The sequence below is a fragment of the Rattus norvegicus genome, chromosome 5, assembly GCF_021556685.1.
Source record: "Rattus norvegicus strain SHRSP/BbbUtx chromosome 5, alternate assembly SHRSP_T2T, whole genome shotgun sequence".
In the NCBI taxonomy this organism is placed as follows: domain Eukaryota; kingdom Metazoa; phylum Chordata; class Mammalia; order Rodentia; family Muridae; genus Rattus; species Rattus norvegicus.
The window spans coordinates 66,913,653-67,057,831 of record NC_141538.1 but is presented as its reverse complement, the minus strand read 5'-3'; the positions used below and the strand labels follow the sequence as shown (position 1 = coordinate 67,057,831).

The 144,179-nt window shown below is 43.9% G+C and overlaps 3 protein-coding genes across 4 annotated transcripts; 1 reads left to right on the top strand and 2 right to left on the bottom strand.

Annotated features, from left to right (window-relative positions):
• Positions 1-7,050: 7,050 nt before the first annotated feature.
• Sec61b (SEC61 translocon subunit beta) lies at positions 7,051-15,238 on the bottom strand. The gene is given in 4 exon segments (NM_001106654.2): positions 7,051-7,307; positions 10,133-10,234; positions 14,903-15,000; positions 15,134-15,238. Coding segments are annotated over 4 exon segments (291 nt in total). The 5' UTR covers positions 15,137-15,238; the 3' UTR covers positions 7,051-7,219.
• Positions 15,239-15,534: 296 nt separating this feature from the next.
• Positions 15,535-20,086, top strand: Alg2 (ALG2, alpha-1,3/1,6-mannosyltransferase). Its single transcript, NM_001100710.1, is given in 2 exon segments — positions 15,535-15,947; positions 17,475-20,086. Coding segments are annotated over 2 exon segments (1,248 nt in total). The 5' UTR covers positions 15,535-15,599; the 3' UTR covers positions 18,375-20,086.
• Positions 20,087-77,995: 57,909 nt separating this feature from the next.
• On the bottom strand, positions 77,996-135,045 carry Tgfbr1 (transforming growth factor, beta receptor 1). Of its 2 annotated transcripts, none has more exon segments than NM_001429656.1 (9): positions 77,996-82,251; positions 85,930-86,060; positions 87,270-87,394; positions 89,153-89,309; positions 89,702-89,869; positions 97,719-97,949; positions 100,645-100,887; positions 103,202-103,441; positions 134,907-135,045. In NM_001429656.1, coding segments are annotated over 9 exon segments (1,506 nt in total). In that variant the 5' UTR covers positions 134,992-135,045; the 3' UTR covers positions 77,996-82,125.
• Between the last annotated feature and the right edge of the window lie 9,134 nt (positions 135,046-144,179).

Below are 144,179 nucleotides of genomic sequence, written 5' to 3'. Positions count from 1 at the left end.
CTGGAGTTTCAGGGGCTCCCAAGGCTTCTTCTGACTTTCACAGGCAGAAGGCACACACGTGGTACACCTACATACATGCAGGCAGAACATTCATACAGAGAAAGTAAAAATTAAAAAAAAAAAAAGCAAAATACTGTATCCTTAGAAAGAAACAGGATACAAGAACACAATAGCATCCTACTGCCCTATCAGTCCAATGGTTCAAGACCATTGTTTTCAGATTCCAGCCACAGGCCAACCTGCAAGCCTTCCTACAGCCAGGAAATGTCAAGCCAGCCTTGATAACTTATTTTGGCACCATGGTCAAGAGGAGATCTTTCTAGACACGGGAAAGCAGCACACGGTGATGGCTTGAACCTGGCTCTGTGAGGTGAAAGGTATTCCATAAGTTCCCTGCGGGCTGTGCCAGCCTCACACTGCTCTCAACTCTGGTGGTAAGAGGGCCACCCACGCTGCTAAGAAAACTGGCATCTACCAAACCCCACCAAGGATTTTCTACAGCCAAAGCTGTCTGCTTGAATCAGAGCACAACATGATATCAAACGTCCAGACACCACGGCCTACACGGAAGCAGTGCTGGCCTCATATCAGAACGGCCAGCGGTTGACGTGATGCCGGGGACTTACACTTCTGGGAACTTCACCTTGTGCTTCTGCGTTGGGTGCAGCCCTTCTCCTCCAGGGTAAGCTATCCAGATGAAAAGCTGTCGGAAAATCACCTTGAGGGCCTTGGATCAGAACGCACTGCTTTCTTGTTCCTTGTAGGGGGTCCAGCCTCGACACAGGATCAGAGTTCTCAACTGGAAGCAGGGATATCTGGAAGGTGCATGATAAACACACACAGACACCTTTTCTGGTACAAACTGACAGGGAATTTTTCCCCCTTACTTTATTAAACCATACTAATATTCTTTCAAGGACAAACAGCCAAGGATGCTATGGTGAGAGAATCTTATCTTCATGAAAGACATCTCAGGTGCTCTCTTCAGTGATGCCTCTTATCATTCTGGGAAGCCAAGAAACATAAGCTACTACAGACGCAGCAAACCCTCATTTAAACCCTTTTACTATACACTCGTGAAGGGGATGTTGCTTGCAAAGCCTCCCGCCTATCTCCAAGCCTCATTGCAAGCCCATGGATCCCTCAGCCCTCATGCAGCAAGCCTCTTCTGCGCTGTTTCTAATGGCATCCCTTCAACTTTCCACTGTCTGTATCTGGAAGTTCCACTTTACCGTGACCATGTCCATGTTCCTGTCCACCAGCCATGTCTGACAGCAATCTGACCTCCCAGGACACTCAGTATTCAACCTTCTAGCTGCAGCTGACAGGCAATGTTTTAAGGCTTAAAGTTGTTCTCTCTCTCTCTCTCTCTCTCTCTCTCTCTCTCTCTCTCTCTCTCTCTCTCTCTCTCCCCCTCCCTCTCTCTCTCTCCCCCCCTCCCTCTCTACCTCTCCCTCCTCCCCCCTCTCTCTGGTCCCTTGAAGCTGTATGTACTCTCTCTTCAGGCTGGGGGTTGTGCTCTCCGGTTTGTTTCCTTTCTCACACTCACTCTGTACTCTTTTTCTTCTTCCACACACACACTCCTCACACACTCTTTTTCATACACACTCTCTCTCACATTCCCTCCACACACTCCACACACTCTCTCTAGCACACCTTACATTCTTTCTCCTCACTCACTCACTCACTCTCCTTTCCCTCGCCACACTCACACACGTCACTCACTTTTCTCTTTACACACTCCCTTGCCTTTAACTTGCCCCAGTCTTTTATTGCTCCTCCAGAAGAGGGTAGAAAAGACATCATATGATCATTGCCAAATCAAATTCAAAAGAATGACCACGTCCCACAAAGAATCAGGAATTACAATTGTTCCCCAAAGTATCAAGCTTCCCCTATACCCAAGCCTGTGGCCAAAAATAGTAATTGCAAACTTACCGTTATTTAAAGTTTAACTTTTTGACGTATTATACTTCAGTGTTCAGAGCTCCGAGGTCAGCTACTTGCATTTTCCTGTGAAGCTGTAATCATAAAGGATATGGGCAAAGCTGCCAGGCGGTGGCCAGAAAGAATCAAGTTAACCCTTAACCCAGCAGTTCTGATAGCTTCCCGCTTCTGCACATTGCACACAATGACTCTCCTAAGGGTCCCGGCGTTTTGACTTAGTTTTACTAGTATATACATTTATGCATTCTATACTTCCTTACCAGAATCCACTCAAATGCCATGTAAAACTTACTTCATAACCTCAATAACTTCCTTTCTGAATTAAAGTATCCCGCATTTGTGTCCCCTTACTCCATTTTTCCTTATCCCATAATTGTGTCTCTCATACTAATGCTTTTTCATGATTCCAGAAAGTTCCTTCACTTTCTAGTAATGGATCCTGTAGGACTCTAGCAGTACCTGGCTCTGTTTCACTTTCTAATATTTCTAAACATAATTTCTTCAAACTCTTTTTGCAAGTCAAGCATTAATCTGGAACTACCACTGTGCAGTTACTGCATTGATTCCAAGATGAGAACATACAGCATGCACCTGGGCCATTAGGGCTGTGCTGTGCTGTGCCCCTAGGCCTCAATTTCCAATTGTTAGAATCATTAATTACATCAAGGGGAACTTCTAGTTTCACAGAATTCACCAGGGCAGAAGGAGAAAGAAATAGGAAACTCAGATAAAATAGAATAATTATGCACACCAAGGCCAAATGAAAAGCAGTCCCACACAAATGAAATCTATACAGCCATTGTGCAGGGCGAAGGTTAGGAGAAGTGGGTACACTTTTTTTTTATAAAGAGCTGACACAGGCTACTGAGATATCTGCATCCCAGCCTACTGTGGACAGTCTCTTATCTCTGATGGCAGGTCCCCTAGAGGGATGTGTCTCCTGCTTCTCAGGGTCCCAGATGACATCCTTTTTTACAAGGAGCTGTTGCAGGCTTCTAAGATGTCTCTAACCCCGCCTACTACTGGGAGTCCCTATCATGGTATGCTGTCCCCAGCAGTCTCTCAAAGGACATGATGTGCCTGATGGTGGTGGCACAAACCTTTCATCCCAGCAGAGGCAGGCTCATCTCTGAGTACAGACACTGCTTATCATTTCTTCCCAAGGTCATCGGGAACTTTCAGGACATTGCGTCTACCTACTACAGCCTATCACAAAACGGGGTGCGGGGGCAGGGGGATGTCAGGCCAAAAGGGAGCCATGGGAGAGCTAGTTCAGGCTGCAGAGATAGTGCCACCGAGTCAGAGAAAGGAAACAGGTGACCCTGCATGCTGTGGCCTCCCAGGGTCTTCCGGCTCTCACAGATCACAAACTGCCCACACCACCAGCTCACTAATATGCAAGCGGGTGTTCCCAGAGGCAGAGGCAAGCAGATCTCTGTAAGTCTGAGGCCAGCCATGTCTACACAGAGCTACATAGAACCCTGTCAGGAACAAGGGCACGCTCTCTGCACTCACAGCTCCACAGGGTCTCCAGTACTCCCTAGTGAATGCAGCCTGGCATTGTAGACGCCCTCAGGCATTTCAACCTAGAACAACATTTACGTGATTTCAGAATATCGTGTCCAACTCCTCCTGTGGGGTCCTGACACTTGGAATCTAGTCGAGGATGGGGGTGGGAACAGGACAGACACCCAGCTGTCATCATTCCAGGCCCACCATGTTCAAAGTTAACACTAGAAGCTCAAGATGTCCCATTCTCAACTAGTTCAGGGACTCTGGCACTGTCCTTGACATGGCTTCTCCAAGGACTTCGAAGGCTCAGCCTAAGCTGATGATAGCAGTTCACTTTGATGGTTGTCTTAAACGGGGTTTCTAGTCCTACACAAAATATCGTGACCAAGAAGCAAGTTGGGGAGGAAAGGGTTTATTCAGCTTACACTTCCACATTGCTGTTCATCACCAAAGGAAGTCAGGACTGGAACTCACACAGGGCAGGAAGTTGGAGGCAGGAGCTGATGCAGAGGCCGTGGAGGGATGCTGCTTACTGGCTTGCTTCCCCTGGCTTGCTCAGCTTGCTCTCTTATAGAACCCAAGACCACCAGCCCAGGGACGGCACCTCCCACAATGGGCTGATCCCCACTGGATCACTAATTAAGAAAATGCCTTACAGCTGGCTCTCATGGAGGCATTTCCTCATCTGAGGCTCCTTTCTCTGTGATAACTCCAGCTTGTGTCAAGTTGACACACAAAACCAACCAGTACATCAAAAGCAGGTAGAATTGTAGCCCACGTCATGGGGCCTGGAAGCTTCTCAGAGCCAAGAACACCTTAACTCAAGTAGAGATCTAATATGTTAGGATTTTATAAGTGCTATAAATAAAAGCCAGGGGTGGTGGCTCGTGCCTACAATACTGAGGCAGGAGGATTAGGCTACAGAGGGACTACATAGACACACACACACACATCATTAATAGCTCATAAGCAGTAAATTTATTATAAAAGCAGCATAAGATGTAGTATACATATGTAATAAAATTGTTTTCTGCCTAGAAAGAAACAAATTCTGGCAAATGATAACCCATGTGGAGGACATTATGCCAATCAAATTAAGGTCACAAGCACGACAAACACCGTGTAGGAAGAACAGCCGCACCATGAAGACAGCGATGGCCGTCAGCTGCTGGGGAGGGCAGTTTTGGGAGGGAGATGGGGAGAGCATCCTAGAAGATAAATGGACTGAATACCACTGAGCGGTGAGTTGAAAATGGTTAAGATGAAAAATTTTATGTTATGTGTGTTTTACCACCAAAAAAAATAATTTTCTTTTTTATAAAAACGGGAGGAACAGCTTGAGCACCGTTCCTCTGCGACGGTGTTAGCATTGTGCTGCAGAGCCAAAGGCAGCATGGAGTGCGTGCTGCACATCTTTACATCTCCCTCCCAGTTCCCTTCCTTCCCTTCTGCTGACTGCAGCCTGCCCGTCCTGCCAGCGAGAGCGCACACACCTTGTAACCCACTGCTCAGAAAACAGCAGGTTTGTGGTTACCACTGGGGACCAGGCTGGCCGAGCCAACGAGGCAAAGAAAGCACCCTGTGTGGCTGCAGTATCTGTCTACCCTAGAGACAGTTAACACGGACACAGACAGACAGACACACACATTTTCCCAAATTAAAGTTATAACTTTTAGCTGTATTTGGCACTTCTAATGGGCTATGGGGGTGGGGTGGGATTTATTACAGATATTATTGTCTTTTTTCCAAATGAATCAAACTCTGTTTTCTGTGTTTCAAAAAATAAAAACACCTGTGTGGTGCAGTAAGACGTTCACAGAATCCAAGAACACCAGTTTTCCAGCCATTTTCCCCCAAATAAAACATTTGTTAAGATTTACAAGTGCAAATTCACTGATATGTCACCCTAGGAAATCTTTCATGGGGCTGTGGGATGGCTCCACAGGTAAGGGGGCTTGCTGAGAAGACTGATGATCAGAGTTCCAGAACATAATGGTGGACAAAAAGAACCAACTCCCCCACGTGTCTTTTGGCCTCCACATACAAGCCTTATCAATCATACACTCACCCTGCCCCTCCCACACACAACCAACTAATGTAACCTTTAAAGATAAACCTTATGAAGAGACATACTGGGTAGCATGTGCAAAGCTTTGGGTCTGATTCCCTGTGACATAAAAGACAGGAGACGAGTCGGAGAGAGGAAGGAGCCAGCCAAGGAGGGAGAAGACAGGAAGCACAATTAAATAATTTATACGCATATATAAGATATCAATGAAAGCCATCATTTCGTATAATACGCAACTTAAACAACTAAAGGGGGGAGGGGACACACAACTTTATCTTTAAAGTGTGACACTAGTGTCTCAGGCAGCCAGGCGCCCCCTGATGTGGATGCTGAGCTCAGAGCCCATGACCTCTGCAAGAGCAGCAAGTGCTCTAAACCACTGGCCCATTGCTCCAGGCCAAAGGTGGGAATTTTAACTCTTACATATGCATCTGTGCACACACAGCAGCTCTTCTGCGAGAGCAGGGCACACCCTTAACTGCTGCCATCCCTGGGCCTCAAGATGGTTTTATTTTATTTATTTGAGGAAATACATGTGTCGTGACACATGTGGAGATCAAAGAACAATTTGTGGGGTTCAGTTCTCTCCTTTCACCATGCGGATCCCAGGGACTGACCTCAGATCATCAGCAGGTTCTTCCCCCACCTGGACCGTCCACCCGCCCTTCCCGCTGACCTGTTTTACACATGGAAGACTTACACACACCTTCAGCACGGATCCTGCTGGACAGTCAGTCGCTTCTGGGCACCTGTGTGGCGCCTCTGGCTCCTGGACTGCCCTGCTGGGGTGATTCTGAGAACAGCAACTGCTGTTTGTACTCAGTGGGCAGCACAGGTGACAACAATCCCAATACTTCCTTTTGGACACAATTGTTTAGGTAGTAGTATAAAAGTGCTGTCTCACTCCTATTACAAAGTCTTGGATTTTTGAAATAAAAACAAAATTTTACCAATAAATCCAATTTCTCAAATTAGTTCTTTCAAAGCATATTTACAAATGAGAGACCAGTGGTTGGAAGTCCCCGAGGGATACCTGGAGAAGAGAAAAAAGCAACCGATTGCCTATGATTTTAGACACAAAGAACTGAATGAGCCAGGCCTGTTGGAGGGGTGGAGACAGGAGCATGGCAAGTTCCAAGAGAGTCTGGGCTTCACAGCGAGACCCCGTCTCAAAAGAGTAAAAACAAAACAAAGAACAGAATGAGCAGACACCTCAGCCAAGACTCTTGGTTTCTCATTTCTGTGACTCTTACCCTCGGCACCAGCTGCCTCCCACAGATCCCGGATGGGAATCCAAGGCACACTTCTTGAAAACCAAGTACCCAAAATGACACTCACCAGCACAGAAATACCTTGGGGAAAATGTGCCAAGGCCAATTAGAGTATCTTGGATTTGGGTGACTACACGGTTATAGGAGGAACTGTCAACTACAAAGAATGAGCTCGGTAAGAAAGACTACCCACTCATGCACTGGTAAACCAGAAGGCAGAGGGCCCTCGCAATAACGCATCAGCAACCAGTCTCCATATAAAGCAATTCCAAAGTTTATTGCCATAGAAAAAACTGATTTCTCAAAGTCAATTCTTATTCTCTGTAAAATAATACACATGAACAGAAATCACTATACTTTTGGTCCAAGATATGTTGGGTTTTTCCTTCTTCTTCAGATGATGGATAGATGCAGCCAAAATCTATGAACGCGTGTACTTGCCCCAAATGTGCAGCATAAACACAGAAGCGATGAACAGAAGACTCATCACCAGTACTGGGACAGGGCCACTGGGAATGAGAAGAGAAGCCATGCTTACTTCAGTCACAGGTACGCTTAACAGTAACGACTGCCCGAGGGCATCGAGAGGACCTTGTTTATACCACGCAGAATTGATCCCCAGAATTGATACTGGACAGATAAGCTGTGCTGAGGCTGGAGGGGGTACGGTCTCCTCTTCTGTTGTCACACAGCACATTTTACCCAAACGAAACCATCTGATGGCCAAAGATAATCCCTCAGATTTGCTAATTTTATGTACTTAATATGTTCTACAATAAAAAGAAAAATTTCCCAAACTCTTATGTGCAAAAGAATCTATTTACGAACCTTCTCAAATTAACATGTATTAAGACAACCCTTTCCATCTCATTACAGTGTATGATACACACAGACGAATTGAACCTGCACAAACTCATGCATCTCATAGGTGAGACAAGTATTAATCTCACTTTCTACATAGGGAAACCTGAGGCTCAGAGGAATTCCTGCCTAAAGACACCCAGAACACAGAGGTCAGAACTCTCTGACTCCACCCATCAAGCTCTTGTACCTCCAGGAAGTTCTTTTTGTTTCTTTTGTTTTGTTAAGACCAGGTCTCTCGGTGTAGACCTTATGGTCCCAGTACTCACACAGACACCAGGCTGGCCTGGAACTCAGACGTCCACCTGCCTCTGCTGGCCTAGGGCTCGGATTAAAGGTGTACACCACACCCCACACATCTAATCTTAGCACCACATTCCAGAGACTGCTTAGTGTAGACAGGGAATAGATTCCCCCATCTGCCTTTCTCTGAATCAAATGCTGCTATAAAGGCCTGGCTTCCGTGTTTCTTACTGGGAAGGCCTCTGAAAGCACACAAGCTGTGAACATTTACTCTGTGCATGGCCCACACCAGGTTTGGAGAATTCCGCACATCTCGCTTCTCCTCCCAGATACAACTGGGAAGTAGAGACTCCAGAAAGGAATCCTTTACTGTCAGGCAGGCCCAGGTGAGTAGCAGTAGTACCAGACTGGATCAGACTGGATGATAAATACTACGGAGATCGACATCTCTGCTCATCATTCTAAAGTTTGTACAACTGGAGTAAGAAGGTTAAATCGGAGTGGGCACCGCCATGTTCTTCCTCCCTTATGCTAACATCAGCCCAGGCACAGAGCTGAGGACCAGCTCTCAAGGGACTTGGGGTGAGGATGCCTGACATTCACACGCTTGCCTGACCCTCATTCCTTACCCTCCGTCTGTCTCCCCATCTGCAAAGAGGTTACTACACAAGGCAGACTTATAGCAGGTTCTCAGGAAACAATAATATCAACCTGAAAATCTTACATAATCCCCAGAAGGAATCAAAAATAAGCTCAAAGGAGTTGGTGGGCAGATTTGTAGGTAGGAATTCTCAACTGTGTTCTTTCACCGAAGCACATTTCTCCGACATGGTTAGGATACTGCTTGTGAAACATCAAGAGAAAGTTCCTACCAGTTCCCGGGAGTCCCCGAGCACCACAATCGAAGGACTCGAAGGGCAGGCCTGAGCCAGGCTTGCCCACACGAGGTGTTCCCACCTTTCTGAGGAATTTAAAATGAGTCCCATGGCCACTGGAAAGAGCAAGGAAATACAAGCTACTCCTCCAACACTAAGAAAATCACCAAAGGCTGTCAGAACACCACCAGCTCACAGCCCCTCAGCTGAAGAAATGCTTTGTAAAAATATTCTTACAAGCTGACAATGGAGGGTGGGGGGTGCACTAGCCAGGCCTGGTCACGTGAACCTACAGTCTCAGTGCTCAGCTAGGAGGCTGAGGTAGAAAGAAGGTAACTTCCAGACTAGTCTGGCTACATTGTGAGACCCTGCCCCCAAGGGGAAAAAAATGTAACAGGAAAAAATTCAATAAATGAATTAAACCAAATCCCACAAGTTATAGGGAAATCTTCATAAACTAAATCTGAAACGTGAGCCAAATCAGTTAAACTAACTGAATTTTTGTCTCTTCTCTACCAGACGGGCAGTAGAGGAAGGTGTGGGTCCCAATAGTCAGGCCTGCTCTGCCTCCTACCATTTGTGTCCTAGTACCTCCCTGCCTCTGAGACTCCTCATCTGCAAAATGGCGCAGCTCCTACCTCAGGAAGGCCAGTCAGATCAAAACAGAAAAGAGAGTACGTTTTCTCTTAAGTGCTCCACACAGATCTGCTGCTATTACCCTCAGCCCTTATCTGCAGGGTTTAGTCAGGAACAGGAGGAAAGGGTGCTATGGCTCCAGACAGCCTGGCCTAGGAGGTAAGTGAGGCACAGGACAGAAGTTGCATGGCAGGCCACTTCTCCTCAGTCGATGAGTCCTAGCAAGGCTAAGCTCGGAAAGCGATGCACTCACCCTCCTGGGTCCACCTGCCACCCTCCCACCACAAGGAAGCCAAGGGACTTTGGGAAACGCGAAATAATCAAAAATCTCCATTAGGCTGTGATAATAGCAGCTTCCTCCTCAGGGCAGCTTTGAAAAAAAATCACCCAATCCCCATTCAAATCCCCTCCTTCATTTCAGGAGCACCAAATGAAGAGCTATTTCCTCTAATTAAGCAGCTTCCCTTCCGGTTCTGGAGGGTGTGGGGTGCACTAGCCAGGCCCCGGGCCGTTTACCCTGACACAGGGGCAGGAGGCTCCTTCTTCTCAATCACTCCCAGAAAGGCATCGTTCAGCACCCTAATCTGCCCATCAGTTGAGGAGCAGCAGGCAAGCCAGGCCCAGCCCACCTGGCACAAATGCAGCGGCAGGGGATTATGTCAGGGACGGCTCCTACACCTCGGTCACCAGGACGCACACAAGTCCACTCCACCACTTACACTTTGAGCCCTGGGGAATCTTCTGTGTAGAATCGCCACATCCCCCCAGTCCCTGCAGAGGTGGTGCGGCCTGCACTCCGGGTTCCGCAGCTGGCATTTTTTCTGAAAGGGATTAAAAAAAAAAGTAGTAGTTTTTCTCAGAAATCCGTTTTGTAACATAATATATGCTTCTAATATACAGGCTTTTTAAAAAAAAAAAAAGCATGAGAAGACCTTCTTTACTAGAACTCGAACCCTACTTTGCCTCTCTGCTCTGAGTACTAGCTGTCATGTGCCAACGCGGGCAGGAGCCGCCTTTACCACAGCTAGCCTCCTCAGAGTGTGCTCCAGTTAGGTCTTCATAGGAATGTCTATGAAGTAAACCCTATCTATAAATGCCCTTAACTTATAATTTCATTTTAAAGAGACTACTCGAAAAGATGGTTTAAAATAACTGCACTGGCAGCAAAATCAAGAAAAGATGCTGAACTGTGATTACATCAAGGCCCCGAAATGGAGAATGCGCGTGGTGGGTGCGCGTGCTGTAACGCTCCTGAGCCATTCTGATAAACTGACCCTCAGTCTTGGGGAAGGGCTGGAGGTAAAGAGCAAAAAACATACAACCCAAACTTGTTCTCTGCAAAAGGACGACAGCTGGTGCACAGAGCCATCCTGGCAGACAGAGCAGACCAAAGGCATGGACACTTAGGACCAGGACCAGCCTCTCCTAGCCGCTATCCTCCTGAGGGACAAGGCACTGCCCAACCCTGTGCTAGAGTAGCAAAGCATGGGCTTGAGCACTGGATGACAAGAAGAAATCCAAAGGAATCTTCATGCCAGAAGTATTTAGGTGTGAAAAAAAACAATGTCCTGCCCTACCAAATCCCAATATTCTATTAAAATCCCATTCCTGTGTGGGGCTGCTGATTCTTGAACAGGCCTAAAGCCCGCCTCGCCCCATCATAGCCTTGGCATGACACTCTGAGTGCAGAAATCCTGTGTGTAGCCTAGGGAGCTCATCCTGCCACACGAGGGGAAGACTAGAGCCTTGCTCCCCGACTGACCCCAACTATGCTCATGACAACTCTGAGGGCAGTCAGTACCCACGGTTTGACCCTACTCAGCTATCGAATGACATCTCACGTACATTAGTTATGGTCCACAGTAGTCTGGAAACATACATCTCTATGTTTGACTGCTTCTGTGGGAAGGCTATGAATAGCAAAAAAGATGTACACAGTATACAGACTGCCTGTGCTCTTGGAAAGCCTCCCTGGGCAGGCATGTCTCTAATCTCCTTTGTTTATAAAACAGGAGCTGTGACCAAAGATAAACCGGTGTCCACGTGGAAAGTTATCACCTGAGCCACAACTACCACCATTCACATGCCACTCTCCGAGGCACAGCCCCTCAATTTAGTTCTCTTCGAAGTTGGAATTTCAAGATCCCAACAGAAACCAGTAGGATTTGTTGTTGTTACTTCTGCCACTGGCAGTGGGCAAACAGAGTATCTGAGGAGCAGGGTACATAGGAACACCAATACCCCTCGTTACCTTATGTGGGGAGCTAGCTGGGGCACCCAACGGAGGCCACTTTCATCTCTTAATCTTCAATGAACTCTACATCTTCTTCCTGTACTTTTAACTGAACGCTGTTCACCCTAACCACGTGCATGCTTTGGGCTGCCGCTATGGCTGCTGGCACATGCTGGAGCTCACTGACCTGCCTGTCTACTTACTGTTCCTGTTGCCTAGGAGGCCTATCCTCCCTGGCCCAGAGTGTCACTTGCTCCCTTGCACTCACAGGTCTCTATTCATGAGCCACTCACCCTATCCAAACCAACCACCCTCACTCTTTCCTCGGCCCAGCTTCCTTAATTTATTGGCTTCATCACTTGAAACCCCATGACCTATTTATTTGCCTTGGTTACCCATGGCCTCCCCAATGGGAAGAAGTTCACAGGAAGCAAACAAGCCCTAGCTACCTTTTTTACAAGAACATTCTCCAAGGTAAAGCAAGGCTCGACCTGGCAGACTTTTAGTTATTATTCCATAACTGTCTTAATATCCTTAATTGTTCCACCATCTTAAACGTCTAATTTCCACCCTTTCTGCAGGAACACCATGTAGCGGGCAGTTCACAGTATGTGTCTCTAGGATGTCCTCAATCCTTCTCATCCTTGTGGCAGCTTCCTTTTCCACTGTATTGTGCAGAGCCAGGGCTCTAACCCCAGCTTAATCGTAAATCCCACACATTCCTTCTCTGAGGCCCTATTACTGCTGTCACTTCATTCAGAGAGGGGTAGAAATTGCACGCTATGCAGCCGAAGTATCACTAACCATAGCTTCAACGCTTCTCAACGAATGGACATAGTTTTAGATAGACACAGCGATCACAACTACCTCACATCGCTAACCATAGCTTCAACGCTTCTCAACGAATGCACATAGTCTTAGATAGACGCAGCGATCACAACTACCTCACCATCCTACATTTCTAGAATGAATTTTGTACAGTTTGCGTATATAGCCACACACTCACTAGCACATGTGAATGAGTTCTGTACACGCCATACATATAACCACTGGCTGTCTAGTTTTACAGGCTCTACAATACCAGAACCTAAAAGATGTCATCCTTATCCAGAACCTTCAAAGTTACATCTGTCACCTCACTTGTGCACTGGTTGCCTCATTTTTAATTATTATCCTTTGATAGTTTCGTAATTAGGTACTCTCTGGTTCCCTAAGAACTCTCAGATGGCCAAACTTCCCTCTTAATTCCTCTTGAACAAAAACCAATCCCCAAAGAACTATACCTACACGAGTATCCCCCCCCCAAAAAAAACCTCTGAAATCCCAGCTAGCAACGAGAAGCACCTCCATAATCTAAACCACAGCTCAACATCCTTTGCTTGAATATCTTAATGACAGAACATTCATGGTCACTCAGGGTCACCTTACCACTTCTGACAGTTCTATTACAACTTCCTTCTCCAAGCTGCAATCTGTTGCACATGTTCAAACCACCTACTTTAGACTTTCAGATTTTCCTGCCGTAGTCAACAAGGAAAGTCCCTCCCATCCTCTTTCCTTGTTGTTTGTGTTGTGTTTTGTGGGTCGTGCTAGGGACCAAGCCCTGCAGGCAAGCTCTCTCTTACTGAGCTACCTACCCACTATATCCTCAAGCCTTCCTCCTCACATTCTTAAGGTTAGTTTGAGAGTACTCCTTGGTGTTTTCAAGGTCCACTCCTCTCTACCAAAACCCTTACTAGTTGTTGTACAAACACAACAATACAGTTGATTGATTGCCTCAGTCAACGTTTATTGTAGCACCATTTAAGATGGGGGCTGGAAAAGAGGACTTGGGTAGATGCTCTGTGAAAGCAGAGGAGATGAACATGTAGATATAAATACTTGTATACTGTCTCAATAAGGGTTTTCCATTGCCGTGAACAGACACCATGACCAAGGCAACTCTTAGAAAGAACAACATTTAATTGAGGGTCAGAGGTTCAGTCCGGTATCATCAAGGTGGGAGCGTGGCAGCATCCAGGCAGGCATGGTGCAGGCAGAGCTGAGAGTCCTACATCTCCATCTGAAGGCTGCTAGTGGAAGACTGACTTCCAGGTAGCTAGGATGAGGGTCTTATAGCCCATGCCCACTGTGACACACCTACTCTAACAAGGCCATATCTCCTAATCCTGCCATTCCCTGGGTCAAGCATATACAAACCATCAAAAATACTACTACAACTATAATCCTAGCACAGGAGAGGTGAAGGCAGGTTGTGTGAGACTGTCTAAAAGGAAATTAGGTAACTAAATAAATAGTTGAGAAGAGTCCAGACATGATGATGATGGTGAGCTCAGAAAACTGTAGTGAGTTCAGAATTGCTAGCTCACAGGAGGGAGAAAGGAGAAGCCTGGGGTCCCTCTGAAGGCACCACAAGAAACTTACAGAGAACCTAAGTGAAAAAAGTTAACAACAGGCTGGAGGATGGGAAGTGGGGGAAATACAAAGTAGAAGAAGTTAAGGGATAAGTTAGATGGACAGAAATGGAGGAAGCAAAGTAGTGTGGTCTTCCTGTGAGGTCTGGCATATGACTGGATGGAGAAGGCACACCAAATATGACTGGATGGAGAAGGCACAAAAAAAAAAAAAGTAGTGACATTTAAAAATAAGGAGACACTGAGGCTGGACAAATGGCTTGGAGGTTAAGATGGCTTGGAGGTTAAGAATACTTGTTGCTCCTGAAGAGAACCACAAATCGGTCCCCAGTACTTATTTGGTGGCTCACAATCATTCATTAACTGCAGTTCCAGGTGACTTCGAGGGCACCAGGCCAGAACGTGATGCACACACACATACATGCATGCAACACCCACACATATACAAAATAGATTTAAAAAGAAAGACACACAGCTGGGATGGGGAACCAGGGTGACAGGCCGTCGTGTAAGGCAAATTTTGTTAAACAGTGTCTGTGGGACCTCCCGTCGGAAGACAGAAAAGTAAAGCCTCACACACATCAGCCATATGCCAACGCTTTTCCTAAAGTTGTTCCTGATCCCAGTCTAACTTAACTTACCTTTAACTAAAAGTGGCCCGTGCAGAGATGATTAAGGAGAGGAAAACCATGTCTCTCTCCTAAACTAACTGGATGGCCACGTCAGCTCGGGCTCACCCGGACCCTATGAATCTTCCCATCCTGGAGCTCTTTCCAGCAATGCAAATTCCTGGGTCCCTCGCCTCTCCCAGGCATAACGGGGCCGCCCACCGAGCCACTTACCTCTGCCGGACAGTGGATCCCGCCGCCCGTGCGGCCACTGCTTTGCTAGGAGAACGCCCAGAGGAGCCCACGTTGGTGGCACTAGGCGTTGGACCCGGCTGCAGAGAGAAGCAGACCAACAGTGAACATCGCGGGTCCTTTCCACACCTCCGATCCCACACCCACCCAAGAAGCTGGGAAGAGCAATGAGGTCCCGGAATGAGAGAGACCAAGACAGGGGTTAGTGCGCACCATGCTGATGTCTAAGAACAGTAGGCACAAGAGATATGAAGATGGTAGTCGGGAAGTTGCGGAGCACTCAGAAGACTCGTAGGGACAGGCTCTGGCACCGCCCCCGGCCGGCTGGCAGGGTCTTCGCAGACGCTAGGATGTTTGGGCTGACCTAAGATATGCCTGTAAAAATTATGCTGAGAACGACTGGGCCGTGTAAAAGTATAGACCTTTCGCTTCTTTTATTTAATTTATTTAGCGTCTTTCATATGGTCGAAAATCACCAAATTGAAAGCTTTGGACATGTTCACACGAAAAATTAAATCAGGCATTTTCTTAGAGTCCACAGATTTATCGCTGATGTGTCCTAAACTGACGCAAGCGTAGTTGCGCTGGGTCGGCTTTCAGTAGTCAGCGGGAGACCAGGGCGGAGCTTGTAGGAGCTAGCAGAAGCTCGAGCGGAGAGCGCAGGCGCGGCTGATCTACCATGGCCGAAAACCTCTACCGAACCCGGTCCCGGGTTTACAGCCCATCCGTGCTGTTTCTGCACCCAGATATGGGTATAGGCGGTGCCGAGCGCCTAGTGCTGGACGCGGCGCTGGCGCTGCAGGAGTACGGCTGTCAGGTGAAGATATGGACCGCGCACTACGACCCAAACCACTGTTTCATTGAGACCCGCGAGCTCTCGGTGCAGTGCGCAGGGGACTGGCTGCCTCGCAGCCTGGGCTGGGGCGGCCGCGGCGCCGCCATCTGCTCCTACGTGCGCATGGTCTTTCTGGCGCTCTACGTGCTGTTTCTCTCCGGCGAGGAGTTCGACGTGGTGGTGTGCGACCAGGTGAGGCCGCCACTAATTCTTGGTTGGGAGTGGTATCTCCATTCTAGGTTTTTAGGAGCTGTCCAGCAGGAGTCCCCAGGGAGAGAACGGTCACCAGTTTTAGTATGGACCCTTTAAAATGGCAGATCGCAGGGACATCTCTCCCCCGCCCCCTTCCTTTCGTTGAAGATCCTTGAGATAGGGCTCACTTGCCTGCATTTTAAAGGTTTAGCCTGGGGATTAAATTGATTGGATCCAGGTAGTTGTTGGCATTAAAATGTCGCCTTCCGGTCACACCTTGTAGCTGACTCTGTTTACTCTTCTCCGTTATTCCTATTGTCTCTGCTTCCAGGTCGCGTCCATCCCACCCTCTCCAGCCTTCCTAATGCCGCCATTCCGGTACTTAGCAGTGCCGTGGATTAAAGTCAAGCTAAACGTATCATGTCCCCTTTAAAACTTTACCATGGTCCCCATCGGTCTTTGGAGAAAAGTCCAGTTATTTTATCTGATCAAGTGTCTGAGCTTACATATGGAAGCCATAGGTCAATGTCAGGTATCAATGTCTCAGCTAATCTGCACCTGAACATTGGAGTCAGGCTCTCTCACTGAACCTGGAACTGAAAGATTGAGCTAGATTTTGGGACAGGTATTCACTGCCATACCTTGTATTCCTGGGGTCAACGCCTCAGCCCCGCCTTTATTTTTCTTTTAATTGAGAAATAACATTCACTCTGGAGTCAAAGTTCAAATAGGAAGTATAATGTAAAAATTCCCTGTTCCCAGCCTTGGGAGAGCCACTGTCAACAGCGTCTTCTGCATCCTCCCAGAAATGATGTGTGGCCATGGTAGAATTCGTATCTGTTTCCTGCTACATCTTACTTGTACGTAATTGGGATTCGGTGTACCTGGAGTTGGAAACTTTGCTTTTGTTCTGCAAAAATTTGAGACATCTTATTAATATTCAAGATCCCTATCAGTCTCTTGAGGGGCTGAAAAGTCCCCTTTATTGAAATATCCTGTAGTTATTCTTCCCTAAAAAACAACCAGGTTTGAGGGGTGTGTGTGTGTGTGTGTGTGTGTGTGTGTGTGTGTTCCTAGGTGTGACACTAGGTGTGATATCTTCACACTACATTTATCTCACTTCTTACATAGTCCTCTGAGGAAACTCCTGAGGGGTGGGGAAGACTGCTGTGGGTCATGGAGTAGCTCACTGTAAATGTCAGTTTTCCGGACTTTAGTTCCAAGGGTGTCACTTTGTTCTGCCACAGTCTACTCGGCTACCCAGTGCTCTTATCCACAATGGATGCTGCTGTGCTCTAACCAAGCAGACAGATGAACATAGCCACAGTTGCTCCAGGGATGCTTTAATTATGATCCTGAGCTGCACTGAACCACCCTGAGGAAGCTGTATGGTCATGGTTAATGTAGGTATTTACCCAGATCCTATGGGTTCAGTAATGCCAGGCAGCTAGGCAAGAACAGGAAAAGGATTGTGTCCTGGGCGGTTGAGGCGACCAGTCACTCACCTGCTTGTTTCACCTTGGTTAGGTGTCTGCCTGCATCCCTGTGTTCAAACTGGCCAGACGGCGGAAGAGGGTCCTCTTTTACTGTCACTTCCCAGATCTGCTGCTTACTCAGAGAAATTCATCTCTGAAGAAGTTCTACAGGGCCCCCATCGACTGGATCGAGGAGTACACCACGGGCATGGCAGATCGCATCTTGGTCAACAGCCAGTACACAGCTTCCGTCTTTAAGGAAACCTTCAAGACCCTGTCTCACAGAAATCCCGATGTGCTCTACCCATCTCTGAACATCGGCAGCTTCGACTTGGCCGTTCCTGAAAAGATAGATGACCTAGTCCCCAAGGGGAAACAGTTCCTGTTCCTCTCCATCAACCGGTACGAGAGGAAGAAAAACCTGCCCTTGGCCCTGAGCTCCCTGGTCCAGCTTCGCGCTCGGTTGCCGCCTCAAGAGTGGGAGAAGGTTCATCTGTTCATGGCTGGCGGCTACGACGACAGGGTCCTGGAGAACGTGGAGCACTATAAGGAGTTGAAGAAAATAGTCCAAGAGTCAGATCTCGAGCGGCACGTGACCTTCCTGCGGTCCTTCTCGGACAGACAGAAGATCTCACTCCTCCACGGCTGCTTGTGTGTGCTCTACACGCCCAGCAATGAGCACTTCGGCATCGTCCCTCTGGAGGCCATGTACATGCAGTGCCCGGTCATCGCTGTCAATTCCGGTGGGCCCTTGGAGTCTATTGTCCACAAGGTCACGGGGTTTCTGTGTGAGCCCGACCCAGTTCACTTCTCGGAAGCCATGGAGAAGTTCATCCACAAACCATCCTTAAAGGCAACGATGGGCCTGGCCGGAAAAGCCAGGGTGGCAGAGAAGTTTTCCGCTGATGCATTTGCAGATCAGCTCTACCAGTATGTCACCAAACTGGTGTAGTCGGGAGAGTGTCAGGTAGGGTCTGTATGCCTCGTGCACTGCAGTCCCTCTTCTGGGTTGTAGAAGCACCTTTGAAACCAAAAGAGGAGGGGGAAAAAAAGGAGCTAGAATCTAGTGCTAGTGAGATAATTTTTTTTTTTAAGTAGACTTGAGTCTTGAGTGTGAGCCACCTGTCCACCACACCCACCTGTCATTTTCTGAAAATACTCTCAATGCTGTAATCATTCCGAATCACATCAGTATTGTGGAAAGTACGGTAGAAATCTGCTGCTAGCAGACGATTTTAATTCTATTTTCCTGGATTATTGTTCCTTTATATATAAAGGTTTAATCATCCAGTGCCTTAATTGGCTTTAGTAGTTTAGGTCCTAACCATTGCCACAGTCAGTTGATTTGACTTCAGAGTGTAATGGGAACGGAGCTACTGTGGTTCCCATGCTCAGTTTACTTAAAGGGTTCTCTAGTAGCTGCTCAGAAATTCTTGTTGGAATTTTGGCTGGATCCACAGCAAGAGTCCTCAGTATTATTTATTTGTTTTGTTTTGTGTTCTGTTTTGTTTTTACTGCAACTTGACAATAAAAGATGTTTGGCATTGGAAGAGAATAGAACATTAGGTCTGGGCCCAGCGCTCTGACTCCGTCTTGTTTAATAGTTTAACCTGAAGTCGCAAGACTGGGATAAACAGGAGAGCTGACATGAAGGACATCATCGCACATGTTTCGGCTTACTGTGTCAGAACTACACGTGCTTGGCCTTATTTCTTTGAGCCTGTGGCAGAAGAGTGTATCGAGGCAGAAAGCAGAAAGGTCCAACCTCCCTTTCTAGAAAATGTCCCTTGATGTCCTGATTCTCTTCCACTAGTCCTCACTACTAAAGGTCCTGTCACCTCTCAGTAACACTGTGGGCCGGGAACCAAGCCTCAGGGCACAGGCCTTTGGGAGCTGTATTAGAGTTCTCGAGAAGAATAAACAGCACTTACAGAAGGAATTCCCAGAAGAAGAATGACTTACAGCCTTCTGTCCAGCTAATCCAACAGTGAGCAGAAAGTCCAAAAATCCAGCAGTTCGGGCCATGAGGCTGGGTGTCTCGGCTGGTCTTCAGTAGACTCTGGAATCCCAATGACGTAGGCTCTAACGCCAGTGAAGGAATGGACTTGCCAACAAGGTGAGGCCAAGCAGGCAAAGAGCAAAAGCTCCCTTCGTCCTGTCCTCAAGTAGACTTCTAGCAGAAGGCGTGGCCCAGACTAGAGGTGTGTCTTCCCACCTCAAGATCAGGATTAAAGAAGATCTACTGACTTCAAATTAAGCAAAACTCCCTCCCAGGTGTGCCCTCTGTCATTAGATTTTAGTTCATTCAAGATGGAGTCAAGTTGACAACCAAGAATGGCCATCACCGGGGACACTCCACATATAAACTGTATACCAAGCTTCATATTTCAGACATGTTTCTTAATGTCATCCACGTCTCCAGCCCCTGTAGTGTGTATGTGTTGTATTCTCTGCAGAATTTAGCATGCCCGTGTTTCCTGTCCTTCACATAAACGCCTTTGTGTGAAGCTTGCTTGATCCTCCACTCCCCTCTCCAGCCCCCACCCCTGTGACACTGCCCAGTAATAACTGTTCGTTGTTTACCTGTTGCTTGTAAGTGCAAGTATTAAAGCAATTTGAAAGCTAAACTCACCTGTAAGACTATAATAAATACCTGTAATCCAATGGTCCATTTTATGGTTGCACGCACGGAGCCAAACAACCAGCCTGCCCGATTTAGAGGGAAGTAATCTCTGCCTAACGCCTCAACTTCTTCATCTGTGAAGTGGGGCAGCTGCCCTGTCATGCTTCCCTGGTAGGGTGACTGTGACAGATTTCAACAGCAGTCACAGTGCAGAAACAATACATGGTATGAATGTTAGCCACTACCTTTGGAGGTTAGAAAGGACTAGAAGTTTCATGTCACCTCAGGCCACAGTGAGAGACCACTTTGTTGAGGCTCTGTAGAGATGCGGTTTTAGTTTAAATCTGTATCTCGGGAGTATTTCTTCCAGGCACAATATCAGAAAGGAGCTTCACCAAGTAAGGATGTCACACCTGGCTCTGTGGAATTTGGTTTCCTTAGTGTCTCGGAAGATCCGGTAAAGTGGGTCTTCCCAATTCTGTGGTTTGGTTCATATGTTTGAGAATTAGAGCCTTTCGGGGACAACCTGATGGCTGTGGCCCTTTGATTCAAGACTGGAGGAGTCGGTGGAACAGCTTGCTCACTGCAAGCACAAATTCTGTTGTTTCTTTTGATTCATTCTCAAATGACCCCTGGACTCCAGGCACTGTCTTCCTTGTCCTGAGCCCGTGGATAACAGAAAACTTCCCAGGCCTAGACAGACTACCAAGTCCTACCTGCTCTGAGTGTCTAGACTCTGGGCTCCTAGACAGACAGCTGAGGGTGGAGCTTTGCCCACTGGGTGTCCAGAACTTGCAAAATTCCATTCTGTAGAGAAATAGCCTGGACCACTAGAACTGACTTGGCCTCACCAATAGTAATTCTAGCATTAGGCAGTCAGCCCTTCTCAGCATGCTGTCAGAGGTGCACAGTAGACATTCATCATTTAATCCTCATGAAATCCAGTGTCCCTCCGCACATCAGTGAGGGTAAACAATTTGCTCCATCACAGCCTAGAACCCCACCCTACTTGCTTCAGTCATCAAGTTCCATGCCTGTTGGCCTTGCACCTCCCTCCACAGCACCGCTACTGTGCTCGCTTGGGCCCCTGGGCTCAGACAGGCGTCACTGTTCCTTACCACTTGATCCTGGGGTGGTCTGAGGTTGGTGTAATTCTCCAACATCTTCAAAAGGCCCAGACAAGTGGAAGCCACAACCAAGTGTGCACAGCTGACAAGTGTCAGGTTCAACCCATCTTGCCTCTAGACCTGAGACTAGCCAGGACTTCTCAGTTTGCTGAGACACGTATACCACGTCCCTCATACATGCACACCCAGTTGGGGTGAGGATGGCCTCGTACGCAGAAGGTACGAACTTGCTCAGTGCCAGGCTGTATTGCTATTCTTCCTCCCTTGTGAGGTTCTCATGGCCTCTGGACTTTTCCATGTGATCTAAAAGCTCGTAGAGCTCACCCTGGGTTTTCATGTTTCCTTCACGGCATCCTTCAAAGGCAATTACAGGCACCTTTGGGGTGGGAAATCAGATCTGCATCTGGGAAGTAGTTGCAAGGAAGTCGAAGCCCGGTGTCTTAGTTTGGGTTTTATTGCTGTGAAGAGACAACCATGACTACGTCTCTTACAAAGGAAAGCACTCAGTTGGGGCTGGCTTACAGTTCAGATATTTAGTCTATTATAGTCATGGTGGGAAACATAGTGGTGTAAAGGCAGGTGTAGAGTAAAGGGAACTTTGAGTTGATCTGAAGACAGCAGGAGACTGTGTACCACACTGGGCATAGCCTGAATGTAGGTGACATCAGAGCCTACCCTTACAGTGACAATCTTCCTTCAACAAGGTCACACCTACTCCAACAAGGCCACAGCTCCTAAAAATGCCACTGCCTATGGGCCATGCATTCAAACACAGGAGTCTGTGAAGACCATACCTGTTCCAAACACCACACCTGGATTTCAGAACGGCCCGGGACAAGGGTTTCTCCCTTGTACCAATGCCTCTCCTGCACTGCTTCCTCACCTAGGCTACCGCAGGAACCTGTTTCACCTCACTTGTTCTGCATCAAACACCATTGCCACCCTTGATTCACCCAGTCTGGTATCCTGAGTCTCAACTACTGGCAGCCAAGTCTTACACCTGTCACTAACTGTCCTGAGACTTCCTTTCTGTGCAGTGCAGCTCCTGGAATCTGACAGACTCCAGAGGTCACCCAGCCTAATTTGTTCACACGCAGGGGAATAATAAATGCGGGAGGGCGATCGGCCTGCAGCTGTCCCTCCTTTGTCTTCTTGTGGAGCCCTCTTCCAGCATCTCCACCACACATATATTCACTTACCTCTTGCCACTCTGAACTTGTTCCTTCATCCCCAACCCCAGCCCAACCCCCTGCAGCCCTGTGCTCCATGGAGGACAACATCTGTGCACGAACGCCCAAACACCTGGTAGGTGGAGGCTAAGGAGTTTTCTCAATGGTAGGTGACTAAACAAGCTGGTTACACAGCCAGTGATGAATGGGTAGAGGTTGGGAGGGTAGTGGGGGGATGGGGGGACATTCCAAACTACCTGGAGTCAAAGGTGCTCAAGTCAGCAGCTCCCCAGGGATTCATAAGACCAGGGTCAAGAAGGAAAGAAGTCTACAGTAAGGGGGACCAGGCCAGGTTGTTGTGTTTTGTAGGTTTGGGGTTTGGGGATTTTGTTGTTGTTTTGTTTTGTTGTTTTTTTGTTTGTCGGTTGGTTGAGGGTTTTGTTGTTGCAGGGGTTGGTTGATTTTTTGTTTTGGGGTTTGCGAATTGTTTGTTTTGCTTATTTAGTCTTAGTGGAAAAGCTAAGAGCCCTTATTTATTTCATAGTGTGTACATGTACTGAAATCATGCGATTCCACAAATATGTGCAACTAACATGGGACGACTGAAAACTTCCAAAGCTAGGTATGATGGCATGCACCTTGAATACCAACACTTATAGAGAGACGGGGGTTGGGGGGTGAGGGATAGGGCCCGTGAGAAAAGTCAGTGGGTAAAAATGCTTGCCACCAAGCTTGCCACCGAGCCTGACATCCTAAATTCAGTCCCTGAGATCCCCATAGTAGAAAGAGAATTGACTCCCACAAGTTGTTGTCTGACTTCTACACCCATAAACAAATAGATGTTAAAAAGGAAAAATTTAAATTATGAAACAAATTTTTAGCTAGATATAGTGATGTATGACTTTAACCCCAGCACTTGGGAGAAACAGAGCTGGGTGGATCTCTGAGTTCCAGACCAGGCTGCTCTACCTTGCAAGTTCCAGGTCAACCAGTGTTCCACAGTGAGACCCTGCCTAGATATCTAACAATTCTAAAAGGATCTTACCTTTAAAAAAAGAAACTGTAAAAACAGTCCCACTGGCTTTTTGTTTTTGCAGCATAGTAGTGGACATCAGTGTGTCCAACTAATGCCCTGAAATGTGCATTGCCCTTGATAATAACTTCCTAGTGTTATATACTGAGACTGCTTCAACTTTTTGCTACCATAATCATCTCAGTGGCAGGATGACAGATTTAAACCCTAAAAGCAAATATTTAAAATTTCAAATGGCAAAATCGGAAGGCAAAAAACACGAAAAAATAAAAGGCATGAAAAGAAGATTGCAGCAACTGCTTGGCATCACACACACACACACACACACACACACACACACACACACGGATGCAGTTCTCAAAAACCAAAAATGCCTTGCCCTCAATGACGGTTTTAGGACCAAGTCACCATATTAACCAGCTCAGATCCAGCTGAATTGTGGGTTGACATTTCATTGTGGAATACAGAAATCTAAGGATATTTCAGTTCAATAGAGTAAACCAGAGTCACATGTGTGCTCCTGGGAGCCACTGTCTGGAACGCTGAGCAGTGTGGTCCTATTGCTTACAAGTGGCTGGAATGTGAGCTCTAAGCAGAAGAGAGGATTTCAGGAAAGTTAGGCATACGCAGGAATGTCACTAAGCTTGAGATTTTAATGGATCACCTAATGCCCACCAGAGCACACTTCCTGTAATATCCTGTAACTTTCATGGTAGAAAGCCTTCAGAGCAAGGAACATGGTCCCCAACAGCAGACAATCCTACAGGTTCACCAAAAGGGAACCTGCCTCTCTCAGAAAGGTGTGGGTGAAGGCCTGCTGGACATTCTTGGTTCACGGGACTTCCCTTGCTTCAGCGAAGGAGCCCAAAGGCAAGAGATGTTCTCCGAGCTCAGCTCATCTAATGAGCTATCTTGAAGTCCTTCCGCTAAGGCCAGAACCCAAGGCCACAAAAAAACACAATCCAGCTAGGAACAGAGCGAGGAGTAAGCAGGGAAGGACAAGCAAGCTGTCCCCAGGAGAGCTAGGCAGACCGAGCAGGTGTCTCCCCAGTGCTCAGTGGGACAACCCTTAAAGACACCCCAAAGGGCTCTGACAGCCATCCAGCACTCCTCACCTACACCGAACCCATCGTTCCCATGACCCACCTTACCAGAGTGTACATAGGACCTGTCATGTGCAGGAGACTGGAGAAAAAGAAATGATGTTAACAGCCTCAGACACTCGGACTTCTGTAATTCTGTGGTTCTTCACAGTTTTATTGAGACCTGACTGTTTCTTTGCTCACATTTGGAGTCACATTTTACCCATTTTGTAAGTTTTCACACATGTATTTTGTGTGTGGCAGTGCGTCCACACATGCCGTGTCACACCTGTGGAAGTCAGAGGACAGCTTGAGAAAGTCAGTTCTCTCCTTCCGCCATGTGGACTCCAGGCCTTGGAGTCAGCCTGTTCAGGCTGTTGAGGCATCTCCCCAGCCCCCCAGACCTTAGTTTTGATATTGTTCCCATTTGTTTTCCTTTTATTGAAAATAGATTCTTTTCTCAGACAATATATCCTAACAACAGTTTCCCAACCTCCTACTCCCAATTCCTCCCCCAACCTTCCCTCCCCACCACATCCACTCCCTTTCTGACCTTCATGTGAAAAGAACAGGCTTCTAAGAGATAGCAAACATGAAAAAAATAAGATATTAGATAAAGCCAAAACCATCACATTGAGGCTGGACAAGGCAGCCCAACATAGGGAAAGGAGCCCAAGAGCAGGCACAGGAATCAGGCACCTACTTAGTCACACACTCAGGAGTCCTACAAACTAAGCTGAAAGCTATACCATATCTGCAGAGGCCCTGGTGCAGACCCACGCAAGCCCTGTGCTTGCTGCTTCTGTCTCTGAGTCCATATGAGGCTTACTTAGTTGATTTACAGGGCCTTGTTCTCCTGGTGTCTTCTCTCCCCTCTGGCTCCTATACTCTTTCTGCTTCCTCTGCTGTGTGGTTCCTTGTGCTTTGAGGGAAGAGATTTGATGAAGTTCTCCAATTTAGAGCTCCGTGTTCCAAGGCTGTCACAATGTCTGACTCTGGGTGTCTGCATCTGTTCCCATCTGGTGCAGGAGGAAGCTTCCCTGATGATGGCTGACTAAGACACTGCTCCATGAGTATAGCAGAATGTCATTAGGAGTCATTTTATTATACTGTAGACCAGGAGCGTTTGGTTTTACCCTAGGTCTCTGGGCTATCTAGTGTCTTGTTCTTGGCCAACCAAGCAGTGACTGGTATGGGTTCCTTCTGCGGAGTGAGCCTTAGGTTTACATAGGACATTGGTTGACTACTCCACAAATTCTGTGCCCCCATTGCTCTAGTGTGTCTTGCAGGGATAACATATCATAGGCCAAAGGTTTTGTGGCTAGGTTGGTGTTTTCTTTTCTGGTAGCCTCCAGAGTGTCTTCCCATACCAAAGTCACTAGAACACAGGGCTGAAGGTGCCATCCATGTAGACACCAGCTCAACTTCTCCATGTTTAATGAGGTGTGTGGGGTGTCCCCAGTTTGTGGAGAGTAACCCATTGTCTTAGCATTAGCATGGATTGTTAGGGGATTTCCATGGGACTTCCTTGGTTAACAACTTAACTGAATGCAACCCAGTCCCACTACTGGAAGCTTCTTTGGTGACCAGAAATGGCCAATTGTAACTCCATATCCCCCATTATTAGGAGACCTGATTAATACTGTCTTCCATATATTTGAGGAAGTTTCTACTGCACTAGGTCTCCATAGCATTCCCCAAATGCCCCTCAGTTCCAGCTGTCTCTCCCCACATTCCAGTCCTCAATCCTGTCTACTCTCCCCTACCCACATAATCATCCTGTTCCTATCCTCACCTGTCCCCAATCCACCCATAAAATGTATTCTATTTCCCCCTCTCAGGGAGATCCATGTGCCTCTGCTCCTCTATACCTTACCTCCCTTGGTGCGCAGATTGTAGCTTGGCTATCATTGGTTTAATGCTCAATACCCATATGTAAGTGTACACATGCCATATTTAAATTTCTGGGTCTGGGTTACCTCACTCAGAATAATTTTCTCCAGTTCCATCCATTTGCTTGCTAATTTAATAATGTCATCTTTAATAACCAAGTTAATACTTCATCATGTAAATGTACACATTTTCTTTCTCCTTAAATCTGTTGAGAGACACATAAGTGGTTTCCAGTGTCTGGCTATTATAAATAAGGCCACAATAAACTTGGTTGAACAAATGTACTCGTGGTGGGATGGAACATAGCTGATCTTGAGGTGGATCGATTCCCAGCTTTCTGAGGAATTGCTATATTGATCTCCATAGTGGCTGGACAAGTCTGGACTCCCATCAGCAATGGAGGAGTGTTCTCTTTATTCCACGTCCAGCATAAGCTGTCCTATGTGTTAATAATCTTAGCCATTCTGACAGGTGTAAGACAGAATCGCAGGGTAATTTGATTTGCATTTCTGTGATGGCTGAGGATGTTGAGCATCTAAGTATTTCTCAGCCATATTGGGTTTCCTAACAGACTATATGAAGCTCAAGAAGGAAGACCAAAGTTCAGACTTTTCAGTTCTACTTAGAGGGAGAGACAAGAGGGAGGGGGAAATGGGGGGCAGGATCCGGTGTGGGAGGAGATGGGGAGAAGTACAAAGGGTCAGGAAATTGAATGAAGATGTGTAGCAGTGGGGGATGGGCAACTGGGGGTAGCCACTAGAAAATCCCAGATGCCAGGGAAGCAAGAGGTTCCCAGGACCCAACAGGGATGACATTAGCTGAAAAACCCAACAAAGGGGAGAAAGAACCTGTGGAGACCATATCCAGTGGATAGACACTGCCCCTGGCAGAGGGATGGGGCCACCCACCCATCTCAAAAATTCTAACCCAGAATTGTTTATGTCTAAAGGAAATACAGGGACAAAGAATGGAGCAGAATCTGAAATAAAGGCCATCCAGAGACAACTCCCACCTTGGGATCCATCCCATCTGCAGACACCAAACTCAGACACTATTACTAATGCCAAGAAGCACTCGCTGACAGGAGCCTGGTATAGCTATCCCCTGAGAGGCTCTGCCAGAGTCTAACCAAAACAGATGCAGATACTCACAGCCAACCATCAGACTGAGCACAGAGGAAGAGTTAGGGGAAGGACTGAAGGAGCTGAAGGGGATTGCAACTCCATAGGAAGAACAACAAACAATATCAACTAACTGGACCCCCTAGAGCTCTCAGGGACTAAACCACCAACCAAAGAATAAACATGGAAGAACCCATGTCTCCAGCTGCATATGTAGCAGAGGATGGCCTTGTCAGGCATCAGTGGGAGGGGAGGCCCTTGGTCCTGTGGAGGCTTGATGCCCAAGCATAGGGGCCTAGGGAGATGCTAGAGCAGTGAGGTGGGAATGGGTTGGTGGGTGGGGGAGCACCTTCATAGAGGCAAGGGGAGGGGGGATGGGATAGGGGGTTTGTGGAGGGGAAACAGGAAAGGAAGACATTTGAAATGTAAATAAATTAAATAACCTATTTTTTTAAAGAAATTTTTTTTGTTGGATCTGTATCTCATTTTTAATTGGGTTATTTGGCTTTTTGATTTCTAGCTGTTCTTTTTTTTAGTTCTTTTTATATTTGGATGTTAGTCCTCTATTAGATGGATAGTTGATAATAAAAATCTTTTCTCATTCTGTAGGCTGCCACTTTGTCCAAATGACTGTCGTTGTCTTCTGTGCCAATGAGCTCGAGGCTGTTCTGCATTTTCTCTTCTATCGTACTCAACGTATCTACCTGGTTTTATGTTGAGATCTTTGATCCATTGGGACTTGAGTTTTGTGTAGAGTAATCAGTATAAATCTGTTTGCATTTTTCTATATGCGGACACCCAGTCTGACCAACACCATTTGTAGAAGATGCTTTTTTCCCAGTGTGTATTTCTGGCTTCTTTATAAAAAAAAAAAAAAATCAGATGCCCATCGATGTGTGGATTTACGTCTGAGTCTTCAATTCAATTCCATTGGCAAACTTGTCTGTTTTTATGCCAGTTCAATGTGGTTTTTATTACTAAAGCTCTGTAGCACAATTTGAAATCAGGGATGTGGAGACCTCCAGCAGTTCTTTCATTGTATAGGATGGTTTAACTATCCTGTTTGTTTCGTTTTCCATATGAAATTAAGAATTGTTCTTTCAAGTTCTGTAAAAAAAAAAAGTGTTGGAATTTTGATGGGGATTGCATTGAATCTGTAGATTGCTTTTGGTAAGATGGCCATATTAGTCCTACTGATCCATGAGGATGAGAGATCTTTCTATCTTCTGGTATCTTCTTCAATTTCTTCCTTCAAAGACTTGAAGTTTTTGTCATACAAGACTTTCACTTGCTTGGCTAGAGTTAGCCAGAGATATTTTATATTATTTGAGGTTATCGTGAAAGGTGTCGTGTCCCTGACTCCTTTCTCAGTCTGCCATTTTTATATAGGGGGAGATACTGATTTTCTGAATTAATCTTGGATCCAGCCACTTCACTGATGGTGTTTACCACCTGTAGAAGTGGCCCAGGAGAATTTTTAGGGTCATTTATGTATACTATCATATCATCTGCAAATGAAGATATTGTGACTTCTTGCTTTCCAATTTGTATCCCTGTTGATCTCCTTCAATTGTACTATTGCTTTAGCTAAGACTTCAAGTGCTATATTGAGTAAATGTGGAGAGATTGCACAACCCTGACTTGTTCTTGATTTTTGTGGAATTGCTTTGAGTTCCTCTCCATTTAAGACGATATTGACTACAAGCTTGCTGTAATTTTCCTATATTATGTTTGGGTATAACCCTCTCCAGTAATTTCTCCAGGACTTTTAATGTGAAGGGGTGTTGGATTTGTCAAAGGCTTTTTCACTATCTAACAAAATTATTGGCGTGTGTGTGTGTGTGTGTGTGTGTGTGTGTGTGTGTGTGTTTCTTTCAGTTGGTTTATATGGTGAATTAGATTTATTGACTTTCTTATATTGAACCATCTCTGCATATCTAGGATGAGGTCTATTTGATTATGGTGAGTGATCTTTTTGATGTGTTCTTGGATTCAGTTTGCAAGTATTTTATTGAGTATTTTTGCATTTATATTAATAAAAAGAAAAATTGGCCTGCAATTCTCTTCCTTTGTTGGGTCTTTCTGTAGTTTGACTATCAGGGTCACTGTGGCCTCATAAAATTAAATGTTGCTGTTTTGTGGAATAATTTGATGAGTTTTGGTATTAGTTCTCCTTTGAAAGTCTAGTAGAATTTTGTACTAAAGCTATCTGGCCCTAAATTGTTTTGATTGGGAGACTTTTAAAGACTGGTCCTATTTCGCTATAGTTCTAGTTCACTATAAGTCTATTGAAATTGCTTGTCTGGTCTTGATTTAACTTCTGTAAGTGGCACCGGTTGAGAAAATTATCCATTTCTTTTAGAATTTCCAATTGGGGAGAGTACAGTTTTTTGAAGTATGTCTTATGACTCTGTGGATTTCCTCAGTGTCTGTTGTGATGTCCCCACTTTCCATTTCTGATTTTGCTAATCAGGATATTCTCTCACCACCTTTTAGATCCACTGGGTAAGGGTTTGTCTATCTTCTTGATTTTCTCAAAGATCCAGACCTTTGTTTCATTGACTCTTTGTGTTGCTCTCTTTGGTCCTATTCTGTAGATTCCGACCCTCAGTTTGATTGTTTCTTGCCGTCTACTCTCCTGGGAATGATCTCTTCTTTTTGTTTGAGAGCTCTTAAGTGTTCTATCACGTTTCTAACATGTGATCTCTCCAGTTTTGCTTTTTTGTTTGTTTGTTTTTAGGTAGACACTTAGTGCTAGAAATTTGACTTTTAATGTGTCCTGTAAATGTGGGCATGCCATCTACTTGTTTCCATTGAACTCTATAAAGTCTTTCCTTTCTCTGTTTCTGCCTTGACCCATTTTTGATTCAGTAGAGAGTTGCTCAGTGTTCATGAGTTGATAATCTTTCCGTTGTTGTTGATATCCAGTTTTAATCAGCAGTGGTGGTCTGATACGATGCAGGGAGCTGTTTCAGTTTTTTGGTATCTGTTGAGACTTGCTTTGTGTCCAAGTATGTGGATACATAAGTGGTTTAAGATCTAGTAGAGTTCATTTTACAGACTTGGGTGCCTTAGTGTTTGCTGCATCGATATTAATAATTAAAATGTCATCTGGGTGGATTTTTTTCCTTGGTGAGTATTCAGTGTTCTTCCCTATCTTATTTGATTGGTTTTGCTTTGAATTCTATTTTGCTAGTATTAATGTGGCTACGCCAGCTTGCTTCTTAGGTCTATTTGCTTAGAATATCTTTTTCCCAACTCTACCCTGAAGTAATGTCTATCCTTGTTGTTGAAATGCTTCTTGGATACAGCAGAAGGTCAGATTCTATTCTACATCCATTCTGTTAGTCTGTCTTTTTAGGGAGTATTGAGACCATTGATATTGAGAGATATCAATGACCAGGATTGTTGATTCCTGTTATTTTGGCAGTGGTGGTGGTGGAGGTGGTGGTGGTGTGTGTGTTTCCCTTCTTTTGTATTGGCTGGCCTAATATTATTTATTCCCTGTGTTATCGTGGATGTAGTTAGCCTCCTTATGTTGGAGTTTACCTTCTAGCACCTTCTGTACGGGTGAATTTATAGATAGATATTGTTTAATTTTGGCTTTATCATTGAATGTCTTGTTTTTCCATTTATGGTGATTGAAAGTTTTGTTGTGTATAGTCTTCTCAGCTGACATCTGTGGTCTCTTAGACTTTGTAACCCATCCATCCAGGGCCTTCCATCTTTTAGAGTCTCCACTGACAAGTCATGTGTAATTCTAGTAAGTCTGCTTTATGTTACTTGGTCTTTTTCTCTCGCTGCTTTTAATATCCCTTCTTTGTTCTGTGTGTTTGGTGTTTTATTAGATAGTGAGACGACTTTTCTGGTCTCATTTATTTGATGTTCTGTAAGCCTCTTGTACTGTGATAGGCATTTCCATTTTCAGGTCTTGAGCGGTTGCATCCATTTCCCCCCACTGCCTCTGTGTGCCTGCATTTCCTCTTAAGGACCTCTGTCATCTTCATAGAGTGGTTTAAGGTCCTTCTCTTGCGCTTCAGCTCTGTTGGACTGCTCGGGGCCCACTGGTAGGATAGCTAGGTAGCAACCTCATTGCCCTGGCTGGCTATTATTGTGTTCTTACACTGGAGTCTACTCATCTTCAATTGGGGTGATTACAGGTCCTGGTGCTGGCTTCTGCACTTGTCTTTGTTAGGTGAGTATTTTCTTCTGTGGTTTCTGTTTTCTCTCTCGATTTTCAGAGAGCGTGATGGCTGTGTGGCACTGGTAGGAAATTTTCTTTGGACCTGATAGTTGTGTTCCCTGATCCCAAGGAACAAGGCCAGGGAAGTCCCCATGGGGGGCAGATAGAAGGGGGGAATAGAAAGAGAGAAAGCATGAGCATGCAGGGAGAGAGAAAATGCAGAGGGGAGAGACCAAAATGTCTGGATTATAGAGGGAGAAACTTCTAGGGGAAGGGAAGTCCAGTCTCTAGGCTGAAAGTTCAGATCAAAGGGTGGGGTGTGCCAGCCATACCCTGTACCAGATAGGAACTGAAGCATACTGGGAGAACCTGGAGGTTAGGTCCCATTTGGTATATAAAATATGCACCCCAGCCATTTGTCCCAAGTCTGAATCCCAACACTGACACTTAGGGATGGGGTTAGGCAAAGCCTGAGGGGTTCACAAGAGGGAAGAGAGCAGAGTGCTCCACCAGCGTCTGCTTATGGGGCAGGCAGAGAGGTCACTCCACAGGGGCTATTATAGTCCTAGGGATGAGAATGGGGGTGATGGCAGTTTGGATCTAAAGGAACGGAACCTGCTGGGGTTGGAGCTTTAAGGTGTTGTCTATATGGGTTACCAGAGAGCATCTGCTGGAGTTGGGGCTGGGATAAAGCAACAAGCCCAGAGAGGGATACTAGGAGGTGAAGCTCTGTGGGATCCACAGATGTGGGCAGAGGGGAAAGAAAGGCTGCAGCAAGTGTTCTGTTGCAGAGATAAGGATAAGGAAGGGACTGACAGAGATAAGTATGGGACTGAGGGATCCAGTTTGCAGGCTCGGTGAAGTCTTCAGTTAGCTAACCTGTTTCCCTGGCCTGATCAGCTGGTCTGTTCCTAGAGACTGCCTGCTGATGTTGAAAGCTGGGATACTGGGAGCAGTTGGGGTGGGGGTGGGAGGTGGGGAAAAAGATCTTTGTGATCCATTGGAGGTGGGGTCAGAGAGGAAAGGAGGCTGCAGCAGGCTTTCTGCTAAGCAGCTGGGAGTGAGATTGAAGTAACTGGATCTGGAAGAGCAGAAGAAGAGGTTGGACCTTCAGTCAACCTACTTGCTGCCCTGGCGGGAGCTGCCCTTAGAATAGCTGGGGGTGCCTGCTGGGATCGTGAGGGGAGTGACTGTGGGATCCACGGGAAATGGGGGCAGGGAGAAGGAAGGCTGCAGCTGGTATTCTGTTGCAGAGCTGGGGACGAGGCTGGCGGATCAGATCTGGGAAGCAGAGGGGACCTCAGTCTTGGTTTTTGTTTATTTGTCTAACAAGCAGAGAAACGGGGGTTTGGGAGTCACGTGGTTCTAGGCGCTCAGTTTTCAGGGTGTGGGTTTGTTTTGACTGCTTGCTAAAGACTGCTTGCTGAGTTTCCTCTGACTGTGTCTAGACAAATGAATATGATCTTCTCTATTTTCCTTTTGAAAGGCACTTGCTTTCCTCTCCTTGTTCCTTTGTCTCCCTTGATGAATGAAGTTTCCCAATTATTTGATGGAAACACTTTATTTCCGATTTTTTTTTCTAATGTTATGACTACTTTGCTGTGGTGGTTTGCATATGCTTGGCCCAGGGAGTGGCACTATGAGAAGGTGTGGCCTTGTTGGAGGAAGTGTGTCACTGTGGGGGTGGGCTTGGAGACCCTCCTCCTAGCTGCCTGAGGATGCTCAGTCTGTTCCTGGCTTCCTTCAGATGAAGATGTGGAACTCAGGTTTTCCTGCACCATGCCTGCCTGGATGCCGCCATGCTCCCACCTTGATGATACTAGACAGAACCTCTGAACCTGTAAGCCAGCCCCAATTAAATGTTATCCTTATGAGAGTTGCCTTGGTCATGGTGTCTGTTCATAGTAATAAACCCTAATTAAGACATTCACATAAACGTAGTCTGTGATAATATTCACCCTCTGTCACCCTCTCTAATCTCCTTCCCTTTCACTATGAACTCCATATTCTTCCCAATGAGTCCTAAGGGGTTATTTGCTGGAGTGTGGGAATCTACCAGCTGCAATCGTGTGATCTAGTTAGCAGTTTTCAAAGCACTGCTCTCCACTCTCTTAATTCTCTCCCCCGCTTGTGAGATGTTCCCTGGGCCCTGGAGCAGGCTATAGAGACGTCTAATATACATGTGCCATTGGGGTGGACACTCTTATTCTCAGCACTTTGACCAGATGTGTCTCTATAGCGATCATGTCCTACTACAAAAAGGAGCAACTCCGCTCAGGTCTGAGAATGAAATTACTACTTAGCAAAACATCAGCACCTTCAACAGTCCCTCCATCTACGAAGGCTGGAGAGCTCTCTTTGCCATGCACTCTTGATCAGTTTTAGAGAAGCAAGCATGTATTCCTTCCTACAGAGGAGCTTAAATCTGATCAGAAAGCAGTTGGAATGCACCAGAGAGCACTCCTTGCTGGGCAGGTAGGATTTGTAGCCCACAGGGTTTCCATCTTGGTAAACTGTTGATGAGCTTTCTCCTGACAGCAGCCCCCACCTTCCAGCGCGATGAAAGCTGCCCTGCAGGGAGAAAGACTTGAATCATTTGGTTTCAAGTGTGAGGATGTATTTACTGTGACTGTTGGACTTGCTTCAATGCAGCCATTTGATTCCAGGATCTGTAGTAGCTACCATCAAACCCTGAGTCCACACCTTAGCTCCACTACTCCCTTTCTATTGAACATTTGAGTTGTTTTACCCAAGAGAGATTGTACAATATGCATGTGCACAGTTCCCATTGTCTTCATATTGTATATAAAATTCTTGAATCGCATTCTTTCAGAACTCTGTACATGTTCTACTGTCATCTAGATTGTAAATACAAGGAGCTAAGCTGTAAAAAAAAAAAAAAAAAAGTATAGGATAGAGTCTATTCAATCAGAAATGAGCTAAGCGGAGACCCAGAGAACACTGAGGTCATCAAAATGGTTTGCCTTTATTTCCAGTGGATCCACAACTATTTGGCCTGGGTATGGTGGCACATGACTTTAATCCCAGCACTCAGGAGGCAGAGGCAGAGGCTGACAGATCTCTGTGAGTTCAAGGCCAGCCCACTCTACAAAGCAAGTTCCAAGACAGCTAGAGCTGTTTGCTACACAGAGAAACTTTGTCTAAAACACACAGAAAGAGAGGGAGAGGGAGAGGGAGAGGGAGAGGGAGAGGGAGAGGGAGAGGGAGAGGGAGAGAGAGAGAGAGAGAGAGAGAGAGAGAGAGAGAAGAGAGAAGAGAGAAGAGAAATGGCCAAAATAAGGGGGTGGTAACACATACTGAGTTCTTACTATGTTGCAAGGTATTCTAGGACTTAGCCTGGTACAGCAACTTGTTTGGCCCTCACATTATGAGGATTGGTAAAAATAAATCTGCTCTAACAGAAAAGAAAGTTGAGGTACAAAAGCCTTAATAAAGCTAAGAAATCATGGAGTCATATTCAAACCCAAACATTTGATTTCCACACCATTTTTCTCCTTTTCTTTGTAGCCATAGAATGTCACATATACGGGAAAGCAAGACAACCTCTTCCCTTCTTCAAGTCAGACAAACTTCTAATGCCCAAGAATAGTAAGGGGACTTTCCACCACCAGAAACGTGCCCTGCTGAGTATTCCCAGCCTGGCGGCTGCTTTGTGGCAAAAACACTTTCGGAGTGACCTGATTATCCCCCCAGTGGGTGCTTAGACTCTGTTGTTGGCCAACGTCCAGGACCCATCTCAGAATACTCCTCACCTCATCAATTCATCCTCCTCAACTGTCGGGCAAAACAACATCCAAATATTCATTGCACATCTGTGTGGGCAGATTATACATTAGCAATTCAAATCTGGCTGCTGCACCGGCCATCCCTGGAAATGCGTCTGTTTGGGTGAGATGCCTTGTTGTCTAGGATGGATAATAAGGCAACTCGAGCTAATCTTGAAGAACAATCGGCCCATCTTGCGAAGGTGACTGGCTGTGTGTGTTCTTGCCCCGGCAGCCTTGGAACAATGGCCCCATAATGCACTCGACTCAGCTGGCAATGAAGTCCCATCCTGATTAGTAGCCATGGCTGGTGTCAATCACCACAGGATGCACCATTGTCCTCTGGTCCCCAACACAGTTTATTTTCAGGAAAACAAAGGCTTTGGAGGGCTATGGCGGCGTCCCAGAGATTGCGAAATAGATTGAGCTGTCAAAGCGCACAAAGTAGATGAAGATTAATGAGTTGCATGGACAATAAATATGAAGAGATGACTATGAATATGCTAATGGGCATTATCCAGTTACACCGTAATTGCTACCAAAATTAAAAGGTGGCATGAAGAAGACGGGTCACCGGGTGACAGGGACATAATCTTGGAAGCTTGAGACCTCACCCCAGATAAGGCTCTCTACAGGTTTCCTTTCCAGATTAAGCCATCCCTAAGCACCATTGTCCACCAGCTGCCGCTGTGCGAGCTCCTTTCAAAAGGAGCCAAGGGTCGGGTGTGGAGGGGAGCCTGGTGAGAGTTAAGTTAGGGAAAGGTGTCATTAGAATAAGAAAGGTGCTTATCAAAGACAAGGAGCTGTCAGACTAGCTCTGAATCCCCAGGGACTGGATTGATGAGGGAGGTCACTTCAGACCTCAGGCACCTGTCTCAGAGCCCCTGAGATCATTATGAGAACCCGAGTGTTATTTAGATCACCTTTTGGGGGACAGGGAGGGTGGGCAGTGGGGGATTTCCTAAAGCATTTTTATTAGGCTGTATTTTGAGCTGTATTTTTAACAAATGTAATTTGAAGAACACATTTCAAAGCAACTAAAATTTTTCTACCATGGAGAACTTGGTGTGGGGACATGTAAATTCTGCACACAAGTATGGTTTGGTGGAACCCTCGTCGTGCCCTCCTAGTGATTTCCTCCATTCTTTGAGCTATGGTTGTGTTCCCTGTCCTCACTCAGAACTCAGATTTCCTGTTTTAGAAATAAGGCCTCCCTGGCTGGCCTCAAACAGATGGTAATCCTCCTAGTTCGGCTTGTCCAGGGCTAGAATTTCAAGCATGCACTGTCACACCTGACTGAACTTTTATTATTCTTCAATAAGAGTACCAAGCTCCTTAGAGAAATGGCTGATCTTAGAGCTGGCTGATCCTGGGTTGACACAGAGTTACAAGGGAGAAACCCAGAGCATCATAAGGCTAGAGAGTAAGAAGGTTCTTTGAAATATACACGCCTACGTTCATGGGGGAATCGGGGGTATCAAAGAGACACAGGACCCACAAAGACAAAAACAAGAGTATGTGTCCCATAATGAATGAAACAAATATCCAGCAGTCCACACTGATTTACATAAATGATGGAATAAACATGTACATAAATGTTACAGAAAAGAATAGTCTCCCTTATGGAGAATTCCAAATAAGTTAGGTAGACAAAGGAAGCAGACTACCGTAAAAAGGACAAAAAGGAAGTTAAGAGAAAAGGGGTAATTTAGCGATAGAGAAAGTCACCTCAGCCAGGTGACTGAGGTCAGAACCAATGGTGAGAAGTGACTTCAACAGAATGTAGCTTTTGAGACATGATATGATGTCACAGGACAACATGGCATGAGAAATGTACTTTGCCTCTGGGGCTTCTCCACAAAGCAAACCCTGAGAGAAAAGCCTTAGATACATTCTAGCAGAGAGACAGCCCATGAAACAGCCTTCAAACACCCAGGATCAAAGACAAGGAAAGCTGAAACTGTCACAGACACAAGGACACGGTGACTGTGTGGAAGGTTCAACCCACGTCAGATGCTGGGAACATCAAAAGGACAGTGGGGAAATGGATAAACACTAGGGAAATCTGAATGTGCTTGAACAGTGTTTAATAATAGTAACCAGTGATATTTCCTTAACTGTAACAGCAGTGGTATAGCAGTGTATGATGTCAGCAACAAGAAAACAGAGTGTGGCGCCCCTGGGAACACACCATACTATCTATCCTAGTCAGGGCTACCATTGCCACATTGAAACAGCACAACCGAAGTAACTTGGGAAAGAAAGGGTTTATTCAGCTAACACTTCCACATCACTGTTCATTATCAAAGGAAGTCAAGGTAAGAACCACGAGGCAATGGCTGGTATGGGGCAATAGAGTGCTACTTACTGGCTTGCTCAGACTGCTTTTTTACAAAAGCCAGGACCACCAGCCCATGAACAGAAGCGCCTACACTGGGCTGGGCCCTCCCCCACCAGCTATTGCTTAAGAAGACGTTCTCCAAGCTTACTTGTAGCCTGATTTTATGATGGCATTTTCTCAATTGGTGTTCCTGTCCCTCAGATCACCCTAACCCTTGTCAAGTGACATAAAATTAGCAGCACGGTACTTTTGTAAGTCTTTATATGTCAAAATGATTTATAAAATTATTCGTTTATTTAGAAAAAAGGAGTCGGCCATATCTTCCATGTTCAGCAGAAAGGGGTAGCTAGCCTCTTTTTTTTTTAAAGAACAGAATTTGCTTCCATGACTTTCTGGGGGTTGCCAGGTGTTAGCCAAAGTCCCATTTGTAAGCAGTAGACATCTATTCTTGACTCATTTATGAGCAAGAAACATATTGCAGAATATTGGGGCACACAGAGTTCATGAGGGGACCTAAAAGCAGCTATGGTTTCTGTATAGCTGGGACAATGCTGGTGCCCTGGAGACCCCACCACTGGCATTACTAGCCTGCTGATGTCAGATTGAGATCAGTCACTATACCTGCTACTTAAGAACATCGCCAGGGCTCCCATAGCTGACAGCAGCCCTGCCAGCACCCTTTGGTGGCCTTCTAGTCAGGGCAGCGAGCACGCTTATTGCCTATGGCTCTGCTGGACCTAAGAGAGATACGGGCAGCCGCCATTTGCACCTTTCATGGTGGAGGATGAGGAAAGCCAGCACTGAGCTGGCTGGATATTCCTCCAAGGCATGGAAAACTGAGTCTCCTCTCACTTTCAACCTGTGGACACAGCAAAGCCAGGTGGAGAGCCAAGGCAACTTGAATATCTGGCACAACCTGGAAAAATTAGTCTCTTTTGAGAGGACTAATATTTTTGTAAGTAACATTTTCAATTTTTGATAATAGATCACATTCACACACTATGGTCACATTCAATACCCTCTCTTGCTCCTTCCTGCTGCTGTCCTTCTCCCCAAGCGATCCCTCTTCCGGCCTCATACACGTTCTTCCTTCCCTCTCCCCCACCCCGTCTCTCAGCCCTAGGCAGGCAGTTATGGCTGCTATGGCTGCTATGTAGTCAGTCGTGGCTGCAATGGCCGTGCTGTACGAAGAAGATGGCGTCCTACTGCTCTCCTCCTCATACTTTGGCTCCCACGATCCTTCCACGCACCCTCTGTCATGATGCTCCGTGGACCCCCACTTGAGACCGAACACCCAGCAAACACGTATTCCTAGCTCTTTGCCTAGTTGCAAGGCCCTGCTTTGACTGATGGCCTCAGCAGAGAGACTTCTGTCTGAGAACCGCAGCGATGAACAGGTATAAACAAGCAGAGATTGAGAGGGCGTTCTGACTACAGTCCGTTTGGCAAAATATCCATCATGGATTCTCCTGTAGGGCCTGTGACCTCCCTGTCATCCAATTTTGACCGGTCTGTAGCAACAGCAAATGTTCTTCCCAGGGCAGGCCTCGGATCCAATCAGGGAGCAATTAGCCACCCCTAGAAGATCTATGCCACTATTTACATGGCCATCTACCCCTGCTGATCAAGTGATTGGGGCAGTCACCATGGAGACAACAGTACTTGCATTTTTTCTTTGCTGAGGGCACTCTGTGATGTTACTAGAAAGAAAGCCACCAATCACCTCAAACTGGTTGCTTGCTCCAAATGGGGAGACATTTTTTTTTTAATCTATCTACTCCAGATTGAGAGGGTACTTGCAGAATAAAGAAAGAATTCCATCTGAGCTGATTAATACTGATCAATTTGACAGGACCTAGAATTACCTGAGACCGGTCTCTGGGCAAGTCTGTAAGGCAGCTTCTAGGTTAGGTTAACTAATGTCAGCAGAACCCACTCTATAGGTGAGCCTGTACTGGCCAGGTCCCCAGACAGAATAAAAAAAGACAGAGTCTGTTGCTGGATAAAATCCCATGACCAAAACAAGTTGAGGAAGAAATGATTTATTTGGCTTACACTTCCACATTGGAGTACATCCTGTAGATAGGAACTCAAGGCAGCTGAGAGACCAGATCTTGGGTTCAATCTCCCTCTTAGAGAACCTGAACTCCAGTTACCCCCTAACAAACCCGTGTCTAGCACCAGTTTCTAGTTTGTTCCCCAATAAATCTGCACCTCCAGGTTACAAGCCCGCCCCTGACACTTCACCTCCTAACAACCACCAATCAAGGGGAAAGCAAGAAGTTAAGTCTATGGTTTGGATCCCAGCACCAGTGCCAATTAATTTAAAGGGCAGCAAAATTCCACAGTAGCACCTCAATCAGATGTGTGTCAGGCTAAAGGCCCCTTTGCTTGTTTGCCTCTATAAATGCTTACTTGAAACTGGGCTCAGGCCTTTACCTTCCTGGCCTGCTGCATCAGGTTGGTGGTGACCCTGAGCTCAAGCCTGAATAACAAGACCCTAATGTGATGGTCTTGCAGAGGCCCTGGAGGGGTGCTGATTACTGGTTTGCTCTCCGTGACTTGCTCCGCCTGCTTGCTTGCTTGCTTTCTTTCTTTTTTAAGATTTATTTATTTCATGTATGTGAGTACACTGTCACTGTCTTCAGACACACACCAGAAGAGGGCATCAGATCCCATTACAGATGACTGTGAGTCACCATGTGGTTGCTGGGAATTGAACTCAGGACCTCTGGAAGAGCAATCAGTGCTCTTAACCACTGAGCCATCTCTCCAGCCCATCAGCCTGCTTTCTTAAAGAACATGAGACCTCCATCCCAGGGATGACATCACTCACAATGGGCTAGGCCCTCCCCAATCAATCAGAGTCAAAAGACCCCTATGAGAGCCTCTACCAGGCAGATCCTTAGACAGAATTTAAAAAGAGAAAGAGGAGCTTCTTTCTCTTACATATAATTAAGAAAATAATCAAGCCACATAATTAAGAAAATGCCCTACAGCTGGATCTTATGGAGGCATTTACAGATGACTCTAGCTTGTGTCAAGTTGTCCTAAAACTAGCTAGGATGGGCGTGGCGGGACACAACTTTTTTACCAGCACTTGGGAGACAGAAGCAAGAGGATTTCTGTAACTTTGAGGCCAGCTGGGTCTACAAAGGGAGTTCCAGATCAGCCAGGGCTGCATGGTGAGAGCCTGGCTCAAGACAGAGTGAAGGAGAACAAGAGCTGAGCTCCAGCCTCAGCTGCCCTCGCTAGAGACGCAAAGTGGCCAGGTGTCTCAAGCTCCCACTCCCTGTCTATCCCACCAGCATGAGTCGTGCCCTCAGACTGTGAGCCCAGCTGAAGCTGCCAATTATCACATGGCTTTCATTAAGCATTCAGTACCATCAATAAGATGGCAAACCCTTTTTTTTTTTTTTTTTTTGGTTCTTTTATTCGGAGCTGGGGACTGAACTCAGGGCCTTGCGCTTCCTAGGCAAGCGCTCTACCACTGAGCTAAATCCCCAACCCCAAGATGGCAAACCGTTAAGTTCATATACTCTCCCTGTTGCCAGTCTTAAGGTGCTGCTGGGATTGCTTGTTGAAAAGTCTTTATGAAGACCGGCCTGGTGGCACACACCTCTAATCCAGTACTCCAGAGGCAGAGGCAGGCAGATCTTTGTGAGTTCAAGGCCAGCCTGGTCTACATAGTAAGTTTAAGGCCAGCCTGGTCTACATAGTGAGTTCCAGGACAGCTAGGGGTCTGCAGAGAGAGAGAAAAAAAAAACCAAACCAATCAAACAACAAACAAAAATATTGCCTTTATACACTTGAAGTCAAAGCCACATGTGATCAAGTTCTTTGCCTACAGTTATTAGCAGTGTGATTTCAAATCTCAGATTTTGTTCAGTAAAAACTGGGCCAGTAATGAGGCAGACCACATACAAAGGGTGGGCAAAGGAAATTCCCAACACACTCTCTCCTCATCACTGCAAAGGCCACACATACTAGAGGCCAGTCCCTCGACTCCATAATGGCCACTAACCCACTTTAAGCGAATGATGTGAGGACTCAGGGAAAGACATTCTTTCTCTAAAGAACTAAGTGCAAAAGAAGCTTTCACACTAGTCCCTTTCCTCTGCTTCTGGTCTTTGAATACAGATGTAGGCCCCAGAGCTCTTCTGCAGCTGAGAAGGGATAAAGCCAAAAAAGATGGTGGGGCAGAAGGCTGGAGTTCTTACTGTCACCACCAACAGCTGGACCGAGGCAGCTGCATAACTAACCCCTTCTCTGTCCCGTCTTCATGACTCGCCATACCGTGGATTAGTGTTCGGTTACTTATATCCTAAAGCCTTCTAATCAATCAAATTGTCTTCAGGTTGTTGTGAAGACTCATAAGAGTGTGGTGGTACCCACCTGTGATGCTGGCACTCAAGAGGCAGAGGCAGGAGATCCCTACTCTGGGGCCATGCAATGAATAGGTGTAAACCCATCGTTGTTGCTATAGACCATAGCTCTGTTCTCAGAGGTTTCAGAGAGGTTGAAGTCGCAAAAGGGAGCTGAGGAACAGGGCGTGTGAGGGAGGGAAGAACAGAGATGTGGAGGACAGAGAATTGAGAAGGGAAATAGAGAAGGGCAGGGAACATGGGGAATCTGGCAGTGTGGAGTGGGATGTGATAGAGTGGAGTGGGTGGAACGGAATGGGGTAGGGGATTTTGAGAGAGGGTTAGACCAAGGAAAGGAGACAGGTTAGGGGAACCCCAATATCACTGAAGCGGATGGTGGAATAAGAACTCAGAGGCCAAAGTTGAGAAAATAAAGAATGGCAACATTGCTTATTTAATACCTGGGGTGTTGGACTGAGGCTCAGCCAACCAGGCAGGCCTGTTGAGTCTCTGTAAGTCCCCAAAAGGCTCATACATAGGACAAAGCTGAGCATGTGGAGACTATCTAACAAATGCTCACTGAATTGAGAAGTATCCATTCAAACTTACTGACTGCCAGAGAGGCCAGAGCCCCTGCGTTGCTTAGGGTTTCTATTGCTAAAGCACCATGACCAAATGCAACTGGGGGAGGAGAGGGTTTATTTCATCTTCAGATTACAGTTCATTGATGCTCTGCTAATTAGGGTCGAAGCCTACCATTATCCAGATAATCTTTTGAGTGCCCCACAAAATGGCAGACTCCCTTTGTCAGGACTTCTCTTTTCTGACCTTGTCTGGGGAGTTCAAACCCCACTACCTCCACACACACACCTCTACTGCGGAATGTCACATAGCCTTGGTTAGATTACAGGCTCAGCTTCCTTTTTCCCACTAAGAACCTACCCAGCAAGCACCTGAGGTTCCTGGAATCCTCTCCATGCTACCGAGGCATTTCAGCGTCTGAGCCTTCAGCCAAGGTCCTTTGCCCACCATGGATGTCCCTACCTCCTCACCCCAAAACTATAGAACCCTTGATTCACCCCAAGTAAAGCCCGTCTGTCTCCCTGAAGCTGGTCCCGGTGTGTCATTATTAGGATTGGCACTCACAAGCTCTCTGAAATCCTGTTTGTTGACTTTGCTCCCTTTGTCCTCAGGGGTCAGTGACCAAGAACCCTAGAGAGAAGGGAGACCCACAGTTCATCATGAAAGGAAGTCAGAGGAGGAACTCAAAATGCTAACAGAAGCAGAAGCTGATGCAGAGGCCATAGAGGGATGCTGCTTATTGGCTTGCTCTTCATGGCTTGCTCAGCCTGCTTTCTTAAAGTACCTGGGACCACCACTCCGGGGTGGCATACCCCACAGTGAGCTGAGCCTACACACATTGATCATTAAGCAAAGCAAACATCACAGGTTTGCTCAGAGGCCTCCAATGTAGTGGGGGCCTTTTCCCAGTTAAGGTTCCCTCCTCCCAAATGGCTCTCCTTGTGTCGAGTTGACATAAAACTGTTCAGCACAGACCCCAGTTCCTAGCATTTCTTCTTATCCTACTAAAGAAGACCAGATGGCCTAGGAGCTTAGAGTTGAGAGGAGCATGATTTTCTCACAAAACATGATGTGTTACTTATTTTTATAGTTGCAATGATAGAAAAAACAAACAAACAAACAAATGACAAAACAAAACAACCAAAAACCTGACAGGGCAACTTCAGGTAGGAAGGATTGATTTTGGCTCACTATTTGAGGTACAGGCCATTGTGGAACTGTTGGGGTGCAGCTCTAGTTGTAGCAGTGGGGGGGGGGGTGAAGCAACTGGTCACACTGCATCTGCAGCCAGGAAACGGAGAGAAATGAGCAAAGGTGCTCAGCTGACTTTCTCCCTGCCCTCCTTGCCCCACCTCAGGGGAGGGGCCACCCTGTCCAGGGAGGAGATCAAGTCTTTATCCCTTGGGCTCAGAAGTGGGATTGCGGTATCCAGGGGAGCGAGCCTCACTTGAGGAACTGTCTCCCTCACGGTGGCCTGTAGGTGAGTCTATGGAGCATTTTCTTGACTAGGGATGGATGTGGGAAGGCCCAGTCCACAGTAGGTAGTGCCATCGCTCACAGATGATCCTAGGGTATAAAAGAAAGCAGGCAGAGAGCAAGTCAGTAAGCAGCTGCTCTCCATGCCATAGACCACAGTCTATGGTCTCTGCTTTAGTTCCCGCCTCCATGGTCCTGCTTGGAGTTCCTGCCCTGACTTCCTGTCATAACGGACTGTAACAACAGTAAGCTGAAATAGACCCTTTCCTCCCTGTGCTGCTTTTGGTCATGGCCTGTTATCATAGCAATAGAAATCAAATTAGGCCAACTCCTTATTCTCAACTATTTTGTGGAGCAGCAGGAATGGACCTGCACCTTGCTGACACACTGCTCCCTGATGGCAGTGTGGGAAAGAGCAGGTGCTGCAAATGACTGAAAAGCAAAGCCAACCGTGAAGTAACTAAGAGGACTGGAAACCTTGTGCCCTGACTCCCTTTTTCCCATTACCTATGGAGGTCAGATTCACTCTACTTAAATATGAAGGTCATGTGTGGCAGCAGACGGACCAGGGGAGAGCCGGGGTGCTGATGCTGGAAGTGAAAAACTGAGGGGTGTGTGGTGCCCCAGAGAGACCTGGCACTGAGTGGAGGAAAACAGTGGGCAATGGGGTGCTTAGTTTCCAGATTAGTTGGCATCAAGGAAGGCAAAAGGTTGTCCATGGTAGGTGATCTTTAGGTAGAAAGGCCTCAGGGTGAGCTAGATGATACTTCCCAGAGACATCCATAGTCCATTGCCTGACACCTAGTTCCCTGGGGAAGAGGCTTTGCACGTGTAACTAAGCCGTTCATCGTGAGAAGAGAAGGTTCTCTCAGGCTGTCTGGGCGGACCCCAGATGGTCACAGAGTCTCTGTAAGGAAGAAAGACTAGCGAGGAGAGGAGAGAATGACCGTAGGAATCATGGGTCCACACATGTTGGTGTCCTCTATTGCGGAATTCACCGCTTGGTGCTAGGTGGAGGACAGCTAAGGTCTGCCCTCAAGTCATTGCCACCATAAACAAGGCTGTCTCCAACTTACCAACACTTCACGTTTACACAGAGGGAGCTCCTGCTGAGTGAGGCTTTGTGTGTCTTTGTGAGTCAGTAAGGTTGTGAGTCTCTTATGAAACTCAGGAAGCCCATCTTTTCTGGGAGAATGGAGCTCAGAAGTGGGGAGAAGGAAGGATTAGATACTCAACTGCTGACCTGTCCCATTTTGATTTTAGCCCCAGGAGACTCATTTTAGACTCGCAACATCCACAGCTGTGGGAGAACAGGTCTGTTGTTTTAGGCCGAGAAGCCATGCTAACATTGTTATAACAGAGGTGGAAGACAACACCTGTTAGTCCAACAGGGGGCCGTGGTACGGCCACTTGTAAAGGTAGGAGGTGAGGAGAGCCGTGGTGAAGTGTTTGGACTTGTGAGGTGGGGTCTAATTTGGATCCTACCTTTGACCTTGGGAAAATCAAATGCTTTCTCAAATCCTCAGTTTCACCAACTGTAGAATGGGACTTTTCCTTTATACCCTGAATCATAAGAACTTGGCTATTCCAGGGACTCAGAAACCACTCACTAAGACTAGCTACACCATTTTTATTTGTCATAGAAAGCACTCTGAAATGACGTACAACCATGTGACAGTCCTTCATGGTAAGGATGGCTTTACTATTCTGTCCTCGTTCTCTAAACTGTCCTGAACATTCAAATCATTAAAGAATTCAAAGTACTTAGAGATTTTTTTAAAGTTTTTTAAGGATTAAAAAAATATTTTCCCTCCATACTTGTGTGAGAAAAATCAGATCCCCTGGAACCAGAGTTACAGACATTTATTAGTTGCCAAGTACATGCTGGGAATCTAACCCAGGTCCCCAGAAAAGCAGCCAGTGCTCTTAACTGCTGAGCCATCTCTCCAGCCCTATGCTTAGCAGTTTGTTTGTTTGTTTGGTTGCTTTGGTTTGGTGTGTGTGTGTGTGTGTGTGTGTGTGTGTGTGTGTGTGTGTACATGCATGTGTGTATATGTTCGTGTGTGCATGTGTGGTGTGCATGTGTGTATATATGTGCATGTGTGTGTATGTGTACGTGTGTGCATGTGTGTGCATGTGTGGTGTGGGTGTAAATGTGTATGCTTATGTATGTATGTGTGTATGCATGTATGTATATGTATGTGTGTACGTGTGAGCATGTATATGCTTGTATGTGTATGTGTGCATGTGTGTGTGCATGTGTGTGTGTGGCGTATGTGTGCGTGTGTGTATATGTATGTGTGTGTCGTGTATGTGTGCGTGTGTGTCACATGTCTACTTCAATGTCAGGCCAAGGACTAGCAGTCCTGGTTATGTTTGCATCACTCCAGGTTTCACATATTTTCACATATTCTTACATAGCTTTTCAAGCTTAGAGCACGTGTTTCTCCCATCAAATTGCTCTTGTCCATGATGCCTGCTCTAAGTGAGCAGCAGGCAACCAGACTGGGAAAGGATGTTGAAGGTGCGAGGATCTAGGCTTTCCAGAGGATGAAAGACATCCTGAGGGGCCATCTCAGGACAGTGAGCAGCTCGCCTTGATAGATGCCGAACCCTAAGAAAAGTCAAGGTTAAGTCACAACGATAAGCAGAGAGTGTTTCTCCGTAGAAAGTACTGCTTTTTCTGTTTTTCTTGCAGGTGTCTTCACTTCCTCACACAGATATCAGTAGGTGGAGAGACTTGATTTTTTCTTTACTATTAGAATCTGTGGTCAACCTGTGTCTCCACTGTGCCAGGCAGGTTAGAGAAAGGCTGTGGAGGGGAGTGGTGGGTGAACGAAGAGAAACCCAAGAATGAGCCACACTTGCCAGTTTTAACGAGCTTTTATTCTCCACCCTCATAGTTCTCCACATTGTTTTTGTTTGTTCGTTGCTTTTTCAGAGACTCATTGTAGGCCAGGCTGACCTTGAACTCAGTCCTCTGGCCTCAGGCTCCCAAGTGCTGTGGTTACAGGCTCGCACCCCCATGTCCAGTTTAGGCAGTAATTGTCCTCATTCTAGAAGTATTCTGGGATGGGCTCCAGACCCAGGAAGAGCCCGGCCAGTTCTGGTTACACAAGAGCTGGAGGACTGAAAGCAGAAAGCAGGAGACGGGAAGGATGTTTTCACACACAAAGCTGACTCATTCCATGAAGACTCCTCACCTCCCCTTCAGGGTGTAAGGCTCAGTAAGGCTCGGAGTGCCAGCGTTTCCTCCTGTGTCCCTTCACTGCCCAGACGGCCACTGGTTCTTCATTTTAGTGGTGTAGGAAGAGTGAGGAGTTCCCTCAACGAGCCTCGAGCCTCCTCGAGCCTCGGAAAGAGCACTCCCCGTTTCACTCCCTCTAGCCACAAAGCTTGGACTACAACTGCTGATATAAATCCCTAGCTTCTCTCATCTTTATTTCAGTCAGTTACTACGGCGCTGTGCACAGAATTCAAATGCAGGGTCAGGAAAGATGAGCTTCTAAGCACTGCTGCCCAGCCCCCCACCCCCAAGATCCCTTCTTTAAATTCAGATTGTTTCCTGCCCCATCATTTGCCTTCAGAATTTTTGTCATAGGCAGATTTTTACAGGTCAGCCCAAGACCTGGGGTTTATTCGTGCCCATAAACAAAATCCCAATATTAATTGCCAACTATTTCTGATTCTCAGTTAACGTTCTCAAACATCTTGAGTCCCCAGGGACTCTTTGCCCTGTCATATGAAGATGATGTTTCCAGATTTATATTCCCCAAAGAAGCGGGGAGATCATAAAACCTAATGTATTCCGTGGTTCGGAATGCTAATTTCACCAAGAGGTGAGGGAATATTTCCATGCGGATCGTTACAGCACCGTGTAAGTCGTTCCCATCCTACTTGCTTTTGAATATGTATCTGCCTCTGCATATAGAACGGCTCCTACACCCCCTCTGGGGCTGTGTGTGGGCTGTGCAATGGGGACAGACAGCAAGGACAAAGCTGAGGACAGTTTCCTGCCTGGGGTAAGAAGGTCGAGGATGGTGGCATAAGGTAAGAGGCTGTCTGTCATGTGCAAAATGCCTAGCCAGGCCAGGACACGGAGAGAGTTCTGGCCTAGAGAAGGAGAGCACAGTAGGGTCCAGGATGGACAGTGGATCTATCCACAAAAAGGTCTGTCCTAGGAGATGGAGCATGAACAGGTTGTGGCATGCCCAGAGCCCATGAGGTTGTCAGCTCTCTAGCACTATAGCAATCTGAGATAACCAACTTGATTTTGGCTCACAGCTCGGAGGTTCTAGCCCCTTCCTTTGGGCCTGTGACAAGCAGCACATCACAGTGGGAACGCATGGCGCTACAAAACCACCTCCTCATGACCAGGAAGCACAAGGAAAGGTTGCAGAGCCCAGTGGCCTGCATCTCTCACCGGGCTCCAGCTCCTAAAGGTTCCACCATCTCCCGATAGCACCACACTAGGAACCGAGCTTTCAACACATGGACCTTTGGGGCATTCAAAATTCAAATAATAATAATCCAGCCATATAGAGGCTAATGGTAAATGGGGTGAGAGGCATGGCTCAGTAAAGCTACTAGAATAAGGAAGATTTGATTTAGTCAGAATTTTATAACTGGTCCTGCCCCTGTTCTGTGCTTGAACCCTTTCCATTCTAGTAACCAAGACAGCAACACCTGACAAAGTGTCTTACACATAACCAGGGCACCCGGAAAACATGGGAGAAAGAACCGTGAGTTCTACTGCTTGAAGGAGGCTCAGCGTGTCCATCAAAGTGACACTAGGCATCTCATTACTTGTCCTGTGAATCAGGGAAGTCTCTGAAAGCAGGGCTTAGATCGTGGTCCCTTGTACCCTTCACTAGGTTACCAAGAAGGTCACTTCTCGGTGCCCAGTTCTATCTATAAATTGAAGGTGATAGTATGACTCCATGTCTCAAGATATCTATGAAGGCGATTACAGTCTTGTGAGTACATAGCACTTAGCCAAGAGCCTGGCACAGGCTTTGAAGCCAGTACACGCTGCTCTAAGGACCCTGATGCCAGTCAAGCTTTGTCCACAGGCAGAAAGCAGCCATGATGCCTCTTAGAAAGAGCATGGCAGGAACCCACTTTACTCTAGAAAGGCACCAGGGCAGGTTGCTAATGCCAGAACTGTGGGGGGAGAGGAGGCGACTGTGCCTTGATGTGAGTGCAGCAGCAAAGGCGGGGGACTCATGCACATGTGGGAAGCAGGGGCGGGGGGGGGGTGAGAGTCCTGGACAGAGCAGGGAGAGAATCACAGGCCCACCAGGGACAGAATGGGGGTGAGCCCCAGACACAACAGTTTCACTCTCCAACCGACCGATGCTTCCTGAATGCCACACGTAAGGATGGAGACAACAGGTCGAACTGTTGACTTACAGACAAGACCATGGCCCTTCTTGGCTTGGTTTGTTTTGGAGAAGAGGACTATGCTGAGAACATAGCTCAGCAGGGGAGGACTCAGTGAGCATGTGCAAGGCCCTGGCTTCTATCCCCAGCAGCCTGGAGAGACAGAGATATGTGTGTGTGTGTGTGTGTGTGTGTGTGTGTGTGTGTGTGTGTGAGAGAGAGAGAGAGAGAGAGAGAGAGAAACATACATACATACAGACAGACAGATTCTGAATATGATTGATTCTGTTCATCTATATTAAGGAAGGTTTAAATGTGTGGTTAATGAGTATTCCCCTAGACACAGTAAGAGAAAATAAAGACATGAAAATTTGCGTCGTTTTATGGTCTTAGATGACTCCTTCCTTTGTCAAGACACTTAGGTGCTTCTCACTTCGTCTGTCTCATTTTAGCCTCATGATCTCTAGGGGTAGGGGTGGGGGAGTCCAACGGCAAGCAATACCATCCCATTTCATACATGAAGGCCCTAAGGCTGAGAGCATCAGACCAGGCATCTGAATCCAGTTCAGTCCTCATAAACCGAGCACCTGACCACCAAACAAGCTATTCCTACACGTCAGAGGAAGGCTTGAAAGACTCTGAAGATAAGAAGGTCTCAGCAACCCTCCACCATCACCTTCCAGCCCTCACCAGTGTAGGGTTGAGCTGGTTCTGGGAACCAGCGATGTGTGTGCAGCTTTCGCCCTCTTGTGGCTGATATGCAAAGTGCTCGACGGAGGAAGAACAAAGGCTGCTAGCGTCCTTCCCTCCCCCGGGGCCCAGGAATGGGGGTTGGGGGTCCTGGACTTGGCTCTAGCGGCACGATGGACTAATGAGCTGTACATCTGCTCAGGAGGCAGCTGTTGAGTACCTGACGGAAGGGTCGAGCCTGAAGGAATGAAATGAAAATTTGATTTATGTCACTTGCTCTGGCAAGCTTTGGGGAAATGACCAGCCAGCAGCGCTGCCCCAGCACTCATGAGGGGTGAAGGGTGAGCGTGTGTCTCTCTGTCGCTCCACCTCACCCTTCAGCTGTCAACGAAGTCCTCCGTGGGGAACTGACTCTTATGCCCCTCCTTCAGGCAGCTGACTTGCCCCGCTCTTGCGGGAGATGGGGGCCTCTGGTTCATCTCTGCTATGTCTGAATGAATGGGTCTCATTACACTTTACTTGTTTGGATATACAAGCAAGTGTCCTCGGCTCTGGGCATCAGCCAGCTCCAAGTAGTTCAAGTAGTAAGCAAAGGGGTCAAAGGGTGTGTCAGCTGAGAGGACGGCCACGCCCACTACATTTTCAGACCAGCGTCCATCTCCGGGAGGATCAGGTTCCTTTGAGAAAGGTGGCTCTGTAAGCGCCAGGTCTCCTGGTACTGTGTTGCAGGTGTATGGATGAGGCCACGGGTGGGCGGGGCACTGACTCCAGAGCTTGCTTCTCCACCTGCCGGTCCAATTTCCTCCTCTCCCAGAAGTATTATGGGAAACACCAATAACATGTCTTCTCTAGGGCTGGGCTTCCTAGAGAATCAGCCCTAGGGAAGCTCCCTGGCAAAGGGCACATCTAGATACAGACACAGCAATACAAGACAGTGGTCCCCAGCCAGCGACAGAGTCAGTCTGCCTGAGTGGGGACACTCACTGCTGCCATCCTCACTCCCCACCCCCACTCCCCCACCCCCACTCCCCACCCCCGTCCCTTAGGCACCTCACATATACTTTCTCCGTATTTCATACTGCCCTATAGAAAGAGGGGCTTCATCTAGCAGCCGATGGAAGCAGATGCAAACATCAAATGGAGCTCTGGGAGGTCCTGTGGAGAAGAGTAGGGGATAGGGTTAAGCGAGCCGGAAGTGGTTAAGGACACCATAACTAACCTGGGCCTGTGGGGGGTTCACAGAGACTGAACCACCAACTAAAGAACATGCATGGGTTGGTGCTCATCAGCGTTTCTTCTTTCTCTCCCCCTCTTCCCTAGATCTCCTACACAATTGTAGCGAATGGGCAGCTTGGTCTTCCTGTGGGTCTCCTAACCACTGGGCTGTCTCTGACTCTGTTGCCTGCCATTGGATCCCCTTCCTCTACCCGGACTGCCCAGTTCCACCTCAGAGAAGGTGTGCTCAGTTGGGACTGGATGTCCCAGGGTGGGGTGGTACCCAATGGGGCTTTACTTTCTCCAAGGAGAAAATGAGGGAGTAATGGGGGGGGATTTACAAGGGAGAGACTGGGAGGAGTGGAGTGGAGGGGTTCGATCAGGGCGTAAAGTGAATAAATAAATTAATGAAAATTAATTTAAAAAAGAAAGAAAAGACAAGGTAACACCCTGCTGGCCCACCTGGTAGAATGGAGTGCCCGGCATAATTAGATTCTGGCCTTCACGGAGGAAAACCTGGGAAGTATGCTCCAGTCTCTGTAAACCATTTAGGAGGTGGGAGATATTTGAGACAGTCTCACTCTGTGACTTAGACCAACTGGAACTCTCAGCGGTCCTCCTGCCTCAGTTTCCCTAGTGCTAGAATTTCAGATTCGAGTCACCACACCTGGCCAAAGCTGCTTCTTTGCTCACATTCTTCCCATAAATTTCCTCTCCCCGAGGTCATCAAACCATTTAGGAAAGGAAAAACATGTCTTCAGACTAATTTTTTTCCTTGAGTGTTTATATTGAATGAGTGAACTAATTAATAAATTGGAATTCTGCATAGATTCCTGTTACTGAAGCAACAGTCCACCATTGAAACGTGCATGATCTCTCCACCGTCCAGGCAGAGCTGGTGATGAGCGAGGGAGTCATTCATCCCCCGAGACCCAGAAGACCTTCCTGCCAAACCAAGGCCATTTAATATTTCCATTAATGGCTTGAAGGATGGAAGGGAGACCCAGCTAATCACATTTCTGCAAGCGCTGAGGCTGGAAGGGATCTTTGCCACTTCGGAGGCCCAGATTAAAATGGGAACCCAACTTGACGAATTGCAGAGATGGCCCTAAATCAATAAACTGAGCGGCAATAAAGATAAATACCAGCTGTGTGAGCGGGGTTAGGGAAATGCTCAGCGAGTGGTGAGGAGAGAGATGAGTTTTGAGGGGGGCCAGGAGGAAGAGCCTGGGTAGAAATTGATTGAGTCATCGTGGTATTGGTAAGGTAGAGGCTGGGCTCTGCCACCCACTGGACCCCAAACTTTAGGGAGATAAAAAGTGACTCAGAGAGCTTCGCAACATGCGAACGTCAGAGCTTGGCCTGAGACGGTGACTCAGCGATTCTGGATCCAGGAGGAGAAGATTCTGGCGTAGGTGGACCATGCAGGATGCTTTTGGGAAAGCAAGATGGCGGAAAGCATTTGACTCCATCACGGTCTCGCATGGTTTCCTCCCTGCGATGCCTACCCTCAGGGATTCTCCGAGTTACAGCATTGCATAAGCTCGGAGATATCTCTTTAGAGGAAAATGAATTCACAAGGCAAGAGAGCATAGTACTGAGCCCAAACTTTGCTGAGATTGAATCAACTTCGTGAGCTTCATCCATCCAGAGTTCCCCAACTATTTTGAGCTGGAAGCCTCCTCCCACGCCCCACTCCCACCCTTTCCTGCTGTGTTCTGCGTGTCTGTCCGACCTCAAAGGCTGCTGAACTCCTTTCAGCGCCCTTGGCCCTGGGCTCTTTCATTTATTCGCACAGGATCACTTAAGGTTCCCACTCTTGTTTCCCACAATCCCCCGCGAAGAAATTGTTGGGCTGAGGAAAGCATGTTAAACCTAGCGCTCGATCTTAGCTTCAAGTATCAAGCCTATGACCCTGGCCCAGAGGGAAGAGGGCTTTTATTTTACTCATCCAAACCCTCACAGGGGAACAGAACATCCTTCTTTTTAACCTTAGCATCCAGGAGGCTTTAGAGCACTTACACTTAAGCAGGTGAGCCACTTTTAGTGTGGATCACTCTCCCCTCAGCTCCAAATATCCTTCCCTTTATTTGGTTTCTGATGTAGGTAGAGTTCATTCAGTCTTCTTTATAGGTGGGCCTATTAAGTAGACTGTCCCAGTGCTCAGCAAGGGCATATCTGGCACATCTAGCCGTCTGCGCCACCAACCCGGTGCACCGACCGCAATGTTTTGCCAAGAGATGCTCAATAAAAATATGAACCACGATTTTAAGACAGAGATGTATCTCCGCTCAGTCCCCCACCACATCTGGATTTCTGACATTTCTTGAAAATCTGAAAGCTGTGGGCCACCATGTTGAGAAAGCTGGACTAGGGCTGTCTCTCAGAGATGAACCGGCTCTTCGCTTCTGCAGGTCTCAGCGCTCTGCTCCCTGGTGTTCCCTTCCCTGCCCACCCACACCCTCACTAAATCAGCTTCTTTTATACCCAGGAGCCCCTGATTTGCATAATGCCTAGCCGGATAAAGCAGGGTTCCCACTCAGTCATGGGGCATATTGGAGCCCCAGCCTTTGCCTTGCTGGAGTGGGGATTTGCCTCCTGCTGATTGAATGAATGAATGATTGATGAATGAATGAATGAATGAATAAATAAATAAACAGATGAATATATACTATGAACAAATTAAATATGAACAGTACAAATTGTGCTGCTTCTTTAGGAGGTTGGAGCAGGAAGCGAAGCTGAGGTTCCCATCAAGGTTGAGAGGACTCCCGCTCTCTGATAGTCGGCCTATCCTTTGCAAAACAGCTCCCAGATGGCCTCTCCCCTTGGTCATAGAACCACGCTCCTAAAAGCAGAGGAGGCTACTTTCCATACACTTACCTGAGGCCTTCCCATCCTGTGGCCAAACTAACCAGATGGTGCTCGATGCTGCCATTGACTGCATGACTCAGGGATCAGATCCCTAAATGTGATTATAGCAAAATTCATTACACTAAGACCTCCCTGGGGGTAGGGGCTAGGCTCATAAAGGAAACCTCCAGAGGCCCCAGCTTGGGGGATGTGGCTCCTGTGCTACACATCTAGCGATTGGTAATAATTAACCTGAACTAATTCTTGGCAGAGCCCAGGTCAGGACTCCCTCCCACAACTGTTCTTGGGGCTCGAATGTTTGCCTCAGAGCAACACAAAGCACTAGCAGCATCCTTATGTCCTCATGTAAGAGAGCTCAAGGAGACAGGGGCCTGGAGGAAGCCAGATGAGTCAGCGAGGGCTTCCTGGGAGAAGGCAGCTGCGCCTACAAGTTCTCTCCCAGCTTGGAACACTGTCAGGGTTTTAAAGCTAATGAGGCCACCGGTATGAAGGGGAAAGAAGAACGGTGGATGCATGATATACACCATTAAAGGTGCCGTGACTCCAGGCCAGCCAGGGCTACACAGTGAGACCCTGTCTCAGAAACAAACAAATGAAAACAGACATGAGAGACTGAGAACAATAACCGTCCAAAAGACAAATATCAACTAAAAAGTGCTGTGAGCGCACCGTGTCAGGAACATAGGCGAGCACGTTTGAGTCTTTCCATAGTATCAGAATGGATTGAATAGCAATAGATTGATTTACAGGGTACAGCTGTTTCGATGGCTGCAATTTCTCAGGTATTTCCACTTTCCTTGAGAGCCAAAGGCTGAGCACAGATTTCTTTCTCCCGGTCTTAATTACTAATCTTATCTCTTAGATCACGTGTCACACTTCACAGCATGTAAATGTGTGTGTGTTGGGGTATACGTGTCTGTCGTGTGTGTGTGTGTAAGTTGTAGCATGACTGAAAAGGCTTAAGAGGCCACAGCAGAATTAAAAAATGCTTCAAAAGGCCTGAGCCTGAGTTGCTGAGAGACACACAGCACAGTCTCCAGTGAAGACGACCAAATGGTTATAGGAGAAGCTCTTGCTGGTTGTAGAGTCTGGCTGCAGCCTTAGAGGGGAGCTACAGTGGAGAAGTGGAGGGTGGGGTGAAGGAATAGGCAGATGAATGGACCCAGGTCCGGATGAGTGGGCAGGTAGGCAGATGGCAATGACTGGGCAGTGTCAACAGCAGAGGCAGCCGAGCTGAAGCCCCTGGGATGGTCAGTGTTGTGTACCTGCTGGCCTTCCACACACTCGAGTAACACACACACACACACACACACACACACACACACACACACATCCTGGATGGCCAGATGACGGCCCTGTGGTGGCTGCTGCTATCCCAGTGCTAGGTGTCCACCTCATTATGGGTCCAGGTGAGGGAGCTGCACCCTTTCCTTGATCTCGTGTGTCTCGCAAGTTCCTAGGCCTGGTTTAACTGCTAGAATTTTAATAGCCATGCTCCAGCTCATACCAATGAACTCACGTGGCGGCACCCTTCCTACTCCCAGGAATAGGTCACTCATTAGTCTATGCCGTGTGGCTGGTCACACAGAGGCGGTGCCTGTCTTCTGTTCAGGTTCAGAATTAGCCTTCACACTCAAAACCGGCTAAAGCTGCATGTCTTTCAGGGCAAGGCTCGGTCTGGAAAACCAGTGCTGTACGCAACATGTAGGAACCTAGAGCACGGCACAACCTGTCCCGACAAAGAAAAACAAGTCATTAAACAGGCAACAACCAATAAAAACAACCAATGCTTTTTGCTCTGGTATCAGCCCCCCAGACACGGTAGTGCACACTTTCAATCCCAGTACTCAGACTGCAGAAGCAGGTGGATCTGTATGAGTCTGAGGCTAGCCTGATCTATAGAGTGAATTCCAGATTCAAGACACACACACACACACACACACACACACACACACACACACACACACACACACACACACCAGCTTCACTACCCCACTTTAAGCTCTGGGCGACCTGCGCTACCAGCCCCGCCCAGGTTCCCTCGGATCCGTGGATGAACGATACACACACATTAGTTTATTTTTCAACCTGCCGTATTGGCTCGATTGCTGGGCTCTTCTGAGCTGTCTTCGCCTGTCTCGTGCCCTTCTTTTCACTCCCAGCTCGCACCCTAAATCTGTCCTCAGCTTTAGTTGCTCAGTTACCCTCTCCTTGTTCAGCAACCCCAAAGCCCTCGGCTTAGCTGCATTTCGAATCTCCCGCCTGGGAAAGCAAGCAGCCTGTGGCGGCTCCACCGGACATCTCATATGGCTGGTTACCTTTCTGCTCCCCCCACCAACTCCACCTCCCCAAAGCATGGCTAAAATCTACTTTTCTCTCTGCCTCAGTCTCTCCCTGCCCTTTTCTCTCCCGGCCTGTGGAGACCCAGAAGTTTCGCCTCTTTCCTCCATCTCAGCAATTGGCTCCTGGCATCTTTATTGATCGACCAAGAGCCAATTGGGGAACAGGACTTTAGCATCAGACCCACCCCTACATCACTCTAGTAGTTTAAAAAAATCCAACAGTGAGATAAACTTATTGTCCAATAGATTATCAGAATGTCTTTTCTGTTGTCGTTTTTAGTTAAGCATGCTTTTAACTGTGGTCTCTTTGTCTCTACTTACAAGTAATTTGTCAAATAAATACTAAAACTTAAAATTCCCTTATTTATTAGTCCTGTGCCTTGAGCTCCTTACCCTTAAGACAGAGGTTCTGGGCTCAGGGGTGATTTTTTTTTTTTTTTTTTTTGGTTCTTTTTTTCGGAGCTGGGGACCGAACCCAGGGCCTTGCGCTTCCTAGGCAAGCGCAGGGTGATTTTGTTACCTAGAGAAAGTCGGAGACATCGGCGGTCACCATGTTAAAGGGAGGTATGTTACTGCCATCTAGTAGAGGTCCCAGATGCCAGCTATGGTGGCACAGGCAGTCTTAGCATTGTGGGGCCAAACCACGGTTGTCATGAATCTAAAGCCCTCTGGGCGACATAGTGAGATCCTGTTTCAAGAAACAAAACCGGGAGAGAGGAGTAGGAAGAGGAAGAGAGGGAATCTAGATGGCTCAGCAGGTAAAGGTTCTTAATGTCATGCTTGACAACCTAAGGTTGCGCCCAGGAACGCATATGGCAGAAGGAACTCCTGCTAGTTGTTCTCTAAGAGGCACATGTACACACACACACACACACACACACACACACACACACACACACACACAATTTAAGTAAACACTCAAACAAACATATAAACATTTAAAAAAGGACTTGGGTCCAAGCTTGACACTTCTGTAAAGTGGTACAACCTTCTGGAGAGGTGGAGCCAAGTGAGGAAGTTAGGTAACTGGGCTCAAAAGAGGGCTATTAACCTCCTTCTCTGTCTGTTTCAAGTCACTTGGAGGTGAGGAGCTGTGCTCCACCACACACCATGATGTTCTGACTTGCAACAGGCCAAGTAAGTGTGGACAGACATATCTGAAACTGTGAGCAGGAACAACTCCTTCCCAGTTCAGTCCCCAGTTGCAAGGACCAGGTTGGGCTTGGTGAGAGGTTCTGAGAGAAGGGGTGTTTGAGAGCAGTAAAACAAAGGACTGGAAGTCAAATCATGGGTTACAGGCCGGTGGCCTATGTTCTGCTTGAGACTGCTTTCTCTGTTCTGCTCTCTGGAGATCTCCAGACAGTTCAAGAGATAATTTTCTCTTGCTATTCTAACATCTCATCTCCTGCAGATCAAAAAACTCAGTTTTTTATTTTATACATCAAACCAAAAGTTCCCTTTTGATTATCCCATGAATCAGCATCCCATGACCCCAGCCCCTTGATTCTTAGGAAGAGACAGCAGCACAAGCACAGACAATGAAGTAGCTGGGTGGGATCCTGCCCTGGAATTATCATTCTGACCATACCTGGACCTAAATTAGCTCTGTTCCAAGCTGACCTTGAACTCAGGAGTCTGCCTGCATTTGTATCTTCCTCCTTATATTTCCTGATAAGCTGTCTTATAGTGCAGCTGCCTCTGTTTTTGTAGATCTATGAAGTTCCTTATATGAATCATATTGCATCCTTATATTTTGCATTGCTGGAAAATTATATCTTTTCATACTCATGTTTTCAGCATTCTTTCCCACAGCCTTAAGGGTTGCCCTGAAGGTCACAGCATTCTACCATTTTGCTGAGACACAGACATGCCCTCCCTTCTGGACTCATGCTATCTCTGATTATCATGGAGAGATTAATCATTCTTCAAAGGAGGAACACGAAAATATGTACACTATTATACAAACAGGCCTTATACCCACAGCAACCATCAACACTGTGGAGGCCCATGCCCTGCTGGCTCTGTTCCAGTGGCAGGAACCATGTTATGCCATCCCTTATACATGGCCAAGCAGTACTCAAGCACCCAGTTAGCTCAGATAGTTTGACACAGTGTTGGGAAGTCAGTTAACAAACTAGCTAAGAAGTTGGGCTTTGGGGCAAGACAACTCAGCCTCTGCTCCTCCATTCTGCTCATCTGAGAAATGGGAAGGTCTGAGGTCACCTACCTGTAGATCTGCAAGGGGATTTGCCAAGGACTGCACACAGTAGGCTTAGCCCAGGGCCCTTAGTACAGGACAGTAGGGTTGGCACTCAGTAGCTATTGTGATTATTCACACAGAAGGCATAATCAGTAGGAGAGGCACCAGGTATCATGGCAGGATGAGAACAAAGCAAAAGCTATGAGAACTGACCACAGAAAGATGGGATGTGTGAGTGTCATCCTGAACACAGCTAGAGGAGACACGGACTCCTCCACAGCAAAGGGGCTCTAGCTGAGCTTAGCTGGTTTTCAGAGGGCCCCAAGACCCCTGCTGACATGGGAGCTCTTCCTTAAAGCAGAGGACCCCTCTCCCACCCCACTCACTCTCACACCAGCAGGTGCAGCAGCTAGCAGGAGATAATGAAATGTTTACTGTAAAGATTAGCTTGTCAAGGGGAGCCCAGACAGATGGCTATTGATCCTATGCCTAGCTGTCATCCCTGTCCCATCTGAGGTAAGGTGTAGGGGAGGGCTGGCTCTGACCCTGAGACCCCACCAACTCAGGTAGGGGATCAGGCTCCAGGTACATGGCAGTACACAGACTTTCAAAAGGTGGAGGGACTCTAGCTTGTACCTGCTCAGACCATCTCCACTTTGCTCCCTTGTAGACTGATGGAAAGGACATAGGAAATGTGAGATTTGAGTTCAAATCCTGCTTTAATTACTTCATCTATCACTTAAGGACTGGGATTCATTCTAAGAAACCCTTATTAGGTGAGGTCATCACTGTACAACCATTAGAGAGTGCACATCCACAAAGGAAGCTGACCAAATGTCACTGTGCCCTACAGCCTAAAGGGAACACTCACACGTGCGTTCTGTCATCTAAGGCAATGTCATTCCTTGGTCCCTATTCATGAGCTGGATCCTGTAACGCTCAACTTTTTCTCACCCACAGTAATACTTATCTTACAGTGTTATGAGACGTGATACAGAGCAAACGCTGCCAGGCGGTGGTGGCACATCTTTAATCCCAACACTAGAGAGGTCGAGGCAGGTGGATCTCTGAGTTCACTGTCAGCCTGGTCTACAAAGGGAGAAAGTGAGTTCCAGGACAGCCAGGGCTACACAGAGAGACCATGTCTTAAAAAGAAAAAGAAACCAGACACCAAAGTCCAGAGAACTGACATCATTGACTGTAAGTTCATTTTATTTGATTTCTTTTTACTTCTAAACTTGTGTGTGTATGTATACATATACATACACATACATATACATATATATGTATATATTAAATATATATATATATAATTATGTATATATTATATATGTGTATATACCTATATCTATATATCGTCTATGTGGGAGCAGGGAGCTCACGGAGTCCAGAAGAGGGTGCCAGAGGCCCTGGATCTGGAATTATAGAAGGTTGCAAGTCACCCAATGTAGGTGCTAGGAACTGAACTTGGGTTCTCTAAAGCAATGTGCTCTCTTAACCATCTCTGACCCACCTTTCCAGGAACCTTTTTGTTTTCATTTTATTTTACTTTTTTATTTTTACATTTTTCCTTTTATTGGATATTCTTAATTTTCATTTTATATGTTATCCCTTTCCCAGTTCCCCCTCCAGAAACCCTCTATCCCATCCCCTCTCCCCCTGCTTCATGAGGGTGCTCCCTCACCCACCCACCCACTCCCTCCCAGCTCCCCACCCTGACATTCCCCTACATTGGGGCATCAAGCCTTCCCAGGACCAAGGGTCTCTCCTCCCATTGATGCCCAACAAGGCCATCCTCTGCTACATATGCTGCTGGAACCATAGGTCCATCCCTGTGTACTCTTGGGATGGTGGTTTAGTCCCTGGAAACTCTGGGAATTCTGGTTGGTTGATATTGTTGTTCTTCTTATGGGGTTGGAAACCCCTTCAGCTCCTTCAGTCCTTTCTCTAGCTCCTCCATTGGGGACCCTGTTCTCAGTTCAGTGGTTGGCTGTGAGCATTCACCTCTGTATCTGTCAGGCTCTGGCAGAGCCTCTCAGGAGACAGCTGTATCAGGCTCCTGTCAGCATGCACTTCTTGTCATCAGCACTATTGTCTGGGTTTTGTGACTGTATATGGGATGGATCCCCCAAGTGGGGCAGTCTCTGGATGACCTTTCCTTCATCTCTGCTCCACACTTTGTCTTCAAATTTCTTCCTGTATTTTTGTTCCCCCTTCTATGAACGTCTGAAGCATCCACACTTTGGTCTTCCTCCTTCTTGAGTTTCATGTGGTTTGTGCATTGTATCTTGAATATTCCAAGCTTTTGGGTTAATATCCACTTATCAGTGAGTGCATGCCATGTATGTTATTTTGTGATTGGGTTACTTCACTCAGGATGATATTTTCTAGTTCCATTCATTTGCCTAAGAATTTCACAAAGTCATTGTTTTTAGTAGCTGAGTAATATTCCATTGTGTAGATGTACCACATATTCTGTATCCATTCCTCTGTTGAAGGGCATCTGGGTTCTTTCCAGCTTCTGGTTATTATAAATAATGCTGCTATTAACATAGTGGAGCACGTGTCTTTGTTATATGTTGAGGCATCTTTTGGGTATATGCCCAGGAGAGGTATAGCTGGATCCTCAGGTAGTTCAATGTCCAATTTCTCAGGAACCACCAGACTGATTTCCAGAATGGTTGTACCAGTCTGCAATCCCACCAACAATGGAGGAGTGTTCCTCTTCCTCCTCATCCTTGCCAGCATCTGTTGTCATGAGTTTTTGATCTTAGCCATTCTAACTGGTGTGAGGTGGAATCTCAGAGTTCTTTTGGTTTGAATTTCCCTGATGACTAAGAATGTTGAACATTTCTTAGGTGCTTCGTGGCCAGTCAGTATTCTTCAGCTGAGAATTCTTTCTTTAGCTCTGTAGCCCATTTTTCAATAGGGTTATTTGATTCTCTGGAGTCTTAACTTCTCGAGTTCTTTGTATATATTGGATATTCGTCCTCAATCAGATGTAGGATTGGTAAAGATCTTTTCCCAATCTGTTTGTTGCCGTTTTGTCCTAATGACAGTGTCCTTTGCCTTACAGAAGCTTTGCAATTTTATGAGGTCCCATTTGTCAATTCTTTTTTTTTTTTTTTTTTTTTGGTTCTTTTTTTCGGAGCTGGGGACCGAACCCAGGGCCTTGCGCTTCCTAGGTAAGCGCTCTACCACTGAGCTAAATCCCCAGCCCCCCATTTGTCAATTCTTGATCTTAAGGTATAAGCCATTGGTGGTCTGTTCAGGAAATTTTCCCCTGTGCCCATGTGTTCAAGGCTCTTCCCCACTTTCTAGCTTCATTATATCTGGTTCTATGTGGAGGTCCTTGAGCTTTGGACTTGAGCTTTGTACAGGGTGGTAAGAATGGAATTACATTCTTCCACATGCTGACTGCCTGTTGAACAGCACCATTTGTTAAAAATGCTGTCTTTTCAGTTAAAAACAAGGATATCAGGAAGTTTTTGGATGGCATCTATGTTTCTGAAAAGGGAACGGTGCAGCAGCCTGACGAATGAGACCTCAGTTTCCTAGCTTCAGAAACAAGATCCTGACCACAAGTACAATTTTGGGCTCTATGGGAACAATAAAAGACATATATTGAAAAAAAATGCTCTTTTTTCTACTAGATGATTTTAACTCCTTTAGTAAAGATCAGGTGACCATAAGTGTGTGGGTTCATTTCTGGGTCCTCAATTCTATTCCATTGATTTTTTTTTAAAGAGAAAATCAAAATGAAGATTAGCATCCTTGCACCATACAGTAATTTCTCCAGTGCATCATGCTTGCTGGTGATATTGGAGCCTGAAGAACCTGACTAAATGGGGGTTGGTGTGTGAAGCCATGGGGCTTGTCCTTGTCCCTGTGGACATGCTGTACCAACAGTGAGTGCTCATAAGATGTGGGTGTATCAGATGGCTCTGCCTGGAGGGAAGTGAGCCTGGAGCTACTCACAGGTGGTTCCAGTTTGTACATAGAACTTGAAGCTACCTGGTTGATCGGACTGAGAAATGAAAGATGGAGACACAGCTGAATCTCTCCTTCCCTCACACCGGAGATAAGCCCGGAGGAGAGGAGTTCTGAGAGACGGTAAAGTGCTTGTTTTGAAAGCAGGGGGAGATGCTTGTAAGACTCCAGGTGATTGGGCATGCATCTTCCGCCAGGGATCACATCCGAACTCAGTGCAGAGACCAGATCATTCTTGATTATCGTCTTGGTGATTTTTGTCAGTCTCCTCCCATTGGTAAAGGAATCCAAAGAGCAGAAGAGACGCCTATGAAGATTGTGATGAGGGCAGACTCAGAACAGAGAAGAGGCTAGGGCAGGCATAAAAAAATGAAGTGTGCTTCTGGTTCCAGAAGCTGAGGGGAGAGGTGGAGGGAGGAGAAAGGGAGAGAACGGCCAGCTTCAGGAAATGCCACCAGACACTATTATTTAAAGGCTCAAGCTAAAGCCCTGGAATAACCGTCCTTGGATTCTGCGACAAGGATGAGCAGAACTGCATCTGAGAGGTGGTTCAGGCAATAGGTCCACAGCTGAGGACGGGCGAGGGGTGAGGATGCACGATGAGCACAACAGCTGCTTGGAGCTCAGCCACAGGGAGGAGCAGGGAGGAGAGAGGGCAAGGGGAGGTGTCGAGAAAGCTGGGATGTTGTCTTAGGGGGCTTAGTTGAGCTGAGTTCTTATATTGCCCAGGTTGGCCTCAAACTCCTGAACTCAAAAGGGCCTCCCAGTTCAGCTTACCAAGTAAGCGTTAGGACAGGTGCCCCACCACACCTGGCTACCTGGACTGACCCGGATGAGACACACCAGAGTTGTTGGAGACAGACCTACATGCACACTCACGCACGCACGGCACTCGTGTGCATACACACTAGCTTATTCCAGGTAGGGAACTCTGCCTGTTCTCACTAACTGCAGTGCCAGCCCATCACAGGAGGAGCACAGAGAGCAGCCCCATGTGAGGGCACCGAGGAGGGCAGGTGTCTGAAGCAGGTGGAAAAATCGAGTCCGGAAGCTGTATGACCTGCTGTGAATGTTCCAGAGAATTGACTAGAAGCAGCCCGGAGAAACAGTCTTTTTAAAATTTCAAATTTGGGGTGGGCCATAGACCAGGCGCACACAGGCTGCCGACCAGTGACGCACCGGCAATGGACCAGGGAAGGCCTTGCTGTGCCTAAGAGTGTGCAAAGAAAATAAAGCCAGACTCAAAGGACGCCAAGAAGAAAGGAGTGGGCAGGAGTTGGGCTGACATTAGTGTACAGGAGAAGAGCTGTCCCATCAGTCTGTCAGGACCTCCCAGGTTCTGTACCGGGGATGAAGGAGCCAGTGAACCCACGTATTCGCCTTAGGAGGGCAGTCGGGAGCCTGATGGCAGACCTAGAACGTTTCCTTTAGGGATGGTATCCCTTTCGCCCTATTTCTTCCTGTCTCTCCTGTTCTTCACTTCTAGTGTTCCCAAAGCTGGCAAACCTGACTGGACTGGCAGAGAGCAGAAGGGTCACAGCCTGTCAAGCAGGGACAGGTTTGCGACCCTTGACTCTGGTCCTTCTTGTCCTTTTCCTTGGCCTCAGCCCCCTCCTAGACAGTAAGACTGTCCTGGGGAGATTTTCTTCAAAGGGAGATTTACTAACGAGTGGTTGTAGATTTTTATCTTCTAGCTGTTAACATGGGGGTCAGAAAGAAAGGTGGGGTGTGGAGCTGAGCTCTAAAACTCAGACAAAGTTAACTGCCGGTCTTCTAAACAAGAGCTAAACAGAAACATTTCCTCCTTAATTAATGGCTGCCTTTGAGGTTATTAAGTTAGACTGGGTAGGTGTGTGGCCTTTCTTTTCACTGCCCTTCCAATTAACAGGCACTCTGCTTGGTAAATGTTAATTTACAGTAATTGGGTGTGCTGATGAGGGGCGGGAGTGAAGGCTGCCTGTACTGCAGGTTAATTGCTGGTAAGTGTCCTTCCTGCAGCCCTGGGCCTGGATGATTAATGGCCTCAGAATACTGGAGAAACCCCTGAGGCCAGCAGAGGCTGCCTAGCTTTAACCCTCCAGTTACCAGAATGGAGAGAGAGAGGAGATGGGGAGAGAGAGAGAGAGAGAGAGAGAGAGAGAGAGAGAGAGAGAGAGAGATATTGGGTGACCAGCAGGGACCCTGGAGGTGTGCTACCTTCCGGACATATATTTCCAAAGTTGGTTATCGCCCAAGATAAGCTCAGCCCCAATCACTTCACTCCATAGGTAGAAGGACTAAGCAATTAAATCAGTGATCACCCAGAGATGTTGTTGTTATCTGGAGAAATAAAACACATTTCTAGCCCCTTCCAATACCCAACCCCGAATCTGTGCTGTCACCCCATCTTTCCAACCACAACTCCCTGGGACAGCCAGAGTGACACTCACATGCTGGTCTAGTGTGACGTGTTTTGCAGATGGCCCTGATGGCCCTGGTAAGGGAGAGTGTCCCGGATGAGCAGAGTGGGCCTGGACTGTTTCCTGGAGGGAAGGTTTCAGGAGCTGATTTCCTTGTGGAGGAGGTCTTCCCTGTGGGCGTGGCCTCTGACCCCTCCCCAAGTCCCAGCCTTCTTTCCTATGGGTTTCAAAGTTCCGACTGACTGTCCTAGTCAGCCCCGAAACTGCATAAAGCAATTCCTTGCAGCAGATCTCTTGGAGTATATCTCGTACAGTTAGTTTCTGGTGTTTCAAGCCAGTCCATCAGACAGATTTACAGCCCCAAAGTCACTCAGGACTAGAGGACATCCGCCTGTTGGACTCAGTTCTGACAGCTCGTCTCACAAAGGAGCTGGCTGTCTCCCAGTTCTCAGGCCCACTGGTAAGAAAGTTTCTCTACCTCTGTGCGGTTCCTCTGTCTCCCAAGCCCACTACCTGGTTTATGCACACTCTGCCTTCACTGAGGTAATTCACCCCCTGGAGCTTCCCTCTCAGGAAGAGGTCATAGAATGATACCCCTTTCTCTCAAAGACATAAATTATTGCGGCAGGCAGGAATTGGAGCTATCCTTGCTTTTTTTGTGAAAGAGAAAAATGGATTCTGGGCTGGAGAGATGGCTCAGTGGTTAAGAGCAATGACTGCTCTTCCAGAGGTCCTGAGTTCAATTCCCAGCAACCACGTGGTGGCTCACCATCTGTAATGGGAACCGATGCCCTCTTCTGGTGTGTCTGAAGACAGCTGCAGTGTATTCCTATACATTAATTAAATAAGTAAAATCTTAGAAAAATGGATTCTTTTGTCAATTAAAAACCTCCAGGTCACGATAGGAAGTAATAAAAGCAGAGTATTAGACACCTGTGTACATGAGGAAAAAACACAACTATGTTCCTATCACCAGAGGAGTGGTGGAGAGTGCATAACTAGTGGTGTGGTTGGCAGTGGGTGGATACAGCGGGGCGGAGGAGTGAGAGCAAGACAGCTCACTGAAAGGCTATCTTGAATTTCTGGTGCATTTTCTATTCAAAAAATAGAAATTATTTAAAGATATTGGCTCTTCAAGTAGGTCCTGAGTGCCCCTGTGATGGAAACAAAGAGATGATTTAGAAGCTGTGCGTGCGTGCGTGCGTGCATCAGAGAAAAAAGCAGAGGGCCCGGGTGGTGGGGAGACTGAATGGACAGGCTGTAGACAGAGACATTGTGAGCGTAGAGCAGCAGGCTGAGATTATGGGCTTTGAGCAAGCCAGGACTGGAGTAAATCAGGGCAACACAAGCTTGACTACACAGGAACCAGCCTGTACATTGGCCTTCAGTTCTAGGGCTGTCCCCGTCCCCGTTCTTCTCTAAAGACCCCCAGGACACTTCTGGCATCTCTGTCCTTTTAGAAAGGGTAAGATGAGACACTGCCCTGGACCAGTTCAGAACACTGGGTCAGTATGGGGATGTGTTCAGGTGGGGAGAAAAAGAAGCAAGAGGCTTGGAGTCAGTGAGATACCTACCGCTGTAGGCAGTGCCCAAGCTGAGTTAAGGCTGGTTCCACCTGGAGTACCAATTCCTGTCACTCAGAGATTCAAGGTGAGAGAAAAATGAATTTACTGGAACTCCAAGGAGAGGCTGTCCTGGATGGCTAGATATCAATCTCTTTTCTCAGGGGGTTAAAACTGATGAACCCCCCACAGGCACGGGAAACGGTTGTATAGCGAATGGCTCAGCAGGAAGTGGGGCTTTAAAGGAGCGGTACACGGTACACGTTTGGAGACAGAATTCATCTTGTCAGCAGGAACACAAGATGCCAGGGGCTGTTACCAGCCATTCTCCTCCACAGAGAGAGCAACGCATCGTTGATGTGGAAACAGAGAGGGCACCGTACATCTGTGTGTCGGTTACTTTTCTTTGTGCTCTGACAAAACACGGGACAAAGATCAAAGGGTTTAAGGCCCACAGATGGGTCAGTAGGTAAAGCACCTGTCTCCAAGCCTGACAACCGGAGTAGGAGGCCAAGAACTCACGGAAAGGTAGAAGAGAACTGACTCCGAAACGTTCTCCTCTGACCTCTATAGGTCACGCACCCTCCTCCCAGTAATAATAAACGATAAAAACGCTTTGAAAGGGTTTATTTGGGCTTGCAGTTTAAACAGAATTCCTCGTGGTGAGAAAAGCCCCGTGGCAGGGGTAAGGCAGCAGGTCACTCTGCACCCGCAGTTTAGAAGCAGAGCAAGGTCCCCAGCTCCGAAAAAAAGAACCAAAAAAAAAAAAAAAAAAAAAAAAAAAAAAAAAAAAAAAAGAAGCAGAGCAAGACTGGGGAGAGGGGCCATGCTATAGAATCTCCAGGCCCATCTCTAGTGACCCACAGCCTTCCAAAACAGTACAGTGAGCTGGGGATCAGGGTTCAAACGTGGGGACTTACGTGGGACACTTCACATTCAGATCAGAGTACTGTGGATGTAAGAGTTTGCGTATGTATGCTTTCCTTTTTTTTTCAGAATATTTATTCATTTATGTATTTATGTATGTATGTATGTATGTATGTATGTATGTATGTATGTATGTATTGTGTGTATGAGTGCTCTGTCTGAGCACCTTCAAGACAGAAGAGGGCATCAGATCCCATTACAGATGGTTGCGAGCCACCATGTGGTTGCTGGGACTTGAACTCAGAACCTCTGGAAGAGCAGCCAGTGCTCTTGACCGCTGAGACATCTCTCCAGCCCCCCTGTATGCTTTCCTTAATGGGTGCATGTTGTTTACGTTAACTGTCCCTGGGAACGTCTAGCAATGTTGGCAATTTCTCTGATTACTCCAGATTATCTCTAATTCACGTGATCCTCTCATAAGAAATGACCTCAGTGCAGCAGTGAGCAAGGGGCAGGGAGCCAGGTCTGGCCCATGTTGCTCTTTATCCTCGGGGCCATCCTCCTGTGCCTGTGCCTCCCACACAGTGCAGGAGAGAGAAGGACAAATAATTGGACGGCTCAAACCCATGGCTCCTGCTCACCTACATTCCACCCTAGCACACCCTAGCAAAGCCTTCCCTAACCGAGCGGCTCTGAGCCCCGCCCACAGGAAGAGGTGACTTTAAGAGGGCAGTGAACAATCTGTCTGGGAGAGGATTAAAAGGGTGTTCCATTTTAAAAATACCTTCCATACCTTTTCTAAAAATTAAAAACAAAGACAATATTGGGGATTAGAGCCAAGATGGCCTCTAATTTCTATGTGGTGCAGGAAAACTCCACCAACTGAGCTTCACCCCAGTCCTCTCTAGTCTAGCAGGGGGCTATATTGCCAGTCGCCTTGGTATATTTTTAGAGTTACATGTGATAGTTTGAATGAGATAGCCCTCATAGGCTCATGTATTTGAATTGTTTTTCTTTTCTTTCTTTTTTTTTAGGGGGGCGTGTATTTATTTTATTTATATGACTACACTATAGCAGTCTTCAGACACACCAGGAGAGGGCATCAGATCTCATTACAGATGATTGTGAGCCACCATGTGGTTGCTGGGAATTGAACTCAGGACCTCTGGAAGAGCAGTCAGTGCTCTTAACCACTGAGCCATCTCTCCAGTTCATATTTGAATTCTTGGCCCCCAGATAGTAGAACTGTTTGAGAAGGACTAGGAGGTGTGGCCTTGTTGGAGGAGGTGTGTCACTGGGGACTGGCTTTGAGGTTTCAGAAGCACACTCTCTTCCCCAGTTAGTTCTTTCTGCCTCAGGCTTGTGGATCAGGATGTGAGCTCTCAGCTACTGCCTCAGCATCGTGCCTGCCTGCTGCCATGCTCCTCAACATAAGGGTCATGGACTGTAACCCTCTGGAACTGGGAGCCCCACATTCAATACCTTCTCTTATAAGTTGCCATGGTTATGGATTTTATCACAGCTATAGAAAAGTAAGTAAAACATTACTTGAATTAAAAAAAAAAACTAACCCCAAACCACATTCAACTTAAAGTCATCAACTGGCACCCAATGACTCTCCACCATGCCATAGGGCCACAGGTATAAAATACAAGGAATTATTAGAGTAAGGGAATCTTTTCAGAGCTAGAAAACAAGAGAGGAAACAGCAGAGCAGAGAGCTTGAGAGCACACTGGGAACTGAGAAGCAAAAAGGGGCCAGCCGAGGTGAGCCCCAAGCAGAAGGACAGGGGCTCTTCCTTCTCAATGAAGCCACAAAGAAATGCTGAATTCAGAATCAAGAAGAAAGCAAGAGCCTCAGGGCAGCCATAGGAATCATAGAGTCAAGATCTCTGTTCTCAGACAACCGATTAGACTGCCTCTCTTCACATATCTGCAACCAGAGGCACTCAGCGGTGGGTAGCTTATCCAGGAAAGGATATTAACTATGGATGCTGGAACTCCAGAGTCACAGAACAGGGCTTGAGGTGTATGGCATGGGGGTGGGAGTGATGGTATAAAGACTACTCTACCCAAAGAAGAACCACAGCAGAAAACTCTTTGATCTGTTGTTGAAGCCCCTGCTTACCCTGGCACGCATGGGCAGAAGCCTGCTTGGGATAGGGCCCCACCACTGTGGAAACTGAAGCTAGCCATGCCCTTGAACAGACCACAGAAGCTGTCCACATGGATGGCTCATACAGCCATGAGCCATCACACCCTCAAGTAGGAACAAGAAGAAAGAAGAGAGAAGACCATGATGCAGAAAGTGAGATACAAAAAGAAGAAAGCTCTTTTAAGTTGGAGAGACTTGAGACAGTGGGCAACCTCTGAGTGCACGACTAGCTGTCATCAAAACAAGAAGCAGTTTTTTGAAATTTTAAATGATGGTCTCCCCTCTCACCCCTCCCCCCACCATGCAGCAAACACAATAAATAAGAAAATTATGCTGGAAATGGCTGAAAGACAGGCCAGGCATCAGGAAGTCTGAGAGCATCGGTAACAGGAACCAAAGAGTTGACTTTGAACAGAGTTGGACAGAAAAGATGAGATGTCAGTATCCATTGATTCAATAGGAATGGATACACTGGAAAGGGGTTGGCAGGAAGAGAGGGAGTCAGACGCATAGGAGAGACCCCTGATGAGCTGGGGGAAAACACGCTCTTTGTTACAAGCCCACCGGGTGCCAACCAGGGTAGATGGAAATAAAGGCCCATGTGTAGACACTTGGAGTAGCAACTTTGGGGGCCCAGGGGGGAACCCAGAAAGCCTCCAAGCTTCCAGAGAAAAAAATACTCACATAGGAATCCACTAGATTTTCCATCAGAAAAGCTTTAAAACCAGGTCCTTAAAGGTCCAATGGAAAGTGAATTAGGGCCTAATCAGCCATCAGCGATATTTGTAGGACATTTGTGCCTTGCGTAATCAAACTCAGCATGTACTCCAGGAAGTACAGAAGGAAAACAGAAGGAACCTAAGAGCACAATTTCAAAATGTGAAAACAGGCTGGGGTGTAGCTCTGGGGTAGGAAAGGCACAGGGTTCCATCCCAGGGAGACAAGGCAACTTCTGACAAATGATAAGGAGGGAAGCTTTGGGCCCGTGGCAAAGGAGAGGCAGGCCTTGGGTAGGTGCAACTTCCCTTCCTATAGAGCAGATTACATTCTGTAGAGATGAGTATGCATACACAACCACACTAGTTTTCTTGGGTTCGAGTATTCAGAAGTTGGAGCTGGAAAAGACTTGACTGTGTCTCCAGAGCGGAATGGAAAGGTTACCACAAACCCTATGCGTGAGGAGCACGGGAGCCATTTGTACTGGTGTGGAACACAAGCTGTACAGAAGCAACTAGAAATTGCAGAGAATGAGGGGCCTGTGTGAGCCTGCACATGCAAATGAGGGCGCGTTCATGAACGCTGCATACATTTATGTATGCATATACATTGTATATGTATGGCAACATATCGGAAATCTTGTGGTCTTCTTCCTACAGTTCCATGAAAGCTTTTAGGAGCATGTGCAATGTTTATAATCTAAAACTGGAAAATAATAAAGTCTTAAAGATCTACTTAATTTGTGAAGCCCACTAGTGAAATACGTTAAACTGTGTAATAAAGAACTCGGTTTAAAGCCTCAGAAATTCTAAGCCATACAAAACAATAACAAAAACAAACAAAACCACCACGAAAAAAATTAAAAATACAAAAACCCAACCCAATTAACAAAAAACGGAAGAGCAGCACTGCCCCCTGGTGGATTGTGGAGGAGTTTGCACATGAAGTCTTTTCTCTGAGTTGCTTTTTTAGGGGTGGAGGGTGTTGCATATTATTATCTTTTGAAACAGGAGTAGTTGAAAACTGGCCTATCTTCCACTGTAAGCATGCGTAATGATCTATGTAAACAACCGGTGTGTGTTGTTTACCTGGGGCGAGGTGCTTACAAAGAGAAGTCCGGGAAGGCATGGGAAAATGTTGAGGACAGGTTTGGCGGGGAGGGGAAGTATTTTGTTTTGGAGATTGGGTCTCACTTTATAGCCTAGAAATCTCTAAGTAGACTAGACTGACCTCAAACTCACAGAGATGTGCCTGTCCATGCTTCCCCAGTGGTAAAATTAAAAGCGTGCACCACCTCCCTGGCCAGTGGGGAGCCCTATGGGACATAGTGTCAAATCTCAAACTTGGCTTTGCTAGGACAGAGGCCTGACATGGGTTCAGGCAGAACCGACAGGGTAAGGTATTTTGGTATACTAGACAGATTTTTAAAATAAGTCTTACTTTCCATAAATAATACTTAATGAAAACCATAAACTCACCCTGGTGACTGCAATTGAGCCTTGCCACCCCATATGTCACAGCAAAGATGTTTGCATGTTGGAGGAGGTCATCCTGCAGGGCCTCTGCTTATACCCATATACTGTCTCACAAGTATTTTCAGTACCTACTCTGTTAGGTTAGTGCAAGGCCCTCAAGTCACAAAGACTGGCTTTTGGAATGCTTCCAACAGTCATGACTGCAGACAGTCCAGGAGGAATCAAAATACTTAACATGGTAAGGCTTCGTGAAGCCAGGCCATGGCAAGCCCTGGGCTCCAATCAACTCTTTCAGGCCTGTTCTGAGCCTATCCGTCAGGCAGGTGAGAGGGTTGTGGAAATAAATTAGATATGATCCTTGTTCTTGGGTGTTCATTTCTGGTTTACAAGGAAGCCAGGGAGAGTAGAAACAAACTGGACTGTGGAGCCATTCAGAGACTCTGTCTTTTTAAAGATTTATTTATTTATTTATTTATTTATTTATTTATTTATTTATTTATTTATTCATTGTACAGGAGTACACTGTAGCTGTCTTCAGACACCAGAAGAGGGCATCGGATCCCATTACAGATGGTTGTGAGCCACCATGTGGTTGCTGGTATTTGAACTCAGGACCTCTGGAAGAGCAGTCAGTGTTCTTAACCACTGAGCCATCTCTCCAGCCCTCAGACTCTTTAGAAGCAGTACTGTACTCAAAGAGCCCCCCAAATATGCCAAGCTCCCTGAGAACCCAAGGGAGCCTTGGGATGACTAAGATGAGTTAAAGCAGAGGGCAGGGGTAAAGTAAGTGTGGCTCCAGCCTCAAACTGGACAGGAACCAAATCGCAAACAGCAGCACAAATGAGGGCCATTCAAGATGGTGGCCACATAGAAGCATCCGCAAGAACAATGGCAATTAGAGAGCTTTGTTCTTAGCATATTATCAAAGAATAAGTTAAACATCATAAAACGTACTCATTGTATGTGCACAGTGAATGAGGTGGAGTACATTTACAGAGGTGTGAACTCACCAAAATAGATCTTAGAGCATCCTGGTCATCCCAAAGTTCCCTCACACCTATCTACAGTCTTTTTGTTCTGCTTCTTTCATGTGTGATGATGGAGAAGAAATCCACAGTTATCATCCTGGCATGGTTAAGTGTTGTCAACTGACAAGACACTAGAATCACACGAGAGCTAGGCCTCTGCCACTGCCTGTGGGGGATTATCTTGCTGGTCCTAACCGAGGTTAGAGCATGCTCATTGTGGGCAGTACAATCCTTGGCTGGGATCCTGGGCTGTGTAAGTGGAGTGAAAGAGGAGCTGACAGCACCACGCCTTCCTCATTCTCTGCTTCCTGACTGTGCTGTGGCTGCTTTAAGTCCCAGTTGCCTTGACTTTCCTGTCAGGATGGACTGCACCTTAAACTGTGGCTGAAGCCAACCCTTTCCCCACCAAGTCGAACCTACTGTGGTATTTTATCACTGCAATAGAAAAAGACACCAAGATCCATCCCCAGACACGCTACCAGGGCATGGCGATTGTCTTAATTAAATGAATACAGTGGAGAGTATGTGCTCAAACCAGCTTTCCTGCCCCCATCCCCCACTTTGTCTGCTTAAAGTCCAAAGCTAGAAGGGAAGATGATTATCTCTCAGCCCTTCCCTGAGCTTTCACGAACTAAATCCAAAATGGAGGAAGACTGAAATCTGTCCACGCCAGTTAGATGTCACACCCCACTGTATTCTATTTCAGTAGGAGTGGATAAGCCATCTCTTTTGTTCCTTTGAGGTGACAACTGTCTCTCTCATCAGGGAATGTGATAACACAGTAAATCACTTTGTTATGAATAATGCTGCCAGAGGCATCCACCTGTAAGTCCTTGGTGGGGGTGTTTCCATTTGCTGGACTTAGCAGGTGACAGTACAGGATGGCCAGCTAGATTTCAGTGTCAGATTGAAAAACAACAACATACACATTCCATTCCATTCAATATTAGGATATCCTTATGAAAAACATTTTTCTATTTATCTGGTATTCAAATTTCATTGAAAATATTGTATCTTATCTGACAAGCCTATGTACTGCACATATATATGGATGGAAAAGGGTTAGTGTGTCACTAGACGGGCTTACATTAACAAATTAAATTTGACCTCCACATAAAACCAGATACGCTGAAACTAATAGAAGAGAAAGTGGGCAAGAACCTCAAACACATGGGCACAGGGGAAAATTTCCTGAACAGAACACCAATGGCTTATGCTCTAAGACCAAGAATTGACAAATGGGACCTCATAAAATGCAAAGCTTCTGTAAGGCAAAGAACACCGTCATTAGGACAAAATGGCAACCAACAGATTGGGAAAAGATCTTTACCAATCCTACATCCGATAAAGGGCTAATATTGAAAATATTCAAAGAACTCTAGAAGTTAGATTCCAGAGAATCCAGAAAAATAGAATTATTTTTTAAATAGTTAACACTATTTTAAAATTGGGTACAGAACTAAATAAAGAATTCTCATCTGAGGAATATCCAATGGCCAAGAAGCAACTAAAGAAATATTCAACATCCTTAGTCATCAGGGAAACGCAAATCAAAACAACCCTGAGATTCTACCTCACACCAGTCAGAATGGCTAAGATCAAAAACTCAGGTGACAGCAGATGCTGGCAAGGATGTGGAGAAAGAGGAACACTCCTCCATTGTTGGTGGGATTGCAAGCTAGTACAACCATTCTGGAAACCAGTCTGGAGGTTCCTCAGAAAATTGGACATTGAACTACCTAAGGATCCAGCTATACCACTCCTGGGCATATACCCAAAAGATACTCCAACATATAACAAGGACACGTGTTCCACTATGTTTATAGCAGCCTTATTTATAATAGCCAGAAGCTGGAAAGAACACAGATGCCCTTCAACAGAGGAATGGATACAGAAAATGTGGAACATCTACACAATGGAGTACTACTCAGCTATTAAAAACAATGACTGCATGAAATTCTTAGGCAAATGGATGGAACTAGAAAATATCATCCTGAGTGAGGTAACCCAGTCACAAAAGAACACACATGGCATGCACTCATTGATAAGTGGATATTAGCCCAAAAGCTTGGAATATTCAAGATACAATTCACAGACCACATGAAGCTGAGGAAGAAGGAAGTCCAAAGTGTGGATGCTTTGGACCTTCTTAGAAGGGGGAAAATACTCATAGGAGAAAATATGGAGACAAAGTGTGGAGCAGAGATGAAGGAGAGGTCATCCAGAGACTGCCCCACCTGGGGGATCCTTCCCACATACAGTCACCAAACCCACTCACTATTGATGAAGCCAAGAAGTGCATGCTGACAGGAGCCTGATACAGCTGTCTCCTGCGAGGCTCTGCTAGAGCCTGATAGATACAGAGGCGGATGCTCACAGCCAACCACTGAACTGAGAACAGGGTCCCCAATGGAGGAGTTAGAGAAAGGGCTGAAGGAGTTGAAGGGGTTTGTAACCCCATAAGAACAATACCAACCAACCACACCCTCCAGAGCTCCCAGGGACTAAACCATCATCCCAAGAGAACACAGGGATGGACCTATGGCTCCAGTGGCATATGTAGCAGAGGATGGCCTTGTCGGGTATCAATGGGAGGAGAAGCTCTTGCTCCTGTGAAGGTTTGATGCCCCAGTGTAGGGGAATGTCAGGGTGGGCAGATGGGAGGGAATGGGTGGGTGAGGGAGCGCCCTCATGAAAGCAGGGAGAGGGAGGATGAGATAGCGGACTTTTGGAGGGGAAACGAATAAGAGGGCAACATTTAAAATGTAAATTAAAATATCCAATAAAAGAAAAAATTATAAAAATTAGTTTTTTTTTTTAAAAAAACAACAGATTCTGCCACTTTGTATCTCAGTAATAAGCAAAGAACTTTTGCCAAGGAAGCTGTTGCCACTTGGTTATACTGTCTTTTGTTTTTGTTTTTCAAAGACAGGGTCTTGCTATGTAGCCTTGAACTTTGAGTTCTGCTTTGGCCTCCCAACTGTTGAGATTACAAGCGTGTGTCACCACACCTGTCAACATGAATGTGCTTTCTTAGTAAACAGACTACCAAACTCTGAGCCATTTTAAGATTGGGTCATTGTATCGTTTTTATGAGTTCTTCATATATATGCATCAGATGTTCAGAGGGTGTTTGTCCCCAACCTAAACACCCTGAGTTTGATTCCCCACAACTCTACATGGTGAGACCTAGTCCAAGTTGTTCTGTGCACTAACATGCTCAGGCAAACACGCACGTGCGCTCATACACTCACACACAATGTAATTTTAATGTTCTGTATACATCCTGTATTTTCTCAGGCATATAATTTGTAGTTGCTTTCAGTCAGCTTTGTCCCTTTACGCTTAATTGTGCTTTTATTTGCCCTAAAGATTTTTTAATGTTGACAACATCCAATTTATCAAATGGGTTTTAAGTCTTTCACATGGTTTCTCTTATTTCCTTCTAGAAATTGTATAGCAGAACTGGGAAGTCTGAGGACTTTCTAACCTTCTTGCTGCCATTTCCTTTTGAAACATGGCCATCTCCAGCAGCATCTGTTGACTGCTATCCTTCTCCCCATGGGTCATCTTAGTATGTCATGGTACACTTAGAAGTTATCCATGTCCACAGCTTCGTATGTCCCCCCTACACTCCGTAAGAGGGTGTCAGACCCCTTGAAGGTGAGGGTTACAGGCAGTAGTGAGGCACCAGAATGGGTGCTGAGAACTGAACTCAGGAACGGTGCTAGTGCTGAGCCATGTCTGCAGCCCCAGGACTCTTACATTTCTTTCCTTTGGTGATCCTGAGGGCCTCATACCTGCCAGGTGAGTACTCTACCACTGAGCTCTGCCCGGCACCTTCCTGCTAGCATGACAGCTTATCCAGCCTGCTTACTCATTCTAGCTTTACCTTAGGGCCCACTTTATAACAGAGCATCCCCAGCATATAGTATTGTTGATACTATATATTTCTCCCATAATTTCACACCCAAACTATTTACATGGGCATCTAAAGAGTGCCTCTGTGGGCACTTCAATTGATACTCTTTTGACAGTTCTATCGTTAATGGTAATTGCTTTTGGATTTTGTTTAGAGACAGGTGCTATGTAGCTTGAGGCAGGTAGGCTCAGGCTATTCCTAAACTTGGAAATGTTAGACCTCTACCTCCTGCAGGTTGAAATTATTGGTATGCACTGTCATACCCAGCTCACTGAATAAAATTATTGGTTACCTCATGCCTGCCATTTTGCAAATGGCTTTAAAGTCTGGGGCCCTTTGGTTTCTGTTATCTTTGTTGAATATGTTTACTGTACTGTTCTCTGTTTCACTGTTATTCCAACCCAATTTGAGTGATGCTATGTGGTCGCTCTAGGCTGCAGTAATGTACATGTCAATCACAGTTGTTCCATTACTGTTCTATTTCCTAATCTCCCATTTGCTGCGGTCATATCCTGTACCTATGTAGACCCAACAGTACAGTGTTGTAGGTACTGCCTTATAAACTTAGCACAGAGAAGATTCATACTGCGACGGCCCAATGTCTCTGCACACTTGCCATCTGGGTGTTTAATCGGGTATGAACCTTGGTGCTGAAGTGGAACAACTGTGATAAAATAGAGATGGGGAGCATCCTAGTTTGCCTCAGGAGACCCAGGAGCAAGGCAGAACAAACAGATGTTAGACGTTAGGTAACATCTAACAGAGGTGAGGAGGGCCGAGGAGATGTGTGCAGGATCTCTGTAGCCGTGGCTGGCTTGGGAAATGGAAAGAGGCTACCAGCCAAGGAGCGTGGGTAGCTAGCTTCTAGACACTCAGTTCTACAAACTCATGAAACAGTAATTCTATGGCAACCTGACTGAGCTCGAGAACTTCTTCAATTTTGCTTTGCTTTCCAGAAAAGTATGTTGCCATTGGCACTGGTGGGAAAAAAGTCATTTATTTGCAATGCTTCTGTTTTCTACTGTAGTGTTAGGATGAAACTTAAGCATCTCCCTAATTTTTATTTACAATTCATCTGGAATATTACTACACATACAATGTACATTTAAAAACTGATGGGGAAACACAGTTTATGTTTTTTCTCTCTTCATAGGCTTCTCAAAACCACTCAACTTAAATGAAAATTTCTATGGACACCTGTACATATCTGAAAGGGCAGAGATCACACCAACAGAGTTAAAAGACTTTTGCACAAATACAATAAAATACAGAAAACCAAGTATAGATGATGTTATTTTGGGTACAAATATAAACAGTACAGTACCATCTGAGTAACTTAGCAACATAATACTCACACTTTATAGAAATAAAACTGCAAACCTGGCGGATGCTGACAAATATTAGACATTATATACACAATGAGGTAAATGTACCTTGGTCTCTTGAGAGGTAATTTAAGTTTAAAGCAAATGACACATTGAAGCATCTCCTTGACATATAAAGAAATATCAAATATTCCATTCCATTGGCACAATGTGAAAAAGGGATTATTAAAACACAGTTCATAATATTAAACTCACAAATCTCATTGAAAATAAAAGCAAATTCACTTTAAGAAAGAGATTGAATGTTATGACAATATTTTTTAAATGTTTGTAAGTAAGAGTCCTGTTAGGATTGAAAACAATGTGCTGACAGCCCTCAGCTTCCCTCGAGAGGCCCACAAGAGTTTCAACATCCAACACATGAAGCTGCACTCATTCCCAGACTACTCTCCAGACTCTCACCGCACTGACTGTGTGCCGGGCTGTGACAGCGCATCTGGAATCTCCACAGTACGAGCCAGAATACTCCCAGAATACTCCCACGACTGAGGAACAAAGGTTTACAACCATTCCCTCAGGGCACTGGGTGAATCACAATGTCTTCTGGGCAGACCCTGGAGTGCATGGTAAGTAGTAGTTTGCCATTGGTTTTACATGTCTGACAATTTGCAGAGGAAAGAGTCAAACATGTATGGATTACAAAAATGGCCAAATGGCCGTTTAAGTCTGCAGTGAGAACCAAAGTGTGGAACTCTCGATGGCCATGGCCCCAGGCAGGGCCTCAAGGCACTTTTTGAGTACTACTGTAGTAGCAGGATTACAGGCTCAGCTCATCGTGCCTTTGCTGTCCTACTAGGGACACAGCTGGCCACTGCTTCTGAGGCCAACTACCACTGCCACTTGGCTGTCACCCTAATCTTTGCCCAGAGCTGACATCAAAGCAGGGCTACCAGCAGGAGCATCCCCAACTCCAATTTGCAGATTACTCCCCATGATACCCAGTGACTCAAGGAAGTGGAAAATGTCACACAGCTTCCATCAATCACTTCATTTTAGGTCTCAAAAGTAGCTCTTAGGTCCAAAGGCTGGAGGCGGGTCAGGGACAATAAGTCTCTGGGCCAGGGGGCAGCAGAAAGGCAGAGTGGGAAAAAGAGAGCTGAAGATACAAGGGAGTCAAGTTGTCTAAGCCTCTGTAAGTCATCCTTCCTTCACACTAGTTCAGCCAGGTCCTGACGTGATGATATGTAGTTGTCAGAACTGTCTTAGTCATACTACATCTTGGGGGTGTGCATGTTTCTGATTGGCAACAGAAACAACAGACTGCACTACAAAATGATACAGAAGTATTCCTATAATTAGATCTATCTACAGTCATAGCTGCATTAGCCATGACCTATCTCAGTTTTTAAGTTATTTTCATATTTAGTATTGGCCACATAGAGATTATCAAACTATCCCTACACAAAAAATTAGCTGTAAACATGTAAACTCAATTTAGAACTAAATTCCAACTTTAAAAAATTCCCTGATTCATCAAAGCACATTTCATCCACTTAGGTAAGAAAAACATAATGATTCTTCAACCTCAGATGTCATGAGAAGTGTCTTCAGCAAAATCCCATTTCCTTGCAATAAAGTAAGAAACATATTACAACTTTAACTCAGACAACTTTTGGTATAGTCTTAAAATTATATAAAAACAGTTTTAGTGATAAAATGCATTGGTCCCTGGATTTCTATAAAGCAGATCTCGAACGGTTAGAAGTGGGAAAAAAACAAAACAAAACAAAACAGAAAACAAACCAAGTCCCCAAAAGTACCTGATGACAGCACAAGAGCGTATTAAGCAGGTGATAGAACCATAACAGCAAACCCTTACACTGATGAAATCATGAGAATTGCAGAAAGAAACTCAGCTTTGCATTAAAAATACTAATCTCTAAGTACTTTTTCCCATGATGCTTTTAAATGTGTGAAACTGACACGAATGCCTAGGTAACATGTCATTCACTATACAGTTACTTTGGTTTAAGACCAAATAGTCTTCAATTTATGCTAGGTTTGAGATAAGATGTTAACAGCGCTCAGCTGCTTCAAATCAACAGTCATAATCTCCTCTTGGCTAAACACTAAAGGCTATTGTGACCTTTTTATCTGAGAATCAACATCACTATGTCCAACATTTTGTCTGAAGCAATGACAACATTTCCCCCCAAGAATATGATCACAGTGATAAAAAGGACTTTAAAAGCCATACAAGTCCTGTAGAGACTTGACAGCACTGAAGTAAAACCCAGGCTTAACCACCTAACTCCAGCACCAGTGAGGAGACCCAATGGGCTGACTGACATTTCATATGACCAAGAATACATAAAAGAGCCTCTACTCAGAACAGCTATTAGCTGCCGCTTCTCCTAGTATCAAGCCTGCCACTGAATTCAGTGCTACCAGGTAAATCAAGCAAGTTGCAAGATCTGCACATATGAGATAAAAAGACTGAATTAAAAGCTGCCCTCCTCAAAGTGTAGTGAGACCTCAAAACTCCACCTAACTCTGCCCTTCCCAAGATAGAATCCACAAATACTTACAGCTATATAGCATGTGAAAGTCACCTACACTTGTTGTATATTCAAATTAGCTAGCTCTGCCTTCCCAGAAAAAGGCCTATTATTTAACATTAACCACATTTGAATTTTAAATGCAATTCCTTTCCAAAAGAGAAAAGACAAAACAAAACACTGTCTTTGATCAGATAAAGAAAAAGAAATGGCTTACAGAATAGCACACAACTGTTCTTCAGCATAGACTAGCTCCTCTTTCAGAAAGAGTCTGTATACCGCAATGATTAAATCCGTGAAGCACTGTACATGGCTGGGGTGCCACTTCACTTCTTAAAATCCACTCAGGCTAAACATCTCAACTGCAAAGCTCACGAGCTCTGTGTGGGGATGTTCCCACAAGAGTTACTGCTTATTAATGCTACAGCATTGCCTCAGTGGTTCAAGCACATTTGGGTAGGAGAAAGGCATAAATACTGAATGACATCTACCACAAAAACTCTTAAAAATAAAAACAAACCCAGAAAAGGTTTAGGTTACGCAGAAAAATAAACTTTCTGAATGAAAATGATACAGGACTAACAGACTTTAAGCAGCTCTGTTCGTTTCCATTTAGAAAGACGCAGAAGTGGCACTTACTGGTGTAGCACACCCTTCTGAAGGCGTGTTGTGTTCAGAGCATGAAGGAGCAGGAGCTGTACACAATACAGCTGACCACTGTGCCCCACACCTACAGGAGGTCCTATTTTTTAGACCATAGAGTTTTAAGTGTTAGTTTAAGATCTTGAAAAACTATAGAACAGTACATTCCAAGTGAATCAAGGGAACACCAGTGGTTCGGAGTCCTCTGAGAATGTACCAAGAGTGGGAATCAGAAGTGCTTCCTCTAACTCCTTGCTCCAGCTCCTTCACCCTACAGGCTGTCAACAGCACAGCAGCTCCCTAAGGGCTGCCGGTCGTCTTTAAAAACAAGCTTTGTTAATAAAAACAGAAGTAGACTACACAACATTCTGTAACTGTCTGGGAAGAAGTATCCATAGTGCACAGAAAGGATCCCCATGGCTGCCTCTGGGCCCAGAGAAACCCTGGGAAGCTTTCAGTTGGCCATATTCCACTGTAGCGAGAGGAGCAGAGCCCTCCGTTCTCTCAGTGAGGTAGAACAACCGGCCTCCAAAACACCCAGGAGCAGATTTGAAGAGAGCAGAGTTCCCACGAAGTTTCAGTTACATTTTGATGCCTTCCTGTTGGCTGAGCTGTGACAATGTTTTTTTAATTCGCAAAGCTGTCAGCCTAGCTGCTCCATTGGCATACCAACATTCTCTCATAATTTTGGCCATCACTCTCAAGGCCTATAAAAAATATAAGAAAAATAATTAATGCACACATACCACTTGCTATTGATCTGTGACTTTAAAATGATATGTATAAGGTTCCTATTCTAGATTCTTTATTTGTAGTAGCAAATGAGGACTTTAGCCTCCATCCAGATCCTTGTGCCAGTTGCTGGAAAGGCTGTGGACAGGGGAGCTTTTGCAGGAGACCTAAAAAAGCTGCCTCCTGGTCCAGCCCTGACAGGATGCACCCACTCTGCCAGCCACCGAGACCCTGGGTGGAAACATAACTGCATTTTGAGTACTTTAGAGCAAAGCTTGGGGTAGAAAGCAGGGAGAAGAGCTCAAAGTGCTGGGATGCGGGTTCTGCCCACTCCAACTTGTCCCAGTTAGGAACCAAGCCACCTCTCCAGCCCAGCAGAAGGCTTAAGGGTTTTGTCCAAGGAAAGAAAGTCCTATCCCTGGTTCCAGAGTAGAAGGGCAGGCATCTTACACTGGCAGCATGCTGGACTCTCTGACTGTAAGCCTTCTCCTAGAACACAGTAGTAGCACCCGTGCACACTCTTCTTGGTGGATTCTGAAGGAATTGCCCCTGGAGATCTGGGCAGTCCAAGAGAATAGGCCGGATAGATTATCAACAGTCACCAGAGAATCAATCAAATAACCCAGAGAGATCACCTAAAGTCTAACAAGTAAGCTCCAATCACATGCACCTATACCTTCACTAAAAGTGAAGTGTCTGATTGGACATTTGAAAAAAGTAACATGAAATGAAGAAACCAAAACCAACAGAAGTTGGAGAGAGAGAGAGAGAGAGAGAGAGAGAGAGAGAGAGAGAGAGAGAGAGAGAGAGAGAGAGAGAGAGAAAGAGAGAGAGAGAGAGAGCGAGAGCGAGAGATAGAGAGAGCGAGCGAGCGAGTGCGAGCAGTATATTGAAGCTCTACTATTAGCAGGCATGGTGTAGTACAGTGTTTGCACAGTACGCATATTGTGTTGAGGCCACAGGAACACCACCACCACCAAACCCCTGGGATTCATCATGGGTTCGTGTGTTTTGTTTTGTTTAAGTTTATTCTCCCTGTGTAGTGTTTATACTCAAAGTTACTTTATTCTTTCCAATGTTCCCTTCAGTATTTTAGACTATAACACTCCTCAAATGTCTAGTGATAGACTAATAAGGTTCTGTCAGAAGTGAGTAGGAGGAACATTCAGACATAATTATAGATAACTACCTGAGAGAAAGGTTAGGTGGGGAACATGGGAAGGAGGGCAAGGAAGGGAGAATGAGGACATACATGGAAAATGGAATGGCCTACGAAGCTGATAAATCTTCCTAAGTAGAGGGAAGGAGGGCGGGCTTATTATAGTCAGGTAACTAAAGGCGAAAAAAACCAACAAAGGAAATGGGAGACGACCCAAGACTACTTCAGAAGTATTTCTAAGAAAATATGTTTCTGGATTTAAAGACCAGGTACCAATGTATACATTTATTTAAACAACTATTTTTGAAGTCTATTATTTAACAACTATTTCTGTAGGTGTTAGATACAGCAGTGAACAAACTTATAAAATCTCTGTCCTCAAAAAGTTTGAGGACAACTCAGAGATGAACCAATTAATAAATTACTGTGAAATATAGACCTTTAAGGTGGTAAATGCCAAGAAGAACAATTTAGAGCTGATAAAGCATGCTAAGGGAAAGCATATTCTCAATAGGAAGGGAAATGTCTAATTTAACAGTCCTGAAAGAGAGGAGCACACAAACAAGAAGATGTAGGAGTAAACAAGGAGGGAGGTGAAAGCCCAGGAAGGACACAGAAGCAAAAGGAATTCCAACAAAAGCCACACAGTGGCTCTCAAAGCAACCAGTCCAGACTGGAAACAGCAAAAGGCCCTGGAGGACACATTTATGTACTGATCAGTTTGAGGTTTGTGTGTGCATGTATGCATGTGTTACTGCAGACTGAACCTAGGGCCACACACACACTTGGCAAGCATGCTAGCACTAAGCTATATGTTGAACCATTTAGAGTATTTTTCAGTTTTAATCTTAGGTCTCACTACATCCGTTACTAAGGCTGATCTTACATTAGAGCTCTACAGTGCAGGCAGGCTTGAGCGTGTGACCTTCCTGCCTCAGCCTCCTGAGCAGCTGGGATCACAGGCCTGGGCTTAGCCAGTTCCACACTCTTATGTGTTTTGACTGAGAGACTTTCAAACCCTAGAAAAGTAGAAGCCTGAATAGCAGTAAGTACACAGAAAGCTAATCTCATCAAATTGAGAAAATAACACGGCAGCAATGGCATTAACCAGCATCTATGGACTGCACATGTTCTTTCTTAATAGTAACCAACCAACTTCTTCCTGCTTAAAAGACGCCTGTCTCTAAACTGCTTCAGTCATTAAATGTGTGAGAACTTCATATCTATGCGATCAAGCACCCAGAGACATTTTAAAGCACACTATTGTATGTTGAGTTCTATTACATGAACACTCTGGGCACATTGAGTGTCTCCTCTGGGTCTGAACATTGTATTTTGCTTAAGGTGTCATACAATTAAAAAAAAAACTTTAAAAAATTTTCTTAAGGAAAAGAAAGATATGCTTTCTTTTTAGGTTTGCTTTTCCCATAGAGTGTCCCACCTGGACTTTTTTCCTAGGAATGAATGTTTGGCATTTTTCAACAAAGCAGAGTAGAACTTTGTAGAGATTTCCAACTGCAAGAGAGACTTCCCTAAAATCAGAAAACACTACCTTAGTACAATTCCTTGGGGCCTCATTAAAAGGTCTAACTTTGTTGTTATTTTGAGATAGGGTCTCCTGGAGGCCAGGTTAGCCAGGAACTGGCTGAAGTTGAGCTTAAACTCCTGAATATCCTGCTTTTACTTTTGGGATACTAGGAGAACAGGTCTGTGTAGCACCACCCTTAGTCACAGTTGAGGAGCAATCCCTGGCCTCTGCTATATTAAGCATGTACTCTACAAACTCAGCCACATGCCAGGTAGAGAGCACAGTGATGTCAGAAGTGACACTGAGATGTCTACCTCTTTCTTTTTTTGAAAGTCCACCTAAACTATGAAACTTCCAATCTGGAAGGCAGTCCTTGGAACACTGATATCTAAGAGTAACAGCTGTTAATAAACTTGGTTTTATGACTTCTTTGAATTTACAGTTAAGAGTGAATTCCCACCACATTCTATAAAAGCTGGGGATGACATGGCCAGTCTCTGTTGGCGAGCAACCCTCCCTTCTGAGGAGCAGCCCTACATGTGCATAGCCCTAGGAGCACAGGTCCTACACCTGAAGGTCCTGCAGTGACCCTGCTCAAGCCCCTCTTCTTACAGAGGGCTGCTAGTTTCAGGGAACTGGTGCAGCCTGTTCATGTCCAGTCTGAACTGGGAGCCAAGCTAGTGCTGACAGGCCTCCTTACTCCTGCCCAGTGTCTGTCATATTATTCTGGGCTGCACTGGATGGATGGAGGCATTCTTTCCAACAGCAGGCATTTTATTTCATTTAGCATACCTAACAATGTTCTGACATGCCACTGCAAATGCTTCATGGTCTTTTTAATACTTTTACTAATACTTGTTAGTTTATGAAAAAGGGGGGAAAAACCTTTGCATTTTTCCTTACAGAAAAGTAACAAACTTCCGCCTACTAAGTAGAAAGTTTAGCAAAGAGCTTTGTATCACTTACCTCACAGCTCTGCCATCTGTTGGGAATATTTGGCCTTAACTTCTGTTCACAAACTACTTTTCTCATTTCTTCAACGGATGGATCAGAAGGTACAAGATCATAGTAAGGCAACTGGTAGTCTTCGTGGATTCCTGTATTGGTTTAAAAAGTCCAATGTAATTTACTGCTGCCAAGCCACTGGAAGGATTATTTGCGAGGACCACTACAGTGGTTTGTAATTCATCAGGTTGGGGAGTAAGGCTCACAACTTTCTGTATCTTACCCACACCTGCTGCTGTAATAACCTGAGTCATCACAATCTAGAGTCACCCAGGAGACAGGCCTCTGGACGTCTCTATGAGGAATTTGATTATTTAACTGACACAGGAGGATTCGTTTGACCTTGGGCAAGGAACCCTGGAGTGTATAAAATAGAGAAAGCAAGCCGAGCACGCACGCACTCCCTCGGCTCTGCTCTTGACTACAGATGTGACATGACTAGGTCCCTTAAGCCCCTGCCACTGTGACTTCCCTGTATGACAGACTGTAACTTGGAACTGTGAGTCACAATAAACCTTTTCTCCTTTATACTACTTTTGTCAGAAAACTGTATCACAGAAATAGAAAAAGAAACTAGGACAACTTTGAGCCTTATGTGCTATGAGGACCAGGCTGAGATTTTGACTATAACTCTATTAGGCAGAAGATGAAATCTTACTGTGATTGCAGTCTCTCACTGGATGCACGGACATATTCTTATAAGGAGATGTGAATCCCACAAGGTTAGCTTAAGATACAAATCTCTTCCTTCTGATTGTGTCTGTAAATAACACGTTCTATTTGCTATAATACCAAATGTACTCTATCTCTCACTGTCTAAAATCCTAGCCAGGATGCCTAAGCCTAAGAGACAGTGTTTTGAGCACACACTGACAAGTAAGTTCTCAGCCTAATATAAAACCAAAAATTAAAACAAACTTAATCTAAAAAGCATGCAATGTTAATGCAATTATCATTATATAGATCTTCAACAATCAAACTATAGGAAAACAATCATAGGCTTTTTGTAAAAAAGATTTTTTTTTTAAGTCGTTTTAGCCAAGTTCATACTAGAAACATCTTCTCAGGTTGCCTTTCACATAGGCAAGATGATAGCAAAAGGCTGGGTTCTGACAGAGACTAAAACAGCAGCAGGAGGAGCTGGACAAGCTGTGTGTTGGCAGGATTGATCTTTTGTCCCCTGTGGCATTCTCAGTGGTTACTTGTCAGACTGCCCGCTGTAGAGTTTCAGTCAAAAAAAAAAAAAAAAAAAAAATAACTCGACTAACTTCTTATGACAAACTGGAAGGACAGTGACTTACCGCCAATGGAACAGCGTCGAGCGATTTCCCAGAATACTAAGCCCATTGCATAGATGTCAGCACGTTTGAAGGATTCAAAATGTTTCATATTTATGGAATCATCTAGAACTTCAGGGGCCATATACCTGAAAAAAGAAGTCAACATTGTAGTCAACTATAAAGCACATTGGTTTTGAGCTGTTTCATATACTTTTCCTTCTTGAAAAAACAGATACATAGCCTGTGTCACTATATAGCCTAGGCTGGCTTAGAGACCCACCTACCTTTGCCTCATAAGCACCTGGATTAAAGACGTATACTATCAAACACAAGAATGTTTTTCTTTTTTTATTGTAGTTTTGTTGTTTTAAAAATGAATCACAATACCTACAAAAAAATTTCCCAAGTACATAAAGTTAAAAAAAAAAAAATCACCCCTTACCATGTCAACACATGAGTCAGTCCTTTCAGACATCTCCCTATATGCAGACACACATAAAATATCACATGACTGAGAGCATATCAGTTGCAAGCAAAATATTAAGTATTTAAACTGGTTTGCAAATGAATGATGTTGACTAAATCCCATGAAATGCTGAAATGGCAGTTCCATGCCATCTGTCTTCTGATCATGGCTTATGAAAGACACACATTGAACAGCTGTAGCTGTTACAAATACCCTGATACACACCACCCTCACAGACTATTTAGGGACCACATATTTTAATCTGGAAGCCTTCTCACCAAAACAGTATGAAAAAGGCAAGAGGAAAGGGACTGGGTTCTGAGGTCTCTCTCTCTCTCTCTCTCTCTCTCTCTCTCTCTCTCTCTCTCTCTCTCTGTCTCCCTGTCTCTCTGTCTCTTTCTTTTAGCTTTTTTTTTTTTTTTTTTTTTTGAGACAGGATTTCTCTATGTAACCCTGGCTGCCCTGTTGCTCTGTAGTTCAAAGATCTGCCTGCCTCTGCCTTCCAAGCACTGGCAGTAAAGCACGCAGCACCACTGCCCAGCTGAGGTTTGCTACAGTTACTACTACTACAGACCACTACTGAGGCTCACTCAGTGCTCACTCAGTCATAAGTTCTTGCAAGTCCCACACAACCCAGAAACAGTAAATACAATTTAGACTGACTAAAGTTGCTGGCTCTTTCCAAGTTCAAGGCATTAGTTTTGAAGAAATATCATGACACAATTTTTATATACAGTAAGATTTTGAGTCCATCATCTCAGCTCACCTGTCACATTACTAAACCTTAAGTGTATTTTTCTCTTCTGAATTAATAGTAATGAATGACATCTATCTATAGAGGTTCTTTTGAGAATGAATGCATGAAACAGATATTTATGAAAGTAGATAAGGCACTTCAATAAGTACCTGGAACACAGGCATCTTAAGCTTCTTGTAAGCCAATGGACCACACAGACCAAGACACACAAAAAGACAGTTAAAATATAATGTGAGAATACAGTTAGGGTAAATGACTCAAAGAGTCACTTATTGTGCTGTAATGGGAAGATGTAAGAGTCCTGAGGATCAAAAAAGGCTTCTGTGAGGTACAGAGGTACAGAGGGATATTAAGGGAACAGTATGTTAAGGGATGTTATGTTCTACAACAGAAAATATAAAGACAGGCTGGCTATAGTACAGAGACAGGAAGGACTTTGACTACTATTAGATACTACTGTCTTTACAATTAACCCAATTAATGATAACACTTTCTGGAAGGTTGTCCATCAATAGGCCTGGTTTTAAGTAACTAGGCTGCAGAGTAGCAAAGACCCTCAAAGTTTGTGAACAATCCAATAAAGGACCAAGTTTGAGTTTCAGAAGACATACAGATATGAAATGGGGGGGGGGGGGCGGTTAACATCAGTCACTATCAAATACCATTTACTCCTAAGTGTACCTTTTAGTGCCTACTCTGTGGTTTGGAGCAATATCAATTGTATCTGTGGCAGAATCATGTCTCACAGCAAGTCCCAAATCTGCAATACAACAGGTTCCATTTTTCTTCACCAAGATATTCTTTGATTTCAAATCTCTATGGGCAATAGCTGGTTTTCCTAGAAAACCAAAAGTTAGACATGACTGCTAAACAAGAGACACCAAGCACAATTCACTTTTAGGTATAAAAGCTTCCCCAGTCCCAGTGTGAAACCACTAAGTTACCTATAACAACTAGACTATTACTAAACTCAGCAAACCACTGTGTCAAAAGGGATGAAATTGTTTAAATCTTCAGACAATGTATATCTAAAAACTAAAAAACCAAGGTGAAAAGTTGTTGGTTTGTTTGTTGATCTCTAAATAAACTTTCAGATTTTTATATTTTCACTGGAAAAAAACATTCAAATTTTAAAAAGCTACATATGTCCAGTTAGGTTTCACATTTTGAATATATATATTATATTCACAGGCACATAAGCTTAAATAACAGAACTGTAGAAAGTGTTACCTTGGGTACCAACAATCTCCATGTGAAGATGGGCAAGACCACTTGCCGTGGACAGAGCGAGTTTGATCATTCCTTCCACAGTAACAGTGTATCTATTCAAGTAATCGAAAAGGGATCCATGCTCATGATAATCCGACACCAACCACAGCTGAGTCCATGTACCATTGTCTGCACATCAGAACAGACACAGTTCAGTTGGGCTGCTGAACACTTGCAGCTTACTCAAGCTGTCAGCACTTTTCACTATCACTCCTGAACAACCTACAACAGGATGCCACCTCAACTTTGCATCAATTCCTTCCATATTTTCTCATATTTAGTTTCTCTACACTTTTATGTGCATATATTTCAGATCCTCAGACTGTACCCCCTATTCATGAGATAAAGCAATGATATAACTCCATTTAAGAGAAAAGGAATCATATTCCAACAATGTTCATTTCCTCATCCTACAGAGACAGTAAAAGCTGGGACTCCTTAGTGCCTGAGGAGGCACCTGGGCCAGATTAGTTCAAGATCAGTGCTGCTCTGGAGGAAAAAGGGGAGCAGAAAGTGAAGATAAGAAACATCTGGGGAGCCCAGTACGGCCACAATAGCATGTGGTAAAACTGAAGTGAGCTTTGGTGAGAACTGACAAGCTTTAGTGACAGACTGTACAGTTCTCAAAGATGCCAGACAAGATAATCATAATTTCAATGCTGCTATCTCAGAAAAACAAGAACAGCAGTACCTCTGATGCTAACACAGGAACTGAAGTGTTGGAAGAGAAGGCTAAAGAGACTAGGACTGAACCTCATTGTACAGGTGATTTGGAACCTAAACAGCTTGAAATGTGGGTGCTAAAGAGTTCCTTGGTAAACTGGTGCATGTATCTGAAATGTAACATTAAGATCGATAGTTAGGCTCCTAGGCTACACTGGTCCAGTAAATGCTATTTAACTTAGAAGTAGATAGGAAAAATAAGAAACAACACACTTCAGTTAAATATATATACCCTTAAGTCATGTACTGGCTAGTTTTATGTCAGCCTGACACAAGCTCAAGTCATTTGAGACCAAGGAAGCTCAACTAAGAAAATGTCCCCACTAAGTTGCCTGTGGACATGTCTGGGGTGCACTTTTTTTTGATTAATACACCATGGGGGGGCACTCACTATGGGGAATGCCACCCCTACACTGGTGGTCCTGGGTGCTAAAATAAAGCAACTTAAGCCAGTCATGGGTGGCAAGCCAGTAAAATAATGTCTCTCAGTGGCCTCTGCTTTAGTTCCTGCCTCCAGTTCCTGCTTTGACTTCCTCTCAAGTGAATTGTGATTGTGATAATGTAAGCAGAAATAATGTCCTCAATTTGCTTTTAGTCATGGTGTTTTATCCCAGTAATAGAAAAACATAACTAAAACAAGTTATACTAACCTAGGCAGGAATCAAGTTTCTGTGTGCTATTGATTACATGGCCTCAGACATGTTTCTCAACAGGCCTACTTTGAAGACTCTTAAGACATTTAAAGAGAATACAGAACTAGATTTTTTTTAAAGTAGGTAACACAAGGTTTGCCTTATGAGAATTTAAAATGTGCCCTTCCCTACTAGCTAAAAACAAAAGAAAAAAGGAGGCATAAATACGATCTATATTTTGTAGGCATATGCCTTTAATTCCAACACTTGGGAGACACAGGCAGGAGGCCAGCCTATTCTACAGAGTGAGTTACAGGACAGCCAGAGCTACAGAGAAACCCTGTCTTGGAGGAAAAGCAAAAACATAAACCAAAACCAACCTAACAAAAAACAATAGGGTATGTGCATGCGTGTCAAAAATGATAGGGCTTCATAATCTGGAGGAGATTCCTTTCTTTGTTTTTAATTTTATTTTATATTTGAGTATTTTGCTTGTGTGTATGACTGTTTACTACTTGTGTGCCTGATATTCATAGAGGCCAGAAAAGAGCAATGGATCCAATGGAATTGGAGTTACATATAGACAATTGAGAGCCACCATGCAGGGGCTTGGAGTCAGGCTCCCTAGAACATTCAGTGTTCTTAATCATTGAGTCTTCTCTTTAGCCCCATGCAAAGTATTTCTTGCTACTGCCAAAAGAACTCAAAATAGTGATTCTAGTTTTGTTTGTTTTGTTTATTCTTGTTGTTTTTTCCTTTTCTTTTCTCAACTGTTCTTTATGCATTCCCTAAAGTCTTTTTCTTGGTATGGGTACACCACTAGCTCAAGTGCACGCCTGTTAACCATAACTGTGTCCTGAAAGATTAAAAAACACAACAGGTAGAGAAATGACAGGAAAGGGAGGTTTCCTGGAGTATCTAACCAGAGAGGAAGACAGAAGAGACTGCTCATACAAAGAGAGCTGCACAACGGGCTGAAGAAATGACTTATCATTTAAGAACCAACGTTGGTCTTGAGAAGACCAGAGTTCAGTTCCCAGGCTCACAACCGCCTATAACACAAGCCCAGGAGGACCTATGCATCTGGCCTCCCTGGGCACCTGTACTCAATCACACATACCTGCACACAGATATAATTAAAAATAAATCTTTTTATTTTCTTTTGTTTAAGGCTGACCTAGGCAAAAGTAGCCAAATCAAGAGGAGGAAGAGAAAGAGAAAGAGAAAGAGAAAGAGAAGTGGGATGGAAAACCTAGGTTCTGCCCAGTAGGTACACCTGATAAGAAAACAGATGATGGGAGGAAGCCAGTAGGGTCAGTTAGTTCCCATCATGGCCACCAGATGACAGCATCCACTTGACTGCAGCTTGAAAAACTGATAGGTCAGGGCACAACAGGGTCAGTGGGTTTGTGGAAGTCTGAAAGAGGTTTAAACTTCAACAGCAAGTGTGTCACCACCACAGTAGGGTTTGAGATCACATTTGGGCAAGCTCTTTAAGGGAACAATCACTATTTGTAAATCAGAGCCCTCTTACAAATCAATCAGAATAATAAGATTGGGAAATAAGCAAATAGTAGGAAATAAGAAGCGGCTAGTATAGTGGCACACTGTAATCTCAGCACTGGGGCATGGAGTGAGTTCAAAGCCAGCTGTGGCCATCTTTTAAAAAAAAGAAACTAAACAAACAAGCACACAACAACAAAAACAAACTAAACCAAATCAGGAAGGAAGGAAGGAAGGAAGGAAGGGAGGGAGGGAGGGAGGGAGGGAGGGAGGAAGGAAGGAAGGAAGGAAGGAAGGAAGGAAGGAAGGAAGGAAGGAAAAATATACAGTAAGAAAAATGTTATTTCAAGAGTTGGAAGCAGGAGCTAAATAGTGTCAAAATAGAAGAATGTAAGAGTCAAACATACAGACTGTGATTACTGCTTTGCTTATTTTTCAATTAGATACTGAAATGTCAGGAGCCACTGATAATCACTACCTACCATCCATTAGCGTTCCTACCACAATCACATGTACGTGTCCTTATGTGACAGCCTAAGAAGTTCACAACACAGTCAGTAGACACTTTATGAAACCAACAAGACTGATCAGCCTTAGCCTCTGTAGTGGGTAATCTTAACTGTTAACTTGACTGTAATTTAGGATGCTTCAGAGACACCTCTGGTGTGACTGTGAGGGTGGTTTCAGAGAAGTTTAAATGAGGTGAGAAGACTCACCCTTAAGATGGGTAGCACTAGTCCATGGCCACATCCCGCCCCTCTTCCTGACTGCAGATGCAGTCAGTTAACTATCAGCCTCAGGCTTCAGTCTGTCACTATGCCTTCTATCAAGATCCCTTCAGACAGGAACCAAAAGAAACCCTTCCTTCTCAAAGGTATGTTTGTCACAGTGATAAGTTAACTAATAGAGCCTCTAAATCTACAAAGAAGCAAAGAGGGGGGATCCTTAATAGTATACCTGACATTAGAAAAAGTGGGGGACGCACCTATGGTCACTTGATCTTTGACAAAGGAGCTAAAACCACCCAATGGAAGAAAGATAGCATTTTCAGCAAATGGTGCTGGTTCAACTGGAGGTCAGCATGTAGCAGAATGCAGATCGATCCATTCTTATCACCCTGTACAAAGCTTAAGTCCAAGTGGATCAAGGACCTCCACATCAAACCAGACACATTCAAACTAATAGAAGAAAAAGTGGGGAAGAACCTCGAACACATGGGCACTGGGGAAAATTTCCTGAACAAAAACCAATGGCTTATGCTCTAAGATCAAGAATCGACAAATGGGACCTCATAAAACTGAAAAGCTTCTGTAAGGCAAAAGACACTGTCATTAGGACAAAATGGCAACCAACAGATTGGGAAAGGATCTTTACCAATCATACAACTGATAGAGGGCTAATATCTAAAATATACAAAGAACTCAAGAAGTTAAGACTCCAGAGAGCCAAGTAACCCTATTAAAAATGGGGTACAGAGCTAAACAAACATTCTCAGCTGAGGATTATTGAATGGCCAAAAAAGCACCTAAAGAAATGTTCAACATCCTTAGTCATCAGGGAAATGCAAATAAAAACAACTCTGAGATTCTACCTCACACTAGTCAGAATGGCTAAGATCAAAAACTCAGGTGACAGCAGATGCTGGCGAGGATGTGAAGAGAGAGGAACACTCTTCCACTGTTGGTGGGATTGCAAGCTAGTACAACCACTCTGGAAACCAGACTGGAGGTTCCTCAGAACACTGGACATTCCACTACCTGAGGACCCAGTTATACTTCTCTTAGGCATATACCCAAAAGATGCCCCAACATACAACAAAGACACATGTTCCATTATGTTCATAGCAGCCTTATTTATAATAGCCAGAGGCTGGAAAGGACCCAGATGCCCTTCAACAGGGGAGTGGATTAAAAAACTGTGATACATCTACACAATGGAGTACTACTCAGCTATCAAAAACACTGACTTCATGAAATTCATAGGCAAATGGAATGAACTAGAAAATATCATCCTGAGTGAGGTTACTCAATCACAGAAAAACACATTTGGTATGCACTCATTGATAAGTGGATATTAGCCCAAAAGCTTGAATTACCCAAGATGCAATCCACAGACCACAGGAAGCTCAAGAAGAAGGTTGATCAAAATGCAGATGCTCCCACTCCTTCTTAAAAGGGGAAAAATATCCATAGGAGGGGATATGGAAGCAAGGTTTAGAGCAGCAACTCAAGGAATGGCTATTCAGAGCCTGCCCCACACGTGGCCCATATATATACAGCCCCCAAAACTAGGTAAGATTGATGAAGCTAAAAAATGCATGCTGAAAGGAACTGGATATAGATCTCTCCTGAGAGACATATCCAGAGCATGTCCAATACCAAGGTCAATGCTAGCAGCAAAGCACCGAACTGAGAATAGGACCCCCTTGGTGGGAATTAGAGAAAGGATTGAAAGAGCTGAAGGGGCTTGCAACCCCATAAAAACAACAATGCCAACCAACCAGAGCTTCCAGGGACTAAATCACTACCAAAAGACTATACATGGACCAACCCAGGGCTCCAACTGCATATGTAGCAGAGAATAGCCTTGTTGGGGCACCAGGGGAAGGGGAAGCCCTTGGTCCTGCCAAGGTTGGACCCCCAGTGCAAGGGAAGATGGGGGGGGGGAATAAGGGGGATGTATATGGGGAATACCTGTATGGGGGGAGGGAGAAGGGTAAGGGAGGAAGAGGGGAGGGAGTGGGGGTTTATGGACAGGAAATCGGGAAGGGGAATAACGTTTGAAATGTAAGTAAGGAAATATATCTAATAAATTTTTAAAAAGAGAACTATAAATTAGAAGAAAAGAAAAGAAAAAGAAAAAAGAAAAGAAAAAGTGGGGGGACTCCTCAATAGTACACCTGACATTAGAAAAAGGGAAGGATGCCTACTGTCTCTCTCACCACAATGGCCACAAATGACAGTTGTTGTGAATTTTGTTGCTGGTTTCTTTTAATGGTTTTATGTGCATTGGCGTTTTGCTTGCATGTGTGTCTGTTTAAAGGTGTCAGAACCCTGGTGCTGGAGTTACAAACAGTGGTGAGCTGCCACCTGAGTGTTGGGAACTGGACCCAGGACCTCTGGAAGAACAGCCAGTGCTCTAAACCTCTCTCCATCTCTCCAGACCCTCGCAATTTGTTTTTAATAAGAAAGCAGGAAATACATTTATCCTGGTTAGGATAACAAAAGTTGGGTCACAATGCAAGCCCCCACAGCTGTCAGAAGAGGAACTGTGGCATTAAGGTATTAAGAGAAACCATGAAGAAGAAGCATGTCTAGGGTCACTGCTGGCAGCCACCCTGCAGCTTCCTTTCTTCTTAAGCATGCTCTGCTGTGACCCCATCTCATACTTTCACTGCACTGCAGTGATCATGTGGCTCCGGCAGCAAGGCAATTTAGGAGAAACCACTTCTCAGGTTTACTTGAGCTTCCTTACAGAACTGAGGAAGTATTTTACTGGCTGGGTCAAAACAGAATACATGCTAATAAGTTATTTTTACTCTTCTCAAAAATAAGGCCATCTGTCATTGATATTCTGTTATGCTTGCAGACAGGAACCCAGCGTAACTGTCCGCAGAGGCTCCACCCAGCAGCCAATGGAAAGAGATGCAGAGACCCACACCCAAACAGTAGATGGAGCTCAGAGAGTCTTACGGAAGAGTTGGGAGAAAAACTGAGGGACCTGAAGAGGACAGAGACTCCACAGAAAGACCAACAGAGTCAACTAACCTGGGCCGTTGGGGACTCCCAGACACTGAATCACCAACCAAAGAGTGAACATGGGTGGACCAAGGCCCACTGAACATATGTAGCAGAAGAGCAGTTTGGTCCCCAACAATAGAAGCGAGGGCTCTCTGAATATGCTGCCTGCGGATCCCTTTCCCCTAAATGGACTGACTGCCTTGTCTGGCCTCAGTGGAAGAGGATGTGCCTAGTCCTGCAGCAACCTGGTGATGGGGAGGGGAGGGATGTTGTTATCTAGAGGGGAGCTCTCCCTTCTCAAAGGAAAAGGGAGGGAGGAATGGGGACAGGTTCTACATGAGGAGGTACTGGGAGGAGAGAGGGAGCTGATATTGGGACGTAAATTAATAAAAAACAAATAAGGCCATTGTGAGTAGAGATACAGTGTAGGTAAAGCACCTGTCTACTATGTACATGGAATCACAGAACAACTGGGGAAGGCTAGTCTGTACTGAGATGTCCTACTAACCTAGCACCAGGCCTATACTGAGATGTCCTACTAACCCCAGTACTGGGGGAGGAAAGGAAGAACTAATCTATGCTGCTAATTTGTCCTATAAACCAAAGCAGTGGGGGTGTGGAGGGGAGCTGGTCTATACTAAGGTGTCTTCCTGCTCTCGCCTCAAATTCTGAACAACCAAAGTTTATAGTATTTTCCTTCTATCTTATGACTACACTCAATTAATGGCCAGATTTAAAATAGCAAAAGCATAAAGACATTAGGTCTTTTCTAATTTAAAAATTAATAAAAAAATTTAGAAATCCACTGTCATGGGCCTGCAAGATGGCTCAGTGAGTTAAGATACTTGCTGCCAGTGCAACCCCTGGAAACCACACGATAGAAGGAAGACTCCATAAGTGGTCCTCTGATTTCTGTATGTGCACTGTGCCACACTAAACAATATTTAAAATATTTGTCATGAAGAAATCTTAACAGTAACCTATTTCTAAAAGACTGTATTTGACCTAATTGATTTTACATGATTACAAATATCTGTTTTTCACCAAAGTTTTTCCAGACTTTGATATATTCCACTAAGAATGGGGCTGCTAAGATGGCTCACATTTCCAGCATCCATGTAAAATCCAGATGTGGGAGTACACACCTGTAGTCTCAGTGCTGGGCAAGTAGATCCTGATCCTGACTCTAGCAAATCAGTCTAGACAAACAGACGAATTCCAGGTTCAGGGAGAACCTATCTCAAAAATTAGGTGGAGAGTGATTGTAGAAGATACCCAGCATCCTCCACATGCACAAACCCTGCACAAGTATGTGTGTGCACGCGTGTGTGCGCGCGCACACACACACACACACACACAAAGAAAGAAAGCATCACTGACCTTTGTTGTCTGCTGCTATAAACCCCAGGATATTTTCATGGCGTAACATTACAGTCTGATAAATCTCTGCCTCTCGGAACCATGAACGTTCTTCTCTAGAAGAGAATATCTTCACGGCAACTTCTTCTCCCCGCCATTTGCCTCGCCAAACTTCTCCAAACCGACCTTTGCCGATGCTTTCTTGTAGCACAATGGTCCTTGCAATTGTTCTTTGAACAAGCAGTGGTAAACCTAAATACAGAAATAAGTACAGCACAAATGATCAACAGTCTGTGTCTCATCTGTGACAACCCACAGTGGAGACCCAGAGGCGGCTGGTACTGCTCCTTCACCTTTGCCTTGTTGGAGAGACAGACTACAAATTTTGGGATTTGCCTTTCCAATCCCAAAAGTGAAAAAAAAAAAAAAAGAAAAGTAAATACTGAAAAAGAATCCAGAGACACCTGCGTAGAGATTTGGGGACGTAAACTGAATTTTCCTTTAAGGGTCAAGACAAAGGGGAGAGAATGAAGATGATGGTTGTGGAGGAGAGATTCAGCAAAGGCAGATGAAAGAAAGGAACTAGGTATCTTTTGGGTACCAGTCTCATTAATGAGGATATGAATGTCAGTGGAAGAAAAGGTAAGTTGTCACCAGAAGATGAATGTTTCTGAAGACAAGGTTCCATGATGACCAGAGGGAGGCAGAAACACAACCATGTATATATAGGTCAAATGACTGTAAAATTTGATTTTAGAAAGATAAGTCAAGTAACTGCTTTATTTACAGGAGGAGAAGAATGTGGACACAAACACAAGTAAGCTCTGACCTGTAAGCTTTTGCAGTGAGAGGTCTGAAAGGAGAGGGAAGCCCTGAGACAACAGAACAACCCCTGATGGCCCTACAAGTTCATGAGTTATAGAAAGAGTAACTCCATTCCCCAATTCATACAGCTACATTTCAAAGACAAATAAACAGGCCTATGTTAGAACTAAACTATCATCTATATGGCAATGTCTTGAATCCTTCCAGTGGGCTCTGTGAATGTTGTTGTAATTTCCCTGGGTGTAAGTTTGGCAATAAGAGAACAGACCCAAGGGACTGATTCTAAATAGACTGTAATTCACCCTTTTTCTATAACTTTGGACCCTACTTATCACAGACCGGGGTCACTTCTGAGAAGATTTTTTTTTGAGAATCACTTGCACTGACTCAGAATCAATGCAGGAAAGTCCTTGCACACTTCCTATCATCTCTCTAGCACTCGGACTGCTCTAGTCCAGCCCAACCTCTCACTGCCTCACTCTCATCCGGACTAAGGAGTCCCTATGGCTGCCTTGGGAAGCCTGGCTTAGTATGCAAGCCTTCATGTGTTCTAGCAGTTAGAGAAAGAGTACTCATTGGGCCATTTTACTAAAGGCTTCAGATCATAGAAGAATCAGCTTCCTTATGCACTTAAATGACAGAGTATGTATGCATATATACCAATATATTATAAATTCCTTAAAGCAAAGATGTCTACTATTACATACACATACGTGTTCCATGCATTAATGTGGCTCTGTGCTTCAGAGTGACACTATTCCTCAGTCACAATTCCTGCTTTGATGCTTCTTTACTATGATTTATTTTAAAGTCAGTCAGATTTTTGTTTCCTAATCTTCATTATGGTTATAAATTTAGCCCTTATTTGAAACAGATTAATAGTTTTTTCAAAGGATAGAAAGTCATTCAAGACCTCAGTAAACCAGATTTAAGTATTTTTACCGAAAGTATTTGTTGTATATTTCTATGAGAAAACAGAAGTCCAAAGAGGAAATATGGACTGAAAGTCTTAGAGCATGTATCAGAGTCTAGACCTGTTGATTACTAGCCACACAACAAATTCCAAAATTGTTTTTCTTATGATTTATTTATATATTTTATGCATATGGGCATTTTGTCTATATGCACATCTACACACCAGAAGAGGGTACTGAATCCCAAGACTAGTTATAGACAGTGTGAGCTAACATGTGGGTGTTTCAAACTGAACTCGGAAACTCTGGAAGAGCAGCAGTGCTCTTAACCACTGAGCCATCTCTCTAGCCCCCAAATTCCAAAACTTATAGTATTATGCTAAAATCTATCTCAGGATGATCCTAGCAATCAGCCAGTCTATTTCTGTCCACAAAAATCAACAAACAAAACTGAGGAAAGCAAACATCATAGCCCATTCACTAATAGGACTACTATTTTTGTTCCTTTGCTTTAGATTTTCCTTTAAATGTAAAAAGATACTAGAAATGCAAAGTTTAATTTTAAACAATAAACTGGACTGGTCTGATCACTCAGTGGGTGAAGGAGCGTGCCATAACCAAGCCTAGTTTGTTTCCCAGGATCCATACAGTGGGAAGAGAGAACTGACTCCTATAAATTGTTCTCTGATTTCCACATGTATACCGTGGTTGGCAGGTATGTGTGTGCAAATGCATGCATGTATGCATGCGCGTGCACACGCACACAAATTTTTGTTAAAACAACAATTTCATATCATGTTAAAAAGGCTAACAGCTTCCAAATTCCAGGAGAACAGTCTTCGAGCTGCAGAATGGTAGCTGCATCTCTTAACCGCAGCTCTATCATGATAAGAATAGTGTCCTACTTTCTACCTCCCGACTCGAGAAAAGCAAATATCATTCTAGAGGGGAGGATGCTTGGAAGTTTATATAACTGTGGAAGTGACTTACTTGCTTCAATGGTGAAACCAAGTTCCAATTTATCTACACTAAAGTATCCAGTCAGATAGACAGCAAGCTCAACAATTTTCATTAGGCCGCAGTCTGGTATAGCACTCATACTCTTCCAAAGTTTTAACAATTTAAGCCAAATGCCCTAACCAACTACTTAAGTAAAATAGCAAAATAGACATATTAAGACTTAAGAAAAAGATAAACAATAACATTACCTGATCCAGACCCTGATGTTGTCATATCATAAATTAAATCTTTTAAGGTGGTGCCCTCTGAAATGAAAGGGCGATCTAGTGAGGGATCCTCTTCATTTGGCACGCGGTGGTGAATGACAGTGCGGTTATGGCAGATATAGACCATCAGCATAAGTGCAATGCAGACGAAGCAGACTGGACCAGCAATGACAGCTGCCAGCTCCACAGGACCGAGGCCAGCTGACTGCTTTTCTGAAAAAGGTCCTCAAATGAAATAAACATCAAGAGAAACAAAACACTGTAGGTGGCACTCACATTTCCCAAATCCTCCATATTTTCCCAAGCGTCCAATACTATCACTTAGTCAGAGCCCCGTCACACAGGGCTCAAGGCAAGATCAAGTTCCCCTCTGTCTGGCCTCCCTCTCACTCTTCCTGGGCGTCCCTGGACCATCTTCTCATTTCTCGTTGAGTGCATCAGCTGACCACCATCCTAGACCTCCTTCCCTGCTTGTCACTTCAGGTAAACTAGAAATGGAACCAACTATTTGAAACAACTTCCAATAACTCATTTTTTTAAATAAATTTTCTTCATATTCCAAGTCTACTGTAGGCTTATAGCAGAGGAAAATATATAAATATAGTTAATAAGGTTTTACAAAGTATCAGCTTCCTTGTGATCCTTCAAAGGCTCATACTTTAGTGTATACATTTCCACCAACTTTTTAAAGCATAAAGACTTCCTCTGTTTACTCTTGTTTTTTACTCTATTTATACATTTTTAAACCTTTCCCTCTCTTATTGTGAGACAGGGTTTTAGCACATAGTTCGTCCAGGCTGGCCTCAAACCTGGGATTCTTCACCCTCTGCCTGACAGCACGGAGATCGTTTTTAAAATAGTTTGTGTATGCATATTCTTTCTAGACTATTTTTTGCCAACTGCATTTTTAATTACATTTATTTTCTTATAATCTCTAAATAAATTAACATTTACCATTTCAAAAACACATTAATATGTTTAAATGTGTCAACAATTAAAGAAAAGAAGGCCAGGAATTTAAAAGAGGAAATGGGGAGGATATATGAAAGGGTTTGGAGGGAGGAATGGAAAGGGAGAACATGATATTATAATCTCAAATATAGTATTTAAATTATATTAATAATAATTTTGGCACTTACCAAACTTTACTTAGTTAACTTGGTTCACTGCTCCCTGCCATTTTTTTTTTCATTTTTGACATCATCATTTAGGTTAATTTATCATATAAAACTCTCTTTCTAGCAATATTCTTTCAGGAAGAATCTTAAATCCTTATATACTGTAAACTTAATTAGATATCTGAAGACAACTGTTAACCTTTGTATAAGAAAAGTCTTTCTAAAAGGCTTACTTTTTTGGGTGATAACCAATATATAATATTCTACTGCCCTCTGATACTGGAATAAAGTAGAAAATCTGAACATTTTCCTCCTTTTTTGGTAATCAGTCTTAAATGCACTGAGGCTTTTTCCCCATAAAAATTCTACTGGACCAGCAAAACAGCTTGTGGGAAAAGATGCCTATTACCAAGTCTGAGAACCTGACTTCAACCCACAGGAACCAAAGGAGAGTGTACACACACGCACACATGCACACACGCGCACGCACACACACGCGCGCACACACACATACACGCACACGCACACGCGCACACACACACACACACACACACACACACACACACACACACACACACACTCTGCAGAAATTACTCACAGTTTTGGCCTGTAAGCAGTATTCATTCTTCCATTAAATCTGCTAGTATTAATATAGGTTTTCTCCCATTTTATATTCCTTTGACTATTAAAATAAGAATTCAGGACTTGGAGAGAAAGTGGAAAATTTCCATTTAATTCATTAAGTTTTAAATTACTAGCTATACCAGAACCCTTTATTATTATTTTATGTGTATGGATATTTTGCCTATATGTATGTTTGTGCACCATATCCATGACTGGTGCTTGAGGTCAGAAGTAGGCATTAGATCCCACGAACTGGAGTCACCACATGAATGCTGGGAATTGAACCTAGGTCCTCTGAAAGAGGATCTTTTTTTAAAAAGTATTAAATATTAATTTATACTTACAGATCATAGTGTAACATAATACAAAATGGAAACATTTAGACTGGTTGGTGCACTCGATTTCTGCCCATTAAAAGGCTGTTCATTGGGTTGCCTTAAGATGTAAGTATACCATACGAGAAATGAGAAATGAGAAATTCACTCTGAGAACAAGGCAAGGAAAACCCTAACAACATGTTACCCTATGAGATTCTAGAATTCACTTTGAAGAGGCTACCATTGCATGCATAGCAGATCTCACTGAGAGTCTCTGGGCACTGCTTTCTCTAACACATACCCAGGAGTCAGGCTCCTGGCTACTCATAAATATACAAGGCAACTCTCTGCCTCTACCCTCAACAAGTCAGGCTTACCAATTTCTGTAAACACTTGCAGTTCTAAATTTGTAGGCAGTCTAGAAGCTTTTCTTTTAGCATCTTGGAGGAAGGAAGGAAGGGTGCTAATACAACAACTTACCTGTAGTTGGGAGTTCTATTTTATTGCAGTGATCCTGATTGCAGCAATACGTAACTGCCCCTGTTTTTGAAGATGGTGCACAAACAAATGGCCTGTCTCGGGGAATTAGGTCGATTTCAGCTATACACATGCTATTGTGTATAACTTTGTCTGTGGTCTCGGTGACTGAGACAAAGCAGAGACCATCTGTCTCACAAGTAAAATTGTCCTTTGTACAGAGGTGGCAGAAACACTGTAATGCTAGAGAAAGAGAATAAGGTTTTATTAGAAAAAAAGAGTACCAAGGTTAAGTTTAAAAGTTCACACCACTACTACGTTTTAATTATTATAACAATTTATGCACTGTTCAAATAATGAACATATTATTCATAGAATGTCCAAGAATTACACATATATACAGGCCAGGGTGATTTGGTAAAATTTTGACGTAGCCTCCCCCACCCACCAAAATTTGCCTCCTAGAAAAAATTTCCACAAAATTTCATCTGCCCTCCCATTTGAAATACAGTAAAGTTATACTTGTTCCTAATACTAAATTACACAAACACACACACACACACACACACACACACACACACACACACACACACCTCTACAGAGCAATGTGTGAAAATAGTGTCACAAATTTACTACAGGTTGGAAACACCATTTCAGTGGATTTGTGGTAATGAAATAATAGAAACATTCATATTGAGCCACAGATTTTCTATTCATCCTGTGCAACCCCTAAGACATGTATCTTTCCACTGGTATAGGGAAGATTATTCCAGCAACAATTTATATATTCTAGCCATATGGAACATGGCTATATGCCCACTGTATCTATTAGATCTTAAGACTCAACTCTAGGAATGACCTCTTTATGGAAGTGTCTGCTGTCACCAACATCTTCTGTCATACATACCCATACTCTCTAATGGGGTTAAGTGCTTCCCCCAAAAGTATACACAGCTTACCAGAAATGCTGATTTTATTATTTTCTCCCCTAAGAAAATAGAAGCTTTTTGAATTCAGAGACCCATATCCATCCTGGAAATCCACCATATATGGTTCTATGCCTATCGGGAGTATTCAAAAGTTCTTGCTGAATAAACAACACAATAGGTAATCCAATTACTCACTGGCAAAGGAAAAAACCAGTTAGGAGGAATGGCCAAACATGATGAGACCAGGAAGGTTCATTATATCTAGAAAAAGAGTAGTGAGACAGACAGCAGCCCAGAAGAAAGCTATCTTCCTAAATGGCTAGTGCAAGGAAGTTTACTTTGCAGGCTGAGCTAACCCACCCAGCATATTCACAAGAATAGCGTATCTTCAGAACTGTCCTTGACTGGATGTGAGTGCTGAGCCTCTGGGATATGCGCTCTGTTAAGAATGTTCCTCTATGTGTAAGGCTTTGGGTCACACAGTCCCAATTTGACCAGATAGTTTGTACTAACAATGTGATTCACAGAAAAGATCTATTATTTTTTGTCAGAATGGAGGCAGTTAAGTTCTTACTTAGCTTAGCTGTTATGCAGACTGTAAATCTTTGGATTGTGATAGCTAATCTAGATCAACTTGATCAGGTTGAAAACTACCTAGGAAGTTTGTAAAGCACTCCTTTGAGGCACTTCTGGGGAGGTTTTGGGTGGAGGAAGGGGGACCGGCACTGAATGTGAGTGTTACCATCCTACATTCTAGGAATCTTGATGTGTGTGTGTGTGTGTGTGTGTGTGTGTGAGAGAGAGAGAGAGAGAGAGAGAGAGAGAGAGAGAGAGAGAGAGACAGAGACAGAGACAGAGACAGAGACAGAGAAACAGAGACACACAGAGACACACAAAGAGACCCATTTAAGATGTTCTGCCATGCCCTTCCCAACTTGATAACTGAAACCTCTAAAACTCTGACTAAGCCCTTCCTTAAAGACTAAGGATAACAATCCTTAATTTGCTTCTGTCAGATACTTTGTCACAGCATGAAAAGTCTAACTAATATAATGGCTGGTGACTGATCCTCAGTAAAACCCTGGACACCTACCAAGGCCCAAGTGGGTTTCACTTGTTAGCAGTGCTTTGTACATGCCGCTGCTGAGAGAATGAAGGGTCCTACTCCACTGAGAGAGATCTAGAAAACTGCCCTGTTCTCTGCCAAACTACCAGGTACCTTTCAGCTTTGTCAAACTTAAGCTCTATCTTTTCACTGTAGTACCTTGTATCCATGACTGTAACAGCCCTGAGTCTTCTTAGTGGCAAAGGGAAACAGCCTCCACCAAAGGCCTGGAGTTCCTTCCCCTTGGGGAAGGCAAAAAGGAATGGATCTCAAGATGTGCCAGAGTGAATCAAAGGCAGAAAGTTTATTCAGGCAGAAATTCATCTAGGAAAAGATGAATTTCCAAAATTATAAATGTTGAGCTTCTTGAAGCATTTTTACTGTTCATATGATTCAATCTACCAGGCTTAAAGATTAAGCAAATCTTAAAAATTAAGTTTAAAAAATCAAATATATGAACTAGATTGCATCTTTCTATTAACTTAGGGAACTACCTTTTTGAATTTTTGGCCTTATTATGCTTGACAAACACAGTACCACAAAGTACTGAACTACATATCCTGGAGCCTTTTTGCATTTTCAAAACCTTGAGACACAGACTCTGTAAGTGGCCAAGGTAGTCCTCCAAGTGTAGTGTTATTACAGGCCTACCCAACCCTACCACCACCCCACTCCACAGGGAACCATGAGAGCAGGCTAGGATTTCCCTTCTCTAAGTGACATAAGGTGGTTTCATTAGGTTTAGGAAACACCCAAGCTCTAAGTGAGCTGTTTGTTATCTGGAGCATCTTGCTTGAGACGATTTTAGGAAAAAAGTACTCTCTGAGGCAATTCTGAGTTCATCAAATTACGTCTCTGACTTCTTTCCCTTCGCACACCTTTGTGAGTCCTTCTACCAGATCATCACAGCTGAGGGTGTGTGTGTTGTTTGGGGACCCTGAACTCACTTGATGGTTAGACTCTTAACTCAGGAACACAGGTTCTTTTTAAGCTTGAAGAGGTCTCTGCTGCAGTCAGCACACTTGCCTACTACCTTAACAGACTGACACAGTTTTATTTGACCATTATAAAAATGATATGCACTTGCCACTGCAACCTGCTGACTGACCTCAATCTCAAAAACTTACATAAGCTGTCTTCTGACCTCCACTATGTTCACTTCCTTACACATAAATCATAATGGTAAATTAAAAGAATATTTATTTCTTCCTAGAGTTCAGTCACTTGACTTAACTCTACCCAAGTATGAAGGGAATTCAAGAAAAATAAAGAGACAGAACATTGTTAAAAAGAGGTAAGTATGATGCTGATTTTGGCAAAGAGATTTAGCTCTCTCTGCCTCAAATTCCACCTCTTCAAGATCCTATTCAGACAAAGATCCTTTCCACAAGTGATCTTAGCCCCTCCCCTTCTGATTACTGGGGTTAGTTTCATTTGTTCCCATATACCTCTGCGTACCTTGACGATGAATGCAAATCTGTCTACATAGTTTGTTGTTAGTGTCTCTCCTTACTTTAGGAAGGGCCATGTTTAACTACTTTGCTTTACTCTGGACCTCTAGATAGTATCAGAAAAATACATTTGCCAAATGGTTGCCCAAACAAGAGGTCATGAACATCAAGGAGAGAAATGCAGTCTATGAGTCATGCACACATTTTCATCCCACAGATAATCTATCAACAATGATAAACACACTGGGTCCTGAGTAACCATCATCTATCTCCACAAGCATCACAAAGCTATCACTGCTGCTTCTACAGTTTCGTGAAAAGCTCATCCGGTCGAGTGTCCTTGTGGCACAGTTTACATACAGACAGCTTCACAATATGTATAAGATAAAAACATACAAGTAACACGGAAAGCACAGGAGCACAGCACAATGTAAACCTGGTAGAGTTGAATTAGCCAGTGCCCTGAGTCCATGCAAGCCTTACACAAATCCTTTGTAGGACACCTTGCAAATGTTCACTAGCAGTATATATGGCTGTGATATTCAACACACTTTTTGTTCTAACCTCCAACAATTGATTTGGAACACTATTAAATGTGAGCCACATTTTCCAGTAAACAAAACATCTCTTTAAAACTGGTATCTGAGGACTGCTTGCTAGCAAGTGTTTTGGTTAAGTATGAGATCTCACTATCCTGAACTTCCCAACAAGCCCTGAGGTCATTAATCCTCTCTTGAACATTACTGATGAGAGCGGCCACTTGCAGTATTTATTATCATAGCAGTTAGAACCGTGAAACAGAAATAAAAATAGAATCAGACCTAAGTTCATCTTATTTCTACAATAAAATAGAAACATCAATTGTCACACCAAACAATTGTATTAATTTGTATTGTTATTTGTAGTTTCCTTTGATGCTAATTTACAGACTTAATTTATAATTGTAAATAAACCCAAAACATTAAGTTTTATGTTTTCTAGTTTCATGTCTACAATTTAAAGAACAGTGTGAAAAATATGTTTTGCACTTTCATTTCAAAGAGGTCTACATATGATGACGTTTTAAAAAAGCCAATGCTGAAGAGCTTCTCTTTCAACAAGAAAGGTCACCGGATAATATAAACATCATATAACACAATGCTTATCCAGGCAAGGCCTTATCTCTTGAGGGAATTTTAAAATTCCATTTTTCCAGTCTAAATCAGATGACTGAATACAGGACTGCTGTTATATGACGTACTGGCTGGTTTTGTGTGTCAACTTGACACAAGCTAAAGTCATCACAGAGAAAGGCGCCTCAGTTGAGGAAATGCCTCCATGAGATCAAGCTGTAAGACATTTTCTCAATTAGTGATCAATGGGAGAGTGCCCACCTAGCCCATTGTGGGTAGTGCCATCCCTGGGCTAGTTGTCCTCAGTTCATTAAGAACAAGCCAGGGGAAGCAAGCCAGTAAGCAGCACTCCTCCAAGGCCTCTGATTCCAGGTTCTAGCCCTGCTTAAGTTTCTGTTCTAACTTTCTCCAATGATGGATTGTGATCTGGAAATGTAAGCTGAATAAACCCTTTACTCCCCAACTTGCATTTTGGCCTTAGTGTTTTGTCTCAGTAATAAAAACCCTGACCGAGACATATTACATAGTAAAATAGTTTATGTAAATTAAAACAGAAACAAATTCTCATGGAAATACGTCTTAATTTTTATTTCTTACAAGTTGAAGTCTGTAAGCTAAGTGTGGTAGTGCATATTTGTAATTCTAGTGCTTAGAACGCAGAGGCAGGAGGATCCAAAATTCCAAAGGAGCCTGAGTTACATACACAGTAAGACTGTGTCTTCAAGAAAAGAAAAATCAAGGGTTAGGGATGTAGTCAGTGGTAATGCAGTTGTGTAGCATGTGCAAGACCTTGGGTTCAAAACCTAGCACTTTACCTCCCCCTAAGATTATAACCAACTTTGTTATTGCATAGATCCAAGCTGTCTCATTCCCCTTTTGAGTTTTGTTTTTTTCCTTCCTGTGTATGTTTCAATGTCTGTGTGTGTACACACCTGACATGGGCACTGGGAGGAGGACTCAGTCTCTGAAGGAACAGCACGTGTTCTTAACCAGTGAGCCATCTCTCCAGCCTCCCCTCTCTTCTCTTTTATTAAAACAGGGCTTTGGCCTGGCAACTCCCAAAATTGTCCTTTCACCTCTACTCACACACAGTGATACACATGTACTTATACACCCCCACAGTACACACAAATAATTTTTTTAAATAAAAGTTGGGACTGGCAAAATACTCAATGGCTTTTTGCCACTTTCCACCAAGCCTGGGGACCTGAGTTTGATCACCAGAACCCAAATGGTAGAAAGAAAAAACTGACTTAAGTTGTCCTCTGACTTACACACATGGGCAGAGGTACATTTTTTCTTTTAAGTACCACATCCTAAATAAAAATGTAATTAAAATTTTTTGAATTAGACTAGGTCTTAGTTTCAACCTTTAAATACTTTAAATTAGTATACAAAGTAATGGATGTTACTACATTTTCAAACATACGTATCATTACACATACTGCAATTTGCCCCATCCTCTCATCACCTTTCCCTTTACAAATAGTCTCTTTTTATGTCTTATGTATTTCATTACATTCTCAAGTAAGATCCTTCGCATCCCGACAGTTTCTGTTCTAGATCTATCACACACACACAGTTAACTCCAGGTCTGACATGAGAGGAAAAAGCACCTGCCATTCCATGTCTAGCTTACTCATTTAACATGATTTACAGTTCTATCCATATCCTAAACAGATACTGCTGATAAAACCCACGCTACACATGGACTATGTTTTGTGCATTTATCTGCTGATGGACATCTAAGTGGGTTACATTCCCTGGCTGTTATGAACAGTGCAGCTATAAACATGAGTGTTCAAGTATGTAAATGCATTTTTTAAAAGTAGCAGTTTTTCTTTATCCCTAACTAGCTCTCAAATGAATGACACATTATAAGATTTATTTAATTAGCTTTACCACACAATAACCTGTCAGTCATTGATATATTCTAATCCTCTAAACTCATCTAGTTACCTTCCAGCTAAAATCCCTGAGACACTTCCACTTTAGTATTGGTCTGGTTCTGGGTTTTAGGTGGTTTTCCATAGTATCTCTCTAGACTTCTTCGTAGTAGCAAGTCCCCCCTCTTCTTAACACTCCCGGACCCCTTTACCTGGTTGTAAAAGCCCAGACCAATTGTGCAACTATTGGCTGATTTTATTGACAAGTCAGAGAATAAATGGAGAGCAATGTTTATACAAAATTGAAATAGGAGATTCTTAGAATAAGCATTACAATGCCATGTCCAGATTGTGACAAGATATGGTAGCAGAGAAACCAGCATTTGAATAATACAAAAATAATTTTACACAGTATACAATAACATTATGCCTACACAAGTATCTCTACTATCCTGCCTAGTTTTATGTCAACTTTTACGTTGACACAAGCTAGAGCCATAGAGAAGAGAGCCTCAACTGAGAAAAAGCCTCTATAAGGCACTGATTCCCACAATGATTGATGTGGGAAGGCTTAGCCCATTGTGGGTGGGGCACCCCTGGGCTGGTGGTTCTAACTTCTAGAAGCAAGCAAGCTGAGCAAGCCGGTAAGTAGCACTCCTCCACAATCTCCACATTAGCTCTTGCCTCCAGCTTCCTGACCTATTTTGAGTTCCTGTCTGACTTACTTGAATGAACAGCGATTTAAAAGCACAGAATTCTTGCACGTGCCCCACCCCCTGCAACTTGCTTTTGGTTGTAGTGTTTTATCACAGCAATAGTAACCCTACCTAAGACAAAAACTGGTACCAGAAGTGGGATTCTAAAGGAACAGAAGTATTAAGAATGAATATTTTAAGTATCTGAAATAGGCTCAGATACTTAATTTCAATGACCCAACACAAGTCACTGAAGCTCTCCTGGAGTTCAGAGAGTATTGAAAACCCATGGTATGAACTAGTTTACAAACTTAAACTTGATTATCCTGATTCACCAATTGTGAGAGGTAACAGATTTGGTGACTCTATATAAAATTTTTGACAAACTGTGGAAAAATAAGGAAAATTATGATGTTGGATGGTTGTTCCTAGGATCTCTTGATTAAATTGGCAAAAAAAAGAATGAGCCCCTTGATAAAACTAACCAGCTTCTAGCATATCAGAATACAGTGAAAGATAGCAATGGACTCTGATAAAATTCATGTGTTCCAGATGTGCATAAACAATCTAAATGTTTCTAAGTGTATCCTGGAAGAGAATCTTTTCTCTAGCAGCCACAGAGCTCAAGTTGCAGAAAATCAAACTGAAATGTTGGCTAAATTACAGAGAAAATTCAAGCCCCAGACTCAGAGGACATCAACAATTAAAGTGCATTAATTGGTAGAAAATAGGATGGGAATGTATGGAAGGACCCTATTCAAGCTGAACTTAACTCACCTGAGGAAGCAGTCTCTCGACCCTCAGCAGAAGACATACTCCCATCTTCATCTCCTAAAATATTGCCTTTTTCCACATTTGACTGAGGAAATTAATCCTTGTCTGCTAAACCAGTCGTGACTTTCTCTGAAGGATATACCAGGACATCTGTGCTAAAATACAAAGTCCTTTGTACATTTACCCAGGGACAGTATGGCTGGATCATGCAGAAGTTCTATTTTCATGTTTTGTTGTTGTTGTTGTTGTTGTTGTTGTTGTTGTTGTTGTTGTTGTTTTTTGAGTTTGTGTTTGTTTGAGGAACTTACACACTGACTCCCATAGTGGTTACACTAATCTACACTTGAAAAGCACTGAATGAGAAGGGTTTCCATTTCTTCACATTCTTGCCACCATTTATTGTTATTTGGTTTCCTGATGGTAGCAGTTCTGACTGGGGTGAGACAGAATCTCAAAAAGCAGTTCCAATGTGCATTTCCTATATCATATAGCTAAAAACGTTGAGTATTGTCTTAAGTATTTATTGGCCTCTTGTATATTTTCTTTTGACAACTATCTGTTGCCTGCCTATTAGTTAGGTGATTTGGGGGGGGGTTCAATTTTTGAAGCTCTTTGTATATTTTAAATATCAGACTACTGTTTGATACATAGTACCCCCCACTCCCCATTTTGTAGGCTCTGTCTGCTCTGCTGATTGTAGCCTTTGCTGTACAGAAGCTTTTAATTTCATGTATTCCCACTTATTAATTCTTGTATTACTTCCTGTGCATGAATCTATCACAGAAAGTTCCTGACTATGTGTGTGTATATGATGGTTAATACTGACTGTCAACTTGACAGGATCTAGTGTCTCCTATGAGACAAGCCTCTGGGCATGCCTGTGAGGGATTATCTGTAAATGTCTGAAAAGGACTACCTATACATGCTAATAAGGTAGGAACACCTAGCCTAACTGTGAATGGCACATGGGGTCCCAAACTGCAACTGAACACAGGCATTCATCACTCTTAACTTGACTCTAGTACAACTTGGCCAACTGCCTCAAGCTCCTGAGGTGCCATGACTTCCCTGACATGATAAACTACACTCTCAAGCTAGGGAGCCAAATTAAAACCTTTCTTCCTTGTTTCTGTACAGATATTTTACTATAGCAAGAGAAATGTACCTAATACAATCTGTATCTTGAAGTGTTTTACTGGTTTTCCTCCAACAGTTTCAGGAGTTACAATCTCTAGTCTGAACTGACTTTATAGATGTCATTTGTTAAAGTTTTTTCATTTGTAAACCTTTGTTCACAAATGTTACTATGTATATTTACATCTGTGTCCACTTATTCTACTCCAGGGTCTCATCCCATGATCCTGTGTCAGTACTATACAGCTTCTATTATGGCTATGCAGTATTTTACAGCTGACATTGACTCTCCAGCACTACTCTTTCTGCTAAGGACTGCTTTTGCTATTTGGGAGTCTTCTGTAGTTCTATATGAAAAACTTAAGAAATGGTTATAGCTTTAGAAAATAACATGCCATTGAAGGACTATCACTTGATGGAGATTGTTCTGAAATTGTACATCACTTTTGGTAAAATTGCCATTTTCACAATATTAATACTGTTAATCGGTTAGTGTGGGATGTCTTTCTCCTTTTGTTTATTCTGGATCGTTAACCTCACTAGTTAGGCTTACTCTTGTGTGGTTTTTGTTTGTTAACGCTATTATGAATGGAACTTCTTGCTGGATTTCTTTCTCAGCATGTTTGTTATAGATATGTAGAAAAGACAGTCTTGTTTTTGTATGTTAATTTTGCATCCTGTTGCTTGGTTAAGTGTTTATCTGGTCTAAGTTACTTAATGAAGCCTGGAAGGATATTTTAAAATAAAAGATCATATGGTATGAAATAAGTTAGTTCCACCTCTTTTCCTACTTATTTCCCTTTATATTGCTCTAGCAGAGAGAGTAGACACTCTTGTCTTGCTCCTGATTTTAGAGGATATGCCTATATATATAGATGTATTATATAGCCTTTGTTATATTCTGGTATGCACTTAATTACAGTTTCTTCAAGGCTACTGTCATGAAGGGATACTGAAGTCTGCAGAAGGCCTTTGCTGTATCTATTGAGAAGATCATGTGATTTTTGTTCTCATATTTATGTATTATATTTACAGATTTCCATAGGCTAAACCAATATTGTAATCCTGGAAAAAAGTCAACTTACTCATGGTATACAATCTTAATGTAGTCTTAATTTGGGTCTCTAAGAATTTATCCAAGTTTTTTTCATATATCCATCAGAAAAATCTATCAAAGAATGGGTGTGGTAAGATTCCTTCCATTTCTGTCTTATGGAAAAGTTTGAGAAGCACTGGTATTAGTTCTTCTTTAGAGGTTTGCTAGAATCTGATTGTGACTTTCTAGTCTTGGGCTTCTTTGTTGAGACTTTAGTGTTACTTTGATCTTGTTGCTTATTATGGGTCTCTTAAGTTGTTTATATCCTTTTAATTTTGAAGGCACTATGTCAATGAACATATATCCATTTCTTCTAGATTTTTAGAGCATATATTTTTCAAAAGTATCCCCTAGAAAGCCTCTGGATTTCACTGGATAATACTCCCTCTTACATCTCTTATTAATTTGGATCACTTCTTTTATTGAGTTTGGCTACAAGTTTATCAATTTTTATTTTTATTTAAAAACCAGCTCTTCGGGCAGGGAGCAATGGCTGGAATGTAAATAAATAAAATAATTAATTAAAAACAAACAAAAAACCCAGCTCTTCAACTGACTATATGCAGTGCTCATTTAATCCTCATTTCATTAACTTCTGTTTTGATATTTATTTATTTATTTATTTATTTATTTATTTTGCTGTCTACTCCTCTAGATTGAACTGTTCTACTGAGACTTTGAGGTATACCATAAAATAGAAAAGATAGGAAGAAAAGCTTTACAAGATATGCAAGTCAGAACTTGGAGGATGTATATAATGTGCTGTACCAGTAAAGATGGGATAGGCATACTAATGGGTTTTCCTCAGTGGCAGGAGTTCATCTTTAGTTGTTGAATCCCAAATACTCTAAGATAATCAAACTCAAAAATGGTTCAAGAATAACCATAATGAGGAAGCGCAAGGCCCGGGGTTCGGTCCCCAGCTCCGAAAAAAAGAACCAAAAAAAAAAAAAATCAAAATAATCCCATTTCCAAACTAGCTCATCTCAGTAATATCAAGTCAGACACTGTAGGATAACACATATTAAACTAATTATATAAATATACAGATATATATGAATAAAAACATGTTAAGAGCAACTCCATTTATCAAAACAACAAAATATATTTTCCAAATGATGTGCTTAAATTTATACTTAAGAATCCTAGATTGATACAACTTTATAAAACTCAAAGATTCGGTTCTGTCATTTATAAAGAAATCAAGTTAAGAGATTCATAATGATTAACAGCAATTATTCTATTCAGGTTATACAGATAGATATGAATCCCCTCTGGATAATCATCATGAACAAGAATGACTTCCAGTACTCATGTAAAAGCCTGGTATGATGGCACATGCCTACAATCCTAACACTTGAGGAGGAGGAGCATGAAAATCTCTGGAACTTATAGGCCAGTCAGTGTTCCCAAATTGGTGCACTTCAAGTTCAATGAGAAACCCTGTCTCAAAAATAAAGGTGAAAAACAATTGAAGAGGATACCCAATACTGACCTCTGGCATGTGCACGCACAGACACATACACATGAAAAACTCAATTGTGGCTCAACTGGACAGCTTTCCTTAATCCTTAATGTTTAGTACCTTCCTACTATACTTTCCAACTTGGTTTCTATTCCCCAATCTCTGGGATTATATAAAGGTTTAATTCTGAGAAGTGTATTTCCTTGAACTTTCAACATTCTGAAATCTAGATATACTTCTTAATCAAAGTTACAAAAACAACAATGGAGGAGGGAACAGGACACACACCATCATAGTCTAACCTCTTGGACAGAAAAGATAGAATGGATATTCCAACTAAATGGGTCTGGCAAAATGGCAGTGTCACTGACAATGTCATAATTGACAGCTCAGGGTGCACTCAGACTGAAACAGAAGAATTACTAAAATATAAACAAAAGTTTATCAGAATTCCTTAGCAACTTGTCAAGCGGATCTGTTTGTTAGGAAGAACCATTATTTCCTTTATCTGCCCCACAGCCAACAACCTGCTTATTAACACATACCTAATACAAACCAAGTCTCCAGGATAGCTCCTAGGCTCTTCTGGCCTGCAAACCTCACCACTACTCTTAATTTCAGGCTGTTCCAGCAGCTCCCAAGAGAGATAGCCATAGAAGTTTCTAATTTCCCAAATAAACCTTTCTTTCTACCCATAGAGCAATGGTCCTCTGTTTTCACTGCACCCTTGCTTATAGGGATGACCACAGGTGGTACTGTTCATTAAATCACCAATCCTGGTGGTTATTAAAAATGTCTGTACATAGATTTCACTTTAATATCACACTAAAAGAAAAATACTATGTACACACACACACACACACACACACACACACACACACACACACACTGACTGATATCAGGAATATAATTACTTCCAGTGAAATTTTCAAATATTCTAGAGTAAGTCAGAGTTTTCAGACCTCCATGTGATGTGAAAGATTATCAGATACCAAACTCCTAGCATGTCAAATGAAGTGACTCAAATAAAAAGAGAGCAGACTCTTGGGCATCTTTCTTTAATGTGAAGGTGATAAATCCTATGCACACCTGACAAATCCTTTGAGGCATTCAAGTCAGCCCCTCTGTCTACCTGTTCCCCTACTCCAATTCTTCTGAGCCATCTACTTTCCCCTCACCATTTCCAACACCATCTCCCCACTTTCAGCAAACCTTTCCCGCCCTTTCTCCCTCCCCCTTCATCTACTTCTGAGTACAGCAACCCAGGAAGAGTCTCTTCTTCCTTTCAATATACTGCTGGGGCTGGGGATTTAGCTCAGTGGTAGAGCGCTTACCTAGGAAGCACGAGGCCCTGGGTTCGGTCCCCAGCTCCAAAAAAAAGAACCAAAAAAAAAAAAAATATATATATATATATATATATATATATATATATTGCTATTAGTACAGCTGAAACTGCAGGGCTGACGAGGTTATTGCCTTGAGTTTGTTTGAAACAGGGTCTTGCCATGTAGCCCTGGCTGGCACTGGGATTAAAGGCTGTTTTTTTTTTTCCTCTTTCTTTTCTTTTTTCTTTTTTCTTTTTAAAAAAGGTTTGTTTGTTTGTTTGTATGCTGTTGCTGACACACCAGAAGAGGGCATTTGATCCAATTACAGATGGTTGTGAGCCACCATGTGGTTGCTGGGAATTGAACTCATGACCTCTGGAAAACAGCCAATGCTCTTAACCATTAAGCCATCTCTCCAGCCCCATCTGGGCTATTCTTTAAGGTACTAAATCTTCTTCAAATCAACCTCCTTAGGGTGACCCTGCAGCAAGAATGGCAACAGGAAGCTTGGTAAAATGCAGTCATATAATGTGAAATAAAAAATCTCTGGTCTATAAAATATTTTACCTCCAAATGTAGTTTTAGAATAAAAATCTAGCTTTTTATTCTAGAAAATTACCATTTACTTCTACTACTTTCAAATAATTTAAGCATTATTTATCATTTTAAATCACATCTCATTACAGAATTCTCAGCCATTTGTTTTTCCATAAGACTTATTTTCTTTAAGGCTCCATGAAATTAGCTAACACAGTATTAATTAGTAATAGAGAAAGGGGCACTAAGAACAGGCTATTCAATTACAAGAGGAGACAATAGAAGGGAGTACGGTCTTCCTTTAAGTTCAAAAGGAGATAAATTATACTAGTACCAGATAAAGTTCTACTTATCAGGTTTGGGAAATTTGACAACAGCTCTCAAAGAATGAACTGTATTAATGACAACATATTAGTGTCACTTGAATATAAACTTACAGAATCAAAAAGTTAAAGTAGAAACAGAAAGTTACTCTGGCCATGGAGATAAACCCCTCACTCAACAGACAACTTTCTACCAGTGGCATACCCCCCATCACACACACACACTAATAAATTTAAAGGATGAAATAAGTAACATCAGCTTCCAAGGAAAGGACTGGGTGACTAGAAGATGAATAGAAGAAAACTTTAACACATACAATTTGAAAGATGTATTTGTACCTACCTAATGATGCTGAAAAAAAATAAGAGGCTTCTCTATGTTCCACCCTTTTTTCTATATTTCCTTTATATCTCTATACCAGCTTATTCTCTGTAGAAAGTAGTTACTTCATTCCAATTTCAAACTTTTGTTCACTCTGGAAAGTAATTTGCACACACACACACACACAGACACACACACCCCACACAGACCCTTTAAACAGTTATCTTTTCATCCAGGCCATCCTGTAGAATTTAGTCTAAGGAGATGAGAAAAATGTACACACATACATGTCCACCCATAATTATGACTGAGAAACCTGCATGGATGACAATGCAGTGAGAACTTCAAGTATGACACAGGCACAGAAGAGTGATTTTACCAGCATGTTTAAGGACAGGAAACAATCATGTTAAAATAATGTTATTACTGCAGGAAGAGAACAGGAAGTAAAGCTCCATGTGGCATAATTACAGTTCTGCCAAGTTTTCATTAGTTTTGTTCTACACTTCTGAGTCTGGGTATGCATGAAGCAGGCTGGTGTAGCCAGCATGGCATCAGAGCCCAAGAAGAAACAGGAAAGTTCTGTTTCTGTGGTGAGTGATAAAACAATGTATAAATTTCTTATTTTCTCCCAAACACTTTACTGGGCAGATTTCAATTTGATTAGCTGGCATTATAAGAACATAATTGTTGAGCATACAGAAATCAGAAACAAAAGACTTAACTGAATCCTACCTCTACTAGACAGCCCCAAAGTAAATCTAAAAAAGTCACTTTATTTTGAGCCTAAATTTTTCGACTTATGCTATGTAACAGTATTAATTACAGAAGTCTGAGAGTTAAATGTAGAGTTGGATGTTAAATATCAGCACAATGCTCAAAGAACTTAATAATCCAAATTTGTTAAGCAATCATTCAAAAATATTCTTTAGAGCAACTACTTCATGCTGCAACCCATTTTAGAAATTACACAAATAATCAGCTAATCTTTATATAGCTCTAAGAGGCAATACTGACACAGAGCACAATATAAACTGTAGGCCCAAAAACAGTGGGCATTCACAAGAGCTATTATCTTGTCGTTTGTGGTATTTTTTAGTAACATCTGAACCAAGCTGGCAAAAGACCTTCACTGTGGAAGCACAGAGGGTATCTACAGGTAATATAGCTTCACTTACAACCCAAATTCACAATAGGTGCTAGGAATACCTTTATATAAAACACTCACGACTGATAAGTTCATACTAGAACTTGTTGGCTATGAAAGGTTTATGCTGATTCTAGTCTGTTATTTTACAGATGACAAAATGGTAAAGTCCTAAGAGCTACATCAACAAATTCATACTTATTTTAGAAAAAAAAAAAAGACAAAACCTAAAGTGTTCTGACTGAACACTGATGCATAAGATGAAGGGCTCCATGTTTTCTCTCTGGGAAACAAGAACAGCTGCAGGGACATCATGCCTTAGCTGTGTGGGGATGTAATGTACCATCCTGGACTACGGGCCTGAGGCGTAAGAGATAACTGAGGTTGAATATGGAAGTAGTAGCCACCTTCCAGAACTGTCTTTGACTTAGGAAATAACACCTGGGCTAGCATGTGTAACCCATGCAGAGAGAAAACAATGCTCAGAGGATGTGGAGAGTAAGGCTCTTGCCTTCTAGTTTACCACATGGAGAACTAAACACACCATTGGTTAATGCCATGCAAAGTGCAGAGAGTGTATAGAGAAGAAAAAGCTCTGAAAAAAGATGCCCATACTGAATATGAAGAAAGTTAAAGAAAGGAAAACCACTTGGGAGAGATGACAGTTTAGACAATATACACAAACAAAAAAACCCAGATAAAACCACATTCATTTTTTTAAAAGCTATTAGCAAATTTCATAATAAAACAAACTTGAAAGGGTTAAGGATATATCTCAGTGGATAAAGCTTAGCATAAAAGCAGCTCAGGGTTCTGTTCCTAGCATTTCATACAGGAGCATGGCAGCTCATCATATATTTCAATGGGAAAGGTAAAACAAGAAACTTCTAAAATCATGGGGGTGGGGGGCAGCAGTCTGTATACAGAAAGATAAATCACACTGATTTAGAATGCACCAACTTCCCTGTACCTCACCTAGGCAGCACAGTAAGGCTGGCCCTAGTCCAGGGGGCACAGGTAAGTCAGCCCCCAAGGGTGAGAGCTCAGGAGGGTTGGCCCCCACTCATCTGTCTGTCCTGAGGTTGCATGGGGTAAAGATGATGCCCTCCCTCCTTTTACCCCTCACCACCTGTGACAATTGGAAGAACTGACCCTGAGGTCATGAGAGAGGTGAGCTGGCCTTGCCCCTAACTGGCCACAGCACTTAAGAGAGCCCTGCACTTTGTCTTGGCATCACAGGAGAGCTGGCCCTGAGGGAGAGGGTACAGGTAAGCTTTCCCAGAGGGTGAGAATCCAGTTCACAGGCTGCAGTCCTTGAGAGAATGGGCCCCACAGCTGGACTGGGTAGCACAGTGGAGCTGGCTCTAGAAGCTTGGGTGGGGGTGAGTTGGCCCTAAGGGCATAAGCGCAAGAGAACTGACCCTGCCTCCTGCTGATGGCAGCATTGGGGTGGCTTCCCTGGAGTGGTGCTGGAGAGCTTGCCCTGGTAGTGTGAATAAGGGAGAGCCATTGGGCTGACCAACTTAGCTACCACTCAGGCCCAGATCTAGGGTTCTGAAATAGGCCACCCTAAAATTTATATCATCTGCAAATGGTTGGAATAAGTTCCAAAGCCTCGAGAGCTATGACACAGAACAATAAGATAACAGGGAGGAGTTCCAATGAGGACCCAATATTGATGGTATTATAGAAGCCAGAGATATCAAACCAGACCAATGATTCATAACAATGGACATTTGTAAGTGAAGATATGTGGACAGAGGGGTACACTGTGGGATCCACCTAAACACTACAGCTTCCAAGGTGAGATGTTTTCTATACCTTGTTTGTTGTTGTTTTTTGGTGGTGGTGGTGGTGGTGGTGGTGGTGGTGGTGGTGGTGGTGGTGGTGGTGGTGGTAGTGGTGGTGTGTATGTGTGTCCGTGTGTCCGTGTGTGTGTGTCCGTGTGTGTGTGTCCGTGTGTGTGTGTGTGTGTGTGTGTGTTTTATTTGGGGCGGTAAATTGCAAGAGTGAAGGGCAGATTAGGGGACAGGGAAATGAGTGGGACTGGAGTACATCTACTTACAAAGAATCAATAAAGTTTAAAATAAATAAATAAAATGCACTGACCTTAGAAAGAACTAAAGTTAAAATATATTGGGGACTAGAAAGATTGCCCAATGGTTAAGAGCACTGACTACTCTTGCAGAGGACCTGGGTTCAATTCCCAAAACTTATATGGCGACTCAGAACTGTATGTGACTCCAAGATCTGACATCCTCACATACAGACATACATACAGGCAAAACACCAATGCACATAAAATAAACATAAATTAACTTTTTTATCTATCTATCTATCTATCTATCTATCTATCTATCTATCTATCTATCTATTCCATTCTCCTTTCTATCCTTTTTAAATCTTTTTTAAAATTTACCAAATATCTATTTTAATGTTTAACAAAAAACAATTTATTAGCTTATGATCAAATCTCTTTTTTCCTGCACTTCTATTTTCTTTGCATTTACCAAAATGTTCTATCTGCAGCCTGATCTTCGAACTTCTTGCCTTCCAATCTTCCTTTAGGCATTACTTTATCAGAACTACCAGCTTTGCTATGGAGGGGACACATTCATTTCTAGACTTCTGTAACTACATTTCCCTTAAGAAAAGGATTATTGAGAAAATATAAAATTTCCAAGTAAACACATTTATCTGGCATTTATTTATTTATTTATTTATTGGTTATTGTTAATTTCTAATCAGAGTATTCTTTGTAGATCTCTGAATGGTAAACTTCCTGGAAAATCCAGAAGTATTCTGAAAGAATGCTATTTATGATTACACAATTGGAGTTCATTAATTCTTTATTCTGTAATTTGAATCCTGCTTTTCTTTATCTACAGTTGTTTTATGTCTTATATTTTAACAGTTTTAGTCATATATACATATCTTAGTAGCTATATAAAGAGTAATAATGCATCTTAGGGAATGGTATCTCTTAACATAAAACACCTCTTACCTAAGGCTGTGCAGCTTGACCGTTATTTTGTCTGGCATTAATCTTATTTTAGCTACCTTTTCTTGTTATCAGATTTGCCTTCTACTTATATTCTTTTGATGGCATTTTAAGGATTTTTGGGGGTAGGAGAAGCAGGTAGATTTGCAGTCCTCTCTGTACATTAATACAATCTAAGAAATTTTCAAAAAGAAAATAACCTTTCAGATTTATTAAGTATTCACAGGCTTAAATTTGCCCTGTAATTAGATTTTTTAAGGCACATATGTACAATTTATAGTGTTAAGTAATTCTCTATGACTTTTAATAAAAAAAAAAAAGCACTCCCAAGTCAACTCTTTGCAGTCCCTGCTCAACTGAAGCAAATTCATTCTACCCTTGATTGATTCTCTCTGTATTTTAGCTTTACTTAACTCCCATTTATTTGCAGAGTGAAAATTTTATTGAACTTAGCAAAAACAGATGGTAGGAATGGTTTAGAAAGCTTGAAAATTCAGTAAGTGACAACACAAGCCTGTATATTGTAGCCTTCTCTCATCTGAAATGTTCTACCTCAGCAAACAAAGTATAAAAGCAAGCAGCTATGGTTCCTCCTACAAGAACATAACAAACTAAGCCATGTATCTTAGGGTTTTACTGCTATGAACAGATACCATGACCAGGGCAACTCTTATAAAGACAACAACATTTAATTGGGGCTGGCTTACAGGTTCTATACTCTTTTAGCCACTGAATCATGGACTCTAGTAAGGTAAGGAAGTAACCACCTCATGGAAACTGAACTCCTTTGGGGTTTGCCCCTTAAGCCTAAACTATGTGTATAGCTTCCAACTGCTGCTAACAAGTGGTTACTGAAGAAAGCCTGCAGTAGTGGGAGAAACAAAGACCTGCTAGGGTCAGAAAAATGAAGGCCTTCATATCCCTTGGAGGAGTAAAGATACAACACAGAAGATTCTTCTTACAGAATTGTGAGTTATATACAAGTCAACAATTACTAAGCTCTAGTTATGCTTTAGGATACGTAGATCACATGTGATTACACCCATCTGTTCTGTGAGACTTGTTTTCCCAGTTCCAGGAACTCCAAGCTAAACTAGAGGAAAGCATCCAGCTGCATAGGTAGACTTTTTCCTCAGGGCACTCACTCTATTTGCAAAGCACCCCTAATTCTGATATTTCTGCCTGATGCCTACTCCCTCCCCACCAACCTTTTTCGTTCTTTCCATTTCCCATCATAAAATAAAGGCAAGCTGGATTTGACTGTATCTCAGCACTCAAGAGGCTTAACCAGGTGGATCTCTGTGAGTTCAAGGCCAGCGTGGTCTACCTAACAAGTTCCAGACTGACTGACTGTCACAAAAAAAGTGAAGTGACAGATGAGATCTAATTAAACCATTTAATTGGCCTTGTTCATTTAGTAAAAAGATACCATGTAAGACACAATGGTGATCACTGAGTGTGAGAGAACAATAAACAATAGACAAGAAGGACCACAAAACAGGACAAAGAAAGCAAAATAATAGGGGGGAATTATTTCTTCATAAGAAAGCAATCCATAAACCAGGCCTGGTGGCTTATAGGTTCCAGCTACTTGAAATAGTAGGACCACAAGTTCAAAGCCAGGCTGGGCAACTGAATAAGACCCTGTTTTTACCAAAATTAAAAAAAACAAAAAACGACAAAACATTTTTTAAAAAGGGTTAAGCATAGATACATCTGAGCTGGGGGTGGGGATGGGGATACATGAAAAGCAGTGCCAGAGCACTTGCCTATCATGAGCGAAGCACTAGGTTCAATTCACAGTACAGAAAGAAGAAAGAAACTCACCACGCCATGCTTTGTCTTTAGTCATTTGTCAATACCAGGACCTGTTCTGTGAACCTGTGTGAAGCTTTCAGAGTATCTTTCCTCACTGAGGAACACAAGCAAATTTACCCCTGGCTTGTAATTTTTTTCCCAAATATAAAATTAGATAAAATAACCAAAACTATTTTAACTTGTTTATTTTGGTAAAAATAATTACATATAATTACTGTTGAAGGAAATCTACAATAGAACATCTTGATGTTTTCTTTAAATCTGTTGCATTCTGAATAACAAAATTAAAATGTCAGTTTCTCAATTGGAGAATACTCAAATCAACAGCCATGTGCTAAACAAAAAGACTCAATTAGAGCACATTACAGTTCAATTTGGAAATGAATAAATCAAGCAAAAACCACACACACACACACACACACACACACACACACACACACACACACACACACATACACACACATACACACGCGCGCGCGCGAAAAGACACAGTTGATATTCCTTTGTCACTATATTCTGAATAGGCCTGGCTATATCTTCCATGTTCAGTGCTCTCAGACATGTCTATTAGTCCTAGCTTCTAATAGAAAGGCTTTTCCTTTTTAGCTTTTGTCACAGGATCTATTTGAATTTCAATACATATTTAAGGATCGTATATTGTAGCAATGTAACAGGATGCCTGTACAAGGTGTCCTAGAACTATAAATACACCATTATATAACCAGTGAGGTCCACACCTAAGAAACCTAGATAGAACAGTTAGTTACCCTGAAGCAAGTAATCAAAAATAAGATGAGCTTTGGATTTGTCCTGTTGGTGAAGTCAAGGAAACTCTGACAAGGACTTAAAATAGCCAAGGAAGGGAGGGAGGGAGGGAGGGAGGGAGGGAGGGAGGGAGGGAGGGAGGGAGGGAGGAAGGGAGGGAAAACAGATGAATACGTACATAAAAATTAAAAGGGAACAATATCCTTGTAAGTTGTGAAGAGAAAACCATAATCATTCATTTCCAGGACCCTTATACAAAGACAATTCTGCCATACAGCAGGAAGACTTCAGAATGCATCAAATAGAGAATACTCCTCAAGCTTACGTGCATATCTAAGGGTCACTATAAAACTGGTAAAACAGAAGAACATACTCTGGGGACATGTCACCTCTCCTAAAGTAATCATTCTTAATACCCATTACCCAGAAATCACTTTTCAAACAGGAAACTCAAAGCAAAGACTCTTTCAGCATGTGGCCTAGCTGGACTTGTTAGAAGAAAAGCATGTCTGGTTCTGTTCATCTTTGGTGACCATTCTTTGATGATCTGCCAGATGGATACTGGCCAGTTTTAAGAACATTAGGAAAGTGTCTTTATAAGCCAGTCCAAATAGTTTCATGTTGTTCTCTAACCATTATCCTCTAGCCTCTAGCAGAGCTTAAGTCAAATGTCCCAGCTTTACATCAGCTGTTCCACTGGTATTAGGCATTCATGTGTCCACACTTGGATCAGAGCCTTAAACAGGGAAAGATGGTGTCAGTAGGTTCTAAACTGAACCCTAGGAAAGTATGGAAGACTGAACTTCAGAACAAGAAATCAGAAATGCCAAGTCCAGCAATAACTTTATCCCTTGGAAATTCTTTGAGTACTGTAACTTGCTGCTTGGGGTGGAGTGGGATTGAAGGGGGAGGGTTGTTCATGAATTCTTAATAATAGGCAATGAAAGCTTCATCTTCATCTGCCTTTGCTCCTAGACAATTAAGTGCTAACCACAAGCACATCCTCAGCTACGGCATAGACAACTGTACTGTGTTTGTTTCCTCCTTATCTTTCCCAGTCATTCGGGTCTCATTTTATTTCAAGCTAAATCCCCTTTTGAAGAAGAGGCAGAGTAAAAGGCAATCAATAAGCCAACTATTCTCATACAGTTAGTAACAAGGAGATAGTACTCAAAGAAAGATTTTATCTCCCTCCCTCTGTCTGTCTGTCTGTCTCTCTCTCTCTCTCTGTGTATGTGTGCGTGCGTGCGTGCGTGCGTGCGTGTGTGTGTGTGTGTGTGTGTGTGTGTGTGTGTGTGTGTGTGCAGGCAGGTGCCTTCAGAGGCCAAAGAAGGAATAAGATCCCCTGCAACTAGTTATAGGTGGTAGTGAACCACTTATGTGGGTGTTGGGACCAAACTCTCGGTCCTCTGAAATGTAGCAAGCACTCAGCTGCTGAGCCATATTTCCAGCCTCATGAAGACAACTGCTCATCTTCAAACTATGAATCCTAGTGGGGTTTAGCTGGTATATTAGCTAAAAACAGTAGGCAAGGAAGTTTGGGTTACACCTAAATATACAGAATTTTCCAGGAGAAACAGCACAGACATAATCAATTCCAACTTTCCACATAATGCAAGAAATTTCTTCTATGGCTTTTCAGCCCTGCCTGCAGATTCTGCCTGCATTCTTTGCAGTGATAGGTATTCTGTGACAGCTACTAAGAAAGTTCTTTTGTGTTTTGTGCTGAACTTTGCTTCAGTGTATCAAACAATTCTGTTTCTTCAATTACTTAAATATATCATAACTCCCATTCATTGAATACCTACTATGTCAGGCTCATGAGAGGTTCATTACATACACTGCTGTGTTGTGTAACTATCTTCACAATGGCCATGGGAGTCAGCACTTAACCTTTGAAAAATGTTCCCCAATGAAACACACCCATTAAAAGATAGTTACAGACAAGTATACCAGGTTTTGTTTATCTATTCTTAGAAACAAAACACTACCAATTTTCTGGGAACCTGCCTTCAGAATTGGAAGGAAAACAAACTTCAGTTAAGAGAAATTCAAATAGAAAATCGAACAGTCTGGAGATACACAGCACCAGTGTTTGATTTATGAAGCAGAAGAGTAGAAGGAAAAACAAACAAACAAACAAAGAACAAAATAATTTAACAGGATAGGGATCAGGGAACTCCAAGAAAGATTTCTGTAATATCAGTGACCTCAGACCAGTGGTGGAAACCTAAGTGCTGAACAGGGAGGAGCTTTCTGCCTTCTATCTCAGCCAGGAACCAAAGTAAATTCTTAAATAGATTGGACACTTTTATTTAGTTCAGTATAACCAAAAGATCACATTCTGAAAGCACACATCTTTTGTGTTAGTCAAGTGGGAAATATACATAGTAAGGCCTTCCAACACAGGAGTGAGGAACACTGAACTGAGCAGGATCCAAATCCAAGCCAGGAGTTCAGGATTACAGCATCTCTTAAGGAGGCTTTTCAGACTACCAGAAACCAAAGAAAAGAGAGCAGGAGGGAAGGAAAACAGTAGAAAGGCCTTTTTCTTCATTCCCCACTGAACAACTAACTGCTCTTGGCTACCTTTACCTAATTCAACCTGCTCAAGTCAGAATTCATCTCTCTCCATCTTCTTCTTTCCAGATTCCTTATAGAAGACATTTTCAGGGGCCTACACCTCAGTCAGTCCTTTTTCATGGAGTCTTTCTTGATTTCTACTTTTTACCAAGACCTTCTGCCACTTAATTATTTATCATGCACTTTCTATACAAAAAGATAGCACTTTCAAGTTTACCTCCTAGTTGTAAAGAGGAGGAGAATGAAATGAAAAATATATAGTATCTGCGTAAGTTAATAAAATATGTGGGAAGGAAGTATTACAGAAAAAAAAAAGTAGAGGAATAAAACAATTTGTAAAACAGGTCAGAACAAGCTTCAATGAGAAAAAGGGACATCAGAGTGACTTCTGAGAGGTGAGGGAGGAAGCCATTCAGGAACCAGAGAAAGAATAATTCTGATCAGGTTGAAAGGTCAAAGAGCTCCTCTTCCAGTATCATCAAACTAATTCCAAAGTCTCCCTAGACAGCTGTCTGCTCCACTGCCTCTGTGGTAGTTAAACATTCCTTTTCCACAGTAAAACTGCCAGTCTAAGTTTTACAATTTCTCTTAGTCTCCTGTCCCCAATATGACAAACATTTACTTCACTTAAAATTCTTAGAACTTTATCATGGTCCTTTCCAGAAGTGCCATCTTCCCTGTCCAGATCCGCTTCTTTCTCAGTCCTCTATGCCCTACTGCCCCAGAGCAGAGTTAAAGCTCTTTCGCCTCTGCTCAACTGTTGTGGCTGCTATAGCGGAGTCTGTGTCACCATTCTCAGCATTGTCATTTCTAAACAAAAACCTCCTGTCATCTAGCAACAGAGGAAGACGCCTGACATCTGCAAGTGAACATACAGGCATGCACTCTCAGGAGCACACACACACACACACACACACACACACACACACACACACTTAAAATAAGTGAAAAAAAAGAGTCTTTTTTAATGTTCAGGGATGCAAAACAACTCTATTTTGTTTACTTTTCTTATCTCTAGTCTAAACTTTCAGTTCTTTTTATTTTTGTACTTATTTTTTAAAGCAAGAGTTTGCTATGGGCTATACAAATTCATATAAATAAAGTGATCAACTATCATTGGGGCTCATAAGTGATTCTCAAATTACCTAAAAATACAACTTTAAGGAAAGATTACACACTGAGTCAATGGCAATTGCAGAACCAAACTGCAATTAAGACAAGCTGAAGCAGCAAGGCATGGTGGTACATGCCTATAATCCTAGCACAGAAGTACCTAAGGCAGAAAGATGGCCTCAAGCCCCAGGAAAGCCTGAGACTACATAGTGGCTAGCACAGGCTCTACAGCAAGACCAAGTTTCAAAACTATTTTAAAAAGGGGCATGGGGGAGTACAAAGAGATGACTCAATAGTTAGGGCAGCTTGATACAAAGAAAAACAGAGAAACAGGGATTGCTGGGGGCTTACTGGCTTCCAGCCTAGTTGAGAAAATATGAGCCCCAGGTTCAGGGAAAGATTCTGCCTCAATAGGCAGAGTGATAGAGGTCACCTGATGCACTCTTCTGGTCTCTGCACACAGACAGGCACTTATAAACACAGGCATACAATTTACACCCACACTGATACAAATAAATATCTTTTAAAGTAGAAAAATAGAAAGTAAAAGTTTGATTCATATTTTCATGGAAGGAAGGATTTGCTGCTGAAGTTAACTCTAACAATATACTCACTGAATATAAAAGTAACACAACGTACAGGCACTTCAAATGCAAGCTTTGTCATTCATTAACAATATGACTTTACTTGACTGTCAATTGGAAACCAGAAGTTCCTCCTCTGTAAATCCTCATAAACAAACTGGGTACAATCTAAGCAAACTCCTGTCAGCTCTGTGTACCCAGGCAGAAGGGGTTAATAGTGACATTTGCGTCTCGGTATTGGACTATTGATAGTCTATAGCTGTTTTAACTGAAGTAGAGTCTTACTGTTATAAAAGTCTCTGTTACTGAAACGTCAAACACAAAACCTGAGTTTCTTTGGTCAATGTTAACGGGCACTGAAATGGATCCATGTCACACAAACCCAGTTCTCTTCTGAGCACTGGTTGTCCAGACCTGGAATAAATGGAATCCTTCTGCGGGCTTGGGGATTTGCTCAGGACGGAAGGCCTGCCTGGCAAACTCAGGTCTGGGTCTGATTTGCAGCACTACAGTCTTTTGGAATTAGTCAGTGTGTAAACGGGAACCCGTTCCTTCTGAGTGCTACTAGGTTGTGTGCCACCAAGGTGCTACTAGGTTAAATGAGACAGTAAATGCCTGGCACACTCTTGTAAGCTATTCTTTTAATGAATGTTAATGCAGACTATCTGCATACTCTGGAAGTTATTGGTATTTAAGCTAGAAATTAATTTTGTATGTCTTGCTTTCATGTTGCCAAATGGGGGAGTAGCTTTATAAAAGACCGTATCAGATCAATAAAATTGGGCTCATATAATTAGCTTAATTGGTATTTAAAAAATGGATTTAAGGAAAAATAAAAAGTTGGTAAATCAAGCAATTACAAATTCACAATAAAGCAATCACTAGAGCAACCTATAGCGTCTGAACTGAAGGCCAACTACACAGTTAAAAAGTGGACCTACTTCAGCAAAAAAAATTTTAATTCTTGTGGAAAGTGTTCAGATGTGTCATTAAGAAAAAGTTCAGAGAGGCATTCAGTGCTAGAAATGTGGTTCAGCTGGCTGAGCACTTGCTTAGCATGTTAAAAAAAAACAAACAACCAACTCTGAGTTCAATCCTAAATACTGCCCAAAAAATAAGTAAATTATCAATCAATCTGTGCAGTACAGGCTTGTTATCCTGGCACTCAGGGAAGTAGAAGCAGTCTGATCAGAAGTTCAAAGTCATTCTTAGTTAAACTCAAGACTAGCTTGGCCCTTTCTTTAAAAAAAACTGGGGTGGGGGGTTGTGGGAAGGAAGGGATTCAATGTTGCCCTAAATACCGCAGTTAGGTCAGGTCAAGTTTAGTATACATTTGAGAATGCTCCAAACATCTCTTAGAACCAGTTTCATGAGGAAAAGCAAAAACACCCCTGAGAAACATGCAAGCATCTGCCCTTAATTCCAGAAGCAGAAGTACAAATGTGTCCCAATCACATGATATTAAACCACAGTCCATCTGTTCAGAAAGCATTGCATTATGTAAGCCACAACAAGAGAGCAGCAAAGGGCTCACAGTTTGCTGCAGTTTGAAACGTGCTCACCTCACCCCCAGAGTTATACCTAATCCAACTACACCTTATTAACCAAGACGAATCCAAACCTACTGTCAGCCTACTGCTTTCAATCAGTAAGTACTATATACCAAGTCACTTAATCAACGAATTCCTAAAGCGTGACTTTTCCCTAGGAGATTTATCACTCATTACCCTCCCTCCTTCCTGCAAAACTCACTTTTCTTAAATTCTGCTCACCGAGACCAATTTCTCTTAAGGAAACCACCACTAATTCAGTTCCTCCCTCATCTTCAAGTTCTTTGCTTTAAGAGTACAGGACATGACATGAAGATCTGAACTTAAGAAATCCAAGTTCCGGGGCTGGGGATTTAGCTCACTGGTAGAGCGCTTGCCTAGCAAGCAGAAGGCCCTGGGTTCGGTCCCCAGCTCCGAAAAAAAGAAAAAAAAAAAAAAAAAAGAAATCCAAGTTCCTTCCTTTCTCAGTTTGCCACAGTGGAGCCCAGAGACATTCAGTTACTCGGAGGATTCTCTATGGTAAACAGAAATGATGGCATACCTATGATCCCACTGAAGAGGCCAGCATTTGTGAGCATCCCACTATCTTATTCCCTTGCTTTACTCACTTACATTACCATTCTGTCTCACAGGCACATATTACAGTGTTTAGAACTGGGGAAAAGATAATATAAGTTAATACATATATTATCTAAATAATATACTATAATAAATTTACTTTACTAAAGTAAAGAATCATTTGGCTTGCCATGAGGTTATTGAGAAAATAAAGACAAGAACTTTTAAAAAAAATTATCGAACCGTCCTCTCTGCCTCTCAAAGTTCTAGAGACCCTTCAAAATCATTTAGTCAGAATGAGTCCAAAAGCTCTCTCCAGTTACCTCAGTCTGTATTACCACTTCCCATCAAACTCTAATATGCTTCTCCACAAAAGGTGATTATTTAAAACACTTAACAAAAGGCACTATAAGGGCACTAGCCATTCAGAAAAGGTGTCTGAACAATCAAAACATAAGCAGCCTAATGGGCAGTGGTTATACACAAGGCCTATTCATTGTTAAAAACCAGAATTTCTTCAAATTTAAATACACATACCTTTCTCCTCTAATTTCTAAAATCTCAAGAATTATACAAACCAAGTATCATAAAATAGCTGTTTTGTTGCCACACCATGCAACTTTCTCAAACTATATATGTATGTATGTATGTATGTATGTATGTATGTGTATATATATATATACACACACACAACTCTAAATCAACATAGCATAATCCATCCATAAATATAACTATTCACACAGAATTCACTTAACACACATTTATGTAGAACAGAATCTAAGACAAGGTAGTAGGTTCTGAAGACATAAAGGCATAATTCGCCCCTGAAAACTCAATACAAACTCAAATAGTTAACAATTCAGGAGGGTGACAATGGATAACACAAACATGTAATGCTATACAGTTCCAAGAGATGGAGTTCAAAGAGAGGTACAATGTCAAGTCTGAGGTCTGTCTGTCCTCAAATTCCCATAAAAGAGATAAAATAAAGTATGCAGCAAAGACTGAAGAGTCAGGAACTAGTGGGAAAGCAGCTATCATTAGAAACGGGAGTTTGCAGTCCTGAGACATCTTTCAAGTGGAATAATTCTAATTCCTAACCTCACACAGGAAACCTTCAAACCTCATGGACAGTCCAGGATAGTTTGGCATCTGTTAATACAAAACCCCCCATGACAGAACACATATACTTAGGGATAACTGGCAGCGCTAAGCTGGGAGTTGCTCAGCAGGAGTGGGGAAAGATGTTAGGCATTTTCTCCAAGAAAATCCTGAAATTGCTGGCAGCAAACAGCATTCTAACACGTGATGCAATATAAACAGAGTAATATTGTATACTTGTCCAGGGATAAGGAACCAATTTCTCTACAAAGATCTATATTGGAGAAAACAGAAGCTAGCAGAGAAATATAAATAACACTCAGACAGTAAAGAACAACTTCAAGTTTTAAGAGAAGATCTGCACTTCTTCAGAATATATAAAGGGCCACACTGAAACATCAACCTAACTCAGTGAGTCAAGGTGAACTTATCTAGGTCTAGCTTCCTATTTTTTGGGGGGGTGGGAGTGGGGTTGAGATAAAGCCTCTATATTCTATAGTTCTGGATGTCCTAGAACTCACTATATAGACCAGAATCTGTCTGCCTCTGCTTCTTGAGTGCTTAGTTTAAAGGCATGAGTCACAAGGCCCAGCAGGTCATAGCTTCTTTTTTTTCTTTTCTTTTATTGGATACTTTTTTATTTACATTTCAAATGTTATCCCCTTTCCTGGCTTCCCCTTTGGAAACTCCCTATCCCATCCTCCCTCCCCCTGCTTCTATGAGGGTGCTCCCCACCCACCCGCTCCCCTCCTGCCTTCCCACCCTGGCATTCCCCTACAACACTGGGGCATCCAGCCTTCACAGGACCAAGAGGCCATAGCTTCTTAAACTGAATCCTAACTCCTTATAGAGGTGCTGGGTCATACAACAATCTGGCAATACTCAAGGACTTCTGAATGTATAACACTCCAAATTAATTAAAAATCAAATGAGTAATGAATCTGAAGTGTTTCTGGCAATGCATGCTTGTGTTACATGATGCAACTTCACAACACCCTTGGTTCTAAACACACTTGCTGTCGTGTTATGCAGTGCTAACATTTATTTTTATAAGTTTTAATGTTTTTTATTAAATAAAAAGTTTTCTATTCTTCCAGAAACATACATACAGAAAAGGCTTTCATCCTTCATGTATATCAAAGTGGTATATTTGTGATCGATTGTAGATCGACTGTATTGTGTTAGAATGTCTGATTTTAAAAACTGCTGTTTAAGTTGCTGACTTAAATTTCATTTTAAAAATTATTAAATGAGGTCTGGAGAGACGGCTCAGTGGTTAAGGGCATCGACTGCCCTTCCAGAGGTCCTGAGTTCAATTCCCAGCAACCACATGGTAGCTCACAGCCATCTGTAATAAGATCTGATGCCCTCTTCTGGTGTGTCTGAAGACAGCTACAGCATACTTATATAAATAAAAAATTATTAAATAAATTTCATCTTGTGATTAAGAGAGAATTTTCAACAATGTCTGAAATGGCCCTAAACAATTATATGGAGTCGTTGGCATTGGATGATTTAATTCTTTAAGTAAAAATAAACTCACCCATCTCATTACTATGAAAATGTGCTTGAATCTTTAATAAATAGTAAAATTGTATGTACCAATGAATTGTTTTAAAATAATTTCATTTATGATCTATTATCAGCACATCTGAATTATATACTTGCTTTCTACATTTTGTACTCAAGGTCACGTACAATCTTTTGAGAAAAGAGGATGGCAAACGGGGAAAGTTTATGAAGTACTAGTCTAGGTTTTGAGTAATAAAATCCTCCAGGACACGGACCAACCTTCTCAGCATCTAAGTCAATACTGCTAAATGCATGAACGTGTCTTGCTTTGTTTTAGGTAGAAAAGAATTACTTTATTCAAATAATTGTAGAGATATGGCCACTTATAGTTGGTGAATAATTATAACAATTCCCCCACTTTGTCCACCGTTATTCCCTTCCTAAGCCAATGTCAAAAACCCATGGTATCTTCTAATGAAGACCTTTGTGAAGGGAATGTTCAAGTACTAGGTTGTTCAAGTTCAAGTAAACTAAGAAACTGATGGCTAAGTTCTAAGTGTCAAATATCAACTGTTCTTTAAGTGGGCTATGCTACGGTATAGCAGGTGCACTGATTTTGAGCCCAGAAAGGCCTAAGTACAAATTAATTTCTGCACTTACTAAGAACGTAATCTCCTGCACCTCAGTTTTCAAGTCAATGTACAGGACAAGTACTGGTAGCCCCGAGGGTTCTGTGCCCCGAGATACTGTGCCTTTTACATCTGCATTATAATCAACTCCCAATAAACAGTTACTATTAAGTTTAATAACAGCTGGCATCCACAGTCTGGAGAGATTTTTGTTTTGGTATGCTTTGCTTTTTAAAATGTTATCCAATTTCAGCAACAGACATGTATTTTCACTGTATTTTAGTTGCTAATCTGAGCCTCAGTATTTTGCTTTCTCCTATTTTAATCGGTTCCGGACTAAGTTTTTCAATCTTCCCTCCACGGGGTGACAACCGTATCACGGCCGGTTTTAATATTTTGGAAAACTACACATTTTCCCTTCAAAAGCCAGCTACATAGAGGTCTGATTTTAAGACTACTGCTTAAGGAAACGATACACCCAAAGCAACGATCCCGTCGAGAAAAAGAAATCTTTGATCAATTCTACAGAATCATTCCCATTCAAACGATCCCAAGTCTGCAGAGTGAGCAAACGTTCAAGTTTCTACTAGCAAGGCAATCTTCTGGTTACTGAACTCTCAACTCTTCCCAGACGCACGAAGAGAGAACATTCCGCGCATCTTCGCGCCTGCTTCTCACACAAAGCCCCCGGTTGAAGAAAAGTCGCCCTAGGCGGGCGCCGACACTCACAGCAGTGCGGCCCACCCGGGATCTCTGCCCACGGCGCCCCTTACGACCCTCCGAGGAGCCCTCCACGCGCCGAGCCCCGGAGCGCCTCCACGCCGGTGCCCGCCCACGCCCTAACAGTCTCAGGCCGGAGAGCACTTAGGCAGTGGAATCAGGGGGCCACGGTCCCCGCCGGCCTCACACCCCCGAGGGCAGCCACAGACCTCAGCAGGCTCGCCAGCCGCTGCTCCCGGGAGCCCAAGAGGGCAGGCCTCCGCTCGGTGTTCGGCCACCCGCGCTCGACACCGCCCCCGCCCCGCCTCTCCTCCCCGCCCCGGCTCGCGTGGCGCCTGCCGGGTCAGGAAAGCTCGGCCGGCCCGGCGCCGCCACCTGCGCCCCCGGCCCCGCGCCATGTTTGAGAAAGAGCTGAAGCGAGCCAGAGGCCGGGCCCGGCTCGCGCGCCCCACAGCCACCCGCCCGCCACTCACCCTTCGCCCCCGGGAGCAGCGTCGCCGCCGCCACCAACACGATGAGAAGCAGGCAGCGACGCAAAGCAGCCGACGCCGCCTCCATGGTCCCGCTGCCACTGTTTGTGGCCCGGCCCGGCCCCGGCCTCAGCTTCTCCTCAACAAGCCTCGCCTCTCCTCGCCCCACCTCCCCGCCGCCGCTGCGGCCTCGCTCCGGCCCTTTGTAACTGCTCGAGGGGCGCACGCCCATTGGCTGCCCAGCTCCCGCCGACCCCGCCTCCCCCGCCGCCCGCGAGCGCCCTAGAGGGACCCAGCGGAGAGCCCCGCCCTCGGGGCCCCTGGGCGGCCAATGAGCGGCCCTGGACTTCTGCCTCTAACCACGCCTCCGCACTGCTGGGCCTCTGGCCACGCCCCCTCACCGCTGGGCGCCTATACTCCAGCCACAGCAGGGTAGCTCGTACTCTACCGGCGGGTGGGGGCAGGGTCCAGCCTGCGCGCCCGAGGGAGCCCGCAGTCCGGACTAAGCGCTGGGTGTGCCCGTAAGAGTTGCTCAGGGAAAGACTGTGGACGTTGCTCGCTCTTTTCTTCTACTCCAACCCCACCCTGACTTTCCCTGCACAGTCCTGCACCGGCAAAGCTCAACTATCGCCACTCCGACCCTCAATACGGTCCGCGGTTCAACTTCTTCTCCCTAGACCCGCTCCTCAATTCCCAGCCTCCCCGCAAAGATAACCCGATTTCTTCCCGCACTCTATGGCCGCCCCAGACCTAGTCTTGCCCTCCTCAAATTCCAGTCCCAAAGTCGGAGCCCAGATTCTGAATCCCGAGGCGGAGCTCAGACACACCCCTGAGTGGCCTGTGTCTCTCGGCAGTATAAACAGACTGTGGGTCCCCGCCGCTCTCCTTCCCTCCCACCTTCCTGACCCCGCGTGGAAGCGGAGAGGCCTACGGGTTTTGAATGATGGGGGATTCGGGGCGAAGCGGGAGCAGTCATAGGTACTTAGAGCTGTCTCCGACACGCCTGTGTAATAATTTCGAGGTGTCACTAAAAACCCAAATAAACTCAGCTCCGCTTTCATTCTGAATTCCTAATTTACTGTGAGACGCTCCACCCACCTTCCCTCTGGGATGCCAAAATGAGCTCCAGATTTGTAATTCTTCCTGTCAGACTAGTCCTTTCTTCAGACACAAACACAGTCACGGAGGCGGCCGCATGGCACCGACAGCATTTTTCCGCAGAACCTTTTAAGGAGAAAATTTTATTTTCTGTATGATTTGAACTCGGAATTAAATGAAGCTCGGTAGTAGGAACCAGCCGGCCTCTAGTATCTGTTAGTAAATTGTTTTACAGCCACTCTCCAAGAGTTTGATCCTGCTTATGAAAGCAAACCGTGGGGGTTAGAGCTGGGGTCTGAGACTGCTTCTCGGCTCCAGCTAGGACACGCTTGAGCAAGTCCTAACCTGCCAGAACCTGAACAGGCCTGCTCTCTGGGACTGCAGAACGATCAGTTCCTAGCTCCCCTGCACCGAGGCTACAGAGACTAAATTTGACTAGCTTCTAAGGCAATCTCTCTGAAAGACTTAAAGGGGCTGTCACACCCGAAATCTCCAGTGCCTATCCCCGCCTCACCCCCACCCCCAAAGCCTTGTACTTCCTCGGCAAGTACTCTACTAATAGCTAGGCAAATACTCTCTACTGATAAGCTACGGCCCCAGTTCTTGTTATTTTTTTAAAGATTGGGTCCAGCTCCTATGTGCACCACGTGCATGTAGTGCTTGTGGAGTCCAGAAGAGGGCGTCCAATTACTTGGAACTGGAGTTGCAGGTGGTTGTGGGCTACCCGACAAGAATGCTAAGAACAGAACCACTTCCTCTGCCAGAGCAGTCTCTTAACTATTCACCCATGGCCCCGGCCCCCAGCCCTTGTTTTTTACAGACAGGATCTCAGGCTAGACTGAAATTTGGAATCCTCCTGCCTTAGTCTCCCACCTCCCCTCCCCCAGGGCTGGGGTTACAGCCACATGCCAAGATGCCCCTCCCCTCTTCTTTTTCTGATCTAGTCTGTGCCTTGCATAAGATCTCAAGAGAGTTTTTATTCTATGCATGAATAATTAATCTCATAGGAATTTTTTCCTCTGGTTATCTTTAATGGGTAGCAAATATTAAAAGCACCCATCCCGCTCATAAATGGGACTAAAACGCAAGTCCAGGGTTCCTTGGTGACATAATGTGTCTGGAGCAGTGCTGGGATGCAGTAAATATTTAGTTAATGCCATTTACTTCGCCCAGCCCCCTTGCATGATGTTAACCTTGAATCTAACCCAATGCTTTGCCATATGAAGCCTGTACCGAGCAGCACGAGGATTCTTTTTTCCTGTGACACACTTCCGAGTCCAGGACATTTTCCATGGAACTAAGTGCATTCACTAGGGAACCGAGGAACGGGAAGGAGAAACAGACAATTTTTAAATTACATCTTGCTGATATTAGGAGGAAATTTCCACAAGTTACGGATCTGAAAATAAGTTGTGTCAGAATAGAACAAAAACTGTCCGTTTAAACTGCAGTTTTTCAGGTGCAGATGTCTGGGTCTGGGACACCTGCTAAAGCCCCTCTAGAGGCAGGCCAAGGATCTGCATTGTTAATAAACTCAGGAGGTTCTCCTGCACAGGGCCACTTCAGAAGACCGCTTAAACACAGGAAAATGAATGAGCCCAAGTGGGTTGAAGGGTTGAGCCACGGAATGAAGCCTCCAGCCTTGGAGACTTACAGACCCTAGTGATTCTAGCATTTTCTAGATATGGGTATGGGACCTGCCTGATTTCTACTCACTCCCTAACTCCAACACTCATTGGCCTTTTGGCACCCCTTCCCCACAGCTACACACACACACACACACACACACACACACACACACACACACACACACACCCCTCCCGCCCACTTTCCCTGTGGCATAGTAAGAATTATCTCTCCTCTATACACAGTTTTGTGGTGAGGCCTGAGTGGTTGGTTGCCCATAGGGAGTCAGTCACTAAAGTTCATTCCCGTCTTAGTCTCCACAGATTCTCAGAAGGCTCTCAGGGTGCTCACTCTAATGTCTTGATTTAAAGGGGAAGAGAAAGTGTCATGTCTCAGCAAGTCAGCTGTGGAGCTCTGTCTGGAGAAGTACTCCAGTGCCTCGCCCTCTACACAGGAGACCCTCTCAGTCTTTACACTGACTACGTTGGTTGTTTTCCCTTTGGGCGATTCTCTTAACTAAGCGAAAGGTTCTAGTTGTTTCCTCTCTATCCCTTCCTAGACTTGCTTGGTAACAGAATCCTAACTCCTTCAGGGAAAGCAGTTCACCGGGAGGGGAGGGGTAGGGAGAAAGGGGAGAGGGGTTCAATTTGTTCAGCTCCACACTTCAGTGAGAGTGCAGCAGGGTTCAGTTCGGCAAAGCATGAACTGGAATCTCTCTCCTTCCCAGCTGAGTTTGCTCCCCCTTTGTTTGTGATGACTAATCTCAGCTGTCCACTTGACCCAATTTGGAATCTACTAAAATGCAAGCTGCTGGCCACTTCTGCAAGGGTCTTTCTGGGCAGATTGTTTGTAGTGAGAAGACTCACCCTAAATGGCATTTTTGGGTGGTGGTCCAGAAGCTTTGTCTTGTTTTGTTTGCCTGCTTGCCCTCACTTTCACCACCAAGTCCACGAACCCCATTACTGTAGCCTTCCTTCGCCAGCCTTCTGTGAGCCCCGGAAGCACACTGAAGACCAGTAGGCCTCCAGGCCTTCAACCGCAGACTAGGACTGCTGGGATACCCAGCTCCACGGGCTGAGAATGGGCTCCTGGAATCTGGGCCTCTCCTGTGTGAGGGAGCAAGTGCTGGACCACCCAGACCACATCCTGTACGGCGCTCTAATAAGCCTACGTGTGGATCGTCTCTCAGTTCTGCTCCTTTAGAGAACCCTGACCAACACACCACTTAAACAAGGGCAAACACATCATTCTCATTTTCCTTCCTCCTGGAACGTAGTTACAAGCTCTGGAGACACAGCAGCCTTTTGTAAGCATAATGGTGATAGCTCGTATTATATTAGGTTTAATAGGAAGGAAAATGGGTCCCCGGTAAATTTGGTGATCAACTACATCAGTTCCTATTACATGAAAAACAAACAAACAAACAAACAAACAAACAAACAAAGACAAGCCTTTGGTTTTTTTTGTTTTTTTTTTTTTGTTTTGTTTTTTTGGTTTTTTTTTTCAGAGCTGGGGATCGAACCCAGGGCCTTGCGCTTGCTAGGCAAGCGCTCTACCGCTGAGCTAAATCCCCAACCCCCAAGCCTTTGTTTTAAACCCTAGAACACTTCGTTTCTGCTTACTCCATCCTAGCCTTTTCTATCTTCTTCTCTAACCTGCAGAATATTATTGATTCATGCCCTTGTCAGATGTTGCCAACTATTTGTGCTCCTAACTGAATAACAATGTACCTCATGACTTACTGGTTGGGAATCATAGCGGTATGTTATTGTCCATGAGACTGTGGGCAGGCACAATTGGCTTCTCTCGTCTAGACCAATGTGAGCTGGTCTCCGCTATGTTCTGGCATGAGCATGCTGTCGGGGCCAGTCAGACCCTCTAGGGGGGTTTTCATCCTCCAGCAGGCTAGCCTCAACTTGCTACCATGGCAATGCAGAGATCTAAGATAACGAGAGAAAATATGTAAGATTGCTTGACTCTTAGGTGTAGAGATAGCACATTAGCTCCCTTCCGTCCCCACCCCACTGGTTTGGACAAAAACTGAGCAGAGACCAAGGTCTAAGCATAGAGGTGAAATTATCACACACACATAGATAGACACACGCACGTGAGCACACACACAATTTATATATAACATATATACAATCCATGGTTCTTAGATCCCCTGTATCCTTAAGGTAACCCCGAAGCTGGTCATAGAAATTAATCCCCGCTCCATTTCTATCTTGGAGAGACTGGACATAAGGAAACTTACCCATCCTGTTTGACATAATACCTGACTTTAAGAATGGGTCCTATTCTGTACTCTCCAGGGAAGCAGTAGAATCAGGCTGACAGACTTGCTAAACTGCTCTGCCCAGGCTGAGCACTCTAGAGCGTACCCTCTTGTCCAGTCATGCTTTATGTGGTTATCCATGTTTCAACCATGCCTATTCAAGGCTGTGATGGGAGACTTCTGGGTAACTGAACACATGGAGGATCCTTGAAGGTGATGCTCTGTCCAAGCATGGATGCTTTGGGCCTTTCCCCCGCAGCTGGTCCTATGCATCCCTCCACCCGCAGCTTTTGGAAGATCCTTCACAATCAGCTAGGAAGTCTAGGTGTTTCCTTTGGATGTGAGCTGTTCTAGCAATCTACTTTAGTCTGTTGGTCAGAGGCGTACATATAAACAAGCTGGGACTTGAGACTCACATCGGAAGGATGTGGTTTAACTCATTTGAGGCCTGAAGGAAATTTTACAAACATTGACCCCAGGCCCACATATTTGAGATCACAGAGACTCAGAGGCATCAAATTGAATCCACATGATAGCCTGGATTTTATTCAGTTTCTAAATTGAGGTATTTCTGGTCAAACTCAAACTGATTTTTATCTTGCCAATTTCTATGTCATGCTAGAGTTTTTTCAATCTTAAGTTATGTACTTCACACACAAATACACACACACATATTACTTTACAAGGCTATATTTATTTGTTTTGTTAAAGGAATTATATTATTATTCCACTTATTTTTAACTATTTTTTTTGAGATTTCATGTTTTGCATTCATACCATTTTCACTCCTCTTTCTTTTACCTCCAAATACCCCAGGTCACCTCCACCTCCTTCTAAACTTCATGACCTCTTCTTCATTAATTGTTATTGTCACACACACACACACACACACACACACACACACACACACACACCAGCATTAGTCCGTTTTTATGCACATATGTTTAGGACTGGCCCCTGGATTGAATAGTCTATCATGGAGCACATCCCTGAAGGAAACAGATTCTCTTTCTCTCAGAAGCCACATAGCTCTCGATCTAAGGGTAGGGCCATATGAAAATCCTCCTATTCCTGTTTGGTATGTGGGACTTGTTTAGGCAACCATATTGTAGAGGTACCATGTCATTGTGGGGCCCTGACTCCCAGGACTCATGAAAGAAGAAGTCAATTAGAAATGCACATGTGCACGGGGAGCTCAGTGGATGGGGCTGGAGAGGCAGCAGGGGTTATGAGTGTGTACTGGACTCTTCTCACAGACAAACCCAATTTGGTTCCCAGAAGCCAGTCTCACACAACCACCTGCAACTCCAGCTCCTGTGTCCTAGCCACCTGAACTCACATGCTCATGCTCATACACAGTAAACACATGTAAACATGTTACAGGCACACACATGTAAACATGTCATTAAAAATACCAGAAACCTCTTTTTTTTAAGACCAACATTTTGAAAAACAAAATAGGAGAAATTGAGCCAGCATTGACTTTGTCCCCTACTCAATGGCGAAGTAAACTCCATCTTTTAAAATAAAAGAGCCCATAAAATCACACTGCAAAGCAAGTCTTCTGATCTTCATTTTTTTTAATCTTGAATTTCCATTTTTGCATCACCTCCATTCTGCCTAAAATATATTATTTTGGGTCTCCTTGGAGGGAACCATTCGTGAATTCTTTGAATTAGATGTCACCCAATAGTCTTAGGCATTTAAATTCTTGGTTAACAGAAGGTGGAAATGTCTGGGAAGGTGTGGCCTTGTTGGAGGAGGTGTGGCCTTGTTGGAGAGGTGTGGCCTTGGAGGAGGTGTGGCCCTGTTGGAGGAGGTGTGACCTTGGAGGAGGTGTGGTCTTAGGGGTTGGCTTGACTTTTGGAAAGCCTCCTGCTATCCACAGTGTGCTCTCTGTCTGAAATCACTGGCTGGGGATTTCAATTCTCAGCTGTTCCTGCAGCCGTGACTTAGAGCTGCTGCCATTATGGACTCTAATTCTCTGGAACCGGAAGTCCAAAATGAACCCTTTTTTCTATAAAGTGCTTGGCCGTGATTCTTGTCACAGCAATAGAAAGGTAACTAACATACCGTCTTAGCTCTGGTTTGGTACAAATGTTTTTCTTTCCTTGTCAATGTTAGTAATGTTTTCCCTGAAAATAGAATACTAGGGTGACTGTTTTCTTTAAGCAACTGGAAGAGTGGAGTGGTTCTTCCTTCCCTTGTTGTTGATGTGAAATCAGACAACAGTCAAATAGTTTCTCCTTTGTAGGAGACCTGGCTTTCTTTTCTGGCTGGTGTTATTGGTTTATTTGTTCAGTTGGTTTCTATGTTTCTTGTTTTTAATGGACTATTTATTTATTGAGACAGAGCCTCATGTAACCTGCACTGGCCTCAAATTGACTATGTAGCCAAAAATGAATTTGAGTTTAACATTCTTCTGCTTCTAATTTCCAAGTGTTGGGATTATAGACATATCACCATGCGTGGTTTCTACAGCCCTGGGGATCAAATTTGGGATTCTGTGCAGGCTAAGCAAGCCCTCTACCACCCCAGCAGCATCCCCAACACTTGACTTTACTTTTTGGAGCATATTTTGGTTTGTAGCCAAACTAACTTGCAGTGACATGGAGTTCCTTCCCATGCATCTCCAGACCCTGCCCACACAGAGGCTATCTCAATACCCATGCCCCACATAGAACGGTACATTTGTGACTAACAATGAGACTGAATGGAAACATACTCCCTTTGGTTTACATTTGGTTTATGTTATAGAACATGGTCCTCCAAGCAAAACAGTCAGTTTGCATCAGATGAGCTATGCCTGTGTGTTAGGGACTGTAGCTGTTGGCCTATTGACTGTGCACATTTCTTCAGAGAAGGAGTTGGGGGAGGTCATTGGGTTTCAGCCATGCCTCCCAGCTCTGTACTCAATTCTACCCCATTCGACATGGCCTCTGGGTTCTAAAGTGTATAGACTAGGGAGATTAACTGGAGGGAATTCCATCTGTATAGCTATGAAGACTCTATCATTCCTTCTGAATGAAAGTTTTACAGTGCGGCTACTCCCTGCCCCCCATAAGTAATCCCTCACTTATACTCTGTAAGGAAGCCTAAAGTCATTTCCTCAGGGTGCACTTTGTTTTATCATGATGAAGAGTATATATTGTTTACATCTCTCCAAGGAAAAAAGAGTTGCAACCCTTGCACATTCCTTGGGCTTTCACAAGTACAAGCCCATGTATCCCACATTGTAGTTTCCTACAGAATAGTTCAACTGTCTAAGGCACAGTTACAAAGACATCCTTCTACATAGCATTCTGGATGTTTATAATTTACATCTAAGTCCTTGAGCTGTTTTAGATTAATGCATATGTAAAACGCAAGGAATAGTCAAGGTGTTTTTTATTCCCAGTATTATTTATTGAGTATTCTTTTCCACCACTGAACTACAGAGGTGCCTTTGTCAAAAATCATTTACAGGGCTACAGAGATGACTCAGAGGACAAGTACTTGGGACACAAACACAAAGACCAAAGTTCGAATCTCCTGTAACTACACAGTACAGGATATACCCAAGCTCTCCCATAACTGCAGAGCTCAGTGGGTGGAGAAAGGCTGTCAATCTAGAAAGGACTGATAGTTTTTGTAGTATTGAATCTGATCCCCCATGATTATGGTATATTTCCGTTCTTTAATTTTTCTCAACAATGTTTCGGAGTTTCTATTAGCATGAGACTTTTATGACAATGTGCCAAATGTATCCTTAGATACATTACTTAGATAAGTTCTTAACCTAAAAATATTTGAAAGATTTAAATTTCTTTCCTTACAGTTTCCAAGATGTTTTAATTTTGATTATTCTATATTTTAAACTTATGCAAGTTCTATGTGGACCTTTTCCAAATATATTTGTTTTTTCCATTGAAATTCCTTGGTATAGTTCTAAACTTGATCATTTTCTACTGTATATTGCTTTTCAGTCACAATTCCCCTGTATCAGGTTTTTGTTTTTTGTTTTGTTTTGTTTTATCAAAAACTCTTATTTTCCCTGGGCTTTTGAGATCTGTTACAAAGATCAGCCTTTATATCAAGGCCTCTCTCTCTCTCTCTCTCTCTCTCTCTGTGTGTGTGTCTTTGATTTTTATGCTACCTAAATAATTGCCAGTCTATGATAAGTGTAAATTAAGATATAGGCTTATTTTTTATTCACTTGCTGATAGTATGGGCTTGGGCATCAACATATGTGAAACGCCTTTAATTCCAGCTCTCAGGAAGCAGAGGCAGGCACATCT